Genomic DNA, 144,179 nt, shown 5'->3' on the forward strand with positions numbered 1-144,179 from the left:
CTACTAGTAAGAAAGCTTCTTCAAGTCAACAATACTATTAAGGGCCAGAGTTTAAGGACTAAGTTTTCACCTTCCAAGCCATTTTAAGACAGCCAATCCATTGCATAAGCAAACCAAACTGCTACATACTGAAACACATAGAGCAGCAACTGTATTGAACAATTCCTGTAAATAATTCAAGGATACATTGAAACAGTATGGGTAAATTGTAATTTTTTTATTGGAAAACAAATATACAACTTGGAATGGATTTGAGGCAAATCGTGCCATAAGCAGATTCTTTTGAAAATAAGTGGCTAAACAAAGTTTAAAAAGCATAGTAACAAGAGGAGAAAAATGTTTTCTGGTACAGGACCAGCAGTACAAAAAAAACTTGTGTACGAGTACCTGGATAAATCACCCGTTTTGCATTAGTGCAACTTAAGTTTCATATTGTTGACTGTCAATCGTCCACAACGTTAAGACTCCACATTTCAACAACATGTTACAGGTATGGCCACAAACAAGTTACTGTTAAGTAAGCTAGGAGAATGATTTTTTTACAGTGCATTAGCTACATGTATATATACTATTCACATGGTTTTATCCTGCAGTTAGCTGCAAGAGTCTTCATCCTCCATCACAGAAAGTGGAATAAACACCTTTATGTACTGGAGAACTAGAGCCAGCATGTCACTTTAAGGAATTGCTAATGCATGGTAAACCCTAACTTACTTTATGTAACTTGTTACACTAGTCATACCTAAGTCTCCTAAAGAAAGCTACTTTTTTAAAAACAGACAACCCAGATGTTCCCTCAGTTAACCAACTCATCTAACTTTAGATGTGCAGAAGGGCTTAAATATCCAGAGTAAGCCACATGCAACATTTGTTACTTAGATCAATTTTCCAAAAATCAGAACAATGACAGTAAGATAAAGGAGAAAAACATGGAGGAATGGCCTTCTAATTACTATACATGCATATTCTTTTGACAGTAAGGGAAAAACCTTTTACAGATAAGTTACAAACAGAGAAAAGGCAAATAAACAATTTTGTACAAGAAATTTAACACATTCTGTACAACGTCTTCACTTCGCTGTCATCATTTGTACAAACTCTGTAAAAGGAAAGAGTTGCATAAGAGTTATTCAGAGAAAAAAAAATCTAAATTGCAAGATCTGAGAAGTGACCTGTCTTACTAGTGCCGAACACTGTTTCAAAACTATGTTTTCAGCTGCATTCAAAAAAGCATCTTCAAGACAGTCCCCCTTTCCACCAATCACACCTAAAAACCTCCATAGTTTTAAAGGCAAAAGGCCTCTTTTACTAAAAAACTGGTCCCTCAGTGAATTTCAGAATAGCCTTTATTCCAAAAGAAAACATTACAGAATCCTCATGCCTACTGACTTACAGATAGGGACAAGATATTTAAGAATGACTTAGAATCAGTAGAAATTGTGTTGAAGTAAAGATCAGTTAAATAAAGGTATACAAGCAAGACACTGTATTGGTTTGATGATTTTTTTCTTCCAAAGCAGAATAGCCCAAGTCTTACTATTTTGGCTGACCAGCTTTAAGCGACTGAATCATTGCTTAGTCACATACATTGGAAGTTAGATCCCACACAACAGGGTTCCTTCACTTATCTTGCTGAGCCATAGTTTCAGGTACCATAGCAAGAAGAAACTTCAAAAAGAGTTAACTAGTTTAGTTGCTCAAGTTTCAAGAGAACAAGCGGAAACAAGAGGGATGCCTACCCTCTCTAGTGCCAGCTTCTAAACAGTTTATTCATAAGTATGGTTACAGAGAAGCAGCCTTGTTCATAAAAATGCCTTTTCACTCACAATTGCTCATCCTGAGGCCACAACCAAGAAGGCCTTAAAGGGAAGCCACACCTACACCTCCAACAGTAGGGGTATTATAGAGAAGAGCTAGGGTATTTTCAGGTAAGGTGCTCAGAAAGTTAAAATAAAAACAAGCTTAGTGCTTCTGAGCTGCAAGCAGTTGTCTAACAGAACTCCTGCTTGCATGACTCCATTGAAGTTTCCATGCCAGGAAGAAGGAAATAAAAATAAGCTACTGCTGCAGCTAACTTGTGTGAAATTTAAGAAGTCTAAAGGTCTTGAAATTCCTGCATATTTTAGAGGCTTTCCCCTTTTAATTAGTAATTTAAAAAGCATTAATAGGAAATGAGTGACTTGCTACAGTCAGATCAACATTAGTGGACAGAACAGTATGTGAACATCTCTGCCAGCTTCCTTATTCTAATGGTCATTAGACATCATTACATTCAGAAAGTTATTATTACACTGCACAGTTTAACAGTAATTTTTTGCCTTTGGCACAAAGGTAGCAACAGCACATTCACCTATTTAGAGGTACACAATGTACATACTGGAAGACGTTAGCTTAAAGGGACAATAACTGTTGACCAAATCTCACCTCAACTCTGTGTGGCTACCAGCACGGAAAGTGCTACACAGAAAGAGTCTGTTACCAACTCCTTACCTTCATAGTTTACTTGACCATCACCATCAATGTCTGCTTCCCTAATCATTTCATCAACTTCTTCATCTGTTAGCTTCTCCCCAAGATTTGTCATCACATGACGGAGTTCTGCAGCACTAATGTAACCATTACCATCCTGTGAGGGGAAAAAGACAGACTGGAATAGACTTGTCGAAGCCCTAGCGACTTAGCTTAATAGTACGGAGCAAGGTGAACATTAAGAAGTTAACACAGTTTCTATGTAAAATATTTACTAAAACTACTAGCACTTGCACAAGGAAAATGAGAGTTCTAAGCATATCTTCAGTATTGTCCAGGATCTTAGTGTTAAAAAGACATTTTAAAAAACAACTTACTCAATGCAGTCTACTAGGTTTGTCAGTGATTAAAAATGTCTCAGGACAGAGCAATCTGCACCTTTTGCAATCTTTTTGCATCACAGATGTCCATTCAATCATGTGACTGCCTGGTTCAAGTGTCTATTTCTTGACCAGAACAGAAGCTACTTATCTTATTCACCTGTTTCATGTGAGTCCAGCACAAAGCCACAAGGCCTTCGGAGACTACCTTCACATACTTCATCCTACCTGGGACACTGGATATCCAAGTACTAGTGTATATGAACTCCAGACTGACTTTTTTCTTCCCCACACGCCAAGACATTTATTTTCTGTTTAAAAGTGCATCTTACTTCAGAAGCTGAGTAACTTCAGTCTCATCTAGCAATTTATTTAGTAAAGACTTAGTGAAAGATTTATGAGTAGCATTTTAAATATTTAAACAATTTCGCTGCCAGACTTGTACAAATTTTTATTTTGGTATCATAGCAAGTGGTAGGTAGTACTATCTATCACATTGATTTATTTGACTTCCAGGTACAGTACCACAGTAGACTGAACTTCAGGGTGACTAGTTAACCTAGAAGTTCTAGATTACAGTACTGCAGATACCCCTCAGTTCAATGAAGAAGCTCATTAGAAGTCAGACCAATTTTTCACAACAGAAGTATTTGTTAAGGTAAACATTTTGGTACCTTGTCAAACACACGGAACGCTTCTCTAATTTCTTCTTCACTATCTGTATCTTTCATTTTTCTTGCCATCATTGTCAGAAACTCTGGAAAGTCAATTGTGCCATTGCCTGCAAGATAATTACTTTGTTAGAAAAACAGTTGTTAGGCACTTCATTATATTACTTATTAACAAAATCTTACCATCAGCATCTACTTCATTGATCATATCCTGTAGCTCTGCTTCTGTGGGGTTTTGACCAAGCGATCTCATCACTGTCCCCAACTCCTTTGTGGTTATAGTACCATCACCATCCTTATCAAATAGTGAAAAAGCTTCTTTGAATTCTGCACAACAACAAAAATAGAGTTAATCCCTTCAGCTTTAAAATGTTAAAGTTTGGCCAATCATATGAGAACCCACTGCTGTTTATTGTTGTAAGTTATAAAACTTAATTCTCAAGACAAATTTTGGTATACTGCTCAGTCTGCTATAATTGTAATGCCAATACAGAAGTACCAGCATCCAGAAAACCACCCACCAGTCTACCAAGCAACCACATTTTGACCCAAGTAAGATGGAAGGTCAACAATTTCAAAAGTACTCAGGGAAGAGTCCCTAATACAGAGCTGAAAGGAACAGCTATTAGCAACTAGAATAATCCACTCCCTTAGTAGGAATTAGTTTACCTCATGAGAAAATAGTATTACTTTGAGAAAGCCAAAAAACAGTACTCAAAGTACAACAAATGCTACAGCTTAACAGTGCTTCTATTACTAACAAAGGAGACTAGTCAGTGAAAAAACGTATAATCAGACCAAACTAAAAATAGTTTCTCATTATAAACCACTTCCGCTGGACACACAAGTCTGAACAGTTTATGCTATGTGAAGCTGCAGTACCATAGCTCTTAACTGGCCATATCTAGCTAAAGAGGAACCTCTCCCAGGTCTCTCCCATTGGACTTTGCAGTTTGTCTACATATATACACAACTCCAGTCAGTTGTTCAAGGAGGGAAGTCACTGCAGTCTTAATTTCTGAAAAGCTGCTTAGAAAATTGCTTCAGTGCTACTGTATCCTGAAGTGGGCTTCATCGAACTAGTCAAAAACAGTTCTAAGGCTGCTTAACTGTGTTTCAATGCTACCTCTTAATCCCCTACAATGACTGTATTGTAGCCAGCAATATTAATACAAGCATAACATGTTTAATTGTCCAGTCCAAAAATGGAGTTGGTTTTAATCCATGCCATCTGTTTGTCTTTGCCCACAGACCTTAAACTAGCTCACTGGACTGTATGTAGTAGCTCATACACAAGTTATAGTTAAACATGCAAAAACCCTTATCTATTCCCTGTATAGCTCAGATCTTTTCACAGCTTTCAAGGCACCTGAGATCATGCCTTCAGAGAACTCATTAGCTCAAGGGTACTTCTGCATCAGAACTACTTCCAAGAATTAATTTTTCAGTATTTCCAAGCAACTAGCTTTCCAGATGGTGGGTTTCCCAGACCAGAATTAGTTACAGTAAAAGTTGTGTTTTCACATTAACTGATTAAAGTCTTCTTTCATCCGTTTTGTAATCTGAAACACTCGAGGTGAGTACAAGCTGTCAAGTGTTAAAAATGCAACTACAAAAATAGGCTTTTCATAGTTCATGAATGCAGCTACACCACCAGAGCCACAGTTGAGTCCCATCCAGGAAAAAAACCACTCTTCATCTAACAGTTTGAAGTGTTCCAAAAGCAAACTCTCACTGTTTAGCACATAAGTCAGAGCAAGGCTACCACAGGACCAGAAAAAAGTTTCAAGCCAGTGTTGTATAATCAAAGTAGAAGTGGGCCTACCCAAACAGGAAGCTATAACCTGAACCTACAGCAATTTCCAAATGGTCTTCAGGGGGTTTCAGTAAGTTTGGACTTTATTAAGAGTAAAGTTTTACAACAGGGAAGAACAGACTTTTGGGTCAAGCCTAGTAGAAAAGTTCATAGTCCATCACAGAAGGACCTCAAAAGGGCAAAACTGAGTCTTCGTCAAGAGTCTGGTAAAGAGTCAGGCACTTAAGTGTTATTCAAAATGTTTAGCCATTAACCAGTTCATCCTTGGCTTGAAGGTCAACTATTACTAACCCAAATGTGAAGCAAACTTCCCAGTACTGCAATGACCCTGTCTAGAAAATGTAGTACTTTTTTTTTTTTTTTTTTACACAAAACTCTAAGACACACAGGCCATTCAGTGGTATATTCTGAACACCCAAAATTAACTACTCAATGGACAACTCTTTACCCTTCTTTTAATCAAAGATGCTGCAGACTAAGAAATAACCTGCTATAAATTGTAAACTTCAAGAAAGTGCATCAAGAATGAGGAACATATTCCTGTTTGAAATGCTGAATCGTTAGAGTATGATAAATACACCTCTTCAATCACCTTCAGTAATTAGAACTAAGGAATCACAACCTATGCAGATACAGTTCAGACTAGAACAAAACCCACGTAGCATACATTTGTGGCAATGGCCAGGGAAGGTAGCTATGAAATACTGCTGTGAGCAACTCAATTCTGCCTTCCTGCAACATTCAGATTATAAATACACACCTCCCACACTTAAACACCTTTGACCCCATGTAGCATGTAAAGCAAATCTTCCCTCTATTCAACACTCCTCCGTATCAAGCTGCACATTAAAATTCTCTGGCATTCTACATAAGGCTAACCTTTGAGAAACCGGAGGACAGTGCCAGCAGAACTAGTAGTCTTCAGGCCAGCCTACAATGTCTCAGCCTTTCCTTCCTTCTGAAAAACACACTGCATCAAAAGACTACCTCCAGGCCCCAAAGAAAGGTAGTCCAACAGAATGTGAACTCTAACACCCTAGCTCACAACGTTCTAACAGTAGCTTCTGAGGCAACTCTGCATCACATCACCTTTCCAGATGAAGTGGCAGTCTTCAGTGACCCAGTAGTTCCGGTTCACTGAACCTATCACTCCCACTCATGCATTTTAGCCAGCTATGCCTGGAACTTTTATAGCAGAATGTCAATTGTTCTCTTCACAGCTACCAGGAGCACAACACTTAAACACAGCTATTTCTACTATGAAATAATTTCTAAATAACTCATGTGGTCAAATCCCCAACAGAGAACCAGGGCACACTAAAGGAACAAGGCACAATGAACACCATACATAGGCCTACTTGTTCAGAGAGCCCGTTTAGATGTCTATGAGGTCTAATGGAAGGATGTATAGCTTGCTAGACTAGTTGCTTTGGGGCAATAGCATCTTTAGACTTTTTTTCTTCCCTGACCACCCACATCAAGTGGTCCTGACCTATATACCTCTTGTTAACACAACACTTAACCAAATGGAAACCCATTTGATTTGGCAACTTCAGTTCTTACTGAGTGAAGCTGCAACTAGCATTCACATGCATTCGCAATCTGTACCTATGCCGTTTTCAAAAAAAAAATCATCAGTCTTTCATATAAGCAAAACCTGGGAATTCTTTCATCCCCACTATGTTGAGAAGCTTCACTCCCGTATGACCAATGAGTTCCATAGATTCCAGGTGTTCTTATTTTCTAACAACTGTATTCTGGTGCTTCACAGCAGAAGTGGAGGATTTGTTTTCAGCCCAGGAGAAACTGCTCCTTTACTTCGGCCTTCTATTTAAGACAACAGTGTCTCTACATTGCAGTACCATTTTCTTAAGCCTGCCTTCAAATCAAAAGCTAGGTCTATCTTCAGGTAAGGTGAAATGGAAGAGTAGGGGGGCCAAGCCTTTAAAACCACACAGCCTTCGTAAAACATGTGAACTGTACCTGTAACATTCTTCCCATGCAAGACACTGGCCTTTGACAGCAAAACTAAGCAGGCTGCTTAGTTGGCTGCAACCTTTCCTAAGCCATACTAGGGATGGTTTTCCAACAGAGCAGCAGTGGGCTTATGTCTTCACATCAGAGATTTATCATTTACTTGCAAATACATTTGCTTCATGAAACACCACTGCAGAACTGAAAGTGGCACGTAGTTTTACACTGGGTACTGAAGTTATACTTTTACTCCTTCCACACAGACGAAGACCCTCTATTTCAGTATGACAAGCTTATTAATACTCACTTCCGGCTCTAAGAACTATACTATTGTTACTGAATAGCTAACATTTGCACTAATCCCAAGGTAGTGTTAATAAGCTTCCTGTTTAGTAGTTGATGTAGCTGATTATGGAATATAAAGCTTCTACAGTTAAGAACTGCAACAATGAACCATTATTGAAAGACAGCAGTGACAACCGATAAAGCCTGCTCCAACTAAACTGATCACAAAACCCTCAAGATATGTAGGCCACTTCCAGAAAAATCTCAAGTTGAACTAGATTTGGCTTGTGCCTACTCGTAAGACAGTACCATGGCAACAAGTAAATAGACTAAGGACTTTCCACAAAACCATAATTAGTCTCCTATGAGTTAAATAAAGCAAGCTTCTGAAGTCTAAAAGCTACAGAAGAATGTTCTTACACTTCAAATTTGGCAATTACGGTAAAAACAAACTGTCTCATTATGAATCTTCTGTTTAATACAGCATCTTCAAGAGCTACACTATAGTTAAACAGCAATACCTCTTAGAGACTGTTATTTGTATGCTTGACCTGGTACTATTAGATTAGCAGAACCCTAACACCCTCTAAAATAACTTCACATGGCCATTACACACACACTGACTTTCCAGTATTAACACAATACATTTGTCAGATCAAAACTCAAGTTTTTTAATGTCCATGGCAAGGCTGAGTTCTGCATTACCAGCTTTAAGTTACATCAATTATTGAAATTGAAATCAGTCTACAGAGGGCAGTGACAGGTATTAGTTTGTGCAACCTACATGAGTAGGAGACATGATAACCAGAGATTTCAGTCACTAGTAGACAGTTGCTAGTGCATAGAAGCCATTGTTAGGGGTCCAACTAAATATTTATTCAAGCATTTCAGAGCAAGCACCAGACCATCAGAACAGTGCACAGAACACTTGTGTCCAAGTACACAATGCAGTTCCAAATATGGAGTATCAGGAGTTGCCTTCATGAAGCCAGTCTCTGCTGTCAAAAACAGCCACACTCTGAAACATCTCCACTGACAGGAGACCTCAAAGTAATTTGTTTTTTTTTTCCTTCTGCTAGAAAAGCACTCCAGATTCCAACTTTAGAGATTTGCCCCCTCCCACCACCCTTCAGTTTGCACTCAGAACAATTCTGTAGTCATGAGAGAAAAAGAAAGGGTCCCAAGTGTACCAGCTCATAAAGCTATCTATGAGGATTGTCTAACTATTCTAGAGGACAAAAATTCACTGTGTCCATGGTGCTTTTATAGTACATGAGCCTTTAAAACTTAGGTGACAAATTAAAACATTCTACAATACTTTTTTAGTATCTAAGAAAGCTAAATATCTTGTGTAACTCAATGTCAGTGGATTAAGAGATGTGCCAGGTCAAATAGGAGTAGCAACGCAGCATGTAAAAGCCTCACCTGCAATCTGCTCTTCTGTCAGTTGATCAGCCTGCAATAAAAGACAGTATCATTATAGTTGTAGATAAACATCAAGGCAAAATTAAGACACAGACTTGTAGAGGCCTCTGAATACGGCAGCTGCTCTTCAGGACTTAAATCTGTAGCATTCTGAAATAGTCCTAACTAACACAGCTCAAAAGCCATCAGGATTGCTTGCTAAGTAAGCCTGGCAGCCTGTTTGCATTTCCTGAGCCTGCAATATACAGTACACCCAGACTACCATGTGCATCAATCAATTGCCCAAGTAACACTAGCAAACTCAAGGCACACAGGTACCTCTAGACTGATTAAAAACTCATTAACACAGCAGACTACTAGCAGTAATACTTTGGTAAACTAGCCTCAGCTTTATCACTAAACACCTTATGTCTAAGTAAGGTAGCAGTAACACCCAAATACCAATTTTATGGCAGACTACTCTCTTCTGCTAAGTTACAATGCCATAATTAGAAGAATATACTCTAGAATTAAATCATCCTTTGACTAACATGAAGCTTCATGCCCAAGACCTGGTCATAAAAGTCAAGAGTCCATATAATCAGTACTAGCAGCTTCAGACAAACCTGATAATTTTAATGCATGTGTCATATGGCTGTCTAGACTTTTTTTCAGAGCATTATATACAGACTCAGGTACCATAAGAGTTTACAGGGCCACTAAAGAAAAGTTCAGTAGTAAGACAGTTTCTGTATCAGTTTGATAAGCCCCAGTTTATACCTCATTTTGCTTTATCACTGAACAGTTTTGAATCAACTGTATTTGACAGCAATAAACCCCCCCTATCTTCAAGGCCAAACCCAAAGTGAACTTCACTCTTGAAAGAGCACAAAGGTATTTGAGGACTGTAGAAATACCTTCCCTAGGTTTTCCAAATCAGCTGCTTCTTCAGAAACAAATTATGGATAGCTTAAATTGAGTTGCAGTAAAAAGGGCATGCAATTCCTTCAAGGAAGCTCCCTGAGCTCTTTACCCCACAGTACTCTACCCAAGAGTCAAAAAACCCCCACCTTAAAATACATAAAAGATACATTCACTGTCTTAAGTTCAATGCCACTTTTTTAGTGTTGTTCCTATCACAACCATTTCAGCAACAACCTTTTTATAATTACTGCAATATTAAGTTTGAAATATTTTCAGTCATTAGCTGTGCCCACAAATATCTCTACACATCAGCCATCTGCCAATGTAACTTAGAAAAATATATACACCACCTGTCAATTTTTACTTTAATTTCAATTTTAATTAGATTCCTATATTGCATACAAACTTAGATATTACCAGCTTTGGATATTCTTCCTGCAACAGGAATGAAGTTAGCTCCTTAAGTAGCCATACAAGAGCTACACTGCTTACAAAAACACATATGGATACAATACATCAACAGCCCAAGACAAAGCCATAACCAGCAATTCTTCAGACTGCCTGTGGCTCACCTACTCTTTAAAAATCAAGATCACACCACTGAGCATCTTCTAGAAAGAGCAGCCAATGGGTATTTGCAGCTCAACTCCACTTGTTCCAATTTCAGCAGCTGTAAGAAGTATTACCATCCAGGTTCAACTTTTTGTTTAAAATAATAAAACTGTCTACAGTGGCAGCAGCACTGCTGAGCACATCACTAATTCAACCAACATTAGACTCTGAGATGGAAGCATTCTGCTAGTCATTTAAAAGAAATCTAACATATTTTTGCTTGTCTGGAGCGTATCATTAACGGAGACAGACTCATACCTTTGCATGCTATTTACATTTTTATTGCTTGAGTGAAGAGAACTATGTGCTACATTTCTGTAGGATATTTATATCCACAGAAAACTGTAGATCAGATTTAAGTAGCAAGAACCCAGTTTTATTTAGGTCAATACTTACGGGTTACCAAGTTGAGTCACATACTGGTTTATATAAACAGTTTTATATAAAACACATGACATTAAGCAGTGTTTAAGCTGTTAAGTGTGCCTGAACCCTTCCTTTCTAACACTTCCAGCAACATAAAGCGTCCTAGAACCACTAACCATAAATTTGTCTAAGTTTTGTCAGTACCTGTAAGAGGTGCAGTGTTTGAGAAGAGCACAAGGCTTATTAGAAGCCACAGGTATACGGCAGTTGAAAGATAAGCTAGGAGGTGGGGCAAGGTTGAACAAACACCATCTGTACTCTGCAGTGCTAGGCTCTGCAGGGACTGCTGCGCAACAGCAGCAAAAGGCGGAGCCAGCCAAGTCTGCCAGAACACTCCCTCCTGTGCCACTCAGGTGGAGGGGCTATTAGCCCGGATCTATGCCTAAGAGTTCCAGGCCACTGCGGCCTTCCTAGAGGGACCCTCTGGATTTCTGTGTCCTGAATTTAAGCTAGACACTCGTACACCATACATGTGATAGCATGCACACCATCAGTAATGCAACCCAACCTCATAAACAGTTAAATTACATGCTGAAGCTTTGATATGCCCCTTACCATGGCCACGATCCACCTGAAAACCTTGGATGGAGCCGGGGAACCCATCACAGCTTTGACACAGCATTCTCCAATCCATACTGCAGCACTTTCATTTTCACTGCAATAGGTCCCATCCCCCCACCATCAGATTATGTTGAGGGCCTGACAAAGAATCTAAGTCTCCTAGGAAAGAAGGGGAGCTGTTGCGTGTGCAGCAGTTTCAGTGGCACATGCAGCCTCTAGAGGTAGTGTTTCATTACAGTCGTAGCTGCGATGCAGTAATCTGTTTGGAAGATCCTCAGAGCTACTAACGATGCCTAATAGAAAGCAGTCAACAAATCACAGAACAGGCAACACCCTTCACCTCCAAAACCTGGCATTTTGGTATACTTCACAGGTGTCAGGTCCGAATGGACAGTTCTGTTCTGGCAAGCTTAACTGAAGAACTAGACAGGCTAGCGTATAAGGGCTAAAATTACACTTACAGAAAGTTAGCCGATTTTGGGAGCAAATCATTTTACTTCATCTAGCATATGCTGTATTGGACTACATATATTCACAGGTTTAGCCAGTCTGGTCTGTCAGGATGAACTATAACCACATTCAAAGTGTCACTGTGCCTCCTGGACACACCCATTTTTATATAGACCTTGCTTGAAGATACTCCATTTTTGGTTCTGTACGGATGATGACTAAAAGCAGTAAGAGTCTTTCGCTGCTACATTCACTGCTTTTTTCCTTTATAGATGTTTGCTGTATAGGTTCACAATTCAAGTAAAAGAACAAATTCAGGCAGTTTCTTTGCCCAGTGAGAACATTTTAAAAACCCAAACCCTTAATTTTAAGTACCCATCGTTCACATTACACATGGAGAGTTCAAGTGATGCGATTCCTTAAAAGCATGTAATGAATGGCAAGGCAATTCCACTATACTGCATATCTTCTCTCAATGCAGAGATAGTACTAAGTGGCCACTGGTATTGCTTTTTCGACAGAATTATTCCTTTTTGTACGTGTTTCAGTATCCACTTGTTTTAATTAAAAAATCTAAACTCATATCCTTTTAACCGAATTTGAAACCATTCTCCAATTCCACAAAATGTGTTCTATTTCGACAGTTGATTAAAATCCTAAACAAACGTATCGCTAGGAAAAATAAATTGCGCTTGATCAAGAAAATGCAGGACTGTCCATCGCAATGACCAAAACGAGAAGCCAAAACTGTTAAAAAAAAACCAAAATCCCTTGTTCAATAGAGCCACCGACAGCAAGGCGTTATCATGAAGTCGGCAGGGGAGAGCGGCTCCAACGTGAGCTGACAACAGGTCTAGCAAGGAGGGAGATGGTGCAGTGAGGCAGCCTGCGCCTCATCATCATGCTGCTCAGAAGCTGCAGGACTCCGCATTGCATTATTACCAGGCGCAACACACCTCGCTAGCGAGCCAGACATCTTAAGCGCTGACAGCAGCGCTGCCGCGCCGCTGGCTCCCCAGCCTCATTCAGCCGGCCTGGCCGGCTTGCCGGGGGGGTGGGGGGAGGAAGCGATAAGAAAGTGGAGCTGGTGCCATCGTGGCAGACTCCTTCCCCCCTCCCGGCACCCCCCCACGCGGGTCTCCTCCCAGGAGGAACCGTTATCTGCCGCTCCCCCACACCCCCCCCCACGCCCCGACAAAGCGTCATGGCGCTCGAACCGAGTGGCAGTTTGAATTTTGAATCCCCACCAACGCCCCAGGGCGGGAAAAAGACCCGGGCGGGATTCGTCCACCGCCACTTCCTCCTACGCAGACGGCGCCTCCGAGAGGGACCCTCCACCCCAGCCTGCCCGCGCTGCAGGGCTCAGCCCGCCGGCCGCGGCAAGGGACGCCTTCACCCCTGCCCTTCTGCAGGCGCCCTCACCCCACACCACCCAAACCATCTGCCCCTCTCCCCACCACCCACCCGCCCGCACACAACCACAAGCGCCCCCACCCCCGCGCCCCACACATTAAGCACCAAACCAGCACCCGCGAAGTCCCATCGCTGCCCCATGCCCAGGGACTCACCATGGTGGCTCGGCCTGGCTGTGGGGTGTGGTAGAAGCTAACGGCTGTACAGAGCACACGAGCAACCCGACCGCTCTACAGCTCGCCTCACACTGAGCCCTGCCTGGCCGCCAGCAGTGCCTCATAAACCTCCTCACAGCCCGCCCGGATCGCTCCGCGCCGCTCCCTCCCCCCTCCCCTTTCCCCGCCGGGGAACGGAGCTGCGAAAGAAGTCCCGGCTCTTCGCGCTCTTCTCGGCAGGCCCCCCCCTCACCCCGAGCGCGCCCCCTCCTCTGCCCCCGAGCCCCCAGGCCCCGGCGCAGGAAAGGGCGAGATGCGGGAAAGAGTGGGGCTGCGCTTGTGGAACGGCATGGGGGGGTGCCGGAGGAGACAGGCTGAGGGACTATTTCTCTGGGCGGAGGGGGATTTTAGAAAAAAAAATGCCGAGGAGTGCAGGGACTCCAGGAGGAGCGCGCTGATTGGTGGATTCGTACCTGCAATGCGTCACTTGGACATGCACAGTCTGGGCTGGGAAGCGGTTACCCCTCCCCCCGCCCGCAGTGCGCGAGGCCCGGCCCGGCCCGGCCCGCCCCGGGGGGGCGCCGCTGACCTGCCCCGCCGCCCGCCCCGCCGCGCTCCGCTCGCTGCCCGGCCGCCGGGCCCTGCCCCGTTCTGCTGCGCTGCCTGCGGCGGTGGCTGGCCGCGCGGCCTGCGGGCGGCGGGCGCTGCGGCGGGGCGTGCTGGGCGGGCAGGGCCGCCGCCGCAGAGGCTCGGGGGCAGCGGGGCCTCCCCCCGACAGGCCGCGGTGGGGCGCGGAGGGAGGCAGGCAGGCCCGGCTGGAGCAGGCCCTGGACCGCAGGCCTCGAAGTGGGGCCGCGGCCCGGCGTTGGCAGCGGCCTGTCTCGGTGCGTCACCCCGGGGCTTCACCGAGGTGCACCTGAGTTGCATATCCCCGGGAGCGCCTCTCCAGAACGTTTCAAGCCTTATCTCACTGTGCTCCGGAAAGCCTCACCCACAGTTACTAAACGAGACTGGCTCTGCAGCCAGAACGGTCCAGAACAATTCCCACCTGGCTCTGCACACCAGAGGTGCCTTATGGCCGGTAGCATTGTTTAAAAGAACAGATTCCCCTGCTACAGACCACGTACGCCCTGGTGCCGTGCTTGCCAGGGCAAGGCCGGTGGCCAGCAATCCAGCACTAGGATCTCGAGCCTTACCAGGGTTTCCCCTAAGATGCATTTGGGCACATCACTCCAGACAAAATTTTCAAACTTGCAAATACATTTTCAAAGGCATAAACAACTGATAATTCAACGAACAGCCACAATGCTGGCTGAGTTCAGTGAAAGCAGGCCTACCTGTCACCTCTGAAAAGCACAACGCTTATTTTGGGGCCATAAATACGTTACTAAATTTTGGAGGCCCAAGTCTTGGGTTTTCTGAGCTAAGTTTGAATGCAAATTACCATATTACAATAAAAATTACCTACTTCCATATCTATTGCAAGAATTATTTAGTGGATATTTATACAGTACTTAAACAAACAGTGTTTTATACCTATCTACTTATCACTGCTATTACACAAACTAGAGCAACGGCACTCACTTCACACATTGAAGAGGCTTCATTCGTCTCCGGTCTTCACAGCCTTTTTGCTTTATAGGCCATATAAATAGGATGTGCTTGGGAGGGGACTGGCATGAACAAATTTTTAACAAAAATTCTGTGAGTTTTTCCCTCTGAATATTGACTGCAGTTCTCAGGGCCTGCTCTCTTTTCAGAACTAATCTCGTGTCTACCAAACTTCAGAACAAAGGGGGGTGGGGGAACCCAGAACAAGGCCTGATTTCTTACAATAATCAGAGACCCCTTCATCAAGCCCTGTGCCTCTCAGCTTCTCTACTCACTTTGTGATTGATCATAGGGAACACAGAAAACAACATGGTGTACTTAAATTTGGCCTTCAGCCTTGAAATCTGCAGTTACTGTTTTGTGATACACTAGTTTTTTTAGGCTTCCTAATATATATACACGCTTAAGTGTATTTATAGTCCACAAATCAAGCACATCTAAACTATTTTCACTTCAAACTCTTATAACATTTCTTCTCTCTGTAATATATACCTAGATGAACAAAATACTTTTCAGAGAAAGCAATAAATGCCAAGGTTATTGTTATGCACACCTCCTCATACCTCTGAGATGTGAAATAGGAGCAAATCCCCACCTATGGTCACACTATGCTCGACGTGGATTCATGAGGCATCAAGATGGCTTCAAGCAGTTTTACTCCTCCCTGTGCCCCTTTGAATCAGTTTTAGGGATTGCTCTGACGTTCCCAACTTCTTTACAGTTCCAGAGGCGTGAATCACTGCAGACAAGTTCTTGACTTCATCATCTGCTCTAGATTTGGGATAGAAGTGGCATAGCACCGCTCAGGGTGCATGTATGTCGCACCCCCAGATCTGGAGCAGAGCAGAGCACTGGTGCATCTGTGTGGAGCAAAACCATCTCCTGCGGAGACATTAGCTTAAGCCCTGGCATTGAAATGCTCACGTGTGCGTGGTGCTGGGCCTGGTTTACTGAGCCCTTTCCTTGGCGTCTGTCCTTTATCTTCACAGTGGCTCAGAGAGGCAAAGCATCGTGACACCCAGCTTCACGCATGGGCGGGTTACTCGGGTGCCAAGGCTCAAGGAATCGGTTGAGGTTAGGTATGTCACCATTTCTGTGAAGCAGGTCCTGAGAGATTTGATGAGAAGTATATGGAAGGGCTGTACCGAGAACTGCATGTTCTGTCCGAGTCCTGTTCCTGGAGTTTGCCACTGCCGGTCTCAGGAGCACAGAGGCTGTAGGAAACATAAGGCCCACAGCATAAATAAAATGTAGGCTCTTTAATTATGGCTTAAGGGTCTGCTGAGGAGCAGGGACCTGAATGCAAGAATTTCAGGTCCCAGAGAACCTGGCCACCGACCACCATACTGTTTATTTCTGTATACGTCCATTAAAGTATTGAGTATCTGTAATTTATCAAATTCTCTTTTTAGTTAGGTTCAGTTTTCTCTGAAGGTAGAAGAACTGGTCATTCAGAGCAGCCTTTCTCTGCCGTGTGTTTCTTAAGCCCCCTGGTTCCTTGATCTCTTTCTCTCCCCTTTCTCTGTTCTTATGTGTCTCCTTTTTTTCCATCTGCGTTTTCCTCCAGCAGCACCCATTTCCTGTGGGTTTCATCACCACCCCCACCCTGCTTCCATCTGTTGAGGAGATCAGCCACCAAGTTAACTTGCAATTACACTACCAGTGAAATTACACCAACACTTAACAGCGGCATTACTAAGCATTAAAGCAAACGCCCCAGTGACATTGATGGGAGAGGGGGGAATTCATCCCCCTTGCAAAGAGGTTGTTAGCAACCTCAGGTAAGTAAAACAACAGCTCCTCAGGTATATTGAGGCCAGGATCCACTCTCGGTAGCCTACAGAGGCAGAATTGCTTTCCAGCAGCCTAGCTGACACTCTCTGCAGCCTGCATGTGCGGTGAGAGGCAGGGAAATACATCAACTGACCGGCCGCAGCTGCGGGCTGCGACTCTGACACCTCTGACAGAGCAATAATGGGAATTGACTGTAATTTCTCTGTTGCAATGGCCCAGTATAGCTCTACCAACTCAGACTTTTTAACGTGATAATTTCTCTCTCTTGTATGTAATTTAATATATCTGTCAATGTTTCTGCACTGTGCTTTTTTTTCCTTTTTCAACCCCCCCCCCCCCCCCCCCCGCAGGAATACAGTCATATAGAAGTCCAGTTTCAGGATGGGGACAACAAATTAGAAAAGTAATTTGAGTTACAATGTTAGATGAGCTGTATATGCCAGCAATTTTCACAGTTACTGTACGTGGTATATTGAATATTGTGCAAAGTCAATTTATTCTATCATTTTAATAATACTTTAATGGATCGTGTGGACTGATGTATACAGAGCACTGTGCAATGCTATAAAACGCTATAGCTGCCTCCTCAAGTTTTGCTATGTCATTGCTGTGCAGATTATAGTAATAATTTGAACAACCTAATTAGAAATTAATTGCAATTTTTCTAAGTGAGTTTCTGCAGTAAGAAGAAAAAAGTTCTTTACTTACATCAAGTACTAAAACTTAGCATTTAACTAACTGCTACATACCAAAGGAGAATAGTTCTTGGCTGGTTTTGCATAATGGGTATAATTTTTTACCGTTCTGTCTGTAACAGAGAACCTACCACCTGAGAAAGGTGTTCCAACTTTATGGGGATAAAACTAGGGTGTAAATCAATATTTAGCCACTCAAAGGTACTTGGAAGGCCCATTCCACCCTCAGCAAGGAAAAACTTCGCTGTGCAAAATTTTAAGGTACTAAATGAGACATCTCCATTTCTGGTATCCTGAGGGCATCTATTGATCAAACAACCCAGAATGCTGAGAACTGGGAGGAATTGGGGTGACTGCTCATCCAGCTACCCTTCCCTCACCTGGATGGCAGCAGTGGTTAGGAAAAAAAATTGAGGTTTGTTGACTGTCGGAAGACACTGCCTCTAATATAAACATGGTTGTGGGAATAGCTGCGCTTTTTGCTTGCGTGTTGAAAGCTTTGCCCTGTCCTTTGTGTGTCATCCCTGAAGCACTCACACCTGGACTGCATCCAGTGCCCATAATTCACTGGGATGGCACTTCTTCCCCTACGCAATAGGACAGGGGATTCCTCCCACCCCTTTGGTTTCTGTAGGAAGTGCACAAACGAGAGCGCTACATGGTCTGAGTCCCAGGTAGAAGGGACTGCAAATGCTTTCAGAATATTATGTTACATAGCTGTGTCAATGCTGGAAGTGATACGGGCATGTCCAAATTAGCATTTAAGTAACTCAGATATGGATAGCAAGGCAGGTCTAGCAGTGTGGTGCTCAACACAAACTGCCAGAGCCACTCAAGAAGCCATTCAGCTTCGCAGTTAGCAGATGTAGAGCTCTGTTGTGGGGATTACACGGCTCCCCTACTCAAGGCTCGGTGTTGTAAAGCTGATTCAGGTGACCTAAAGCTGAGTCTTTTAACTGCATTGGGACCATTCACTAAAATGAAACAACATGGGAGAGCCCACAAAAGTAGATAGGTGCACTCACATAAAACAGAGAAGCTGGAGGAAGATGCGATATCGAATCATAGGCTCTAGACTAGGATTAAGAGTAGAAAGCCAGTGGGGCTCACACTCTTTTCTTCTGCCTTTTTTTCCCCCGTTGTTGTTGTTTTAAATTGATAAACAACTGCTTCCATTTTATGCTGATTTCTGATGGCACATTGTCCGTAAACCTGCAGTATTTTCTGGACTCCAATGAGGAAAACATAGCTCTAGGTCTTCATCTCACCAGCATATCATTCTGGAAAGATGAGAAAAAGGTACCTGGGCAGAGGCAGTAGAAGATCCCCTTTCTAAACCATGTTCTTAAAGTGTGAGAATAGATGGCCTTCAACACTAACTATGAGCAAGATCTTGCTTTTTCTGCGTTTCTTTTTCTCAAATACCTTAATAAGAAGGAAAGCATAAAAACCATATTTGCTCCAAGATAACAGAAATCCCACAGCCATCATCTATAGTAAAGTACAGTCCTGTTTTTTAGGGACTGGCAATAATAACAGAACACTTACAAGAAGCAGCATAAAGTCCAGGAAATTGCAGAATGTATTCCAATGACATCAGATTCTGCAAAGGCTTCTTTTTGTTTCCTTTGATGAGCTATAAGAGAAAGAGAAGGTCTTCAAGAGTCACCTGCACTTCCACACATGGACCAGAAGCCTTCGTCCATGGGAACTGCCACACGATTATTATCGCCATGGCACTTACAGCTGCACTGCATGAGTCACAAGCCGTTCGAATTGCATCCTGCATGTCTGTGGACATGGTAATAAACCTCAGTCTTGAATGGAGACTCTCTTCAGTTTGATAAATACGAGCAAGAAAGTACTTGCAAATGTGCAGTGGCTAGGATTTTGCCATTTTCAGTGGGAAAACACATATAAAATATGCTTATTCACCAACCAGACTTTACCATTGCTATAGAGTGGTTTCAGTTTGCCTGAAGCCAAGCCCACAAAATATGAAGTGAAGGAGGAGTATAATGGAATTAATAAACTTGACAAAATGCATCCGAGCAACTGTTTAAACTTTCCCTCATGTGGAGATCTGGGAAGACGGTGGTCAAGGAAGAACTTGGCAGTTTTCCATTTTGATGGGAAGAGATGGCTAGAAGAAAAATATGCTTTTCCAGGTCTGAAGACAGTTTTGGTTGCTTTCTGCATGGCGGGTTTTCATCCTAACATATTTTTTCTGTATCAGCAAACAAAAATAACAGAATAATAGCTAACTCCTATTAAAAAATTACCGGAGGAGGCAAAGCAGTGCTTATAATAGAGTTACTGCTGCAACCTAAATCAGGGCATAGTGCCAAATACCTCTATGATGAAAAATAAATCAATGTAATGATGCTTTCCCATTACCTTTTTTGGGGGGAATGAAATGTCACAAAATATTTTGCACACTTCCTACTGGGAACCAGGGCATACAGGACTGATTTGCAACAGAAGGCTAAAAGATTTTGTTCAAAATCAGTGCAGGTAGACAGACAGCTGCTGGAACTGAAGGTTAAAGTATGTTTTAATTTTCTAATGACAGCAAAGGATGAAGCATTTACTGACTATAAAATTTCAAATGTATAGAACCTGAATAGACTAAACATAGTTTATCTACTTCCCTTTTTCACCCAAATAGACACTGTTTCACCTAAACTGAAACTGCTCTGGAAATTCAAACCGTGTCATTTAGTCTTGTGCTGTAAGGTCCTGCACATTTAAAGTGATTTTTGTCTACATACTGACAGTTGAAGAACCCCGCCTCTGGTGAAGCTGTAGGCATTTCACAGGCTTTCTTTCAGCAGGTCACATCCCGAGCATCTTGTTCAGTTTTTTCCTCTATCTGTACTCAGGCATGCTTTCAGAGGAGTTTATCCACATAAGGGCTGACTAAACACTGAGCAAACAGTTCAGAATTTGGCTGTCTTTTATAAATAATGATTCAAAGGTTTGATTTAGCTACAAATGAGCCTGAGCCACAAAAATTGCATCTGGCTCCTAACTGTGTCAACTCCCATGGCAGAGATTTTTTTTCCCAGCCAAAGCTTGGCCTGAAAGTTCATGCAGAAAGACAAACTGTGAATCAGAAGCCTGTATCAGTGCTCCGGGTGAAGTGCGTACCAAGATAGCCTGCAGCCACATGCCAGCTTGCCATTGACCTTTTATCTGCATAAATAGTCGTGACCTTTGGGCTGCTCAAGTTAGTGCTAGCTGCTTGAGCAGTCAAGTATCACAGCCCTGTTCTGCTCAGGCCGCATCTCTTTGCCATTAACTGCTCACACCATCTCCTTCGCTGAGCGATGGAGGTAGGCGAGGGCACCGGGCAGCTTTCTTACCTTTGCGGACATCCTCTGCCTTGGAGGAGATCCACCACTGGCTGGGTAAGACCATATGAAAGCCTCACTACATCGACTGAGCAACACAGAGAAGACTGAGTGAAGGAGCTGACAATCCGCCTTTAGACTGACACTTTTCTATAGGGCACAACAATCCATCTTCACTCTTGCTTTAATTTATCGTCCCCTCTCATTATCTTTCATTACGTTTAAAGCAATTCCTAAAAGAGTTTTAAAATCAAAAGAAATAAATTGTTACCAAAATAGTTATTCTTCTGCTAAGTGAGTTGTTTTGCTTTAAAACTGTAGATCACTAAGCCACAGATCTCTTTAAAATATAATCTACTTTTATTCAGTAGATTGTATGCTGTATAAGGTTTAATGCCCATTATTTTCTTAATAGACTAGAGCTAGCGTGCTCTCTCATGTAAATAAACATTTAGTCCTATTTCAAAATGCATCATAACATAAATACATAAAACAGCAGTTTTAGTTATTTTTGGAAATAGGTATTTGCACAGGTGTACAAGCACATTTTTTTCTAATTGTTTAGAAGAGATCCTTTGGTTGCTGAAATGACAATATTGGCAAGACCAGGGGTGGGGTGGGTGGGGAGTGGGAGGTGTGGGATACTTTTAAGGATAATAAAGCAGGAAAAAAGCACAAACATTTTCAAGGTTCTCAAAGATGATGGTGGCACAGACACATTTCAAAGGGAGATTACTATCCTTGAAATTTGCTCCAAAGCTTTTTTTTCTGATTTCCTTTAACGAGAGCTTTTTCTCTATGGCTGTTGCAGTCATAGGATAGCAGATGTCAAATATATTTTTCAACCTGATGTACATTGTCTGCACAATGCTTTAAAAATTCATTTGACTCCTATTATACGTTCTGAACACATTTTTAATTGCACCAAGGAAAACTGTTAGGCTAGTAGTGAGATACCTAGTCACTAATACCTGCATTTTTAAAACTAAATTTGAGGGAGCCATCCCGCAAGTAAGAGCGGGAGCTGCGTGCTGAAGCACATGCCTGCTGCCTTTGGCAGATGTGTTGGAAGGGAGCTCATTATCCTGCTGCATCAGGTCCTTCGGCTCCGCACCAATATCAATCCTGGGGTGAGCTGAATTTCACCTCATGTTTCAGGAATATCTGCTCACTGGAAGGGCTGCAATGCCACCCATATGGTCCTTGGTCAACCACCCAAAAAGCAAGCATCCTGCCTCCCTCCCAGGAAGATGATCTGGACAAGGGCCATGAGCTCTGGGAACAAGTCAGGAGGGTGCAAGACCTGCAGACATGTCTTCATGCTGTGCAGTTGGAGTGGGTGCAAGAGAGGATAAGGGCTCCTTGCTCCTATTTCTGTGAGTCGTTGCACAGAAACAAGACCCTATGACTCTCAAAGTCCATTTGCCAAATTACGGCATCTCCCTCTGTAGTTATAGCTAAGCAAGGGCATTTATGTTTCACCAGAGAAGCAAATGAAGCAAGGGCTGGTCTACAGCCTTCTCCGCTGCAGCCACTAAGCACCTTAGGCACAAGCTGTTACAGTTGCAGAGAGGAAAAAATGTGGGTTACCCTTGCTGAAACATTGGCAGTACGCGACTGTTTACAACTGGAATTCTTGCTGCCTGCTTTTACCAATGACAACTTAGGACAGGAATAGGAAACTTCACATGATGATGAGGTCAACTTTTTTCACTTGTCCAGTGCCCCCAGATGAGCACAAAGCCGCTGAAGTGAAGATTTATGATTGCTTGCAAAAAATTGAGCTTGAGCCATGGTTTTTAGCTGGCTCTTTTGTGTTATCTTTTATAGCACTTCCAACAGCATACTCATTTGAAACTTTTAAAAGCAATTTTGTTTGCTTTCATTTGTTTATCATTTCAGCTCTCCCCCGTTGATTATCTGTGGCCATACCAGCAGCAATTTTAACTTGACCCATTCTCAAGTAAACGGAGAAGGCAACACATGTGTTTGCAAAGCATGTTTAATTTCTGTCTTTCATCTGTGAAAATATTAAATCTATTGAGCTACATAAATAAGTAATTCACTTACAAACCTGTCAAACTGATAGTAATTTCTTCCCCTCGGAGTTTACAGCTCTGAGGTATCCCTTCTCATGGTTTAATTTCCTTTTGTGTACCTGGAGACAAAACCATTCAGCTAGACACCTTTCACCTGTAGTAGAGGAAGGGCTGCTCAGCTGCTATTCTCCTTTGCCCCCATTCCACTATATACAGTGTATGTAAATGTGCAAAAAAATGTGGAGTGGGAATAAAACAACCACTATGCATGTCGCTTCTGTTGCGGTGGTTTATGCATGTGAAGTAGATTCCTGCTTGGCCTTCTGGTTTGGATAACAGCCCTGTAAAATCATTTCTACCAAGAGACTAGGGATCTGTTTCTGTTCCCATGCAAATGAAATTAGTGGAATTATATAAGCATAAAATCAGGGGCAAATGAGAGGAAACTCGTTCGCTCTTTTGTGCTTTTATGGAGTTTGGCTCCTTAAACATGAACAAGATGATGCTCTCGTAAGGGATGGAAAGCGTGTCATCAGGTACCTGGCCCCAGGAGAACTATGCACACAGATAGCTGGGTGTCAAAGGGTGGTTTGAAACAAAATAAACTTCCCAAACCAGGAAGACCTTAGGACTAAGCAAAAGGAAACACTAAGCGCAGGGGGTCTACATGAAGTCCGATCCCCTCACCACCTTGTCTAGGTGCTTATATCAAAACTGTAGGGAAGGATCTCCTTATAGCCAGGGATCCTTTCCTAAAAATAATTGTGCAGGACCTCTCTTTGGCATGCTTTCCCTCAAAACCAGCTCCAGCACCATTTCAGGCTGTGTGCTGTGCTGGTACTGGACTTAAAGCTCTTTATCTGTGGGAATTCTCCTCCCTCCACCATTAGCTGCATATGTAAAACCCTGCATAAGCCATTGTTGTCTCTGGGATCTGGGGGTGGAGAGAGGAATGGAAGAAATCTTGTAGCAGAATATATTTAGCTTCCATCTCTTCCAGGATGCTCCTTCACACCTCTCAGTTAAGTGTATCCAGCCCTGTACCGAGCTGTGGAAATGCAGCAGAACCAGCAGAGCTTTCTGCCTTGGTGAAGGGGCCCTGATTTATACTTCAATAAAGCAGTCTCAGTACTGAAAGCGTATAAGGGACATCCCGCCCCACTCAAGTTATTTTGACAAAAGACATTTTAAACACAGTCCATGGGAGAGAAGCTAAGTTACTTCCTAATACTATTCAGCTATACTAAAAGGAAAGCAAAATGTTATGGGTGTGCAGAAAGCAGAAATTGTAGCAAGATTATTGGCCGAAAGGGCAGAATTCACGTTTAATAACCTGCCTTATGTTTGATCTTTACTGGTTTTCACTTAAGAAGACTGCAAAACGCATTACTTGTCCTTAAGGAGTGCTACTGTGCACAGGGAGTAACCAGCTCGTGGTTATCTGCTGTGACCAAAACGCTGACATTTTGAAATGGACATTATTCATTGCAACCGCTTTGACTGAGGCCATTTCATATGGAAACAATTAGGAGGCAAAAAGCATATCATAACAAAGGAATGAGAAGAAAGATCAGGAAACACAAGCAGATTGGATCATTCTCTAAAAATGGATACAGTATTTACTGTTAGCAATTATAATAAATCTAAGACTTGAATTACCACAGGAGAGCAGACATGACTCCGAGTTGTAGATTTTCTTATGCAATCTAAGAGGAAACGGTCCAGATTAATGATGAATGTAAAATTTAGGTCCAGGGTAGAAGAAAGTGTAATAACTTATTTCATATGTGTGCAGAATGGAGAGTCTGAAAAGAATGCATTTAAAAAGTGGTCACAATAGGAAACTACAGAGAAATAAAAAGCAAATAGGAAATCAAAAACATATCGTCGGCGTGCATTTCCTTCAAGGCAAGGGAAAATGTAAATGTACGTTGAAGAGCACTCACAGAGATTTGCACATCTTCTTGGGACCAATCCAAATGCAACTGGAAACAACAAAAGCTGTAGAACAAAATCCATTTCTAAGAGGTGTGTACTCTTACAGGCAGGAAATACCTGGGGGGAGGGTTTTTCCCCCCACTGCTATCAAAGAATGAGTGAGCTAATTACTGGAAAGCATATATTGTAATAAAGAATTCTGAAACACCATTTAATACTTGTCTGGTTGAGTAATTAAATGAATAGAATATCAGCACTAAGCAATATGACATAGATGAGACACTGTTAGCCATACACAGCTGGGAGCCAGGATGCCCATATCCCTCAGTTCCTAAAATAGTCATCTGTATTTGCAGGAAAGTTTGGAAAGCACTTCCAGTAGCTACCAATACTTGGTCTCCTAGTGCCGTAACTACCATGCCTCTGTTCTGTACACACGCTCACACACAGAATTCCAGTATGTCCTGAAACTTGAGTGAATTGAACTTAAATTTGCACCGTTAGGCAACAGCAAACCGCCATCTGACTCCTCCCTCCTGACCACTGTCTAGGAGATGAATTTCTATTGCCACTGAAAACAATTTTGAGTTTTATGACTGACCTCACTGGAGCCAGGATTTGGCTTAATGTCTTGATGTAAGCAGCTAATGGTTCTTCTGACAATAGCTCAGAGCTGGTGTAGGTCAGAGCAGAAATACTGAATGCCTTGCAACTGGGTGAACATCCCATTCATGCTATTGGCTTACCTGGCAAAGGGGATATCAGATTCGATGCCTCCATTCCTGTGCAAATGCCCTGCTTTCCATCTTAAATAACAGTAATGCCTAAGTGGAAGGCATCTCACTTCTTCAGGAAGCTGAGAACGGTGCAAATGCCCACTAAAACTGGCCAACGTAGATAGAGCAGATAGATGGGTGAAGGAGCGCCTGAACCTCTGAATGGGGCACTACTGACCTGGCATAGTGCCTGTGCTGGAATCCTGCATCATCCTGACCTCCCTCTGCTCCCCCTGCACCTCCACAACCCTCACAACGTGCCATGTGCCGCAACCTGTCTGAAGCTAGAAGAGCTTCAGAAAGCTGTGCTGCCCGTGTGGGTGGTATTTGCCAACAGCACGCTCCCTCCGGCTGCTTCTCCCTTTCTGGAGCATCACTCGGAGGCAGCTTGCATGCCTCCCGCACCTCCCACCGCTCATCCCGGGCCACTGGCTTTGATGACTCAGGACAACTGCTAAGGCTGCCAGCTGGAAACCCATGCGATTTCCAGTCCTTCTCCAACTTTGGGAAATGCTTTTGCCTAAGCAGTAGCAAAGTGGAGCATGGCAGGAGGCGGGTGGTTGGGAGAAGGGGTAGCTCCACACGGGATGTGAGCTTCATCCATCTACTGGCTGGCTGCAGAAAGCAGCGGTTCCAGAACAAGTAATCCTGGGTGCCACTGGCATTTTAGAAAGAGCTACACATTTGACATAGTTTCTCCAGAAGATCCCTTTAAATAGTAAAACTTTCACACATTTGTATTCAGAGCTCTTACAATTTTATTTTTAAAGGGAATGTAGGTGTTCCCGAACAGTGGGTGTGAGACTGACAGCACTAGACCAGAGCTCTCCATTTGCAGAGTAACTGCTGCATTGACTACTATACTGCAAACTCCGGTAATGCAAATACCAAGGATTGGGTCTCCCCATCCCTGCGCTTATTTTGCCTTTGTCCTCGCAGCTGAAGCTGCCCCAAGGGGAACTAGCAGCTATGATGGCCCATGCATGTGTGTACACGCACATGAGTGTTCAAACATTTGCTAGAACAGACACAAGATTATCAAGCCTTCCAGACAGTGATTACTTTTAAGCTTTAGCAGTGTATTTGAATTTTGCACTCCATTGCCACAGAAGTAGCTTTTCACATGAATTCATGAGTTTTCTGACATATCCTTAAGCAACATGCTTGGGTCTATTTTTTCTTTATTTGCTGACTTTTTGTTGTTAAAAATAAACAGATTAAACTCAGATACTTGTACACAACTTTGGAAATATCAAAGGTTCTTACCAGGTTTCCAAGGACTTGGAAGACACCTGAAAGCACTCATTCTGATCTCTTAAAGAAAATACCCTGAAGTACATGATTTTCCATAGCTGGGGTAGCTTATGCCTCTAAGCATCATTTAATAGGTGACTGCAGATGAGAGCAGTCACGCTGGCCTTCCAACCCTTTCTCCCACTCCAGCCCACTCAGAAACGCCTTCTGAAAAAAACCTAAATGGCAGAATCCCTCTGAACATTTAAACTGCCTCTTTTTACTCCTCACCTGTTCCTTGAGCCATCTATTCTGCACACGATAAGGTCGGGATTGGTGCCAACACAGTGTAGAAACTTTCTCTTTCTTGAGGCACGAATATCACTAAATTAAGTTCCTACATTTTCCTCCAAGACTACAGGCATGCAGTTTCCTTCCAGCTCTTTCTCCAGATCTTCCAGTCCTCACATGTTAATGTGCTTTGACTTTTAGTTAGTTATTAGGAAGAATTCTTCTTTAGACTATATTTTATTTCTTTGCTTCCTTTGAATAATTTAGAGTCAAATGATAATTTTTTCTCACTGGCTCTAGTTTTGTGCAGAGAGAAGCAAAATTCTTGTCATTTTTGTCTCCCCCCTCCAGCTAATTGGAGTGGTTTTGTTAATGTGCTATGCTTGTACGCTCAGCCCTCTGCTAACAGTCTTAACAGTTTTTTCCTCGCACATTCAGCAGGCAAACCCAGAGGTGGACCAAAGTGTCATGCCAGTGCTGGATGCTAGAGAAAACATAGACAGGAGCTGCTTGACACAGAGTCAAGCTGGCATCTGCCAGCCAGATTACAGGCGGCTGTGGTCAGACAACAACTGGAAGAAACCGGTGCCTTGGATCTGCCTTTGCACACTCCACCTGGGAAAACTGATTTCTGAAGTTTGTCTGCTTTCATAGTGCTAGAAATTTCTGTTATGCAGACAGAAATTCTGTTATAAAAGGAGTATAAACGCTCTTAGGCAAACAGATCAGGCCCAAGCCTCTAACTAACCGCAAGCCCAAAGACTAGATTCAGGATGATCTGAGATCTGCCCCTGCAGAGAAACTGTGCACAGAACAGCAATACAGCCTCTTGCTGTGAGGTCATCTAAGGCTCCTTGTACGTTTTCCTGATTTTATGGTGGGATCTTTTGTAATAAGTTTCAGCCCTGCCTTCCTTCTGTTAATTTTTTTTAAAAGTACTTTTGCAGCAGTCAGTTCTCTGAAGCACCATTTTCTTTCCTTTGAATTGACTGAGAATCTGGGTTAAAGTGACTGACTGATGTAACAACAAAGGAGCGATTGTCATCCGGTCCAAAAGCTTTGATATGCTGTTGGTTATAAAATGCACTTGGACAGCCCAAGTTCTGTGCCAGATTAATATTTGATGTCATTGGACTTGACTGGCTGTAACCGAACGAGCTGGGGCCATTGTTGGGAAGATGGCCATCTCCCTTTCATGGGGAAGTTAGGGCTCATAGAAGCTGACAGCCTGACAGGCCGATCTTCCATTTACCCATAAGCACCCGTGGGTGGGAGCAATGACAATGGACGTTTCCCCATATTTAATCACCGATTCTCTTTGCAAGCCCAAGGTATCGTGTGTACTTTCTATTATCAGCAACAACTTTTCTTCTTCCAGCAGTTTAGAGGGTATCAATGCATGGCTCCTCTTGATAGTTAGCTACTCCCTCCTTCTCTCTCTTCCCTCCCCAGCCAGTGGGCTGCAGTGATAGCCCACTGTCATTAGGCAAGAAAGACGATGGCACCTGTACCACTCTGCCTGAGACTCCTCTGCTCATTCAGTAACAGCAGGCACTATTTAATCATGGTCACAGTCAGTGACCCGTACACCAGGTAAAGGAAAGGTGGAAGGGTGCATGTCCAGTTGGTGAAACAGCCCGAAATCAGACTCTGTGGAGAGGACCCCACGCTTGGACCCACTCCCAGCATCAGCCTTTCAACGCTAGGAAGATTCTGGCTGGATGCCTTGCAGTACTCTGCTGGGAATCACATAGTGCTAAGGGAGTACAGGGAGAGTCACACCAGAGGACAGAATTTTTCCCAAATAGCATTCATACATCTGCTGCCATTCTTTATTAAAAGTCATTAAACACCACCTAGGATGCAGACGTTTAACTCTGGCTCTAACTACATATGTGTGAGGTCCTCCTACATAGTCCATGCAGCTATGCTCAGAAGTCCTAAACTCTCTCACATAAGGAGGAAACAATTTTGGGCTGCATCATCAACACTGTCCTAAATGGCTCTGGTTTGTTTGCCTGCTGATCCTTTGTCTTAACTTATCCAAAATATCTCTAGGCTAATCACATGCCAGTGACACTTCATTTAAAAAACAGCAAAAAAAAAAAAGGAAGTTAGTGTTGTGGCACATAGATATTAAAAAAAATAAATCAAATAAAACTTGGCATTGTAAATGGAAATCAATGGACTGCAAAATTGTATTTGTTCTAGCTGGCTAGAGTACTTGCCGAGTTCCAAGCTGTTTGTCCCTTTCTGAAGAGAGACGGGGTCTGCTCCATTTGTACTGTAACTGCAAGGCTGTTGTGAAATAAAACTTGGATCTTTCCACCTTCAAAACAGTTTATGCATACCAGAAAAAAATTAATCTCACAATATCCCATGAGACACAAATCCTAGCCCTCGTTTACAGAGAGAATGAAGGTAGAGTGGATATTTTGTCTGAAGCCATGAAGCAAGTCTCTGTTAGAGGTGAAATGTTTGGCTCCTGGACTTATGCTGAGAAATTCTGACTATGTCCCTCTTAAAATTCTTTCAGTATCTACAAACTGCAGGCAGCATAGTGTCTGAATAATAATAATTAACAATAAAGCACTGTAGTGGATAGGGAGTATACAGTTGCCCTGTGATTCCATGTGGCACCTGGCTAGCTGTAACTTTCAGGCTCAAGACGCTTGAAGATGTCACAGGGACCAGTGTTGCCTCTCATCTGCACTACACTCAACTCTGCTGCTTTTCTGCAAATATGATTCTTGATCTTTTTATAGATCTTAATAAAAACTATATATGACCTAAAAATCTGCTCAACTGAAATATTTACATATTACTACACGGAACACATAAAAACGTTCCCATTATGAACAGTCCATTATCACCAACATATCTACAATATCTGCTTTTTGTCTTCTTCCCCATTCTGTAATGTTGATAAAGATGATTATTCATATCACACATAGAAACTAATAGCATTTATTGCACATCCTCATTGACTCTCAGTGCATGTAATTACCATGCAAAAGCTAAACTGTTCTAAGGATTTTTATTATGCTAAATTTCATTGGTCAAAAGCTCTCCAAAATTCTTTTCCCAGGATTTTCACATGTCCATTCCTGAGAGCTTAAGTTTTATCTTAGTTTTCCAAAGACTGTGGGGTTTTAAACTCATCACCTTGAGGATGGGAAGCCAATCAACTTGCACAGGAGGTTGTTTTCAGGCTGAAGAAGGTACAACTGGACAGTAAGACTGGGAACCAGAATAAGACTTGCTAGCTCTGATGACAGCATAAGGTGAAAGCTAAAAAGAGAAGACAGGTAAGATAAGCACATCTTACTCTTTGAAGTCCGAACAGGTGATGCTTGAGGTTAGAACAATGCAGTAAAATATTATTAGGACAAAACACAAAGAACCTGGAATTTGTGACTTCTAAATCTGTGGCCTGCCAGTGCTCTGTCTGCAGGAGGAGCCTGTTCCAGCCACCAGGACTGTCCTACCAAAAAGTTGTGTCTTCTAAAACCATTCTCCAAAAATCTTAACTTTATGGAGTATGCTATGCAAAGCAGTTATCAAAAAATAGATACCAGCTCTGTCCTTGATATTAAATAGGATCATTTGGATTACTGCAATCAAATATTTTAAAAAAAGGCATTCATTACGAATGTGAATTTACATCCCCTCAATTGTAGAAATGATCAGAGGAATATCTCATTTAAAATTAGCATTCTTTAAGTAAGGCTTAAAAGTTGAATTGATTGGAGAATAATAGCCTATCCAGCTCTTTGCTGTCTTCAACTCCTGCATGTATTTATCAACAAAGTCTTCAAGAAGAACTTTTCCTTAAAGAAATATATAGACCATTATTATTTTCAGCTTGTATCAGTTACACAGCCTGGATCAGTTTGGGGCGAGAGTTATTTTGGGCTGCTTCCATTGGGTGGAATGCTGGTGGAGTCGGGGAATTCCTCACATCATTGCTCTTGATTAGCACTGAAGGCACAAAGCCCTTTGTCCTTGACCTTTTAAAACAAAGGCCAAACAAGAAATGAGGAGTTTTGTTCACAATTTCAAGTGTCTTTTGCTTGAAAGCACTGTGTCCAAAAACCCTCCCTTGGCTTTTGTTCAGGGTCACCCTGCTGGGGGCTCCTTGAGCTAACCTTAAGCCTTCTAGGCTTTCTGTTCCATTTCTTCTCTTCTATCTTCCAAGGAACTTGCTGCCTTCAAGTTGATCTCCACCTTAGTGGGTAGATTAGCCCCTGGCCAAGCCACCCTGCTGCTCAGCTCGGATTCCTGAAGAGCCTTATGGGAAGCCTGCCCAGCTCCAATTGTTTCAGTTATCTGTAAGTGAAAGAATGGTTAATTATTCTGTTCTCAACTGAATCGTCGGCATCCATCAGGAACATCAGCCCAAACTGGCAGAATATACTGAATCCTTTCTGAAACACCCTAAACTCAGTCATCGTTGTTGTAAACACTGTCCCAGCGGTACTGCCGCTTGCTGAGGCTGTACCCAGACAGCTGAGGCTCCAGGATCATCCAGCCCAGCACCAGGAGCTCCCCATGCTTTGTACACTCCACTGTCATTTCCAGACACTGCTTTTCAAAATAAGAGGTATTAGGCCACGGGGAACTATTTGGGGCTTGACTTTGCTGCTCCTGCTATTATCTTGACTTTGAACGATTATTATCTGTGATGGCTTTTTGTCTGTCTACACCTCCCTGACATGCGTAGCTAGATATTGCAGTGGAAATGCTTTAAATAGGAACCTGCCTCTTGGTTCTGCCATGCCATCTGCCATGAACTTGGGCACTCCACTGTAACCACTGCCACCCTTGCACTGTGCTGTCCAGGCTGGAGACAAGCTTCCAGCTGCCCTATGGACAAAAAATGAATGTAGTTTCTTCTTCAGATGCTACACAGAAGGAAATGTGTTATTATGGTAAAGGAAAAGGCTATCTGCAGCGAATGGGCAGGCTTTGGCTGTCAGCATAAAACAACCATAGAGTGTATGCTGAAGGAAAGGCAGATTATTTCTTGGGGTCATAGTCCTTCTTTTTGTCCTTTTTGGTTCAGTTGTTTCTTATTTGTTGGCAAACTAATTTCCCTTATATTTCAGAGGAAATGTGCTGAACAGCAGATCAAAGGCCAAGTCACTCATCTGATGCCAACTGACATCTGTATGTTAAGCTAAACCAAATGATCTTTGGCCCTAATAGAAGCAAAAGCCAACCATATGTACACAATACATACACAGAGAGTAGCAAAAAAGAAACCAAATGCAGGCCGCGCCACTCCAAAGAGTATGAGTAACTAAGCTGAACAAAGGTCTATCCCTAAATGCTGAAGATCAGTGTAAGGGGGGTTTTATGGCTGATAACATACTGTGCCCTGCTGTGAAGCTGAGGACTTTTTATAGCTGGACAAAACCTAACAATCACCTTTTAAGTAGCACGTCTCATGAAACAGATGAGAAAGTGCTCTACCAGAATGGTAAATATTGTTCTCTCCATTTCTCAGAAAGGAAAGACGAGCAGCAGAGAGTCGGGGTAAGGTGCCTAAGGTGCCTTAGAGAGGTGCAGGAATGAAGACGACCTCCCCAGTCCAGAAGTCAGAAACAAGTATAAAAAGGCCAGCGTTGCTTTACTCGGGCAGTTACACACGCAGCCCTGTTTCCAGCAGCAATGTTTCCTAACCACTGCAAACACTAACTCAGCGCCACCGACCGCACTGAGCCTGCCTACGGCGGCCAGGACCGTGTCTGCACTAGGGCACAGGCAGATGAACAAGTTCCTGCACCGTCAGCTGGAGTATGAAATTACAGCACTTCAGCTGCTCCGCAGGAGCGGCCGCGCGTGCCCGGGCGCCGCTGCACAGGCAGGGCCGCTCACCCTTCAATGAAGTCCTGTAAACCACACCAGCGCTGGGGGAAGGAGCTGAGGAAAGGACAGGTTAGGAGGAAAGGCGGGAGCGGGGGATGTACTGAATTGATCATTGTTCAGCTATCCCAGCGGGTGCATCCTTACCACGCTTCTGAAACTCCTGGGAGCTGGTGCAATGCAGCACCAGTGCCTAAGGCAGACCCGGCGTGGCACTGGCAGCTGTACGGGGTCAGTCCCTCTGCAGGGTGGCCCAAAGAAGAAAGCCAGTCTCCTGACCCCATGGGACTGCTCATCCACCTGAGGTCCTGCTCCCAACTGCTCTGGGAAGCAAGTAAATGACAAGGCATCGTTTAACATGAAACATACGGAACAATTAAATCCAGTGCAACAAACACTGGGGATTATGAAAGGGGAAATAACCACACACACAGAGTGAGTGGCAGGTTCCTTTTCTTGGTCCTAGCCTGATCCTTTACCTGTGAGGAATGGATCATCCATCTGGGAAAAGCCCTGGCTGCACGTGCCGCTGGCCTGGCTTGCTGACCTTGGTTCCCTGCACACCGCCAGGGCGTGGGGAGCACACCTCTTGCCACAGGTTTCGGAGTTCTCCACCAGGGAGAGAGGGCAGGGTCACTCTCTCTTTCCTTCTACATGTGCAGGGGAGAAAGACACCTCTCAGGATAATTTATTAACCCAAATTACCTTCTGTTCTTATCTCACTCTGCTGGTAACTAACGGCCTTTCAGGAAGACTTAGAGAACCCTGCAAAGGTGCTCCGTGTGACTTTTCCGACCCGGTGGAGAACCTGCCGGTGCCTGTTCTTTCACCTGACCAAGCAGCCTCAGCCAGGGAAGCTGTGGTACAGGGCTGACCCCCTCGGTAAGGCTGCTCCATCAGCCTCTGGTTTACGCGGCATCAATCACGAGCTGCAGTTTCCACATTTAAATCCCAGCAACATCCTCTGCAGCCAGCTACCCCGTTGGTCGGTCTGCCTTTCAGCTCAATGTGGGAAAAATCTTGGAGCAGTTAGTCTCCTGATAATGACATATATAGCAGACTGCATCTATATGTTGTCATGGAGATGCCATGGGATACGTCTGAGGGTTTTGTCGGTTGGGTTTCTTCTGTATCACATATTTGTACAGAAATTAGGTTTTGATGAAAATATAGTATCCAAAGTTTTCCAGAGCATAAGTGGAACATAGATCTGTGTCAGAGAAGATCAGGTCACCTTATTCATGATAACTTGCATGGGTCTTAATTTTTTATTTTCCACTTAAACTGCTCCTGATTTCATATCCATAACATCACTGAGTTCAGGGAATTAAACTAGTCAAAAATAATTGAGGGGGAAAAGAAGCAGGCCATACGTTTTAAAAGCAACAAATGAAAAATGCAAGATGACAGAATACAATAGACTTCTGCAAATACAGTAGGACTGAAATAACTGGTTAGGGAATTGCCTCTAACTGTTAACCTTAGATATCTGAAACCTCCATTATTTTCCATCTTTACTTGATGTTTTTAAGGTAAGCAATTTTACTGCTTGTGTCCAGCTTATTCTTTTTTTCTATTATTATCCTCACAAATTTAATAAAAGGTATTTTCAGTTAAATGGGGATTTTTTTTTAAATCACCTTTTAAGAGGAGAAAGAATTAATCCATTTCTAAATTGCATCTTGTCCACAAAAGACAAACTACGCGGCCAATGGAAATCATATTCTGTATAGCACAGTAAATGGCTGCAATCAAACAGGCCAAGGACCTATCAGCTAATTATGTAATCAGAAGCAAACCTGAGAAGCCACCACCAGCTCACAACCTGCAAACCAACTTCGATCTGAGCATTTTTTAAAAAATATCATCTTATTCTTTCTACATAACATCCTTACGGTATAGCCTTTTCTAGCTATCCACACAGTTAAAACACTCACCTATCCAAGCTCTTATCCAATTGTGCTAGATGAATTTTTTAATTGTACTTGGAAGTGACAGTCAGCTGTTGGCCTCCTTCTGCAGTTATTCAGATTTGAGATTACTCTAGAGAACCTGCTGCATTTTCAGACCACTGACTGAGAAAAGCTCCCTTGTGTCTGTTGACATGAATAATCCCCAACATTTTTAATATAGGCTGCTTTTGCCAGTTGGCTGACACTTGTGCTATGCCATGAATAAAAGCTATTTGATGACAGTTGAGAAATGGACGTGAGACACTTGCTGCTATATTTCCTCTGCTGTATGGGAGCTAGTCCCTATTGTTTGTCATGTGCAGGAATGTAAAGATGTTAAAGGCAACTTGAACGTGGCCAGTGATGACGTGGTAGTGCAAGGCAGCACAGTGAAGTGAGACCCAAAACCTCTTCTCGTAGCAAGCTTCTTACTTATGTTCCTTGAATGGCTTTGCTGCCTAGAGGAAGTTTAAGTCACTGTAAGTTTAAATAACATCCATTTTTATACATTTACCTATCTAGAGCATCCAAAGTGGGCCTTCACATCATCAAAATAGAAAAGATTCCTCTTATTACCCAGCTAGACAAAGTTTAGCATTTTCTGTGTATCATATAAGCAAGAGGATTAATAATGAATGGTTACTTACCAGCGGCTGCTGCTCTTCAAAAGACCCTCGTGTGTTTGTAACTGGGGTGTGTGCACTATAGGAGAACCACAAATTCCTGGTGTGAATAACATGCACTCCAGGAAAACCACATGGGACAACAACTCAGGTGACTCTGCATGAGCGTGTGTGGGGTGTTAGTGCTAGCAAGGAAGAAAAAGATAGGGATTTAAGGTGGAGGTGACAGAATGAGAGGACAAATGTTTGGCTAACAGAAAATGGGAGGTGGATTGAGGTGTCAGAGGAGGGTGAAGAAAAAAGCAGGATTGAACCATCCAAGAACAAGTTAAAATAGCAGAAAGGAGGGATGACTGGGAGAATACAGGCAGGAGGAGTGAGAGGAATGAGATTAAAGGTAAACTAACATTATGGAGGGCCTTGAAAGGGAAAATAAAAAGCTGAGAGAGACATGCAATCAGCAGGATTTGAGAGAGATGGGCTGGTGTGTCACAGCTGTGAGATTTTAAGCAGGAGACTCCTGAGCAAACTGCGGGGAAGAAAGTAGAGGAGGGGAGGGGAAAGTGGACAGACTGTTGCAGCATAGACATCTGCTGCATGGGTAAGGGTCTTTTGAAGATGGACAGTAAGGTAAAGGTAGATTCAAAGAAGATTCAATACGTCCGAATACTGTAGGAGACAAAGCTTACAGATAAGCCATTAAAGCCCTTTTATTACCAAAAAAAACCCCCAACAAACATGGTGAAGTTTAAAGGACTAGCAGGAAGAGAGACAGCACATGGTATACTCGGCAGGTGAAAGTCCTTAAAGACATATCCAGTGGGCTGCAAAAAGTCAACAAGAAAAGGGCTGTTACCCTCAAATGGAGTATTCACTTGATTCAGACCAAGCTGATCCTTGGCATGAGTTTTGCGCTTACTGATAAGTAATAGTAAGCAGATCTACAGGTTAGTCGAAGTTTTCTCTCCCAGTGAGGTCCTTACCAGAGTTTTCTCTGAAAAGCTGACCCAGCTGAGAGAGGCGCTGCACTCTCCCCTGTCCTCACATCAGAGCTGGAGCTGACAAAATGCACCTGCCATAACAACTCACCAGTAACGACCCTGCACCTTCAATATAAAGTTTCAAGCACCTGATATTAGTGTGACGCTGGTGAGCTCTGCTGTCTCTGCTACAGGCCTGGAGTTTTGCAGAGTGTTGAGCTGTTCCAAGGCACCTTGGACCTTCACAGCAGTGGTGCTGCCTGAGGCTTCGCACAAGGAGACGAGGTGGCAATGCTTTGTAGCTGTCTCTGGGAAGGTAAGGCCTGTGCCCTCCAGCAAATGGCCAAGGCAAGAATCTGCACGAAGCCAGCTGAAGCAGCATGAGAAAAATCAGGAGACAGAATTATTTTCTCCAAGAAATGGGGAAGAAACAGTGTGTGTACATACACAATGTCCTGGTGATTACGAGGCGAGACACAGTGACACAATGATGGCATAATTTCCAGATGATATGTCGAGCAGGAGATGCTTTGGAAAGCTCTGTTAGCCAGATCAGCTTTTGGGATGTGTGACTAACAGCAATGGGACATAATAATTATTTTTTAAATGTCACTTCAAGCACAGTTTTCTCCTGATTATCCTTAGAGCACATTTCTGGCACAGAGTGCCTCTGTACAGTGTATCTTGGTAGCATCTGAAGTTAGCACTCAGCTCTAGGCAAAGATGTTAAAAACGGTACATCGTTTTGCTCTTGCAAGGGAGAATCTCACAATTAGGCCATCTGCTACCTTCCACACCAGCGACAGCTTGTCCTTGTATTTGCTGATAGAACCGGGGCTGGCGATTAAACCGCAGCCCTTCTTCCCCGGCCTCCTCCCACAGCTATGCCCCTGCCTGCTGTGGCACAGCTCCCCTCATGCAGCACCCACCAGAGATTTCCTTCTTCACCTGAAAACGGACAAGCTGCCACACTGCCCTCCACCTCGTCTCTGCCTCTCTGCTTTGGCTCCCTTGAGCCATCGCCACTGCCCGAGGTGGGGAGGGCTGATGCTGGTGTTGCCAAGGATGGAGCTGCAGCTCCTCGATGGCATGATGGTCATTCCCACGTCATGGCAAGCAGTCACAGTCAGAAAAGAGCTGCCTCTGCACCTGGTGTGCCCGCTTTCATGTAGCTTGAGCCTCCTTGAAACAAATCTCATGTTTCAAAGTACACTGAGAAAACTCCTGGTAGACCACACTGATTTCAGCTTTCCTGTAGGCAGGAAGAGAGGGTCTCGCAATACAAGCAACTGCACCCCAGCATAGAGACACCCCCTACCTCGCAACGCAGGGTCAGCTGCAGTGCTGTGGAGCTCAGCAGAGCAGGGCACCTTTGCATTTCTGTCAAACCCAGCTTCTCCCAGAGCCTGAGCAGCCCCAGTCTACATCCCTGCAGTACACCGCAACCCCCCCGGGCAGAGCCCTCTGGCTCCTTCTCCCGTGCGCTCCCTGCACGGCACTGGCACGCTGACCATAGCTGCTCTGTGGCTGCACAAGTCTGTCCCTTCCATTCCTAGCCTGTGCCCTCACCCTTGCTGGACTCATCAGGCACCCTCCTGTCCTCCACCTCTCTGCAGAAGATGGCTCTCTTCAGTAGGCTGCTGGTGGGGAATGCGCCTGACTCACTCATAATGGTTTTCTTTCTTTTAAGAAAGACGTCTAACTCTGAAGTTGCTAATTTTTATTTCTCTCAAATTCATAATCCTGTGATCGCTGCAATACTCAGCATCTGAGTTACTACAGCACAGTGGCTGGATGCAGCAGCAAGCTCGGAGGCTGAGTGCCAAGCTGGGAGCAGATAAACACACTGCACATGCTTTAGAAGCCACAGAGACCTGGAGCAACTCTGCGCTCTCAGACACAACGCTTTGCCTTCTTCCGGCACATCAAACCCATCAGCCTGTTTTCAGCAGGGACCAAAGACCCAGACGCAAGAAGGCAGACCTTGGGCTTAGCTTCACAATTAGTTTTCCTCTGACAGTTTTGCAGAAAGCTGAATATTCATACTCTCTAATTAGCATGTTTCTTTAAGGGAGCTTGTTCTTTTAGTGCTAATCCAGGCTGAATTGCCGAGCACAGCAGCATTTTGCTTATGGTGCTGGATGAATTCACCTGTGGGCAGCCACTTAGCGCAAGGGTCCCTGCATCACCAGAATGATGAAACAGGGCTCACCCAGCTCATTCCGGTGAGCTGCGTTTTCCCTCGCTGGGCTTTTCAGCTTGGGCAGACATTTGAAACAGGAGGTGGCCTGGGTCGATGGAGATGATGTTTGTCATGGGGAAGAGGACGCGTTCCTGCTGCCAGGCAACCGGCTCCGCAGCGCCTGTGCCAATGGCTGCAAACACCTCTGCAGAGGCAGGTCTAGCGAAGGAGCGGCCAACCCGGGGCTGCTCGCTGCTGGGGGTCCCCCAACACCCCGTGGGGCCTGGGGGGTGGCACGGCTGCTCCCTCAGGGGTCCCTGCGGGGGTAAAGTGGGGAGATGAGGCTGTGCCCCCTCCCCTGCCTGCCTGGGGGTCCCTGTCCAGGGGACGGAGCAGCCAGGGGGCCAGGCAGTGCCCGCTGCACCGATGGAGACTTTCTGCCGGGCCTCCAGCTATGATTTCGGTCAGCGCTGCTCAGTGCCCACTGAGGAATAAGCCCCTGCAACGCAGAGCCAGGTGAGAGGCTGCCATCTGCATGGCGGTGCTGCGGGGTCTGCAGGGGTATCTGCAGAGCCCCCCGCCCTCCCTCAGCACACATCCTCAGGCCCCCCATGGGGGCATTTCACCCCTTCGGCAGCAAGCCCGCCAGCCCTGTCCACTCACCCCTCTCCATCCTGCGGCACGGCCTCACTGCAGGGCTGGCGTGACCCAGGGCGCTCCTTCGCTCGCCCAGTTTTCACCCTGTATTTGCACCCCGAAGAAAGAAACCCCTTCTCATCATCCCCTCTGCTGCATCTTCAGTCACCCCTAGCAGGGGTAGGAGGAGGAGAGGGACCCCAAACCGGCACCGCTACCGGTGTGGGGAGGTGGTGCGACTGCTATTGCGGCCGACAGGCTCTGGAGGGAAGTCCTACAACTCCACACTTAGTGTGGGTCATGAATTTCTTTCCCTAAGCCCTGCTGTAATCTGTCACACACAGCCTGTCAGCTGAGGATACAATCTATTTTACTCATGACAGATATGCATACACATACATATATATGCATGAAAAACTCATTCAGTAGGATTAGGCAAAATTACCAGAGGGTGCACAGAACAGCAGTGCCATTTGCTGCAAGCGTGCCCTTTGCTTACTCATTTTGATAAACAACACTGATTTCTTCCAGTTTCTCACACCAGAAACATTCTTGCAAAGACAACGTGGAAGCTTTTGTATTGAGCGTTTCAAGAAGTTTTCATGCAGTGATAGTTAGGCCTCTACGATCTTGTATCTCCTGGGGAAATTTTTATTCAGATTTTCATTTAGTTTTTATTTTAGAGTTTAGGGGCAGGTACCTGGAATGCCAAGGAACACATCTTGTTCTGTCTCGCTTTGTCCTTCATGGACAGGGCTTCGCCGTGTGTCCAACGGGAAAGACGTATCTTACTCAGAGACGTGCGGATGACGTGCTCTCGCCATTTCGCACAGCTCAAGCCCTAGAAATACCAACGTGAGGTGAGAGCAGGTGAAGAGAAAGGCAAGACTAGATAACTTATTGTAGCTCCCCCCTACGGTAGTTACAGATAAATCACAGATTAAATGCTGTTTGCAGAAGTTTGAAGCTGGGGGACAGGAATCCTATCACTCGCTCCTGGATCCCAGCAACAATTTACTTGCAGCACGGGGACTAGACGCTGAGTGCAGCAGGCAGAAGTGCAGCAGCGATAACGAAGTGCAGGTCAGAAACAGCGTTAGTTCCTGAAGCTCCCTCCCGTTTCCCCTGGATTTCATCCCTTCTGCTCGTAGCAAGGCAGGTGGCACAGCTTCCCAATGCAGATGGCGGTAGAAGAGGGAGCAGTGCCTCCTCCCGCCAGTGCCTGTGGGCGCGGGTGACCCAGCCTCTGCTGGCCGAGCAGCCTGAACAGGCAAGCAGACGCCGTACAGTCGTGCGCAACGCTGCCGGGTGATTCACTCCAGCTAGCTGTCCATTCCCTTGGGAACACAGAAGGGAGACAGGGAGCAGATTGGCACCCTGCAGACCCAGTTTCCCTGTACCTAAGCTTACGCTTTTAGCGGGCCTATACCCTTACTTAAGGGGAGTATGGAAAACCTGTTAGAATAAAGACCATTAAGGATTATTGTTAGGAGGTATGAAGCAAGGATTTAGACTGCTGCCTCAAACTCTCATCAGTCCTAATAAGAGGTGAGGGGTGAGCTTGAGGGCTGTCAGGCAAACTGGGCAAGCCGTGGCGATGCAGAGTGCTACCAGTAGGCCACTGGGCTGTCCTGGAAATAGCTTTTTTTAGGAGAATAAAAATACCTGACTTTGACAGCCTGCATGCTGGTTTGTGTATGTGTAATTTGCTGCGATCATGCTATAAATCAAGATGAGACCGCTAAAATTATGTATGACCTCATTTGATAGATTATCTAAGAAGGAATTTGCTAATGCAGTTTATCACTTAAAAACCCATACGACTGCTAAGGATGAGTACTTTGCTGCAGCACATTTAAACCTAATTGTCAGAGGAGAAAAGCAAGCGGATTTCAGAGGTGAGTTAGAAGAGCATCCTTATGAGGATGATGTCTTCACTAAATCAGTGGTGCAATGCAGCAAGCAGGGTGGAAAGGAGTCTCCTCTGGATAAAGGTACAGAAAGCTGCTAGACAAGGCTGCATTGTGTGAGTACTGCATGGACTCACTGACCAGGAGAGCCTTCTTAAGTGTAAATAGTTGTATCTTAACCAGCATGCTTGATTTTATTGTTTGATCTAGCGTTGTCTTTTTATTGCTATGACATTTCAGTTCTGTTTCACTGTCTTGTAAGCAGATCTAAAATCCCTGATATATGGAAAGAAACTACCAGCCTAGATCTCTACCTCTAACTTGCTATTCTAGTTATCAGGCTTGTCAGAATGAAAAGAGTAATTGTTTTGCTGCTATATGTTACCATCAAATATTTTTCTTCTTCCAGTCCTGTGACTCATTTAAAAAGACTGAACATCACTTCCACGTACACAAACAGAACCATAAAGCAGCTCAAGCCAACAAAACAAAGCTTGTTTTGCAGGTTTGTTAACCACATATTCTGTTCCAATCCCAAATTTATGATCAATATAAACGCCATTTTCTTTACCGATGATTTTATAGAGCTCTTTCTGGGTTCTTAATGCCTGTATACATTCCCTGGATGTATGATACTGTTCAAAGCCTCCAAGATAAACAGTAAACCTTCTCACAACTCTGTGTGTGTGTGGGGGGAGGGGGAGGTGTTAGAGAAGTGATGATTTTGAACTCCATTTTAGGTTTGGGCAAAACGAGATGGAAACATGAAAAAGATTACAAAAGGCCACACAGAAAATCATTACTGGAGCCGAGGCTAAAGGTCTGACTTCCCTGATTCCCACTCTGTCTCCCGACTGCCCACCGCAAAACTGGCAATTAAAAGCAAAAAAAAACTTTCTACACCCCCCCACCCCACCCCCCACCCCCACACACCTTGAGCACATCCTGCCTCATTTGAAACCCTGCCCAAAAAGGTGGAGTTTGTTCTTCTTCAGGGGAAATAATGCTTTATGGCAGAAACGGGGAAATTGGACATTGCTTTGCAAAAAGCAGGATGTGATCGTTGGCATAAGAAGGCAGTAAGTAATCTTACTGAGCGCTACTAAGTCAATCCACTACGTGAAACCTCCACATTGACTTCAGTGCGTAACTAATGATTTGGGATTGTACAAGAGCTACTGGTGTCACAAGAAAAGCAAAGATACTTGTAAAGCATTGCAAATCCCAGGGGCTGGGATCAAGGAGCTGAAGAAGGGTATTTTGGTAGAGCTGTAAATTAGAGTCACACAGGGGGACTCGCCATGACATTTGCATGGGGGGCCCACCTAAATATAATGATGGGATACATTAATAATGTAGTCCCAGTTGAGTAGCTGGGACTGCTCCTGAGAGAACTGGAGTCTGTGTTTCTGTGTGAACACACAAAACACAGCTGTGTGTATTCATCTGACTGGAATGATGTTTTTCTCTACAAAAGAGAAAAACACAAAGTAATGGCAATATCATCTGCTTCATTAAGTGGCCCAGCTCTAAATCGGAGAAGCCACTTGAGGGGTAACAGTGCAGTTCACCACCATGCCACATCACCATTTGTGGTTCTCCCCACTGACATTAATTGATAAAAACTGATTTAGTGGATTTTACACTGAAGACACATATCTACAACAAACTGGACTCAAGGCACCCGCTCACTCACCCTAGACTGTCAGATAACCCCCTGATGATAATTTGCCATCACAGCTGACATGGCTTAGACACAAGTTTCATCATAAAGCTTTCATTAGCCATTCCTTGACCCATCCCGTTTCATTAGCTCTTACCCCCATGAAGATAAAATCTAGCTATCAGCAACACTTCTCAGAGACCTACCAGTGGTTATGTGATGCAACCTGTAGCAGCCAGGCAGAATTTACTCCTCTGCATTTTATCTCCTATCATCAACAAAGCAAAGTCAAAACAGCTGCTCTGAGCCCATATTATTGCACTAAGATTCCAAGGGAGACAATGCTGAACCTCATTCAAGAGCAAGGGAGAACCAGGAACCATTTTTCCTCAATACACATCTATTCAAAATACATGCTTCTCATTTCTGTTGGGCAGTAAACCTTGCCATGTAGCTGCATGTACTGTGCTTGGATTTACGGTTAGTAATGCACTGTGAAGCTATAGATATCATAAAAATGGTACTGGTAGAATTATTCTTAAAATGTCACTTGTAGGCCAAAAATATCCTCTAGAAAAAACAGAATGTGAAAGTACACATTAAGGTTGCTATCTGGTACAAGAGGCAAATTCTCCTGCTGTGCAAATCAGAAGGTGGATTGCTTTGAAAACACAAGGTAAACATTCCTAGAAGGACAAAACTGAAATGCATGACAGGAACTACAGCAAGCATCCTCTCTGATCAGCAGTTAAAGATTGCCCTGAGAAGTCCAAGGGATGTGGAAGGAGAGCAAGGCCACAGCTGAGGTCATACCTGAGGACCATGCTACACTCCTTCAAGAGATGGAAATCCCACCCCACCATGCATTCTCCAAGATCATATTGGACATCTTCAGCTGAATCACCACAAAAAAGCAATATAGACATTTCCAAGGCTGCAAGCAGCAACATTTTCCAGACATCCTATTATGCTCAACTTACATAATCTGAGTACTTAGCTGCTCAGATAATATAGTGATAGGCCTTTATGGAATTAAAAAAGAAAAAGCTTCTCACAGATAATAATATAGCAAGAATGGAATTATAGTGCTCCAAAAATCTGTAAAGTAAGTCCCATTTTATTTCTGGCTTTATCAGACATTTCCAAGAGGGACTTACTGCAACAAAGATGATGCCTTAACCCCTATTAGCCATGACATCATTTACACTGAACTTTGACTTCTCAAAGCATTATCGTGCTTTTGGAAACAGAAGCTGCTGGTGACATAGACAGAAAAAGGCAAAGGTCAGGGTTAAAACAGTAGTCTTAAGAGGACTGTTTTGCTCCTGTTGAACTGTGAAATTTGTACTAACTTCAGTGTCTACTCTTGTCTATATGCAACGCTAGCATTTTGCAAAGGACAGGCAACTCTTTCTTATCTCCATGTATCACAAAGATAAACACAGAAGTCTTGCACAAGCGGCTGCAGTAAGGGACTGCACCTAATGTGGAAGAGTAATGATGCAAGCCTGTTATACCTAGGAAAATATCTTCTCTGATCACAGATTTTGGGGGTTTATCTGTTGCATAAGATACTGAGGTGTTAGAGCTACAACTTAAGCCAGCGGAGGATCTATCAAAGCACATGGAATTAGACTGATTTGTATAAGATGATCACATATTTGGAAAAAGTATTTTGGCCTAGATGGCTGATAGGCTCTCAGGGCTTACTAGAGTAAAGGACTGGAAGGAAATAAACCTTTTTAGAAAATAATAGTTACATACTTCAGTAAGAAGTATGTCTTACCCAGTGAGAAATGTACCCTTTTTTCATATGTACAAGCCACATATAAATAAAATAAAATAACTAATAAATAAATAATAAAATAACAACAACTTGTGGTTCAGAAACAGGATGGACATGTATATGAACAATACAAGGGGGTGCTTACTCCAGAAGCGTTGTCCCTGCACTGCTGCTGGTACCTTTATCTGTTTGCTCTTCCAAAGTAGCATCTCTCTGCTGGTTCAGCTTCTGTGCAGGTTATCCAAAGACTCTTTTCTAAGTGCCAGGATACTTGCAAGGATGTGGTTTATCTGAAGGCAGACTATGCAAATGAACATACAATAAACTTTTGCAGTTCCACATTTTTTCCACTCCAGAGATTGTTCTTCCATTGCCTGACTCTTTGGTGAAAAACGCATCAACAGCCTAGAAGCTGGTATGTAAACTCCACATGCCAAACAGAGGGAATGTTAAGGACATCCATAGCTGAACAGTTTCCATGATGGGAAAAGACTATACTCATGCAAGGGTGGAAAACTTGGTTTACCAACAGACAGGCCATTTGCTGTGGAATAATTTGGTCACTATTGGCATTAGACCAATTACTATATTACATGGTGCAACTGTCCTTTGGGAAGCGTAGGCTTCCAGCTTCCACGACCAAACACAGGACTGAAAAGGGCAAGGAATGATAACAAAGGAATTCAAGCTATCTACTACCAGAAAGCAGACCTGACTTCCAACCAAACACCTGTCATTAAAAACTGGCTCACAAGAAAATCCGCATTTCCTTTGTGAAGTCTCCTATCTAAGGCTAGTCAGGGATGAGAGGTAAAATGCCAAAGCATTTTGCTTATTGACAATAAAAGTTTGCCAGTTCTTTGCAGCAATAGTAAAAAAATAGTAGAAGAAAAGGTAGCTACCCATGATGCTGCTTTTTCATCATTTTGAAGCTGTCATTCAGGATATTGTATTACTTTATGTCTTTATTTATTTCCAAGCGTTAGTGCTTGGCAGGCAAAACTCTTGGACTGTGTTATGTACCAATCCTTCCAGCATCTAGGTTTTCACAGTGACATTAATACTCAAGAATACTGGAACAGATCTAAGATAAATATCCCACTGTCCTTTTTGCTGGGTCCTACACATCAACTACTCTGCTAGCATAAAGAAATGTTAGGTATTCCACAACTGGATGGAGAACAGACAAGGGAGAGCTCACAGTGAAATGCCGGGGGCTTGCTCACTGTACACAAACAGAATGGAAGATAAATCAAAGGTGCTCTTTGATCCTGACAGTCCAGGCCATGTTCTGTTTGACTTTGTACCAGCAGCCTCCAGCCCCTTTGCTCCTGCACTCACAGAGGCACAGGGCACTGCACAGCCTCCCTGTGCTGCAAAGCGGCTGGGTTGATGCAGTGTTAATTAACATGTGCAGGCCAAATAGGAGCGGAGCTGTTGCTCCATCCCGAGGAGCAGCACAGCAAATCGCTCATGGAGGAGCAGCCAGCTCTGCTGCTCTGTGCTTCCCGTGACCCAGGTGCCTTGACTTCACCACTCATCACATTCCCCCGCTTCTGCTCCCAGAGGGCTTAAAGGTGTCCCCTCAGATGCTATAATTTAGCCCTTCCAGGCATCAGTTCTGTTCACCCATGCGAGGACAACAGAGTATTTAAAGCTGAAACAGCAAAAGAATATATTCAAGACTCTATGATAAAAGCTACAATTTTATGCACCATGGAGCATCCATCAAGGAAATGCACAGAGCTAGTGCCACAAAATAATTACATGTGCAGAGGCCATTGTAAACACAGCTTTTATGTGCATCAGCACAGCTGGGGACAGTGTTTAAAAATATAATTATGTAATGCATTTTATGTAGTCCGTGAGCCATTCAAGTGATACCATGGGTTCAGCAAAATTGCATGCAGCAGTTCTGTATCTATTGGCCTGAGCAAAGAAACATTTTTCAAGAGCATTATTTTTTCCCTGCCACGAAATAGATTTGTCTCCGATGCCTACAGGGGATTTGTGTCTCTGTCATTGGCCACTTTCTCTCCTCTTTCACCAATGAAGGAGAAAAAAACCTGGGGAGTTATTTTTGGCCTTGCAGCAGACTCCAGCATCTAAATCAGTTAGTTCTGAAACCACTTGGGGTGGTGCTGGCTCTGTTTTAATGGCTTTAGAGAGAAGGAATTTGTGATGTCTGACTCTTAGTGAAAGGAAACAAAGCGGCTGTTGTCAGGTAGAAGGGCAAAGCAAGGTTAAGACGCTGTGTAAAGAAGCAGGGTCTAGCCTTCAGTACTAGATGTGCAGCAAATGATAAGTCGTGGCTAGGGCAACACAGAGGCGGCTGTTACTAAGCCACGTACAGGCTTCAGTATAGCAGATCTCTATTAAAATGCACAAAGAAAATAGGCTTATTGCTGACACTCTCCTGCCACCTGCTCCCCCCCCCCCATTTTATTTTTGTAATGCTTATAGTATATCAGCTGCAGAAAATGTAGGGGAAGCTTTGCTTCCCTTCTTGTTTAATTTGCAGTTGCAGCTGAGTTGAGGTGATGCAACAGTGAAATTTCTGAAGACAGCGCTTAACAATGCTGCTAAATGATAGCAGCAGTATGCACAGATATTTATCTGAGACAAAACCAGAGGTTTATAGATACTATTCAATGGTCATTTTAAGGCCCCAAAGCTTTCACTATTTTGCAGACAGTAGTTTATATGTCTTGGCCAAATCCTACATGGAAAATTACATTTGACCTATCAAAATCTTTCTAAGAGACCCAGCAGATTGCTTTTTCACTTAAAGAGACTATTAAAGAAATCTGTACCTAGTTTCATAATACAAGATCCACAGGTGGGAGTAGCGAGATAGCTTCTGCAGCTAGCCAAGAGCTGCTTGGCACAGAAATAGGACTTGATGCTAATTTCTAAATATGGGATCTGATACCTAAAAAGATACTACCTTTTCTCTGTTCGATGCTGGGTCACATGTAGCATATTGAAAAGGAGAGTGGGGACCGAAATCCAGGTGTCTGCATTCCTGTTCACATCACTGAAAAATAGAGACATAGCTCCTTGCTTTCTCTCTTCCTCCCTATGAGTATTGTATTTCTTTTTGCTTAGTGGTACGGCATTGATCAGAAGATGGAAGGTACCACAACCAGAAGAGTCCATCACCGGCTGCAGCATGGGTAGGAAAGTGGGAGCTCTGCTTTTGGATCTCATCTGGATATCAGCAATGCTCAACAGAATAGTAGTTTGTCTGAAAGACAGGCACAGAAATCATCCAGATACATTTTCCAAAGGAAGCAGATACAGCACCATTTGAAAAATCTCAGAATTGCCATATATTTGATTCCAGAGCTAGTGATGCATCTAAATAGCTTCTTCCCCATGGAAATCTCTGTAAAAGACATTTTGTAGATCAAGCTCTGTGTGCTTTCTGTGGTAGAGCCTGCATAGATTATCTAGCTGTAGACTTATATAGTACGTGCCACCCCAGATTTACAGGGAAAGCTAAGGCAGCTATCAATGCATTTCCTCCACTGCACAGCCTACTGTCACACATGTACACTGGTGTCTATATTTCATGTCACATTACACAATGAAGATGGGGTTTTGCATTAACACTTTATATAAACATATATATACACACACATATATATTATAGTGCAAAGATACTGAGCAGAATCTTTATATATTATTAGGAAAGATTGGTTTTGGGGAGGCCTAAGCAGTTAAATGGTTTCTGTAATTAAACTTTAGGAAAAGCAGACTTCTGCATTTTTAAAATCATTCATCATATGATTTTTAAAGTTGCACTCAGCAGAATTTGAGAGAAATTTTATCAACGTGAACATTTACTGCTTTGCAGCACAAAGGTGTATGATGTAGTCAGTCAAAATGAAACTATTCTCTCCTACCATGCAAACAAATGGAAGGAATAAATAAACAGTATTTTTAAATTAACTTGCTAAGCAGAATTGTTCAGTGGCCGACTAAGAAATACTTCAGTGTGTGGTATCAGCATCGAATGTGGGAGTTTTGTGGTGGCTTTTTTTTTTTCCCCCTGTAAGATGCAACATTCTATATTCTCATGGGAATTTGCAATTGGCAACTTGAATGTGCTCAGTACTTTTGAACAAGACATATTTAATACAACGCCTGCACACAATGAGCTGGATTTCCAAAGCCACACCATTGAGCAAATACCCTCAGTGAGGTTATATGTCTGTGGCTTGTTTATGCAGGAGATAATACCTTTGTAAGTGGTTCAGGATGTGTGATACCAAGAGGTGAAGACCAAATTCTTCTTTATATGTCTTACCTAATCCAACTGGAATGGTATCAGTATAAAATGAGTTTAAAAAATTACAGTTTAGGACACGAAAATGCTGTATTTACTACCTTTCAAAGGAAACATGTTAAATAGAGTACTGTCAGCAGATGAGACATGGGAAGAAGCAGGAATGGACAGGCAATGTGACTTCCTCAGGATCACATAACATTTGCAGAGGAATTCACAGCAGAGACCCTGACTTGTGTTCCACACATTGCTAACCACTTCTCAGGTCCAAACTGCTTGCAGTCTGCCTTTCTGTAGAAATATCACAACATTACACTACCACAGGAGCAGCAGAGAACATGTTCATTGAACATTTGTTAAACAGATCTGGTTTAGGGTTCTTAACACAAAAGTTAATTGAAAGGGTATGCTCTGTCCAAGTGCATTCAGCACAACTTTATGGCTTAAATGCTAATAGAAAAATTGATTAAAAAAACCACTTTCAAATAGAATCTATTTTATACGACCAGAGGGAACCTTCAAAACACAACATTAAATAATTTATGTCAGTACCTCCTGGGTGAAGCCTAGCTGTGAATTCACAGGTAGAAACATGCAGGCAGCACGTTGTGTCCTAGAAAGAGGAACAATGCCACTTCTACCTTCAACAGGGAACAGAGGATCCCAGCACTGACATTAGCATGGAAAAAAATGAGTTAAAAGCATAGGGAATCCTTCAGACTCTGTGTGCAGATATTTCTGAGCAGCCACAAAGAGGTTAGTGCTAAGTATATTTATTAGTTAGCAGAATTACCTAGATGTAACTAAAACTCTGATTCATTGAAGCCCATCAATCATTCTAAAAATATGGTACATATGTGAAACTGTTACCTCTTCCAAAACAGACAACTGCCTTGGCACAGCAAAGTAATACCGCAGGGTAAACAGTGGGATTTGGTCACAGGTTCGAAGGAGGGTCATAAGGAGAAGCATCAGCCCCATGCCCTTAAATTCCTTCAATGCTCTTCCTTTAATCCCTCATACTAATGTTATTCATACAGTGTTTATTAAGAGTGGTTTCTTATTTCAGGTGCCTCGCTTGAATCACCAAACGGCTAGAGGTCTGCACAGCAAACTCCAACTGAAATAATGGAAGCAATGGGCAATACATACCTAATCCCATCTTCTTCCCTGTGATCACAGTAATATGTTCCCACTCTTCTAAAACACTGCTCAGCATGCATGGACACTCAAGCTGTATTTCCTTAAAAAGGTCGGAGTTGGGGAAGCATTGGCTATTTGGAGAACTTGCATGCAAAATATGTTTTTTGAGTAAGAAGATACCAGCAGATGGGTTTCATGAAGGAAAAACATCGAGCAAAATGCCATAGCCACTCCAAATAGCTACAGCAAGTAAGAAATGTGAAACTGAAACCCAGCTTGTAACCACATCTTGTCAGCGTGCAGTTGCAGGTAATAATTGTCTTCACAGTCCAAATTCTCATGTACTACCCTGCCCATGAAACAGAAAGTTGAGAACATGATCATCTTGACTGGCAGTCAAAGCAGGTGGATGGCAGCTTTGAAGTACTTGGAAACTACAAGAGACTCAGCCTTTGAAACAGTAGGTGCTGATCAGCCTCTTCCATGACGACCCTCCAAACCACCTGATCATCAGGATATTTCTTATTACTCACTATGCACAATGACCGGAGAAGTGGTGGTATGTCATCTTCTCATCAACAAGAATGACAACAAAACAACTGTTTTAAGGACAAGGAGGTAATAGCCAGCTTCTACCTGCAGCATCAGCTAAGAGCACTGCAAATATTTCTTTCCTCCATGGAAAAGGTAGGTAGGTGCGGGGAAAGGTCCGCAGAAGTTACTACCCACCATCATATCTTGAATTTTCTAGAATTCATGGTTGTTGGCTTAGACCTAGACCCAGTTTTGAGTATCTGCTCATCTGGTCTGTTACAGGTTCAGAGAGTTTAAGGCAAGAAAGGACCATTACAATCACATTTTCTAATTTCTGATATATTACCTTTTAATTTTGACTCAGTAACCCCATATAGAACCAAATAACCTTCTATTTGAGTAAACATCTAGCTAAAAATGTATTTTCTAAAAAGTTATTCAGTCTTGTTTTATAGAAGAGGATAGGAACTCCTTTGGAGGTTTTTCTTAGCAATATACTACCCTTTCAGAGTATAAGCCAAGTTTCTAATTTGAGCTTACTTAGCAACAGGTTCCAAATGGCTAAGAAATACTTCACCAGTCTCCACACATTGTCTCGAGCCGTTCAATCATTTTTGGTGACCAGTACAGTCTTACCATGAGTGTACTTTATAATAAGAAAATAAACTCTTAACCTTCTTCCTGATAAAGCTAAATAGGCTCTCCACTAACGATCCCAGGCCTCAAATCTGTTTGTGGCTTTCTGCACAATCTTTAATCCATACTTAGGCAACTAACATATCCATCATTGCATGTCAAAAAAAAAAAAAAAAAAAAAAAGAGACAGAAAAGGAACATAGGAAGAGAAAGAGTGTGTGCCCTAAACAGCAAGCCTACAACGTTACAAAAGACACTGTTCAGGTCTAGACTTCATCAGTTTTACTTTGTTTCCTTAAGTTCAAACCTTACATTTCCCAGGCATACAGGAACAAAATACATCCAGGGGTTCACCCGCCCATCTCCAAGGGGGAAAAGGATTCTAGGTCAGGAGATAACAGGTTCAGCAAGAGTTGTAAATTAGATTTGAAGGGGGAAGGGAATAAACCCAGTCTCATTAGAGATGGGCCTGGGGCGGCATGCCAGGGCTTGCAGTGGGATCGATAGCACAGCTGAAGCATGTTTATGCCAATGCCCGAAGCACTGGCAGCAAACAGGAGGAGCTGGAAGCCATCGTCCAGCAGGAAGACTGACATAGTTACCATCATGGAAACATGGTGGGATAACTCACATGACTGGAGTGCTGCAGTGGATGGCTACAAATGCTTGTGAAGGGATAGGCAAGGAAGGAGAGGCAGTGAGGTAGCTCTGTATGTCAGGGAGCGTTTCAACTGCCTAAAGCTTAATGATGGTGGCAACAGGGCTGAGCATTTGTGGGTGAGAATCATGGCGAGGGCCAACAGGGGGATATCCTGAATGAGGGGATTGAGTGCACCCTCCGTAAGCGTGCCGATGACACCAAGCTGGGGGGGAGTGTTGGTCAGCTGGAGGGCAGGAGGCTCTGGGCAGGCCGGGCCGATGGGCCCAGGCCGGTCGTATGAGGCTCAGCGCAGCTCAGTGCCATGTCCTGCCCCTGGGTCACACCAGCCCCAGGCAGCTGCAGGCTGCGGCAGGGGGCTGGGAACTGCCGGCGGGGAAGGGCCCGGGGGGGCTGGTTGATGGGCGGCTGAACATGAGCCAGCCGTGTGCCCAGGTGGCCAAGAAGGCCAACAGCTCCTGGCTTGTGTTAGAAACAGCGTGGCCAGCAGGGCCAGGGCCGTGACCGTCCCCGTGCTCGGCCCTGGTGAGGCCGCACCTCGCACCCTGGGCTGGGTTTGGGCCCCTCACTGCAGGGGGGACGCTGAGGGGCTGACAACAGGTCTGGAGCACAAATCTTATGAGGATCGGCTGAGGGAACTGGGGCTGTTTAACCTGGAGAAAAGGGGCCTCATGGCGGATCTTATTGCTCTCTACACCTCCCTGACAGGAGGCTGTGGGCAGGTGGGAGTTGGTCTCTTCTCTCAGTTAACAAGCAACAGGACAAGAGGAAATGGCCTCAAGTTGCACCAGGGGAGGTTTAGATGGGATACGAGAAAAAGTTTCTTCACTAAAAGGGTGGTGAAGCATTGGAACAGGCTGCCCAGGGAGGTGGTGGAATCACCATCTCTGGAGGTGTTTAAAAAATGCCTAGATGTGGTGCTTAGGGATATGGTTATATGGGCTTATAGGGACTTGGCAGTGCTGGGTTAATGGTTGGACGTGATGATCTCAAAGGCCTTTTCCAACCTCAACGATTCCATGAGAAAATTAGGGAAGCCATACATCCATGGCTGAAGGAAAATTTTAGAACCCCTGCATTACACATAGACCTGCTTAGCCACTGCGCATGACAGTGTTCAAAGGCTGAGACTAAAGAGGTGAGAAGAGCCTGGGCAGGAGGCGCGGAGCTGCTGGGAGGCACCCCTGCAGGGCTGGCCAGAGGGGCGCTTGCAGCAGCGCTCTGCATCCTGCTGCCAAGTGCAAACCGGGACTGCTTCCATGCAGCTTTTCTGTAGGTCATCTGTTTTGACCTGGAACAGAGCACTGATATTTGGGCTCCAGGCCGTGGCTATTCAAGGACTGAGTTCATATTTGCTAAGCTGTTAATTACTGTGTAGGACTTAGTTTAATACCAATGACACAGCAGGAAGTATCCCAAAGTCTCTAGTTTGCCATTCTCCACCAGTACCAAGGGGACTGTATAGCACTTCTTACTTCGCATTATTATTTCTTTAAAAATTATCAAATCACAGTTTCAAGAAGCCGCCACCCTAGAAATGGTATATATTTAAAAGAAAGGCAATTTCCAATTACTACAGTCTGTAAAAGCCAAAGATCAGATTCAATTACACTGCACTTTGCAATTTACAATCTGTTGGTTCTCATTCCAGCAGAGGCTTGTTAAATGCTCTCTTGCTGCAGACCTTCAAAATATGCTTACCTACTGAAAAAGAAGAGGTTCTCAGTCCAGAGTGTCACCATAACTGAAGCTATCAAAACCCAGGCCAGAGCCCAGCCTCCACTCAGAAACTCCAGTTTGGCAAGTATGGCCCATAGCTGCATTTTGACCCAGTAAAGGAACTTCATGGGTTACTGAGTTAGTGTGAGCCCAAATTTAAAATGTAAATTCACCAGAATTCAGAAATAAGCTGATCAGATTCTGACAGGCACACTAACCTATTACACACGTGCCTCTAAATCCAGAATTTGAATGTCCTCCTTCAGTTTTCCTTTTTTGAGAATCAGGCCCTCCTGGCTTCACAGCTTGGTTGCTGTTGCTGTGGCACAGCAAATCTCCAGAGGTAACAACAGGCATGCACTGAAGTTGCTTGCCCTAGTGTTTCCTCATGCACATTAAGGCAGACTGTTAATGCAGATACAACTACGGCAGGTTGCAAAATCCAGAAGACCACAAAAGGCAGTGAGATTCCCAGCCGGGTGGCCTTTTACAAGCCTCTTTTCATAAGTACAATGCAAATTGTCCCTTAGGTATGCTACTATAAAAATCAAGCAGCAACGCTAAAGCCAATAGAATTGTATCAGTTCACACCAGATCGAAATTTGGCACTCTCTAGGAAACCATGTAACAGTGGTACATGAATTGAACCAACGGGGGTTTCCAAAGAATCCATGGCTTGGGCAAAACACCAAGTGACTTGTGACCTGTTACAACAAAGCAGATTCAAAATACACCATTAAGGGGGATAGAAAAAAATATTTGTGAGAACAGTTACATTTCTAAACTTGTCCCAGAACTCGTCCCACTCACAGATTTACTCCTTCCCCCTTTTCTGCACATCTGCTTGTATGGACCTTGTCAAACACCAGAAAGCATGAAACTAAGGCAGAGGAGGAGAACACCAACAGAAATAACAGCATGCATTTCTCTCAGTATTTAAAGATGAGACTAATTTTCCAACCAGAAAATTGCCAGAAACAATGAACTGATCCTCTAACAAGGCAGCTCAAAATGATCTAAAATTTGTTTAGGAGACTAAATACCAACAACTCATTTCTTGTTTCTTGCCTATTAGTAATGGCATAGTGTGAAATTAGCACACTCCTGAATGTGCCATTGGCCTTACGCTGTGGTTATTTAACCTACAGTGTAATGGTGCAGTGCACCATGAAGAAAACACAGTTCAAAGTGGGCAGCTGCCATTGCAGATTTAGCTTTTATCCCAGGATGCGTTTGCTTTGTGTCTTCAATTTACATTTTTTTCTAATACTGTGACCTCCCTGCTCCCCTTTCTGCATTTCCTTTTTTAAACTTGCCTTCCCAGGCGTTCCTGTTTTCATTTTTGCTTTGTTTTGGGGCACATTGGAGGCCAAAGATACTATAATAGATCTGCTATTGTTTCCACTAACAAAGAACTACATGACCAGTGACATGGGCTAAAGGTTTTTGTACAATCAGGGTAAATCAGAGTAATTTCAGAGAAAAGCATAGAGTGAAGGTCAGATTGCATAAACTTCTCCAAAGTCACAGGAGGAACCAGGTCATATAGCAGACGGCAATCTAAAACCTAGATTTGAACAGGTGTCAGTTGACCCTCCTGTCATGAAGAACGATCAGAAAAAGCACTGGGGGTGAATGAACGGGAACAAATCCTGAAGGAGCTGCAAGTGCGAGAGCCCTGGTTCTCTCAGAAGTCTGATGACTGCAAAAGCACAGAGCAGCCCGCCCTGACCTTCCCAGCCCTCAGGGCAGTACAGCGGGAGCAGCACTCGGGCAGCATCCAAGGAGAGGTTTTGTCCCTAAACACTGGGGCTAAGGAGGTTCCAAGGAAGAAGCGAAGGTGATTTTGGCAGCCCTGGGGAAAATCCCAAGGCAGTTTTTGAGCTGAAGTGAAAGCTAGGAGACAGGCAAACTTGGAAATGCAGCAGCAGCAGTATCAGTTAAAATGGAAGTCATACGGATTAAGTAAGAAGACATAACTTCTGAGCTGTGAGTACCATTGGCAAAAGGAGCCAGGCAACTCAGTACAAAGGGAGCTTTAAAGCTGCGTGTTTTTAGCTAAACAAACTAAATGTTAACAGGAGACACTGACATGAAGTTGGCTTTTATAAGGAAGAACTTTCCCTTCCTCCTTCCAGCAAGGCAGCAAGCCAAGCTGAAAGCTGATGATCAAAGGTCAGTCACCACTCCTGAATCTCAGTAGTTATCAGGATCTCCACTGGAAACAAATGCTTTCACACTACAGTCGAGCACGTTTATAAGGGCTGCTGAAAGCTACATTTCAATTAATGCAGAGGTAATACACTTCGGGTTCTGGGCAACATCAGTATGTGAGATATTTCAAGTGGCAGTGAGTCAATACTCTATTACTAGCAGCTCAGCAGGCAAAGCACCTGCTGGGATAGGGACACAGCTATGCTTTCCCCTCCTGGGAGGGAGCTAGGGTGGAGAAGCATCCACTTCTGCTGCTTACCCTGTGTTAGGTTTTTTAGGTAAGCTGAGAGCTTTGGTTTCCAGGATTATCAGCTCAGCACCACTATTAAAGCCCTACATTTACTGTAATAACATGCTTCAAAATCTGCTTCAGAAAAAAACCCAAGCTTCTGCAGATGAAAAGGCTGCTAACATGAATTTTGAAAGCCAGCTTTTGTCTGCTCTACTCAAGTGTTCCTCCTGTTGGTCTTAAGATGCCTGCCTACCTACATTCCCCAGAAAGTTAGCATTTCGTTACTTCTGATAGAAAGTACTATTTATATCACTTACAAGGGACCATGCAACTGGGGTCACAGAGATAATTATTTATACTTAGGGAAGGAAACACGCAGCATTTCACATTTCCTGCACTAAAGACCCTTTGGTTTCTCTCAGTTTGGGTCTTGGCTACAAACTGCATTCCACTTTTTGACCTTGAGCTGTTGGGAAGTAGCTTCTGGACTAGACAATGAGGAAGAAACTGAAACAATACTGGAGGGTTGGTATGGAGTTGTTTGCTTCTGAGCAGTGTCCTTGGTCCATTGATGGCAGATAGCCCCCACGCCTACCTGGAATTTTCTGCTTCTCAGAGCTGATCTTGGTACGAATAAGGACTTTCTTTACTGCCTATAAAAGTTACTCAAGGAAAAAAAATAGAAAAAATACTTAAACAATGTCTGAAAGACATCATACTGGTTAACAGAAAGGCAGGGAATTGGGTTTTTTTGCCCACAAGACCATGCCTAGAAACTCCATCCTCCTATGTCACATGCATATTACCACAGTGCTCATAGAAAAACAAGAACTTAACAAGGGAAATGGCAAAATCATGCATCTAATATGGGTGGGCTAAAAGGAAGCTGAAGAAGAAATAAAAAATTAAATATGCACAAGCACTGATTGAGTTGTGAGCATTAATAAAAAACAAAACTTTTCTTTATTGAGCTAAACAGGAGTTGGGACTGATCATTACCCAAACTTAATATGCAAACAGAGAAATAAAGCTGTATGTTTTTAATGAATGAAATTCACTTGGGAAACAGTTGGCACAAAGTCTAAGCAGAAATTAAGACCCACTTCAGTCCACAGAATAGGACTTAAAGCCATAGACTTCTCTTTTTACCAGGGCTCATTTCATCCTTCAACAGGCAGAGAAAGGAACAGAAAAGAAGAAACCAACACAAGAACTTCAGGGAAAAAACCCAATCTAACTCAAGTTGGAAAACAGCAGCTCAGCATGCTTTGTGGGTTTTCTTCCCCTTTTTTAAATTCCCCTTAAATTACTGTAGCATTTATTCCTCCACAGTGTATTCAAGTTCCTTGTATGTCATCACTTCAGAAAGGAATTTGAGTGGAGTGGGAATGCATAGCCAAGTATATGATTTGGATTACCTACAGCTTTCTCAAAAAATGCAGATTTATTCCTGCATCAGCTAATTTGAGATGTGCCAGCTAAGTAACACACAAGAAAAGTAGTCCCGTTCTTCTTAGCAATTACCTCTTTAGTTAAAGTTGGGAACAATTTTTTTCAAGTCTTTTGTCATATTGTTAAAATATGTTTTGAACACAAAACTGCTTGTTGTGCAGCAAATAATCCTTATGACATGCAGTGTCTAAAACCCTACAGTGACAGAGATCTCTGCATAGGACATTTTAACACTTGTATAGAGCCTCCTGACTTCGCTGTGGCTCTGGAAAGATGTGGAGCTCACTGCACACAGAGTCTACATCAGTAAAAACCATCAATAAAACTTTGCATGTTACCAATAAAAACCAACAGATTTCTATGTACCTTCCTTGCCAAAGCAGTAGCACCATTTAAAAAAAAAAAAAAAGGCAATGTTTGCTTCCCTGCTGTATATCAGAGCAAAGAAAAACTTCCTTTCACTTGCTGCTTTTCTCCTAGGTCTGCCTATTCCAGCTGACCTTTGAGCAGAGCACAGATCATGGTGCAGAAAGCAGCACTGTTGTTCAGCTCCCTTGAATCACTGGGTTTCCATGTGAAGTTTAACCTCATTATCAACAACTCTCAACCATCACACTCGAAAATGGGCCCTTGAAATCCACAGGCTGCAACTTAATCAGTGCTGCAACTCCCACAGAGCACTTAGTATTGAAACAAGGATGACTGCGTTTCTTCAGAAGTTTGTCACATTTTATTCTGCAGATCAAAAAATTAAGCCATCATACATACCAAATTCACCCACTTCAGTTATTTTGCATGTAAATCTTGATTTCAGTAGTTGTTCTGTACGCTATATTCATTCTGTGCACAAAGATGAAAACCCCAGCCAGAGTCAGGTCCTGCTGAAAGCTCTGACTGATTCTCATATTTCTCTTTGCTCTAGGGCCTATCTTTCTTCCTAACCTTTATATTCTTTCTCTGCCAGGCACACTACGAAAAAAAAAAAAATTCCATCCATTCACTGATGCTAGTGAGAGTAATGGCTTTTGTTCACAGTTTTAATATAGCATCATAGCCATTCTCCTCCAGGTTTTCCGTGGAACAGCCTACTTGATCTCACCAGTAGTCACCACAGTCAGTTGAAATGTTTCTATGGATTTCAATGGGTATCGAAGCCAATCCTTACAAAACCCAACTTGTGCAGTTTTACTCAAATCTACTTTATACTAGGTGATCTATTTTTCAGGAAAGATTTTACTACTCAGAACAAGTCATAGGCCCACAGCTGCCAAAGTAAAAATGGAAACATTAACTGAAATTGTGCCTGCAGCTCACACAAGAACGCCGTATCTTCCAGTCCAGCCTTCTACGACCAGCATGGGAAAGTACTTGTCAGGTTCAACAAATTAGTGACCAGCACAACAAATCTTTAAGCATATTCAGCTAACCTGGTGGGCAATCAGCCAGAAGGCAAAGGAGAAGACAGCCTTCTTACCAGTCTACTCTCTGTGGCATTTGCTGTCAGAGTCTCATCCTTGCTAACCTCTGACAGATGCACCAGCAGTCTCCTCCTGAATTATGCAACTGTTTGCTTCGTTCTTCTTCACCTGTTAAGCTAAGGACAACCACAGCGTTTCAGCTACAACATGCAAAAAGTACTAGGCTCACCTGAAGTTTGTATCAGGTGAAAAGTCATGGAAAAAGGGATTTAATTATATCTTTCTTTTTTAATACCTATCACATGTCATCCTGTGATCTCTGGCAACACTTCTCAGGTGGGCCTGTGAATGAGAACACTAACATTCAAGTGTCTGGCACAGCCCTTCTTGCAAGTGTTCTGGCGCTGCTCTTCCTTCTCCTGGTTTTGAAAATCTAGATGCAATTTGCAATACGCAAAACACTTCGGCAGAGGACCAGCAGTTCAAGGTGGCTCACATTTTTTAAATTCTGCTTCATCACCACATCATAAAAGTACTTTTGTTCCCACTTAGCTTATTGTAACTTTGGATATGTTACATGGTTGGAATTGCTCACATGGCAGTGAGTACAAAGCAAGGTGACTACACCTGGACTTGGTAAAACATAGCCTACTACTGCACTGAATAGAGACAAGTTTTCCTCAAGCAGGGGATTATTCAATTTAGCCATAGGCTCATTCATATCATATTGTCTCATCACAGGGTCATGACCCAGCTGAGGTGACAATGCTGATCAACAGCTTCCAGAACGAAAGTCCAATCAAAGAAAAAAAACGTTCAGTCTTCAATTTCAAACTTCCACTTCCATTCCTTCATCCCTTTTCCTCCTTCCTGGCAAGAAAACCAGCACGAGCTTCTCTGGGTCCATCATTATCCAACCTCCACCCACAGCAGAGCCCAGAAGTCAGTTTCTAAAACATCAGGCTCTTCACCTCCCAACTTCACAGTTCCCCAGCGTCTCTTTCCAGAACTTCTACCTACAATCCCAGCCTAAAGGCTTTCAGGCCCTTTTCCAAGGGCCTTGCTTCATTAAGAGTCCTCACTACGAGATCTTCAGTCTTAATACCTATGGATGTCCTATATCTCCTAGCAAGCCCATTTCCTTTTTCATGTAGTTTTATGTCTGCTCCCTTCATCTAGGGCAAAGTAAACAGAAATAAGGTTGAGCCCCTGTTCCTTTGAAGGGTCCAGCTCACCATGTGACAGGACGCTGAGTGTAGATCTGCACATGGGGCAGTTTGGCCCATCGGCATCGAAGCACCCGTTTCACCTGAGCTTCTGGGACATTGACTGCAGCTCAGCAAAGCAGGCAGACACGTTTAAACATGAGAACAGCCCCTAGGAATCAGAGTAGCAACATTTCCTACTCACCTACATAAATGCTTAACTGCATCACAGCTGATGTGACCTAGCTTTGGCTCTGGATTTAAGTGCCAGAGGCTGGGTTTTTCACTTGCTGCTTTAAAGGAACTTAGCTAGCCTCTTTTTTCAGTTATTGAACTCCAGCAGGTTTAGCTAATGTCAGGGGAAATCATGAGTCCTTTGGAAATCTCTGAAATTTAGGCACATAATGTGTAAAGGAAGACTACAAACAATGCAGCCAAACAAGTAAATTTTGGCAATTACACAGTCATTTACTAAGGGAACAGCATACAGAGAGGAGGAATTAACTGGGAAGTACTCTTTTGTAAAATTATTTGCCCAATTTCCATGTAAGCTCTCAGCAAATCTTGGAAATTACCTTGGAGATTTCCAGTCACTGATACACTGTTGCCAGCCCTCTATTTCCAGGCCACAGAGATAGCAAAGACCCACTGAACAACCCTCCCCTGCTTCCAGGCAACTTTTCTGCTGTTTTCTATGGGGGTGACATTTTCAAACAGTAAGAATATTCCACCTGCTACAGCACACTGTCCCTCTCTCCATTTCAGGAGCACTGCAGGATCTGTGATTCACCACTGCTGTGTGCACAGAGCAAAGGGGCTGCAAACTGGCTCCAGAATAAACCTAGACGTACAAGTCCACTACCTCGAAACACAAAGCCAACTCCACCAGCTCAGCACTGCCACTGCAGCACATGGTTCTTGGTGCAGAGAGAATCATGAAGGCTTGAAGAGAGACCCTAGAAAGCTGCATTACTGCCAGTCCTTCTGAGAGTCACCAGAGCAGGATCATAAAGTTAGGTCACTATTTATTTCCACATTAACTCCACTCAATAGGAGTGGGCCAGGTACCAGTACTAAAAGAACAAGCCTAGCCTTTAATTAAAACCCTGATACTTGACACAAGCATGAAAATGTAGCAGTAAGTATCTTTTAAAAAAAACGTTTCATTTCCTTCGAATATATGGATGCACTCATCTCCAGGGTTGCAGCTGCCAGCCAAAAATCCATCCATCTCCAGAGATGAATAGTGAGATGAGACACCATATCCTCTGAAATGAATTCCCCAATATTCAGTTGTCCAGCTTCAATTCACGAATTCTGCATAAAATGTTTCAGGGAACACAGTGCATCTCAGCTAAGGATGATTTATTAATAAACAAGATCATTTTATGAACACAGAAATTAGAGAAGGTCAATAAACAAGCCCTATTTTAATAACATCTTTTGCATTTTTCCCCAAGAGAACCAGAGCAGCAAGTGAATTTGTGCTTGCATGAAAACTCCAGCTCCATATATTCTACTGCTGTTAATCTGTGTTCTTAATTGCTCTGGGGCAAGCCTGTTTGCATCAGCTGAGGATGAGGCCTTTCTGGATTTGATTCACCATGGGGTACCAAATATAGCTATGCTAAAACGAGCAATAGCAAATTGATACAAAACAGAAATAAGGTGCAGGAGAACATGGCCCTCTCCAAGAAGTGCAGAGTGCATCTTAGGCAGACAAGTTTTGTGTTTTTAGAAGAAGGTCCTAATTAAATCATCCACCAGTAAATGAGTGAATGGTCATTTTTTTTGATTGAGCAACAAGCAGGAGAGCTCTACAGGCTGTTAAAACACTTTATCCCCTGCATGGTCATTTTCAGCCTATCTATCTATGGCCTGCCTTTTGAGGTATTACTGTATTAAAAATGTTCTTCCCTGAAGGTATTTCCACACTGCAGCAGATGTCACTGACTTGGCAGTATTTGAAGGGTCTATTAAAAGTAATGCAATTAATTACTGGGGTTGTCATCACAGCACTGCTTTTGAGATATTTAAAATGGTTTATTATTGATAGCCTAATCCTGGAAAGTGCTGAGCACCTTCACACTCAACCATGGACACTGAGACAAGGGCCAACACAGGCTCCCCTGTCACTGGGCATCCTTGGGTGTCCTCCTGACGCTACTGCTGTGCGTGGCATCCAGCACAGGGCACAGTGCCACCATTTCTAGCTACTGACTGTGAGCCCACTCCCCGTTGCCTCGCTGAAGGGACCCATCATACATAACCTGTGGTGATAAAGAAGGGGAAGAGAGGGATCAGGAGTGAAGTTAAGCCTGGGAAAGGGGGAAGGAAAGATGTTTTCTTTAATTTGTCTTTTTGCTTTCCAATACCCAAATCAGTAATTAAATACATATATAATAATTGGCAATACGTTAAGTTAATTTTCCCCAAGTCTAGCCTGTTTTGTCCATGATGGTAACTGGAAGTGATCTCCCTGTCTTCATCTCAATGCATAAGCTTTCTCATTCCTGTTCTTCCTATTCTGTCTCCCCTTCCTGCAGGGGAATGCGACCAAGCAGCTGGTGGGACTTTGGCTGCCAGCCATGGCCATCCCACCACACCTCAACAGCAAACTTCTCATATAGACAAATGCTGAATCATGTGCAGGAGACCTGGGAACTACAGCACCTGTGGTAACCTCAGTGAAAGGCAGTGGGTTCTGGTGCCCACTGAGCACTGAACTCAGCCAGAGCTAGACCACCACCTTTGCTAAAATGTCTGGTTGCATCTTATTTCTTCATGAGGAAGCGTCTCTTGGGTTCTGCTAGATTTCTGACAACACATTTGACTTCCATCTTGGGACACAAAATGCAATATAGTAAAGCATCCCTGAAAAACTGCTGAGCTCTGCTCTGTGGCAGTAATGACAACATCTATTGCCAATAAAATGAACACATTCTGAGACACGAAAGAAAATCTATAGGCATACAGAGGATAAGAAAAGTAGGAGCAATCTACTGAATGGGTCTCTAAAACACAAATCTTTGGTTAATTTCAGTTGCAGATATTGCTGCCATTTGTTTCATTTTAGACATACCACCAGCAAACAGAAACGAAGCATCAGATACAGGGTTAGATTATAGAAGATAATTTACACACAGCTTCCTCTCAAAATTGATTCAGCTCCTCTCAGATACGAACCAGGTCATGTAAACTAAGAACTCCCTAAATACTGAAAGAGTAAGGCTAAATATGAATTTGAAATATGAAAAGAAGGGGGATGTCTCCAGGCATCTTTCTCAGCATCCTCAGCAATACTGAAGACAGAGTCATTGGCACGTTAATGACAGTAACGTACAATATTAAACCAAAACTTTTCTCAAAGGGCCAAGAAATATTACAAGGGAAGTAATTTAAGTGTGGCTAAAATAGAAAGAAAATACAACACAAGCAGATTTAGGACCTCACCTGAAGTCTACTGAATTGAGGATAGAAAGCCCTTGACTCAGTGATGCTTTCTTGAGTAAGAAAAGTTCAAACTACCATTTTCTCTGCAGGAAACAAAGCCAGATACTCCTCTAAGAGACAAATCTGAAAAGCAACAATAGCAAAAGTCAACGAGAAGTGAAAGCAGGGAGCTAGCTAGGTATTACTATATCATGCAGCTCGGCAGCTATGCAGGCTAATATATTTTGGGCTGCAAACGCATACATACATGATCTGGTGCTGTGCCAAGGGACCCAGGCTAACTGCGTTACCAAAACCTCTTGGCTGTGTTTGCTTGGCACCCCATTCGATCTCAGAGGAGCAGGATGTTTTACCTCAGTAGCAGTCAGTGTCAGAGCAGCATGTGAGTGTGGCCAGGAGAACTGCATGCTGGCAAAACCCAAGCTGTCTAATTTTCAGCTACAACGCAGGTCTGAAATTCATGGAAGTTTTCCCAGCTGTTGAAAGAAAGGGAAAAGAAAAAGAAAACCCAATATCCAGGAATCTTCTATACAGATCATCATAGCTGGATGCACTCACTTTAAGAGCTGAAGCCCTCCTTGTAGCTGCGAGACGATGTGCCAGACGCTGTCTGCTGGCCACAGTGGTGTTCTCAATGAGGTGAACACTCTCTCCTTTGGAATAGGAAAAGGCTGTACTTGATCCCAAAGTAGAGACTGTGGATAAACAGGCTAAACTTACCTCTGTTTGTGAAATTACATGAGAAGTTCACCATCTGAGTGTCATTCTATTCTGCGCCAATCCCCCCCCCGCCCCCCTTCTCTTTCTGGGAGTTGAAAGAAATGAATTAACAGGAATTCAGTTGACCTTCTGTTGTTTAAGACTGAGTCTTACTTGTTGTGTTCATACAAGGTGGCACAGAACTAAGCAGACATCTAACCTAGACAGGCAGGCTTTTATGTTATGTAAAGTATAAGCAGATTTCAAAGCAAAGCTACTATTAACCTCTGCCTAATTTCTTCTAAAAGGATTTTTTAAGAATTTGAAAGCAGGGCAAAGTGAAAGCTGTATTTCAAAGTAAGCAAAGACCAATGAGAAAACACACGACTCAAGCATACTGCAATGCTTCCCTTCATCTGTCTTTCCATTTAGTTTGAATCTCTTAACATCAGGCGGCCCCTCTTGCTCTGCATACTGCACACCTCAAAGCAATGAAATCTTGATCCCCAGCATGTCTACGTAACAGTAATAATCATAACGATTCCGAGGTAGCAGAGGGTGTTACTCCAGGGAAGATTAGCTCATGGTGTAGGTCTTAGGAATTTACTACCTAGTTTGGGAAACTTCTGTTGAACATAAAGAAGCAATTGTACTGCTACTTTCCTCTTAGTCATGTGCTAGAAGCTTCTTATTAAGGATATACAAGTGACCTGTGTGAAATTTATTGCCTCAGTGCTTTTCCTTATGGATGCCGCCAAAATCGTGCCGTCACAAATCCTGCTAGTAACGCTACAGGATCTCTGTAGGGACATTTCAGCACCCTGCCAGGAGCAGACCAGAGGATGAGCTAGGACACACAGTTTACTTAGCAGTTTAGTCCCCAAACAATAACACAGACAGATACAGAGCCCAAATTCCTCTCAATTCACACCCAATAGGAGGAACTGGGTAACAACAGCTGCTTTTCCCTTCCTATTTCAATACCTACCTATCTGAACAGGGCTGACTATGGATCTGACACTGGAAACCAAAGGACCTATCAGGTAATGTAGCACTTTTTTTATAAGAATAGGAATATTTCCTCTAGGTTACTGTATTCTAAGCCTATATAATGAAGCTAACACCATCATATTATCTGGTCCTCAACAGCTGGGTGCTCTGCTCTTGCCAAGCTCTTTTCCCTGTGTTTGGATCAACTATGGCTTTTGTGAACCCTCTTCAGACCTTTCCTCAAATTTCCACATCAGTGACAGCTTTACCAAAATGCCCATAATATGGGAAAGTCCAGTGATGATGGAGTCCCAAGACCTCACACTAGGATTTTTAACATTTCTAACAGCCCTCTGGTTCAGCTTCAGCTACAGGTAGGCACATTAAAGCAACCATCCATTAAAGTCTGACCAAGGTTAAAATAGGCTGTGCAGATTCAACGTATTTGTTTCTTTATTTTCCCTTAACTCCTGCAATGTAACTCCTCCACCCAGCATGCTGACCTCACATCTGCATAAGATACTGATCAACATCAGGCAGTACTGGCTTCAAAATACTTTCCATCCTCTCTGGAAGACATTGAAACATTCAAATTTGCTTTATAATTAAAAATACAAAAAATGGCAAAATAAAATACTGAAATTGCCTTTCAAAATGCTTTGTACCAAACTCACATTGTATGCAACGTCTAAAATTATAATGAGATACTTTTGGCTTGTCAAATTAAGAAAAGGTTCAAAAGCTTTCCTTGAAATTTTAAACAGAATCTGTCTGTATATATGAAATGCTTTCATTTTACTTAACCAGTGATTTCCAACACTATCTGTTTGCCTGAAAACTGTCAACTATTTTGCTTTAGTAATTTTGCTCGTCCTCTGAACAGCTGATTCTTTTCACCATTTTCTGTTAATAAGCAGCACATAATTAAACATAAGCAAGGTACTGCTGCAGCATGACTTGATAGGAGAGGAGTTGTCTCACTGGTATCATGCAGCATATGCAGGGCTCTAAACTAGATAAGAATAATGTGGTTTAGCTTTTCTCCCAGAGTTTCAGTGATTCTGGTCTTCTCTAAAAAGACATGAACAGAGCCACTGCAAGTACTCACATCAAAAATCTACACTGACAAAACAGCAAGTTCAAATTTAAACACAAAACATCCTTTTAATGAACTATGCTTTGTCTTTGTAGTCCTGGTACATTTTACGTGACGAATCATTCAGTCTTCTGATGCCCACAGAAGAAAACAGCCTTTTGACACCCATCTGCTCAAGAAGCTGGGCTGAGAACAGAGGTTCATTTCAAGCTGCGTTCTTCACATTTCATGGTGAAACTGTGATAATATACCACACAACATCTATTTAAAGATTTCTTAGAACTACACGGGTCTCTCTTACGCCCTTTGCTGTTCCTTCAGGTATAAGTATTGAAATTTGGACTTAAATGTGTATTGAAAGTATATTTATCTGTCCAAATGGTTATATTTTAGGGGAACAATCATTAGCTAACTTTCTATATTAAAATCATCTCACTGATTTTTTGTGTGGTCAGTTCTGTGCTTTTTTTTTTTTAAATATGGTTTTATAAAAGCAATCTCTATAGCTATGCATAGAGAAACCAGTTTCTAAAAGGAATTTTTCAGGGTTATTTAGCTTTGAAAGCAGAGATTGCCTGGAGAGGTGTGTGTTCTCCACCCGGTACCTGGTAAATGTTTCCTGCATCAGAGCATCTTGGGCACAACTCTGAGAAGCAGGCAGACATTCAAGTATTCCCTGATCCCCTGCAGCACAAGAGCACGGCACAAAGAGGTCATCTGAACACAGAGCTGCAATAATGCAACGCTGGAGTTATGACAATGCTACAACATGACAAGCTGCATGCATTACCAAAGCAAAAGACTTTAATAACTCACTTCCCTGACTCCCCTTCCTGCTGCTTATCCTGCAAGACAGTTGTCTGCCCAAAATGGGACTTCACCTGGCATGGGTTTAATTTCAGTAATAGGGAAAGAGAAGCACCAGAACAAGATACAGCGTATCTTTGGAAGCTGCAGCTCACCTCTATTATTTCTTGCATTTTCCATCCTTGAATAGCTCTGAACAACCATGCAGTGAGCAGCCTTTGTCCTTTACAGATAGGACTGGTCTGGCCTCAGAAGCAACCCACTTTGTGAATTGCTCTGCTACGTGAGTCCTGATTTCAGCCTATCCTTTACAAGCGTACAGGCAAACAAAGGAAGATAAGATAAAAAAGAAACCAGACTATCTAGTAACGTCTCCATTAAAAAAAATATGAATCACTGCAAGAACTAGGAACTTCTACTGCCAGCCACATTCCTTGTGCCCCTATGCACAGTCTGTGTAATCCGTAGTATGTCTTATCTGTCTTTCAGGAAGTCCATCTGTACATATGCTATAGTTACCAGAGAAAAGTTAAAAATGCATCCTAGGTGTAGCAATACACAAGGCAGATCCTCACCAGTAAACTAGGAAATGAGTAAATCCCCCACTCTCCTGAACAATTCTTCACAAAGACAACTCCCTCCTTCACACACACCTACACTCTCACATGCCTGGAGAAGCCGGGGGCGGGGGAAAAGCTGAGCTTTGCAATGTTGTCTGGAAGCTCATCAGACCCAGGCTACTCCCAATTAAAGGAGGGAGCCAGTTCAAAGCCTCTGCTGATCTCTGCTGTGAACCGGCCCTACGTTCAGAGGCACTTGCTGCCAGGACACAAGTTCACCAAGCCAGAGAAGCGGGTGTTCGAGCATGTCTCCCCATCAGGAAATAGAAACAGGACAGAAGGGAACCCCCAGACCTACTGAGGTGGCTGGCTGTGCTGGAACACTAACCTGAACTGCCAGGAGGAAACAGCAGCTAAAGCCCAGCGAACCGCAGTGGCTCGCCAGCACTGGCAGAAGATGCTGAGGGTGAGCAATGAGGAGATGCGCAGCGGGAGGTAATCCTAGCACTGTTGACATCATCACACTGTATGCATCGTCGGAGAGGTTCCCAGCTGAAGCTGCTTTGCAGCATTGTTTTTTTCCCCCTGAAGGCATGCACTTTTAGCCTCCGGTTTTTAGACCCTAAATACTGTACTGGGAAATTAACAAACAGCTTTCCAGGAGAAGATTAAGGTATTTCAGCAGCTAGCAGGAAAACATGCTTGAGGATGAGCTGTACAGTTTGTCACATCATTTCCCTTCTACTAACAGTTAGAGGATACTGAACAGACGTAAAAATTGCCCAGTTTCTGCCATCAGGTTGGGTGTGGATTCTTTGTAGCATACATCAAATCTAGAGAATCAGTCGCTGACTAGAAATGGATCCACAAACACAGACCTTGCATTCACTGTGACAAGTGCAGCGACAACAGTTGTGGCAGCTCCCCTCTATAAGCTTTATGTGGCCCTTGAATATCATGATAGCAGGGAAGTGCGGAGAAAACAGCACTCGCACGCTTGCAATACAGAACAGCTCTACGCAGAGGTAGGTCCCTGCTGCCCTCTGCTGTAACACATTTCTAAAACTTCCGAGAAGGCAGTACCCAGCCAGCCAGCCTGATGTGCACACTAGCATCCATTCAGACTATAATAAAACTGTGGTAAGCAGAACAAAACAAGTAGAACAAAAGGCTTTGATTTCTTGCTGCTTTTTAAAATTCTTCAAGTGGATACACACTTTTTGTAAAGTAGACCATAGGCTGACGGCTCCTTGTTACATTTTTGCTTATGAGGCTATATATTTTCCATTATTATGTGTCCATAGTTTGCAGTTCCAATGGATAGACCATTGCAGCCTTGACTGTACCATCTTTTGGTTTTTTCTTCTACTTTAGGACTTACTATATATTGACCTGGACTGTACCAAATTACCGTAAGTCTCCCTAACAAAATGTCCCAGTGAAGCTGCCTGGAGCCTCCTTTGCAGTGCACAATCACTGCAGCACCAGAAACCTATCAAACTTTCCTAGCAGCCTAGCAGTTAGGCTGTCCAGACAAAACATCCTAGTAAGTAGTTTGGAAGCATTTAAAAAGAAGTCTAATTCATCATCTTAAAATAAAGACAGCAATATCACTTAGGTTACAGATAAGAAACGATGCTGGTCACTATATAATACCGATGTCTATCTGCAATTTGATCCCTATAATACAGAGAATTCCTTTCAGCAATTTTCCCAGTAGTTCTTCGCGGTCCTTTAAAGCTTTGTAATTTATGGAGACTTTTACAGAGCTGCTACAGGCTTATAAGCTACAAGCAAAACTCGAATAACATTTTCTTCCATTCATTTTCTTCTGTGTTTTCCCTTTACTACTCAAACACCAACAAGACTAAACTTACTGAAGCTGGCTAAGATATATGGTGTTTCTTCTCTTGTCGCTGCTGTTCATGCAAACAAACCCACTTCCTATAGAAAATATACATCTAGGGACAGCAAACACGATGCAACTATTCCATTTGATCCTGCCCCTCCCTGAAGTAAAACAGACATCACAATGACTGACAGGTGCACTACTGTAACATGGCAATTTTAGCTTGGCAATACGCACGTGTAAAATATTGCATATGTAAGTCACACAGAGAGGCTAATGTAAATATAAACAGAGGCCGAGATTCTCGGTGCCATTTGGATATATGAGTACCTCCTATTAAAAGAGGAATTGGATATTCAAATCACTCTGGTGGATTTGAAAGCCTCTTCTGTGAACAGTTTGGGAACTAGCACTTAACTCTTGCTTGTAACTTCATTTGTAAAGTCTTTTTCAACACCTCCGCAAGCAGCTATATTTCAAGGGAAGTAGAATCATACGGTCAAGGCTGCAACACAGACACTGCATGGGCAAGGTACCGACCCATAGATAAATCCACACCTGCACATATTTGCACCCTCATACAAGCCCAACAAGATTTCTCCTCTTCCTACCACCCTCCCTGAACTTTGGGTCAAGTTTTCTGTATGAGCTGCTATAACTTCAAAGAAAGGAGAACACAGCTACAGCTCTCAAACGGCCCAATGCATTCACTTTTTGGTTTTTTAAAGGCTGCATTCAACTTATGCAAAGGACAAGCAGTAACTGAGACATCTGAATTATGGGAAAACCTGGGAACAAACTGCAGAACAGAGCCTGCAGGCAACTGCACAAATGTTACCGAGATCAATAATGTATAGAATATATTGGAAAGGGCTGGGGACACTTGTCTATAGGACACAGGCATCACAAGCTTTGGAGAACATCTGATTCCTGTTTGATGTTGATTCTTAACTAGTAATACACAAGATGTAAGAGCCTACCTACCATCCTCTATCACAGTACACACATGATCTTAAAACCAATGGCAAAATTTGGGGGATGAAACAGTAGGTCAAAAGCCACATTCTGCTTCCATAATTTTGCTGAAGTCAGAGAACACTGGGAAAAGGACAGTTCTTTTGTTTATGGGTGGCATGCATGACGAAACACTGCTTTGCTGAACTCTAAGGGACCAGGAAGCTTCTCAAGAATGGATCAGACAAGTACAAGTTCAAGTTACCCATTGGAGAAAGCATGCACAAACAGCCCAAAGATGTGAAACAGTTCAGGAAAGATTAGAGCTGGTATTAATGTACTTTGCAGCCATGTCAGAGTCCCTGTTTATGATCCTGATCTGGGTAAGTCCCATGAATACTTCTGTAAAGTTCAGCATGCAAATAGCCTAACGGTTGGAAGGGACCTACTTCCGTGCTTAGTTTTAAGTACACACTTAGGCGCTCCAATGAATCGGTGTGTAGAAGGATTAAGGACTGCTAATCCGTATGAAAGCTTCCTTCTACCTTATACGCCTGAAGAACATAACCAAATAGATCTGAAAGGCTAATTTCTACTGTTGTTCTACACTACTTTTCAATAGTGCAAAACTACCAAAAGAGAACGCAGAACCAAACAGAACCCGAACATGAGCAAAACCTATTGGCTTTAAAAGCAGCACTCAGATCGCAGGAGGGTAGTAACAGAATGCTTCTGGTTTCACTTTCACCTTCAGTTAATTCTCACATTTGCACACAGTCTCCTCTTTTGTAACATCTATTTTACCCACTAGAAAACATTTCAAATCTTAAAGTATACATTATTCTTCTTGGCACGCAAATTATTTCATAAAGGTTGATTACCCAAGTGGAAGGAAAGGCTTGTCCTCCCTCCCACCACCTAGTCTGTTTCATTAAACAAATTCATCTTAACAACTGATAGCTACTACTGTTTGCAGACTCTGCAAAAGCAAAGTCCCTATGTGGAAAAGGCTACAATATTTCTTCAACAACAACTATAAAGTCCCAAAATCACGATGAATGAAAGGCAGATGAAGCAGATCTGCTTTTTACTGGAAGCATCATATGAAGGAAGGAAGCAGTATCACCTTATTTCACCTTCAGCATGACAAAGTGTCTCCCTGGACAGCTCAGCAAGTTGAAAGTAGTTAGGTTTATCTTAAGGCTTTTTCCTCTTCCTTAGAGAACAACCTCACAAGAGAGTAGCCCCGTTGAGTGAGAATTCAATTTCTTAAGGCTGTGCTGGGCGAGGCCTCCACTGGCATAACCTTCCTCAATCTCACATAGCTTGCACAGGTTCCAGCAACAAACACGACTCCCTGGAGATGTGAGCAGCTTATCTCAGATGCTTCCAAGCCACTTTACTGAGGGCTAAGGAGGCAGACACCACTCTTTCCATGTCAGCAGAGGGTTCCAGAACACCATATATACAATCTCCAAGTGCAGTTCCTACTTCCACTAGTTCAGCCCTACTACATCAGCTCAATTGCATGTCATCTGTCCAAAGCTACTGTCCCTACGAAGGAGACCCTTTTCTCTCAGGAGGCAGCTGGCTGTTGTCTTTTAAGGCAGTTCTGTCTTCCTTAGTAAAAGTCTTGAGATAAACCTAGATGAAACTTCAGGTTGCCGAGGTTTTCAGGTCACATTTTTTCCTGTAAATATAAGAATTAAGCTTTCTTATCTCTTACAAATGCAACTTTCCCGAATTCATCTTGTTCAGCCATTAGATGCAGGACAGGATGACTACAATGAAAGGAGCTGCTGGCAAGAGCTTCATTGAAATTACAACTTAGGAGCAATTTATGACTAAACAGGTTGTATAGGTCACATTCTGCAGCTTCCTTCTGGATGCGCTTATTAGTCTTGCAGGACTCACAGACATGTCCATATGGGTAAACTAGAGAGGGCCAGAGAATGGGGCCAAGCACTACTATACAGCTGCTGCACTAAATTTTTAGCACAAGCCTTGACATGCTTTTTACACCCATGTCAAAAAGCCATTTACAGACATCTGTATGTACCCTTACCACACTGCAGAAGGAAGATTGCACAATGCACAAAAAATTACAGATAGAGTGGGAGGGCAGAGGATTTCTATTATCTGGACTTGCTACATCTTGCTACAGATGTTTTGTGAATACTCAACAAAATATCAAAGACAACAGACTGAGGTGAGTGGTTGATCTGAAGAGACTTACGTACTAGGGACATCTTTACTGGAACCAACTAGTAAGGTTAGTTACTTCATGGTTATGTAGTAAGTGTTAGTTCATACGCCATTCTTGCCAGAATCAATGGGAGGTCAATATATGCAAGAGGGACGCTAACCTTCTCGCTAGTAAGGTTATGCCTAACCTACTCCTGGTTTGCATTAGCGGAAACCTAGACAGAAAGGGGCCAAGAGCAAAAGGCAGCTGCAGCCCTGGGGTATGTGACAGTACCTGTGGTAGAGAAGCAGCTCAGAAAGGAAGATGCCGTTGCCAGGGCAACCAAGAGTGGAAGGGTTCTGGGCATCCTCTCCTGGACTCCCGCAGAGAGCTGGGCTTTGCTCTGACAGAGCCAGGAGGACAGGAGGCACCACCACCACATGCCCTCCCACAGCACGGAACTCTTCCACTGGGAAAGACAGCTCAGCTGGCACAGGCAGTGCTATACACAGCGGAGCGAGCCAGACCCTGTTTCTCTTTAGCAGAAGTTCCAGCTGCTTTCAGAAATCCCGATGATAAAGTACAAGCCAAAAGAAAAGAATCCAGATCCCATCTTTCATTTTTGTTCCAAATTAGCAACTGTAGCCCTTTAAATTGTTGCTTTTTTGCCATCATCTGTGAGAAAAACAGTTGTTTGTCATGCTTCAATTAATATATGACTTGACAGGCTTTTTGTTGGGATCCAACAAAAGACAGTTTGCAGATATTAATCATTAGACAATCTTTAAATGAGATTTTTATGTTCAATAGAATGTTGATTCCATGCAATAGTAGCTAAACCTGAAGCCCAAACAGATGGCTTTTGTACAGTGTGAGAAGGAACCTTTGCCCTGCTGTTTTTTGGGATACTACTTGTTAACAATCTATGCAGGATTCTGGCCAGAAAGCTGACTCATTAGGCTGGCCTGCCTCAAAGTATGACCATCACTGAAATAAAAGCTTCACACTGGGAATAGTTAACATTGAAAACCAGCGTTTTCCAGTGCTCAGGGCACTTTGTGCGGCATTCATTTCTTTTTAACTATTTTTTCAAGGCTTGCCATGGCCCTTTAACAGTGCACTTCCTGTGTGGCAGGGATCAAAGAAAAGTTCACAGCTTATCTTTAATGCCATTCCTTTTCATGGAAGTGAGAGTGATTCTTCATAACTGCAAGAATACTGTGCCTAGGGCTTCTGAAATGAGCTGGACATGTATGTTCCATCTGCTATAACAGTAATTACAGGGATCAACATAAGCTCCTTGCTTTTTATGGAACAACATTTGCTCTTATTAGTGAAATAGCGTTTCAAGAGAATCAATAACTACAGACATATATTGGTTGTGGATACAGCTATATTCTGTAACTACATGAAAGTTTTATTAATTTTAAATCAGTGAACATTTTAATATGCCTAAAAAATTACAATTTTTTTCTCTTAAATATCTGCTATAACAGTAATAGTTCGAGTTAAAAGTAGCATGTGATATAGGAACATCTTCTAATGCAAGATATCATTTGCTTAATAAATAACCAATACACAGATGCTCCATCAACAAAGAGTTAAATCTCTCTGCCTACTGTACGTGGGATATTGACACAGGGGATATTCAGGAACATGCTTGTATGCCCAGGAGGCAACAACAGATGGTACACAACTGCAGCTAATGTTCTAATCTATGACAGTTTGGAGTTCTTAAAAAAAAACCAAACCAAAAACAAAAACAGTCTTGCATTGCCCTGTATCATAAACAGGGTACGAACGGTTAGAAGCACGAGGTAGTAATATCTTAAGAGTTCAAGTCTTTGCAAAAGGAAATCAAGGAGGTTTAGACCTATGCTGTGTTCAGGGTACACAGACCGAACTATTCCCGTGTTTAGGCTTGTGGCTCAGTCCTCTGCTCTCCCTGCAGCTTCTCCATAGTTCTCAAAAAATAACCCTAGGAAGAAAGGAAAGGGTGTTTGATATACAGATGACCTGCCACTGAAAACAGCCACATTTCTTCCATTTCCAGGTGTCCTTATAGAAGTGAACATTTCTGAAGGATACTGAATTGTTGGGAAATATCAGTTGTTAATAGAAGAGGGTCAGCACTTTGCCAGATTAAGTCCTTCTTGGTGGAGAACAGAGAGAGAGACCCAATATAATTTCTGTCAGTATCTTTGCTACAGATTACAGAACTCAGCTGAAGAATTCCTTTTAGGCAGAAACTTCTATATGCTATTTTCCTAAATTATTGCAGCTCAAATTTAAGTGAGTAAATGCACATCTCTAACTCTTTGTATGAAAGGTCACTTTGTGTCTACTCTTTTGGCCAGAAGCACCATGCATTTCAAAGATGTATTTGTTCCTGGGGTTGTTCACACCAAGCTGTACTGTTTATAAAACAGTATTACCAGCCATAACTGTCTCCAGCAAGATAGCTTTGAAATAGGTGGCCTGGATATCCAGTAAAACACTTGCTAAAGCAGCACAGAACATGCAAACACCTCAGCAAGGTAAGTTACCTTTACCTTTACTTTATGCTACTGCAATTAAACTGCTGCTTTTTTGTTTTTAATGAGCTTGTGTGTCTACTGGGATTCAGGGCTGACCGACCCCCGAACCGTCCACCCAGTTTTCCACTGCAAAGGAGTCAGAAGATATATTTGAAAAATTATATATACACACACCTACCTGTAAGAAGAGATATCACCAGAAGCCACAAACTAATACACATGGAGCAGAGGTAATAGAAATAAAGGCAGATTTTCAGGATGGAGAAAGTGGATACATAAAAATAAGTAAGACCACCATAAGTGGGTAAGGAACTACACAAACAGCTTATTTCCCACCAGGCCTACAATGCTTAGTACTCCCAGAATGGAAATACTAAAACGGGTTGAAGTCATATGTGAACAATTTTCTTGCAAAAACACCAGTCTTACTGAAACAACAGGTAAGCATCAACTGCAGCACACCACTTCCGTTTTTCCTATAGGGAAACGTATAAAAACAATTGACTTTCAAATGTTATTTCTGAGTGGAATTTTGAGTAGTTTCCAGTAAAAGCTAGCAGTAGGCTCAGGTGCCTATCTCAAAGAAACGCGTATCAGTTCAGTGCTCTCCACTTTGAAGTTCTTGTTTCTCTCTTAAGTTGTACAGGGCAGCGTGTGCTACCTCCTGCATGGAGAGATGTACAATAACTTAGCGCCACAGGCTAATACCATGTAAATTCAAGTATACATGTTGCCTTTCTAAAAAAAAGGGACATATGCAAAACAAATGCAAAACTGAATTTTAGAGAATTACAATCACTTGACATTTGTTGTCAGGAACAGCAAGAAGCACCTTGTGAAGTTTCAGAAGCTCAACTCCTACCTCACGGACAACATGTTGACATGGGATCTTCCACAGCTACTGGCAGCCACAGGATACTAACAAATGGCTCCAATAAGAATGGAGACAGATGCTTTTGTCCCCAGCCTTTGCAGAAATCATCTATCAAAGCCACATGCAAGATCACTGCAGCATTCCAAACAATCACCCCGGCATAGCACAGGTCATCCTCTGGTATGTGCTAGTAATAAAGCCAAGCTAGGATTATTTTTTTTTTCTTGTCTCACAACGGCACTGTTTTGTCCGCTCTTGAACTGATTTCAAGAATTGCAGGCATCAAAGTACAAACAGAAGAGGTTAGGAAGCATAAGAAGAGGATAGGGAGATGAGCAGCCAACAATCTAGGGTGAAGAGAGCATTGCACGTTAACCCTGCAGTAGGTCAGTGCTACTGTCAATATGACAACACCATTGTGAAGGAGGGACCGCAGTGTTTTCTTCAGCTACAGCTTAGAAGTGTTATTGGTGGGTCAGCAAAAACACAGGAACAAAGCAGTGTCTTTGATACGGGTGGAGGAAGTGTCTTCTCCTATTGCTCATTGTTTGAAAAGGTTGAAATGAAAGAAAAAATAAAAAAGAAATCAGGATAAAACAAAGGCTGAAGGAGAACCAAAGTTTTGGAAGAGTTCCAAGCCAAAAAAACCCCAAACACAACCCAAAACCAAAAAACACGAGCCCTTTACTAGGAAATAGTGTCCAGCAACTGTCAGTATTGTACACAGGACAATTACTGTCTTTAGGTAGGAATGTAACCCTGACTGGAGGCTTGAGTCAGGAACTCTCACATCTTTGCTCTAGTCCTCGCAAGCACTATTTTCAAAAAGTCCTATTTGTTTTCTACCGTCATGCTTAATCTACCTTAAAAGATTGTGAGGCAGATTTATTGCTTGGATACTTGTGTGGATTGTAGATGACTTTAACCTGAAAGGGGGACAGGAATGCATTATATTTGCAGCATGGAGCAAGCATTTCTTGTTCATAAAGCATTAGCATTATAAAGCTTCAGCTACCCAAGTTTTCTTCAGTTTGAAGACTGGGACACTAAAACCAGTGACCTATAGAAAACCTACATGCATAAATTAGTAACCACATAAATACAGTCTGAGTAAGTGTGTACAAAAATTACCACATCCAATCACCCTAAAAATTACCTGACCGTAACTGCCTGCAAATAATTAGTTCTTGATCTAGGTAAGTTACGTGAAAACGCTGCACTTCACCTACGCAACACAGCAGACTTGTACAGACAAGGGTGGCTAAGCAAGCACTGAAGAAACGCTCAGTGAACCTGCCTCCTTCCAGTGCCACCTAGAGCTCAGATGCTCATTTGTGGTAGGCTGGTGCCACCTCCTGACCATTTTGGTAACTCAGACAAAAAACTTCTGTATCTAGTACTGAATTTATTTTATTATTTTTTTTTTTTAAGGGAGAGACAGCAGTTCATCTGAATGCAAAAATACTTAGTGCCATTAACATTTCTCTACTACAAGCTAAAAAAAAAAAAGAATGTGCAGCGCTGTATGGAACAAACTCATGCCTGGCAAGTCTAAGTATGTGACAGTCAAGCTCCTGCATGATTCCCAGAGGTGTCCAACAAGGTACGCTCAATCCAGTCTCCACAAGCTTTCCACGAACTTCAGAGTTTCTCTCTTTCCTCCCAGCCTGCTTCATAGCTTCAGGTCAACATCGCAGAGCCCTGAGGGCATAAGCTGTTTGTTCTCAACTACCAGATACTACTATAAGGGCTCAACGTATATTTTATAACCAAAATAGATACGTGCTACTCATCCCCCATGGATGTCTGAGCCAGTAATACAGCAGAAGGCTGAAGGCATCCATTAATTCTGAGCCCAGCCTTTGCTGAAGCAGCTTTTTCAGAATTATCACACCCTTCCAGCTTTACACATGGCTCAGTCTGTACCCCAGAAAACACAAGTCAGGAAGCCAGGTAATTTGAGGTGGAAACCCAAAAATCCGAGTGCTGAGTGAGCTCAGCAAAAGCATCCAAATTGTATTCCCTGAGAAGTGGCCCGTAATCCCCAGGTGGATGAGCAGAGGCAGAGCCCTGGGGGAGGCAGGGGGGCCTACAACTTCAGAGATAGGGAAAGAGATAGGAGTAAGCGGGCCGATACCCTTTGCTCTCCTAGGGGTTCAACACGGCCCACTAGGGACTAACAGCCCAAACAGTGTGGCCTAACCAAAGGGGCAAGTATCACACTCCCAGTTTTGAGGAAGGCTAGAGGATCAGCCTTCATCCACACATCTATACAGCTATACGTCAAAAATATATAACTTCCTACACAGATGTAAAACTCCACAGGGAGAGAATCCCTTCCAAGACTACAAAATAAGGTCCTGTATTGCCCTCCTTACCTGTAATGCAAGCTCCTTCAACCTTGCCACCATTAACATCAGATGGACATGGTCTTGTGCACACTGAAATAAATAAAACCATATAAAAAAAAAGCTCTTTGTGTCTAAACTTCTCTTCCTGGGAGACTTTATAGAGTCTGCTCCCACGCCACATACCCTCTTCTCACACTGGTGAGCATGAGATCATCTGATAACCAGAGGTGCATGAAAGGTGCTAGAAGAGTCAAGCTGACCTTCACCTACCTTCCTTCCTGCAGTCGGTCCATGACTCGCTACCAAAGAGTATGATACGGGAACTCTGGAGGGCCATCAAATGCCTACCGAATATACTGGTCTTCCCACCATCCTCGCAGCCTCCTGCTCCTGAGCATGCAGGCAGTCTGGCATGCAGGCTGCCCAAGAACTGCTTTGAGTTCTAGGTAACTCTGAGCTCTAGCTAAGCTCTTCATTCCCTTCTCACTTTTGCTTTAGACCACAGCTGTGAGCAGCAGCCTTCCAGCACAGCCTCCCCTTCGTAACCAACCACCCGAAATTGTTGTGACCTAAGCTTGTCTACCTCCCACTGGACTGCTATATATATGGAACAAAACCATGCCAGCGAGCAGGACGACACATCCTTTTTCTTCTGCCATCCTTGGGGGCCCTTGGCTCACAACCAATCCATACCTGCAGGCTGCCTACTGAAACAGCAGCTCTGTACCTGACATCCAAGCCTCTGATCCTGAAGTAAGTGGCCCACCTGAAGTGGCCCACCATGGTGGGAGGCAGCTCCTCTAGGGCAAAATTCACACTGCTGCTCCCAGGGCCTGGCCGAGGAAGGGCAGCCACGAAACCCTTCAGGCTTGCTGGAATGTGGAGGGGGAAAAACATTACTGCAGTGTCGGCAGGTAGCTGGCTCTCGTTCCCACTGAACTGATACCTCAACCAGTGCTGGTCATCGCTGCTGCTACCAGGGTTGTGCGCAGTGCCATTAGCTCATTCCCTACAGCGTTTGTGGAAGGATAAAGGCTGCATTGCCTCTTGGAGCCGAGGAAGGTAACAGAAGCACATCATCCTTGTGCGCAGTTTGCTTAGTCCCTTGGAGAGACCTCACGTCTAGAAATCAGCACTTTGAGACAAAACAGTTTCATTAGACTTCTCCTACAGGTCACAGCCATATGGCATTGCTTTTAAAGACCCAGAACAGCCCTCCTGCTCAGAGTAGCAACATACTGCCTCTCCACACACTTTGGACCCATGTCCTAGTTCCAACTGAAGCCTCACATGCCTGTCCTACCGCCTTCACCCTAACAACATGTACAGGAAAGCAGTACATGCACCTGGGCTCCGTCTCAGTTGCTACACACACAGGAGGCTGTATGCTTCCAAATACATCTCCAGTCTCACTGCCGCGAGGACACATGCTTACGACACCTCAAAATCCGGTTGTTGCCCTGATCTGCAGGAAGACTTCCTTCTACCTTCTTGAACTGTATACATACCTCAGCTGCTGGTCTTCTGGTAGTCAGTGCCTATTGAGATACACAGCTGCCGCCTCCTGCTGCTAGGTTATCCAGCCACTCGGATCTCAGCCCTCACAACAGATTGAAAATTAGTATTCCCTTGCATATCAGGTGTGACCTGGGAGGCCAAAAAGACCTTTCCACTCCTGGGTAGGAAAGCAGTCAGAAAAGAGACACCAAAAAAACAGGTGCAAGAGGAGAACAACAGAACGAGTGGAAAGGTTCCGGAGTAAACCACTGTGTAGGTTGTAGAACAGGCGAGTAACAGACACTTGACAATCTCAGAAGTGCGGGTGCCAGTTCGACTTTACACAGCACGGGAAGCATTTCAGTGTCACATTGGCTTTTCACATTTTGATTCCATTCTACCTGTGTACCACCCGTACGTCACCGATTCTTGCTTGTGAAGGAGACTTCACAGTGGTATGGCCCACTCAGTAGTCTGGATCACTGACACCACGGACATACACTAGGAACAAATCACCTTTGCATGAAACTAAATCAAAAGATCTAATTTGCATAGAACAGCACAAGTTCTGCAGTCCAAACCAGTATACAAGGACAATCAGGAGGATTCACTTCATAATTGCTCTAACACACTCGCGTAGATACAGCTTTCCAAGAGCAACTCATTGTAGACAACTAGTGGAACGTGGCCAAGTATCAACTGATGCCCTCAAATCAGGTCTAAACTCCACAAATTGCTTTTCCACAGTATATGCCTGTGATACCAAGCCCATGGTTGAAGCAGAGGAAGAACTGCTTAATTAAAAGCAACACAAATTATGTAACATTTGGGTAGATAAGGTATTCCAATTTAATACCAGCCCTATTCTGATAGCATCTCCCAATTAAGCTCACCACACCTAAGCCAAAGCCAATTATTTTTTTTCCTTCTATGTAGTCATATTATTTTACATCAGATCTAAACATACTACATCTTACATTTTTTTCACCAGTTCTCCTCTAATCACTGAAAATTTATCACCTTACTCTGTTAGACTTGGGAACAAAAGATTCCAGAGCGGGGAAGAAACCTAGAAAACTTCGCCTAAGACAAAGCCTACCTTTTCTATGCTTTTCATGGCACCTCTGATATTTTTTTTTTTTCCATTCAGAATCCTCAGATAATTTTAATAGACCTCATGAAGTCTGCCAACTTCAAGGGAAATAAATGTGCACACCTAACTGAGGCAAGCCTGGTTTCAGTGCAGCAAGATCTGGGTTATTTTGAAGTCATGCACTATGGACGTACTTCGGTACTGCTCAAGGGACAAACTTTCCACATCAGGCAAGTACAGGACCAACATAAAGTGCCAGTTCTGCACTGACAGCTTTTCATCCACTGGCCTTCAACCACTAGATGTCACCTGCATGCTAGACCACTTCTAACATGAAAAAAATTATGTCAACTGGATTGGGTCTTTTTCATGAAGCGTGTTAAAATTCTTGTGTAGCATTAGCATCCACAAGACAGACCAAGGAAAAGAATATGTCTTCTTACTCTAGGTGGTAAAGGCAAGGTAAAAGCCTCCAAGACTAGCATGTCAGTTATTTGTTGCTGTACCTTTAGGTAAGAGCCTCTGAGTAGGAAATAATTCAATGAGGTGTTTGTTCTCCATCACTGCTTCAACACAATGGGTCCTTAAGTCTTACAGCTCATTCTCTTAACCCAGTCTCCTGAAAGCTTGATGCAATTAAGGTGCAGTTAAGATACCCACTAAAACGTAATTCTCATAACATGCTCCCTCTCCCAGCATTACACAGGAGTGACAGATGTTCCATCTTTGCAGAAGGTGCAGAAAGCCACTCAAGGATAGCAACCTGAAGTATAAACAAAAAATATTCCAGGGTAGCTAGTGGAAAATGACTGATTTATACATGGCCAGAAATTCAACAAGACAATGAGGGACCTATACGAGGAACTGCAGAAATGATGCTAGGAAGCAGTCAGAAGGAACAATGTGAAATACTTGTAACTAGTTTCACATTACAATATGCTTGTTGGGACTTTTAAAGTGATGGAGAAACACATTACACCGGAATATATTTACTTGGCAAGGCTGTCCTCCGCATTCATCAGTGTTGTGTGCTCCTCTGCTTCATGTCATGAGCTGTACGGGTCTGCCCACAAGATACCATTGCTTTTCTGGCTAAGCCTTTTCAGTAATTAATTGGGTCTACCTACAGCATTCTCTCCTGCACCCTGAAGATCCAAACCTTTAAAGCATCATGAGCAGGCAAAATTCAAGGAAAAACCCAGTAACTTCATTATGTTACTCTCTGTAAATATAACTTACTAGTTTTGAGTATCAGCCACCTGTAACAGCAGGAGTTGTAACCCCACCTATTTGCTTTACGTCCTCCATTTAACAGTAACTCAAGTTAAGACACTGAAACTTAGCATCTGGGCATGAAAAATCACCTTGAAATAGGACAGATGAGTGGTGCTTGTTTCTACAGCTCTGCTTGGGAGCTTTTCTCATCTTTAACATAAAGTTTATATCTCCGCCCAGAGATACAGAACATCTTTTGCTGATCTTTATTAGCAGCTGGACCTATTTAGCACCTGCTTTCTGATAAGGTTGCTTCTAAGACTGAGCCTGCAGTAAGCCAAACAAGAAGCTTGGGCTGCAGATTGCGTTAATTAAGGAGCAGGACACAGGAAGGGTGCTGTGCTAGGCCACATGCAGTGCATACACCCTGCTTAAAGCTCCACCTGTTCAGACTGTTTCAGGCAGCAGTAGGAGTTTTCCTTGGAAAAGATGACTATAGCCATATGTTGGGCAAGGGTAAATGGTTATTTTGAATTGCATTTTAAAATTTTCATTTCTTAGGACATACAGGTGCCAAGATTACCGAGTTCAAACAGGACACTGGAAAAGAATGCAATTTTGTCCTCATTACCAATTAACACATTGAGGTCATTAACATGGGTCAGGGCAATCCCAAGCACAGATGCAAGCTGGTGGAAAACGGATTGAGAGCAGCCCTGAGGAAAGACTTGGGGGTGTTGGTGGACAAGAAGCTCAATATGACCCAGCAATGTGTGCCTGCAGCCCAGAAAGCCAACCGTGTCCTGGGCTGCATCAAAAGCAGCATGGCCAGCAGGACAAGGGAGGTCATTCTCCCCCTCTGCTCCACTCCAGAGACCCCACCTGGAGTAGCGCGTTCAGCTCTGGGGTCCCCAGCATAAGGACACGGACCTGTAGAAGCAAGCCCAGAGGAGGCCATGAAGATGACCAGAGGGCTGGAGCACCTCTCGTCTGAAGACAGGCTGAGGGGGTTGGGGTGGTTCAGCCTGGAGAAGAGAAGGCTCCGGGGACACCTTACTGCAGCCTTCCAGTGCCTAAAGGGGCCTGCAGGAAAGTGGGGAGGGACTTTGTACAAGGGCTTGTGGTGGTAGGACAAGGGGTGATGGCTTTGAACTGGAAGAGGGCAGATTTAGATTGGATGTAAGAAAGATTCTTCAACATGAGGGTGGCAGGACACTGGAACAGGTTTCCCAGAGAAGCTGTGGATGCCCCATCCCTGGCAGTGCTCAAGGCCAGGCTGGATGGGGCTTGGAGCAACCTGGTCCAGTGGAAAGTGTCTCTGCCCATGGCAGGAGGGTTGGAACTTAATGATCTTTAAGGTCCCTTCCAACCCAAACCATTCTATGATCATTATTTTAACAAGGCACATTAAGATACAGAACAGGTGACCAAACAGTTTTTGTTTCCCCATCAACTCAAGGGACCTGCAAGGAAGATGCACAGGCACTACTATTTCCAGAAATCCACGGAAGATGAGAACATGGCAGACCCCCAACAACACAAAGTACCCAAACTTGTGTCTCATCTCGGCAACTTATTTACCGTCCCAACACTGACTTACTGTCACATGGTTTTCCAGTGTTCAGTCCAATATGGCCTGAGGTTCCTTCAGCTCTGATCATCTGATGCATGCAGTGAGAAGAATGTTTGGTTATAAGCTCATGAGTTGCATGCAGCCACCTGGCTAGATGCTGTCATCAAAACTTTGATCAACCTTTGGAACAAAGCAGGCAAAATCAGTGTATGATCCAGGAGAGAAAAAAAGCATACAGCTGCACTGGGAGCCAGCCCAAAAGCTGTTACTGCTAATTAGCAGAAGCAAACAGAAGACACATGAGAAAAATATCCAGGGCAACACCTAAATATCCCAAGTCTGGTCTTGATTCACTGAGTTCCTTTTTATTGACAAGAAGGACTGTGTGCACGACCTTCATTGCAACTGTTTTGTATTAAAAACCCAGGTTGCTCTTTAAAGCATATTAATCCATGTGGCCTCAAGAGATATTTGACTGCTGCAACCATCTCTGCTCCAGCATAAGGAGCCACTTTCTCACCCTGGCTTTTTCACCAGTTCATCTGAAACCAAATACTCACATTTATTCTTATGTAAATTACAAAGCTGATGGATGCCAATCACTAATCAAGTTACAACTCAAACAAGTTCAAAAGCAATACAATATTGACAGTATCACTTTGCCTCTGCTCTTTGCTAAGCTGTAACGTTACCTGTCAGGTTTGTATAAAGTGTCTTCATCTCCAAACCTGACAGCAAGGGAAGTTCCAGAAACACCAGCCATGGATACAACACTGACAGTTTGCCAGGAATAAATTCAACACCCAGTTAAAGGCTAGGTTTTTACAACTATTATCTACTTAAGCCTGTACAAAGCAGGTACCCTTTTGTGTTAATGTTTGAGCTTTACACCAAAGGCTAAGCATGGGATATTTCTGTTTGTCATCTACATATTCTGAAAATCCCAGCTATGCCAAATTGTTACTCTCAGGTCACCTTCAGTTCAACCATATTCCATAGCAGTAGTATCTTTTTATTTCCATTACTACAGAGCAAAAAACATGTCTGCCAACGCCAAACCAACCACATACAGTGCCAGAAAATGTAGTATGGCAGCTTCCACGGTACGATGGAAATATCCTCTTGGACTTATCAAAAGATATGCCACAGACAGCAATACTTCTTCATATAAGATGCCCTCTTCATCAACTCTTACTTCTATCATCTTTCGGCAGAACATAACAGAGAGGATCTCTACCTTCAAACCACCTTACAACAGGGATGCAGGCTATAAAAGCAACTTCCTTCCACAGATCTGAAGGATTTTCATTGGCATTTCTCAGGCAAGTATACATCAATGCACTGCACTGGGATAGTACAAGCCATGTCAGACATATCTATTTGCTCCTCTCTCAACAGAGAACACAGTACAAATGCAAACCATCATCTTAACAGGACTGTGAGGCTTGGTGACACCTAGCAGCAGTACACTTGCTGTTAGTCACACTAAGAAGCAATAAAGATCAATTCAGACTTCAGTGGCCACAAGTACTTCTATGTGTCCAGACACAGCAAACTGAATAGAAGCCACTAGTGTAAGATCCATTACAGTGTTTTCAGTGAGCCTATTTCTACACCATTTTTTGGAAACAATTCAGATCAGTACAAATAATGTTACCTAAACAGAAAGAGCGTTCAGAGTATTAGAGCAGCACAATAACCATAACTATGTAAAAGACTTTCCTCCTTTAAAGCAGCAAACAATTATGGTTATTCCATGCACAGAAAACACTGACAACTATGAAGCATTCAAAAATAAAAAAGCGATGTAAAATAAGATTCTCATATCAATCAATGCAAGAGAGACCAAAGAAGCACTCCTTGCAGCAGTATTTTAAATTAGATTCAAGCACGTATTTCTCTAGTGTTTTGAAATCACAAAATGCCTGTCAACCAAAAAGGAACAAGACAAGAGGCTATGTGCCATGTTGTACTCTACTATGAAATCAGTAATGGATACTACTGTCAGATAAAAGGGGGTAGGGGAAGAACATGTAAAAATATCCCTGCAACAGTGTAACATTTTATGTGCCTCTTAACAGCTCATTTGAGAATCCTGTTACTTCCTAGCACACTAACGCTGTGCTATTTTAGCAGCATATTAGGCTTGTACAGACAAGCTTTTTATTGGGGAAAAAACTTACTAGCAATTAGACCACCAGCAATTTCCATGGAAGAAAGTTAATTTTATCTGAGTATAATTTCTACCTCTTCCAGTATGGACAACAGCAAAAATACTAAAGGTCTATATTCACACTGTAAACATCAGCTGAATTGGTATGGCCAATTCCATTAGGTATCTGATGCTCCTGATTTCTTTTAGTATAGAAAATCAATCCTATCTGTAGGGGTTAGGTATGAAATCATGGTATTTTTTTTCACAACATATATGGGATGTTAGCAGACATCCCAACTCCCCAGACATCAAAACAGCACTCAAATCCTTTGCAAGTGATCGCTGCTATACAAAAAAAGGAATTATTCAGAATACCATCACCAGATCTGGCTTTCTAGTGCCATAAAATAAACTAAGACATTCCTATTTCTTTAGGACACATAAGGCGGCCTGAAGACTTTATTTTCCTGTTGACATAGCATCTGTAATACAAGTGAGCATGTTAGATACTCAATGTAACATACAGGTTTATATCTGGACATTTCACGATACAGAAGACATTGTTCAAAAAACTAAGGGAAAAATGGAAAAGAATAATCCAGATGTTTGGTAACATGATGCTTCTTACAACAGAGGCTGGCACTTGGTAAAACCCAGCATTTTCAAAACTTGTAAAACGAAACCTCAAGTAAACAATGACTTTAGAGCAGGATGTTACCCTGTCAAGGCCTACACAATAGATTCATTGATTACCCTGTCACAAACCAAAATTACTCTCATTTAAACAGCTTTCATCACTGACTTTCAAAAACAAGCATTTTCAAGCAATATTGGAAGAAGTCTACATTTTATCCTATGTATTGAAGCTGGTGCTTACTTCAAGGTGGTGTAAAACAAACCACTGTAACCACAGACCAACGCAATATAAATCGATAACAGATGTATACACTATAAGATTTGGCTTAGTTGTTTCTTTGTTGTGTTTTTGTTTCTTTTAAGATCAACAAACTCCACACTTCTTGAGTAACAGTAAGATATGTTAAAATAACCAGTCAGACTTCATTCAAATGAATTAGACAACTTTTACTAAATGAAAAAACTACATTTAAAATATGCATTTAAAACAAAATGGAATTAGAAAAGACTTAAATCCATTTTAAAGAACTTGCTCACTGTGTCAGAAATCAATATATCTCTTGCATTATATAATGTGCCAGTTCATAAAATGTAAGTTACCAGAATCCTCAATTTAACATTTTCAAAGACAATACTGAAGTCAAAAGTTTTACATCTACTGATGCACATTTAGAATGGTATAAATCTGAAGCCTTCCCCCAAAGAATCTTACAAATTTGACAATATTCAATAAAAGCTTTTGTAGTTATGTCCAATAAGTATTGCATCCTAAAGCATCACAAATCTGTGCCTTTCATTTATCCACTATAAATTCTGTATCTTCTCTGAATCTTGCCATTTGCCAATGTTAACTCTTTTAAGAAAGGAGAGAAGTGAAAAGAAATACTGCATAACTCTTGATCATGTACAGAAATTATTGCTACTATAGTACACTACAAAGCAGAAGTCTATACAATAGTATATGAAATTTGATCATGAAAATCCAAAGGATATAATCCTAAGTGACATAAGCCTTATAATCATGTTGGACATTCCTATAGCATTTTCAGCTCACCACTCCTCAGCTAGCCTACTGTCTGTTGATGAATATCCACTTAAACACACCCTCTTATGAAAAAGAATGTCAGCTTTCAAAGGCTTAGCAAAAAAGGATCTTCATGTTCTGTGGAACTATGTAAGATGAATTTTGATGCAGGTAGGGAGTTACCTGGAAGCTAAGCATGCCAAAGGTGTTTCATGCTAATAAAACTAAAGCCAAGGTACCACATAATCAAGTTACCAACTAATAGGCAATACCATTTTTGTCCTAAGTTAAATCTAGTGCCATAGCACAGTGTAACGTCAATAATTTAAAATCGTGTAGTGCACAAATTAATTGTGTGGCAGTTTAAGTCAAAGTCAAGACAGGTTTTTCTGTCTCAATTTATGTTGGCTGTCAGGCTGTCCAGTCTGTTCGTTTTGGACTTAAGTTTGCCTTTTAATCACTACCATACTATAAACTTTGCATTATAATGGGGCACACATTCAGGTGGCATTATTATGGAGAACAGGGGGCAAGGGGGAGGATAGGAGATCCATGGTTGTTCTAAAAAGCCCCTTCCTTATTTCAATTTCAAAGAGAGAGCCGTGAAATAAGACTAGATACCATATTTGCATCATTCTAGCTACAAAATAACCAAAGTAAAAGCAATCAAGCAACAATAAGACCACATTACACAAATGGAACATCATGCTCTCATCTGGTTTAACTATTACATCAAGTTTTAACTGGGATGCTGGTCAACTTTAAAAACCGTGGTAAATGTGAATATGTAGTTGCAATAGTTTTTTCCTAATTTTTTTTTTTTTACTCTATGCTGGATATTAGAACTTGGAGCTATACTTGTTACAATAGTGTCGCACATCTTTCTACTAGAAAAAAATTAATAAAGATCCTTTACCCGTCTCTTTAAGTTAAATGTGTGACATCATAAAGGGTGTCAAATGGCTGGATGGTTTTACAGTGCACACTTATTATATACTGTAATATGGAGTTTTGTCCTTGACAGATCTGATGATGTTTCTACATTATTCCTTTCTTCACCTCTTCTTCGGCGGATTAGCTGTGCGAGGTGGAGTGACTGGACGCCCAGAATTCAGTCCACCATACTGGTACTTGGCTTTCTTTTCAGATGGTTTCAATATCTTAGAGAAAATAAAGAAATTCTTTTGAGTCAATGACAACTAAGAACATTTCAAATACTGTTAACCCAACATGAAATCTCATTCAGCAGGAACAAGGGGTGAGGGTGGGTGGGGGAAAATCACATCATAATCTTAAAGATTTCTTAATACTACATACAACAATAGCACTACTTCTAAATCCTTTTAGTTCTACGCTACACTGGGGTGGGAAGGGGAAAGAAAAAGGGCTGAAAACATGTCCAGGAAGGAGTAGGGATTAGAAGCTGATCAGAGTAACCACACTAAAAGGATTCCAATAGTCCATTAGACTGCATAGTTACGCACTCTGATCACTAGGTATGACTGAAAAGAATCACCTAATTAAACTTTTAAATGACCATCTGAATAAAGGGAATAACTTCATATGCAGGAGTTTGTAAAATAGTGAATCCCACATAGTTCTCTGGAGAACAGTCGGTTTGCTGTTCTAATTATCCACAAATACCAGCCTGCTGTGCAGTCCTTTCCGTAGCTCAAATTATTACTCTAATTACCCTAGGCTAACCGTAAGTATCAATAAGCAGACTAACTCAGTCCATGTAGCCCAACACCTAAAGTAATACTTAATGTACAAATATATCATACCTGAAAGGAACACATCAGAGTTTCATCCACACTCATCATGCCCCCTGCATTGTCAAACTCTCCACAATAATTTGGAGCTGAGAATAGGGTGACCAACTGCCGTTTAGCAAAGAATTCATATCCATCTTCAACCACCTGTCAACACCAGAGAAATCAATACAGCTCACAAAAAAAAATTTACAAATTTTGAAGAAAAAAAATTTACAAATTTTGAAGAAAAAAATTTACAAATTTTGAAGAAAAAAGCCAGTCTTGAGACAAACAGAACTTAAAGAGATGACAAGAATTCATCAAAAAGGTATTTTATGCCTTGGCTTTCAGACAGGAAGATTCAATCATTTTGTCTCATCTGGACACCGAGTGCCAGACCAGGTAGCTTACTCTGTCTGACACTTCTAAACCTAAATATGCATCAGCTTGACCGATCGGTATTTTTATAGCTGAAATCCTATTATGCACTGCCAGTTTAAAGATTCCCAGCATATTATGGTTTATACACAGTATTTGGATGTTTGACCTGTTAGTTAAGAGCACACAAGATCTGGATACCATCTTCATTCCAACTGTAACTGTCAAGTTTCAACATTCACAAAAGTGTTGATGTACAAAGCTCAAATGCAGGGTTTTTTACAATTTTGATGCTTTAAAAGCAAAGTGGTTCCATTGTATTTTCTCTAAGAGCATAATTCAGCTTTAAAATAGTGTAAATAGTATGATTCATCAGCTAAGGATATTCCCTCTTCCCCAATATAGAAGCCTCACGTTGTAATGTAGTGAAACTAGCGCACCAACTGCTTGCTTTGGTCCAATCTCCATGATCTTTTTAAAAGACATTATACTACTTCTATAAAGAACTCAAGTGACTATATGAATACAGGAAATTGGTAGCCATCTTGATCAGCAGCTGAGAAATCTTAGTATTAATTCTTTACACTGACTAATCTTCTCTAATGTTTAGCAGTAAAACTGCAAGGAGAAATAAGTGTTCTGATAGTACCCCCAAGCCTAAGTGACACAGAATAAAAAGCCTATTTTTGTTTCACAGCAGGAGAGAGCTTTTAATATTGACTATATAATGCAACTGAAACGTTACACTGGGAACTGAAACCTAATGTCCACCTAACTAGGACACCTGCATAAAGCAACTTAAAACTGCAAGAAAGTGTACTTAAAAGATAAAAATAACCTTGCTTTCCACACATTTCAGTAATTCAAACTATCTGTGCCAAAGTAGTCCAGATAACTGAATCAAAATGAAGGCAACTGAAAGTTTTTATGTACAGACTTGTTTATAGAAACATTCAAAATACATTTATTACTTCCACGAAGTGAAGCAGAGACAGTTTAAGCCACAACGGCCAGAGAAGACTACTACTGAAATGGAAGAGCTCTGAAACTTAGTGTACAAAGCGAGTTCAAGTCACTTTGCCACTTTAAACCTGGACACTTCACCTCTGACATCCATATACAACAGTAACGAAACGGACAATACAAAACAAAGACCAATGCAGAAATCTAGTGCTAGCATTTTGCTTCACAGACAGTAAACACTCAGTTCAGTATGAGTCAAGAGGACACTGCCTTATAGCCCCCCTTTACTAGGAATTTTTTTTTTCTTTCTAACAGTAACACAATGCAACACAAGTTTCAAATATGTCCTACTGATAAGCAGCAGAGGCATGAAGTCTACAAGAGGTTTTAAGAGACAGCAGCATAATTCATACCTGGTGAGCTCGACAGATCAAATCCAGATCGTGACGATTCAGAAATTTACTGACCACATCAGCACCAAAAGTGAAAGAGACCCCACGATCATTTTCACCCCAACCTTGCACATCTTTGTCTGGGTCAGACCACAGCAGGTCACAGAGCAAGCCTTTGAAAGATAATACAAGTGAAGACACCGGTCTTAGGAGGTATCATTCTATGCAATAAAACTATTTTACACTAATTATCAGAGCAGCTCTTTAAAGAAAATAAGCCTTCGCAACAAATTTAGCAGTACTTAAACTGTGACTCAGTTAAAAGATATGGTCTGTTTAAGCCTGGAGATCTTTTTCCCCCCTCCCCGCTGCTAGTACCTTGAAATGAAACAAGTCAGAGCCAAAGAATTCCCTGAAATAATATTTAATTGTAATATTCAGCATGTTTACAGTGAGCATCAGAGATTTAAAAATACTGCAGTGAGTGCATTTTAAATGCCACAGGTCACCAAGAAAGCTTAGTTTGAAAGCGGCAGTAAATTTTAAAATCCTACGCAAAGCCAGTCATTAAGTACAGCAAATAAACTCGTACCACAAGCTTCTGAACATGGAACAGATTTGATTCTTACCCTTCTTACCTAAGGTGAAGTACCTGATGTGACGAAATCAAGATTTAACATGGCAAAATTCTGAGACATTGTTTCAGGTAGCACTTCCAGTTTGCTTGGGCTACCATTACCTTTTTTCAAAAAGCCTCATGCCAACCAGTCTGGAATCTAAATTAAAACAATAAGCCTCTCTGGCATTTTAGCACTGGTCACAATCTTTTCTTTTTTTCTGCTGCCAACAAAAGGTCAGCTAACTGTGGATTTAAAACTTGGCACTTAAAAAAATTCTCTAGATCGACTGCAATGCCTTTATACATAGAACTCTCGAAAGTGTTTTCACACGAGAAAGAACCAGGCCAATTCAACTACAACACAAACAAACCAAAAAGCATTCAAAATGTTATTTCATAGTTTTCCATGAAATTGTACTTTCTTTACCTGCAACGATTAATCCTTGGGCATTTAAACACTTAAGAGCATTGTTTCACAATCTGAAAGAAATGCCAGCAAGCTCCTTTATCAAGCACTGAGAAGTTCGATTTACAATTATGCCTGGTTATTTGCTAAACAAAATACTGAAGTTGCTATTTCTTAAGTAACACATCCTTCAAGTTACAACGAAGCAAAATTAATGCCTGAAGCCTACTGTACAACCGGACCACTTCGTATTTACATACAGCTATCAAATAGTCTTTGGTGCCAGTTGCAGTTCCTCTCTAGCAGAGGCTAAGATCTTATAAGAACAGACCAAGTAGAACTGCATTTTAGATAAAATATCTATCTAGAAAAACTACTGAATACAACAGAGAGCATATGACAAAAACTTACTTTACTGAAATTTAGTTCTGTATTAAGTAACATGTTTTTTAAAACAATAGTTGCACTGCAATCCCTAATGGTTTCTGATCATGAACTTGCAGCAACTGACAGAAGCTGCTTCTTTCAGTTCCTTAGGAAGAACTTCCTCTTCTGTCTCTCCTCAAGAATCAAATAATGTTTAGCATTACACATAGCAATAGGTAAGTCTATACTATAACCTTTAGCAGTGGTGTTAACAGAGCCCTGCAACAAATTTGTCTGAACTATGTTGGCCAAGTAGGTTTATATTTTAACATGCAACATCTACCATTGCAATAGGTTAGGCTGACCAGGAGCATACCACAACACAGCAGATACGAGGCACTCAAGGTTACACAAAAGAGGGAATTACAGTTTCCTAATAAGCAAATGGTTGGCAACACCGACCAAAACACATCACTTACACCTTGGCTTCACAAAATACAAATACTCTAAATCAGCCTTTGGTAACTGTTAGGTTGGAATACAGAGTCAGAGATTTGAGCAAACAGCTTCCAAACCCCATAAAAATGCCACCAAAATAAGAGGAGGTCTTTAAATTAGTCGAAAAGGCTTTTTTTTTTCCCCCATTAGGCTAGACAAAACCATCATAATGATCTGATGTTCTCAGCACAAGCCACATGAACACCTACCATTAAGTTCTGTATCAGTACACACATTCACCGAACGACATCCCTCCACAAAGGGATAGCTTTTAAGGATTTGTAACTTTACTGAAGTGGTCTCAATTCTGTGAATTTTTCATTCTTCCACAAGATTTACATCCATTCTGTAATACTGGTTGCATTAAGTGAGTCCAAAAGGCCAAGACCTTTTATGTCACCATACCATATACACACACGCCTCTGATGAGACATTTCATTTTACCCCTGCTGGTAAACATTCGGCTATTGCTTCTGAAAGCAAAATTAACACTGCAAACCATTCTGTAGATCAAAAGCCTTTTTTTTTTAATCTCTACACTTATTTTTAGGAGGCACCAAGAATACAGATGACTTCAGCGGAGTGTCCATGGAAACCAGAACTACATTCTGCAAGGGCATTCCTGAAGTGGGGGTGGCTCAAGCAGTAGTATTAGCGTGACAGAACTATCTTTTCTGAGAGCTCTGATCAATGTGAAGATTGACTCGTCTGTACTGACATTTATTTGGTTATGCACTGAGTGAATAAATAGCATAAAACAAAGAACAAGGTAGTAATGTTCACTACAGCAACACTCATTTCACCAGTCTAGTAATGCTGCTCAGTGTCAAGTATGCATATACCAGCTTGCACAGAAATGTTGTTTAAGGGACAGCAGGTATATTAATATTAGTCCCTGAATTACTCCTGTGCATCAGCACTGAAAAACATTATAGGAAGTAGAATTCTTCTATTCCAAGCTTTAGGTGTAATTAGAATTTGTGTTTCAAAAAAAGGTTTAGATGTGGTATCTTCCTCTGAAAGTTAATTTCAGGCCACTTGAAATCAACACTTCAAGAAATACCCCATAGTACTGCTTGACTCTTTTCAATTCCCTAGTAACGAAATTTGGAATAAATTGGACACTGAGGAAGATGATTAATTAAACCAGTCAAAACAATATTGTAGAGAAAGCACTGGCAATTTGCATCCAGCATCTACATACAAGGTATTAACGTATCAGTGGAAGAAAATTTCAGGACTAACACACTGATAGAAGCAATTGAAATACCAATAGCAGTGAAGCAATATCTATACTTCACAAATTTAAAGAAACAGATATAGCCCCAAGTAGAGAAAAGCCCATATACTTTAAAAAATACTCAGCAAGATTTAAACAGTTATGTTATTTGATAAACGAAAAGGTTTGGGTGTGACTAACCAAGGCAAGAAAAAAACCAGCTTGTTTAGTTTCATCTGATCTTTTATTAGATTTCTACGTTTGTTTTAGGCAAACTTGTAGATAAGGTACCCAAACTTGGATAATGCATCCTACTCTGTTACGACAAGCAATAACAATGTGGGCAATAGCCTCCAACCTATCAGGTAAATTAGCCATCATGAGGGACAAGACTCACACCCTACACAGACATCAAGGAACACTACACAGCGAACAGAGGTTGTGTTAAGTCACTGCATTGCCTGTACAGAAATTGATTAAATCTGTTTCATCATTAAGACCCATTTACAGTAAATTCCATGTCACTCACCTGTGTCAGGAACATCTGTAGGTCTCATAATTCTCCGAATCTGCTCCATTGACTGGAGATCTGGAGACAGTCCTGTAAGTACAAGAAAACAAGTGACTTATCTACACGTTTTACCTGTAAAAAGGGTTCCAGAGAATACACAATTAGAAGTTCAAGGTCACACAGCATCCATTGTTTCCATTGCAATATAAACAAAAAACAGTTTGCTATAACTCAATTAAGTCCCTGAAAGAAGAACAGAGAATAATGGAAGTGAAATTAGCAATACATTTTGTTTTCTTACCATCCTTTCAGCCACACAGCACAAAGTTCTACAGTTAAGTACATCCTCTTAAACAGTTTACTAGAATGGATAGCATTCCCATTACCTAACAACTAAACTAGGTGCAGGCGACCTTCTTTCTTCATGAAAGCTAAAGGGAAATCCCCTACCAAGCTTTAACAGACCACAAGCCAAAGCAGCCTGCAGGTGTGACCAGAATTGTAAGTCACATCACTGTATTTCAGTGTTTCACCACACATCAGCTGAGCGGCAGTTACTGGATGCCATAAACAAAACACTAGACTGTGCCACTGCAAAAGATAAGGAGCTCAGAGGCAGTCATCAACTACAGCTCAACTGCTTTGTCATTTATAAAAGCACAAAATCATTTATCACAAAGACACAGCTCTTTCTGTAGTTCTGCCATATTAACATGCAATTACAGACAAAGCATGGGTTTCCAAAGCTACCCTTTAAACACAAAGTACACACTCTAGAGCTTTTCTAATTGAGACTGACAGGCATGGAAGAGAACCTACTAGATGTTCTAGCATCTTAACATCCTTAAACAAAGGTCCTAAAGTGACTTAAATTACTTAGGCCAAGACTATCTAATTAAGAATGTCGCAAAATTTGGAAATACAGCATGAAAACCTATTTGTGATGAAACATACTTCATATTAACAAGCCATATCCTTTTGACTCAGTCCAGAACTTTGAACACTGTAGAAGAAAACCTGTTGTTGGAAAGGAGCCACTGTGTAAAATAATTTAAACTGACATCAGTTTGCATAGTGGCAACGTGTGTGTTCCAGGAACAATGACTCCAATATATTTGATATAAAGACTTGAGGAACTTTTCAGGTATTATGATTCTAGATTGGCTTGTTAAAGCTGTCTTCACAGTATTACCTTGAGGTTGTGAAGGATGGCAGAAATCTTACATTAAGTAGCATATCAAAGCAGTTTTGATTAAGTCTACTCACACAACAATACAGGTATACTAATACCAATTCAAGTAGGTAACCAGCTTTTAAACTTTGATTAACCTACCACTTCTCCTTCCCTGGATCTGATCTATTTGCATGCACATTACTTTAGCACAAAGGCATGTGGATTCTACTCTGCACCATACCCAGTGACAGTAATGGACAATCTCTGAAATAAACACAGTCAGTTCGTGACCTTCTATGAGGTTACAGATCTCAGCATTTCAAATTGCACCCAAAACATGAAGTTCTTGAAAAGAAAACATTACTGCAAACCATATCTCAACCCTGTAGCTGTTTATTTCTGTCTAATTACAAATGTAAAATAGGAAAACCCCAGAAAATGCCTGCATGTTTGTAGACCCCTTTGTAGCCACCCAAGAGGTCATCTTCTCCCATATATCTTCCTCACTCCCCCTGCACAAAAGGAAATAGCTAATGTCTGAAATTCAGATCTACAGACAGAAGCTGTACATGATCAACATTAAGTAAATACAAACACAGGCTAAAGATCACTGTCAAGCTGCTGCTACTACAGTGATTGCTGCAACCTACTGTGGACTGAAAGAAAACAGAACAGTACACAATTGAATTGCCTTCTCACATAAGGACACCTAAGCACAGAAAAAGTATCTTTCAGTATACTCCTGGCAGACTCAACAAATCCAGACTCTAGATACAAACCACTCCCTGATCAAGTGGAATTGGTAAAGTAAAAGCGATGGTTACTTATTTTTATAGTGTAGTCCAGGAAGCTCTTCAGGTGTCTTTGGATACTATGTAAAATTATCAAGTAGACTTAGCCTTCAACATACTTGTCATCGTCACAAGAAAAACAGAATTCCAGAGCATGAAAATATTACGCCAATCCAGTATTCTACTAAGCTAACATGACTCCCATCTGAGAGCTTAAATCCAACAATATGTTCCATCAACATGACACTACAACATGGACTTAATTTACAGAAAATTGAAAGTAATCACATAATGTCTCTAAAGAACAGAACTACAGAGTGGTATCATAGGTAAGAGGACAATACCGTACAGAATACAAAGCAGAGAAAAAGGGGTACGTCAGGACTGGTTATGGAATAAGCTTTAAAGAAGCAAGATAAAAAGCAAAGTCAGAAGTCAAGAGGACAGCCTGAAGAAAAGGCCAAAATATGGCTTGTACGAGCAGTGTGGAAAGACAGGGAAGAGAGAGGAAGATGATGGAAGGGATACAATGAAATATCCTTTCAGCAGCATGAATATTTGGAGACAGGGATGGCAAGAAGGGTTTGATTTATACTGTGATAAAGAACTCCAAACAGCAGATGCCCAGAAAAGTCTAGGTAAAAAAGCTGACCCAGGTTTTCAAGCTATTGTTGGTAGCCTACTGGCTAAGTTAGGTGCCTTTTGTTTTACTATGTTATGCGGTTTTGCAAAGTTTTATTATATATCCCAGAGGACAAATTTTTAAAATAAACTATGCAAAAATGCGCAATATAGTAAAAAAGGCACCTACCTTATATCTACATGCTAGCTTCAACTTCCAGCAGAGTTGAATGGTTTGTGTTGCTGCCTCAGTGTTTATTATAGTAGTAACATCATGAAGAGGCGTTGACAGTCCGTAACTTCATGGGATCTGGAATGCAGTTTGGATAGGATTGGAGAAGAGTGGAAAAAGGGGAAAACTTACTTGTGCTGAATGTCTACTTTCATTTATCAGGAGCACACAGCACATTTAGTAATCTTTTCACTTTATTTCACAGCTTCAAATCGGTTGTGAATGATAGTAATTTCAGTTACAGATGAAGACTGTACTAGTTTAAGGGACAATTAGCATTCAATAAAATAGTAAATATTGCTTTTCATAAGATCCTTTAAGCATAGTATGCACAAAATAAATGTTTTTCTGCTTGATTAAACAAGAAGTTATGCCCCATACATTTATTAAAAAGCATTGATTTTTTTCTTTAAAAAATAGGTTTCTTGCTCATAACTCAGGTCTTAAGTGCATATATACACAAAACTAGCAGTTGTCACAGAACATAGCATTCTACTCTATCTGCTAAGCTTTCTTGACTATCTTCTACCCACCCACCTATGCCTGTCTGAAATACCACAGTATTTTGTCACTATTCATCCTCTACTATTTCTCGAATAGAACAAAATTCAAAAAAGTATAATGATAGTGAAATAATAATTCCTTCATCAGCTTTTTGGAAACTAATTTATTACATAGTTTTAACCACTGATGGCTGCCTTGGTGCAGAAGTGACTTTGTATTTCTCATTCTTAAAATTACGAGATCTAGCTCATAAGATACGTACCAGTTCTTAAAATAAGAAAAAAAAGAGAGAGACATCACACTGATTGAGAAGATGAAAAGATGACCTGTGAGAAAACAAGTACTTCCTTTAACATGTCAATGCTACCTGGAGACTGGCAGACTCAACTGTGTCATTGCATTAATTCTGTATTTACAGGGATATAATACCTCAGAGCATATTATACATAAAACTGACAGCTTATACTAGCAGGCACTGAAGGCAGAAGCTTTCAACAGAAGCTGCAAGAGCAGCCAGGATCATTTTTATAGCACATTCCACACAGGCAAAGCTCTTACAGAGATACCTGTAATTAATAAAGGTAAGATGGCAGCCATCAATACAACCTCACAAAGTCTGGAAGAGTCTGCTTAGAAATTGTGGGTGCTTGTTATTTCTAATTCCAAATGGAGCTGTTCAAACTAGAGGTTTCCGCAGTGCTCTCACTTCCACTGATCTCTAATTATCTCACTGACAGTGGGACACACACCAGGCCATCTCTGGATCACTCAGTGCAAGGCATCAAGTCCCTTATTAATGGAGGGCCTTTCGAAGACAGCTGCAAAGAGGCAGGATGGCACTTCCTACAGGTAATTTGAAATTCTCATCATTTGATTCTGCAAGGTCCTGAAAACCTGTAAGCATCATTGCCTGTAAAAACATGACGGGTCCCCTTCTACAAAGAAAAGCACCAAATTAAGTTCCAATATTCTGACAAGTCACAAGCCTCAGTCAGATCAACACCAAACACTTTTTTCATTACAACAACAGGGCAGCACTGGGACAGCTGCCCACAGAACACAGATTTTCCAATAGCAATCATTTTATGTAGTCACAGCAAGCCATAGCCGACCTGCTCTAACGTTAACAGATGTCTTACTTCAAGCAGCAGGCTTGACTATGTGACCTCAGAGGTCCCTTCCACAACATCTTATGAAATCAGATGAGGCCAAGACTATAGAGCTGGGGTTACTTGTTAAAGTTACTCTTTTACTTCAGTGCTAGGCATGCCATTGTTAGCTAAGGCTGCACCAATAGACAGTAACAGCAACGAGTCATGGCAAATTAGGCAAGAATTCTAGCATTCAGTATCCTCCAGAGAGGGATATACTGATGGGAATACTTATAGATACACTTGCCCCTCAGGCACAGAGGGCCATGTGTACCAGATAAGAATGACATCTGTCTGCTGCCAGGTACACAGAAAAGCACAAGGTGTAACAGCAGCCTTTACAGACAATATAAGGTTAAACATCTCCAGCTAAATATCAAGTATGCACATCCACACTCCTTTTGGTATAGCATTAACCCAAATATCAGTTTAGACACAGCCTTTAAAAGCAGTCATCAGCTTACCTCCGTGACAACAGAAGATCTTCTCATCCACAATGGCTGCAATAGGCAGACAGTTAAAACAGTCTGTGAAGGTCTTCCACAGCTTAATGTTAAATCTCCGCTTGCCTACAAGAACAGCGTGCAACATTAGAAACAGAAGACCAACATGCGATACATATCACAACCGGACCAAAAATGTTAGCAAACTGTCTTTGCAGGGCTATACTTCTGTTAGTGTACTTAAGTTTCAGTCTCCTGCAACAGCATTTCAAAGACAGAAGAGCAAAGAATAATTCTCTAGAGTGAGATTTTAACCTTGGTTTGAAATGTACTTTTAAGAAGTTTCAAAGCAGGTTCACAGAATATTAAAATTCTTGCAGTATAAGAGTCACTACTAGAAATGTCTCCAAAACACAGTATTAGTCTGTTACAGTCTTTTCAAAAGAATAGGTTTTGCTTACATTCGTCATAGAATCCATAGATCCGATTGATGCTAGCACACTCATGATTTCCTCTTAAGAGAAAGAAGTTTTCCGGGTACTTGATTTTATACGCCAGTAATAGGCAAATTGTTTCCAGAGACTGTTTGCCTCTGTCTACATAATCTCCAAGGAAGAGATAATTAGCTTCTGGTGGGAATCCTCCATATTCAAATAATCGAAGCAAGTCTGTATACTGACCATGAATATCACCTGAGTAAGAAAATGTTTACTGAGGATTAGTGCAACAACATCAAGAGTACACAAATCAAGAAGTCAAGTCAGCTAATAACTTTTTATTAACTGATCTTAAAAAAAAGCATTAATATTTCCTTGAAAAACAGACAGGCAATAGGTATCAGAAAGGCAAGAACAACATTAATATTACAAACTGAAGTACTTACTACATGTAAATAACCCACAGCATCTGCAGAACTGCTATGTCAGTCATGAAGCCAACCCGAACACCAAAAACTACAGAAGTCTTCACATTTAAGTATAAGCTTTCTAACCAAGCTCTAACTTACTCAAATTAAAACAAGGTCAGAAAGACAAGCTCTAATGGAACAGCTACATGGCCAGGAAGACAATGAAAGTTGAAAGAAAAAAGTTAAGTCACATTATTTACTGCAAAAATAATCAGTAAAGAATCTAGACAGACTGGGGAGAAACAGAACATTGCGCTGGCAGAGAGCACCTACTTCAAACGCCAGCTGCCTGTCCCCCTGTAACATCGTTGTACTAAAATTTCCATTCCCCGGCACTTAGGGTAACTCCTCCTTTGATGGCAATTATTCATATAAAAACAGTACAGAGACTCAAAGACTGATGTCCCTTAAAAGATACACAACGCTACAGTTATATCATAGGAAAAATAACTCATGTTACTCTTCACACCGTCAGCTTTAAAATTAAGCAGGCTTTCCATGAAAAAGCTCCGTGTGGTGATTAAAACACCACAGCATATCACACCAGACTAGCCAAAGCTAACTATCTGTGAGCTGCCCATAAGGTCAAAGATACCAGAACGGCTCCACAGTAACTTGTAGAATACATGCAATGTCTTCCAGCTGACTGTAAAATTCATTACTGAAGGGACTGAATGCAAAAAAAGCTAAGCAAGAAGCCTTCATTCAGTACAAGCTGTATGCTATTCAAATTTAGTACCTCCTGGTCCCTTACACTAAGCATCCCATAAATTCATCTTCCCTTTTGCTGCTTGTTCGGTGGCAAAATCCCAACTTTAAGTACAGCACTAGCTACTATGGCCTTAAAAAAGCAAAAACCCCAACACAACACCTCTCTCTACAACTTTATCCATAATCCCCAAAAGAAAAAAGGTTCCCAAACCTTTACGCTCTCCAGTTCCATTCTTAGAGCATACAGTGGTAAGAAGAGTACATGCCTATATCCCTCTTTACTCTTGCCAATACTTCTTCCTTCAGGCAGCATTCTTCCCTAACTACTTCTCACTGAGGGAGAGGTATCACTTCCCAGTTTTCTTCTAACAGGGAACATTATCCGCTAATCAATTCCAGACAAGCTGAAGTTTCACTGGCTAAAATAATTTTCACATACATTGCAACAAGAATGACTGCTATTCTACTCTATTTAGAAATCTCCAGGTCACAACCAGAAGAAAATATAGAATGACTCCTCAATAAGTCATTGGTATGTTGAGCCTAGTACTCCAGAGCTACACTATAAATACACTCCCCAGACTTCATCACCACCAGTTAACTATCAAGTAAACATACAGCCGAAAGAATATTATAACTGTGTTTACTGTGTAGAACTACTTTCAGTTACACACGAGCCAGAGGGATCAAAGCACTTAAAAGGTAAAGGAGCATTTTACAGAAACAATTTTGTAACGGGGCCAAAAGCACTTACTATTCCATTCAAGGCACCTGGCATTTTAAAATACAGTGTCATATGGGTACAAGCTGAATTGAACTCTACCAGATACAAAGCCTTAAAGTAAAAAATGCACCTATTTTAAAATGGACATTTACATAAGAGTATCTTTCATCTTACACTAAAGCACAGCCATTCAAGACGTAAAGCTTATTTTGAACTGACATGATTACAAGACAAGACAATCCTATAATGAATGGTTCCTCAGGCATTGCCTGAACACACTAAAATAGTAGTTCAAAGTAGTAGAGCTGCATATTTTGCTTTTGCTGAAAACAATCACCTTTCACTTTTATCTAAATGCACCTTAGACAATTGCTCCAATATTAAATTTAGATGCACCTGACACTTCCTGGTGCTATTACTGTGTTTGGAATGCAATCTAAAAACAACAAATGCCTTATTTAACTGTACATTTGCTACCCCATCACTGCGTGCCTAACACTCATTTCAACTATCTCCATTCAAACAAATGAGAAACTAAACTTGGAAGGATACTAATTATACATTGCAGACCTTGACTTATGTACAATCTAAATTTGAGGTTTTATTTCTTCTTTAGGATTACGATGAGACTACTGCAATCTTTTCAGTGTAGCATAAACACAACATAGTAAAGCTGGATTTTTACCTTCATGTCAGACAAGGTGGTCTGGTTTTTCCTCCCCACCCTACCAAGTAATTAGTAATTTTAAAATGACTTTGCCATTAGTGGTTTTTGTTTTGTTTTTTTTTCTTTGTAAATTGGTAATATCCTCTCTAAATGTAAGAGAGTGCTATGTTAATGTCTGCCAGGAGGAAGCCCAGGAAGAAGCTGATCTATCTTTCTGCACGTTAGTAGTAACAAGTTCAAAGACTGCTTCAATTTTAATACTATGACACTTTAAGAAGCCAAATTCAACAAACTGTATGCTTCTGAGACTGTTTCTGCTGTTAATAACTTCAAGGATTATTACAATACTAAGTACAACGCTTTTTTTAACAATAGGTTTTTTTACAAGCTTGCATACCTATTAACAACAGCATACTTCTGAAGCCTAGTATCTTACAAAGGCTTAAAGAAGGTAAAAGAACACACATTTTGGGTTTATCCACATCTAACAGTAATAACGAAGTTCGTTACAACTTCCTATAAAGCTCAAGGATTTTATTACATGTTAACTAAGCCTAATTTAAGCCTGCATCCAGTTTTATTTTTTCAGTTGTAAGCCTAACAATGCTTTCTTCAATACTATTTTGAAGTGTTCTATTTCACAATATGTAAAGATCTTTGTTTTGCTTATGCTTTCAAGAGAGCAACTACAACATAAACCAGTTGCCTTTTAAAGCAGCTAACTGCTTTTTGAAATAGCCATTGAAAGAGCAGCAGCTCTGTGCAAGCAGTCCCTAGGGAAGTACAAAGGACAAGTTGCAAAATCTGCACTAGACAAGGGTACAAGTAGCTCTTATTGCCAATGGAACTTGCTCCTATATAGTACCAGGAGCATCAGCAACCTATCAACTGTTAGCTGCCTTTACTCAACTTAATCCAATCCAAGATGAAAATTATATTTAAGATTGTGAAGACCTTGCTCTAATCCACATCACCCAAATCAAGGTCACTTGCCTATCTGTATCCTTCCAACCCACCTAGCATACATAATGTAATGTAGTTACATTAAAACACCTACATAAAACACATACATATAAAGTTTACATACCACAAATTTTCAGAGGTGCCTCTAGTTCCAAGAGAATAGGCTGGCTAAGAAATATTTCCCGTGATTTTATGCACAAGCCCCGAACTTCTGCTTCAGTCATCTGAACGATCTTCCCAGGACGACATCCTCGTACTGAAATGAGATGTTCAACAATTGACGGTAACTATCACACAGATACACAGTAACAGGTACATGTAGACAAGTTGTATTTCGAACTTATATCCCACAAAAAAGGCAGCAGCACACTCCAACGTATCTACAAAATGTGTTGGAATTCTGGATTCCAATGAAGTCTAAAGTTTATCTCCGATACTGTCTGTGGTAACCTGTACTTCAAGGTCTGTATGCATTCCTGTTAAATCAGGTTCTCAGAAGAGAACAACTCAAGTCTTTCTTTCATCCACATTTGGATAAACAGCAATTTCAAAAACTGTTTAAATTAACATTATGCTAAAGTATTCACAACAGACAAAAAAACCCCCAAGAATCAAGATCCTGAAAACACTTTTACATTAGCACAAAATAAACTTCTTTAGGACTGTTGAGTTCAACATGGGTAGCTAAATACAAAGAAAAAGCCACAAGCATATTTACACTTTTAGCAGCTGAAATGCCATACTGGGAACATCACACTAAAAACTATGGAAGTTTGATGAAACTTGCATTCATATAAAAAGCCACATAATGGCTCAAGTTACTGGAACCTTTATGTCCAAAGACGCCAAATCAGAATGAAACTGAATTCCTAAATCAGTAACTCAGGTACTCAGACCTATATTTAGCACTAAGTTTTCAAAAGCATTCACATGTCATTGCACTCCAACCAACAACCTCTGGCAAGTTCATCTGCAGCTGCTTCCTTCCACAAATATCTGTAGGATTCCTCTGTTAGAGGCTTTAATGTGTCTTTAATGAGGCAGTAAAATAGAACAAATGTGTTTGCACTTTGGCTGATCCAGTTCAGTCTCACATCTCAGCATGAACCAAACTTCAGAGTTCAAACTAGTAAGCCAGAATGTATCAGTGTCTACAACCGGCGAACATCCTGTTCTGCCATCTGCTTTAGATGGCAGCAACAATCATGGTAGTACCTACAAGAGAAAGTGGTACAAAACTTCAGCAGTTCAAATCCAAATGCTTTCAAACTCAAACATAAAAAGACATTACTTTGTAAAAATGTTAGCTGCAACTTCAGGAAGTCTAGTAAGATAGATTTGCGAACACAATGGCAAAAAACTAGTTCTACACACATCAAGTAAATTCCTTGATTGCCTGCTTCTGCTCTCCAAAACAGAGGAGGTAAGCTTGCAACTTCTTTTTTTTTTAAATATAACCTCCCTTTTCCTTTTATTTCTGCTTAGCTCCTAGAAAACACACCTTACAGAGGAGATCAGTATCGTTACCTACATTGTGCAATAGGGAAAAAAGATGAAACAGTTTGTCCTAGGTTACCTAGTACTACAGTCCAAAGTGTTAAGCTCAAAAAGCTCTGCTCTGGTTACCACTGCATACTTCTCCCAGTGTAACTGCATAACCGACCAATGAATTTTTATTTTTAATAAACACCAGACACTTGTTAAACTGAGGTCAGGAAGCAGCCACATGAACATGTGAAAAGGCAGAAAAGAATGGTTTTCTCAAGCAGGAAAGCAATGTGAAACTAAATCCTGAGACAGTTCAGTTTATGTGCCAAAATACCAGGAGGGATAGTCTCTCTGCAGTAAGGATACACTGGAAATATTTTGCTCATTAGAAACTCACAAGAACAAGGCTGTGTGGCATACAGGACTTTTCAGTGAAACTCTGAATCAGTACCAGGTGATATTTACCATATGGTAAGTCACATTCCTTTTGCTAATTAAAGATTTCAACTATACTTGAGAAAGCAAACAGCTTTTTAGCAACTTTTTTTTTTGTTATTCTTCAATGCATCAAGAGACTGGCTCACATTGTATTTTAATATAATGGCAGATATTGGACACAATCTGGGTGACTAGAAAACAATAAATGCTTAAAGGCTTCCATTTCATCACATTTCAAAAGTTTATTAAGTGGTGCACTTACAGACATATCTTCAGCCCCATGGGGATTATTAGCAAAAAAAATATCTTAGGGTTGACAGCTTTGCACAGAACTTCACTATCCAACTTGTGAGGTGCCAAAATGCTCCAATAACCTCTATCTGTTCAAACATGTGCATTCCAGTAGCTTATAATGATCCCTTTCAGAGACCAGAAACAATTTTGATAGGCAAAATAAACTGTCCCTATACATAATAAAGCTCCCACCTGAAAGAGCAGAGTCTTAACATCACAAATGCTATCATTTTCTTGAAACAATTGTTATATTTTAAACCCATGGCTTACAACATCAAGGCCACACCAATTGGGGTCACACAAGAAGCATGCAGCACAACTAGTTTTTCAGTCTCTATTTTCCTCTACAAACAGTGCATTCTTTTAGCCCATTTTGATAAACAATTAAATTCTCTTCTGTATTTAACTATTTTCATGTTTTGCAACACCAGTATTAAGCCATTTCATGTAGATTAAAATCAAGTGATGTAACTGCACATTTTTTGAATCTACTCTAGTTTCAGAACTCAAACCCAGGAAAGTCCACCATACAGAACATTAATATTACTGTAAGTAGCAACACACCAAGCACAGATTCCAAAATTGAGACAGCAGTTCAAAGAAAGCACTGCTTGACTTAATACTTAAAGTAACTTTGATCTGATCAATATTTCTTAGAACACCAGCCTTTAGCCCCCTTTGAAACTCTAAGGGAGGTTTAAACTTGGAACAACGGCATTACAGGTTTGAGGCTTTAAGTGCTGCTGGATTTTTGTACCAGAAGACACAGCGAACATGCAACTCCTGACTTCAAAATTAACTGCCATAGTGTAGTTCTTTGCTTTTTACATTAGAGCCTTAAATATTGCAAGCCCTTAACAGACAAACCAACAAACAGGGCAGCAACTTATTACCAGACTTTAGATTCTCCAGATAAGAGAAGTTTCTGTAACTATGGCAAGTATGTCACTCTCAGAAGATGAGACAACACATGCCTAATGACTGCAGGTAGTTCCAGCCCTTGGGAAGGGTACAAATCTGGGCCACTGCACCTTTGCAGAGGCACCCTCCACCCAAACAGTCAGCAGCTCCACATAGCAAACATGTAAGCTCAGTTACACTTAAGTAGTGCAGAGCCTGGGGTTTGATGAGGAATAATCACCAATAATATAGTTAAGAGTAAAGACGTTTTCTCCCACCGCCCCCTAATCATCAGTAAGGGTACTACATGTTGAAAAATGAGAAGCTACTGTGACCCTAGAGCCTCAGCACTACGATGGATTCACAAAGGCACTGAAAAGTTCACCAAGTCATCACCTGAACAGCTGTGCCACAGGCTGTGGTACAAGTTCATAAGAAAGACTAAGCAAATCTTTCACCAGCTTACATTACAACTTGAATTTGATCAAGTTTCCTTGACTCAGCTGAGCACTGTACAGATTGTAAACAGAAGCATCTCTCACCATGTTTTTTCAAGAGCCAAATCCCCAAGAACAGATTTAAGAGGAGGCTATGAGAACAAGATCAAGAGTTTAAGTGATGTTTTTCAGACTCATTTATGAATTACCTGAGCTAACCACTCTTAAAACATGCAAGTCATAGCTCACAAAAAGCCTTTAAGAGCATTGGGAAAACCATCATTTTTATATGGCTGTCATTTACCCAGAGCAGAAACTGCATCTCAACATTAGACATAAATGAATTCTCTTTCATCTAAGACACAGATGCTGTAAACAAGCTTTGATTTACACAGAAGTCTTCAGTAGGGACACCAATTCCTGTTGTAATACACAATCCCACACATGTAGTACTGTGCCAGAACAAGCCTTTGATGCAAGGAGCTTAAATCAGAGTGACATAGAAGGGAATAAAGAGAACTACGAGCATCTATATGCATTTTACTGTCAGGCTATTATTTTAGCACAATAGCAATCCAAAAGCTGCTCTTACCAATATTAAAATGGTCTCTCCATCTACACAAGCTTTGATAAGCAACCTTAGCAAGTCTACTAACAGCAATTTGTAATCTAAGCATGAGTTGCACAGCAGCAGGACATAAAAACTTCAGCAAAACTAGTAATTTGTTTTAATCCCTCCAAACTCATGCTAGAGTAGCAGATTATGTAAGGCAATATTGGGGGGGGGGGGGGGGGAGGCATGGAGTAACACTAGGGAAACTGGGTCAAAACCTGGCTGTCGGAAGTTCTATGATCACCACTTCTTGCCTTATCCTTCCATGAACTGGAGAAAATACTTTTAACCTACACTGTCACACTTAAGAGTGAGAGGCACACCAGAAACAGTAACTAACCTGCTCATTTTGGGGCATCAGTAATGGAAGCTTCTTCACTTACCAGGTCAGCTGTGGCATGCACAGCTGTCCTAAGCATTTATACTGTGCTCTCTAATACCAGACATGTCCTGTTCACTGGACAAAACACTCATGGTTTTAGCATAACATTAAAACCCAGACAGACTTCTCCTAAGCCTCATAAAAACTGCGCCAGGATGATTGCTAAGAAGCCGCCTGCTTCCTTCCCTACACTCAGCTTTTTTGGCAAGCAAATACATTTGTGTGGCCACACAGTAAACTGCACTAGTGATCTGATCTTTTCTTTCTAGTACAAAGACAAAAACCAAAACACAACAGGGACTGAGATAGTTCCCCAGGCTGAAGAATACATCCATGTGAACTTGGGCTAGAACTAGTGAAGGAATACGCATCTGGTTCTTCTTCTCACAGTAGCTCCAGCCAAGCTTATTTCTGAAATTACAGCTTTAGAGATCTATTTTGCCAGAGTATATCTAAAAAAACCCCAAACTACAACACAAGACTGCAAGCATGCAATTTTACAAATTACACAGAAGCAATTCCCACAAGCTTACATGCCCCACGCCCCCACCCCCCAAACATTTAACTACAACATTTACCTATTTATTTCTTGTACTTTAAAGTACTTTGGAGTATTTGATGAATCCTTAACAGCCTCTCAATAGTAGAAGCAGAATGGATTTGGAAGTCAAAGGTGCCATTACCTATGACTTGCTAAAAACAGCCCCTACACTGACTTTGGAAACGTGTTCTGAAGTCATCTGCTCTCAGCATTTTTAAAACCAAAGTTACATATTTTCATGGTTTTAAGTCAGGAATACGACACTGGATTTTCTTCTACTTCCTCAAACATATGTTCTGTTATTTAAATTGTTCAGCTGTCATCCAGAAGCAGCCACTCCCTATCTTGCAGCAAAACACTGAGAGTTAAGCCAGCAACACAAGTTTCCAAACTTTCAGAATTGCTGTAACAGACCTAAGCTTGGAATGGCTTTCATCCATGCATTACGCTGGTGGACAACAATAATGAAGCCCTCCAGAGCTCTGCTCAATTCACTAAGCAGCATATTGCTGAATATACAGCTTGTCCGTATGGTGTACACAGCAAAGCCCTGTATCTTTCCTAGGGATAAATCACCCAAACTTCCCACTAAAAATAGAAGAATCAGCCTTCGAAGGAGATTTTTGCTGAAGAACTGTGCTTTTATATCCAAGTAATCTTAACATCTTAATAAATCTGCCTTCACCGGATGCCCTCGATAGTAAGTGTTTTGCTGAAGAACACAGTGATTGCTTGTGAACTCATTTTAGCAGGACTGACTTAAATTCACTGCACAGTAAGAGGCTGCCCAAGCCTTTAATTTCTAACCAGGAAAATAACCAAACAACAAAGCGATGTTCTTCTACCCAAACTTGAATTTACATTCTTAAAATATATACTATCCAGCAGTATTAATGCTCATGAAGAAGGAGCTTCATTACGAACTAGTATGTAAAGTTGTTTCAGGAGATACCCAAATAAGCCCTTGAAAACACGCAAGAGTCCCCACACCAATCTTCCCCCATTTTATTTGCTTTTCATGAACCACTAGCTGCTTCCTTACACAGATGTTCCATAAACTGACAGTCTCTGTCATTCTCTATCATCCACAGCTCCAAGACCTGCTGAATTCAAGGTTGAAGGACAAGATCATGTTAGTTGCTCCATTCTGTAGGCAAAATGTGTAACCCTAACGCGTGTTGTTGGTCTATACTTAGTATTTGCTTAATTACACTTGAATCTAAAACTCACTGAACTACCAAAGCTTAAGGTAGAAGACTCTCACTATGCTGTATGATATGAACTGGTAGCAATTCCTGTTCTAGTCCACTTGGAAAGTTCATCTAGCATAAAAATCTCATGAAACAAAGAATTTCAGCTTTTCTCAAAGCTGGACTTTCTTTTCCTCTAAATCAATGCTGATGAAATTCCTAAGTTTTAAGGAAGGCAGAGACAAATTACAAAGTTATGAAGTAACTCCTGAGAAGTACCAAGGAGAGAAGTTACTGAAGTTATAATACAAAAAGCTACAGTTTAACATAACTTTCACACCTCTTCAATTTCTCAGGTATTTAACTAATGTTATGATGTTGGATATACACACAAAAGCTTTGTATCAAGCTGGTATTAAAAACCCCCACTAAACACACAGAAAATGGTGCTGTGAAACTAAGACGACCTAGCCTATGTACTAAGACAAATCACGCAACAGTGGAGAGAAGGCAGTAAGAAGGTTTATTTCTATGTTCACATTTGAACCAGACACATACCGCAGAGGTACCTCAGGTTGTAGTTAAGAGTAGATCCCCTATACCCACCCCACTTCACTTCAGTACAGCATCTGACCCTATGAGTAATAGCCAAATATAGTATGCCTGACTTCACGGTGTTAAACCATAGAGTGGTGGGTGGCTTTTTTCCCCCTTTTAAAAAAGTTACATGCCTACATTTGGTGGTCGCTAATGAGCTTTTAATTGCAACTATAAGTATTAAAAATACTCTTACCTACATTAAACAAAACCAGTGTTTTTCTCCTTTTATACTACAATGTAGCTGTATTGTGAGTAACACCGAATGACTCAAGTAAAAACTGCGCTGCTGAATATCTAAACGAAAGTTACTGAATCATGTAGCCTTCAAGTGACAAAACAGTCAGACCAAAGGAACACCAGCACACACTGCCTGATGCTGGGCTCTTGGCCTTCACTGCAATTTGTCAAACCAACTATCCTATTCTTCAGGCACTTACGAAGCTAAACTGGTCAATACCTGCACTGCTCTACAAACCCAGAAACAATCATAATTCTTCTTTCTATCCCTTATCCCTGTTTAATACCTGTCCTCCGAGAAACATATGAAAACTGCCAATTTTCTTTCTCTAAAGACTATTTCAAAAACATCCATCACAAGAAACTCCTTATTAAGTTCTCCCTGTTTATTTTTCTAACAGCAGATTACCCACTGATTTCACACTAAACCAGGTAATAACCCTTGTTTATTCAAAGTTCACCTCCACGGTTTATGTTTCTGCAACAGATCATTAAGGTCTATTTTTTTTTCCTCCTCTACAACTGACTTTTTCAGTATCAGTTACAGAGCTTGTGGAACTGCAAGCACTACTACTGTATAATACACCACACCACCAGGCTGGCTGGAAATGTTAATTAGTTAAGACACTAACCAAACAAGAAATACATTATTGACCATAATACATTAGGCCAGTAGGTCTATAGCATTTAAAACAAGTACGGAAAATATCAATTATTTCATGAGCATTTAAAATCCAACTTCCACTTGAAAAATCAAATTAATATTCAAATTTCTATCTTTATCACAACCTACAAAATCTCCGAGAAAAAATGAAGGTTGCAGCCTTCTTAGAAGACATCACTACACAGTAAGAATACTACAGAACCAGCTTTTAAGGTAATAAAAAAAAAAAAAAAAAAATCACACTTCGACCTGAGCATTGAAGCAATAACAGTTTTCCACATCTACTGGAAGTCTGGCAACTCTCTTATTGGTTATTATTTCCCAGCTTCCTTGGTGGATTGGTACTGAGCACCAGCAGTCATCCTAGCCTCACCAAAAATAATTTTTACAGCAGATCCATATTAAGTTCCATCAAATTTTAAATCAGTTAGCTAGATTTAGGAGAGCAAGGGATCTTGCCTAGACAAGGTATATTTGCTTGTACAGCTATATAAACAAACCCTTCTCACAAAAACACAGCTTGTATTTAAAGCTGCTATATGTCTGGGCTTCTCCAAATACAACCTCTCCTCCACATGGTAAACTCCTTGGTGTTTACCAAGACACATACCTATATATTTGAAAGTGCAGAACATCCAGTCCAGCTGGGCTGCCTTATACCTAGAAAATTTAAGAGACATACACAGCACAGGAAGCCTAACACCCAGAGTGATATACAGCAGTCTTACTTAACACCACCCACAGCACTTTTTACAAGTAAGGTCACACCTATTCCAGCATCCTTGCTTTGATATAGAGGGAATTTTCTACACATCACTGAAGTCTGAATTAACTTACAGCCAGGCTTAAATGTAAGCCTGGTATTATTCATCTAGCTCAGGATTTTTGCACATTTCAGGGCATTTCCCACAAAGAGATACATGGCATGCATAAAAGGGGCAAAACATAACACAAAAAAGTAGCAGTTTCAGCTGCGGAGGCTAAAAACTGCATTGAAAGAGGAATTACTTCTCTTGTTCATCCTGAAGAGAAGGCTCCCAGGAGAACTTACAGCAGCCTTCCAGTACCTAACAGGGCTTCTAAGAAAGATGCGAACAGACTTTTTAGTAGGGCCTGTAGCAACAAGACAAGGGATAATGGTTTTAAACTAAAAGAGGGCAGATTCAGAACAGATAAGGAAGAATTTTTTTACAGTGAGGGTGGTGAAACGCTGGAACAGATTGTCCAGAGAGGTGGCAGATGCCTCATCCCTGGAAACATTCAAGTCCAGATTGGATGGGGCTCTGAGCGACCTCATCTAGTTAAAGATTACGTCCCTGCTCATTGAAGAGGGGTTGGACTAGATAGCCTTTAATGGTCCCTTATAAATTATAACCCAAAGTATTCTATGATTCTATATTCCACATTTGCTGTACTCATGACAGTGTCATGTGTGTGTATACTCCTGTGCTGTCCACAGCTAGAATGGACTAGGAAAATCTATCCACCAGATGGCATAGCTGGGAAGGTAGGAAAAAAAAAACCAACCCAAAAAGTCAGCACACTGATGCAAAAATGAGGCTATCATCTACCAATTAACCCTAATCCATGACTAGAAAGAATTCAGAACACCAATGCAAGAAGGAAATGGTCTTAAGCCTAATTTGGTTTATTCATTTTCACGGTCACATACGAGTCCAAAAGTGGTTTTAGAAAAGCTCTGGAATTTTGTGTTCGAGTGATTATCAAAATATATCTTATACTAAAGCTCAAAGTATCTCCAAGATCAGTCAGACACACATCTAAGAGCACTAGCATCTCCCTTCACCCTTCTAGTAAAGAAACAGGAATGTGAATTTAAGTCTGGAGGTAGAAGAAATAAAAGAAAGCATTGCTATGGTCAGACTTTATCCACACAGTATAATTTTCCTCCAAACAGGAGTTATTTATAAGGTTATCAGTAATTAGTAACCAAGAACTAGACACATTGCAAGAGAAAGCAAATTCAAAACAAGTTCTCACCGTTCCCAAATTCACCACTTATTGAATAAAGAGGATAAGAACTTGATATATGCATAAGAACATGGCATTTAAAAGCTAACATCCTAAAAGACTATCACCATGCATCACACCACGGTTCAGCTGAGTCTTTCTGAACACTATCCTCAGTTTAGCAAGAGTTAATTGGTCTAAGAGCTCTAAAACAAGTACACTTTCAAGATAAGCATGCATGCACAGATATTAAGGGCTGGGAGAAGTTCTTCATGAATTCTTCCAAGCAGCCTGGCTACAGGCCACCTCATATCACTATCTCAGAAACAAAAGAAAAAAAATCCCACACGTGAAAGGTAAGATGATCCAAGTAGGTAATTCCAATCAAAAGGCAAGTTAATGTGTCATATAACCCAAAAGATACGTTGTCTTGAGCAACAAAGGTAAAAACAGTTACTGAAGAGCAAGAACTCATGACAGCTAATACCACAGCCTAGAAACAGGTCTCACCAACCAGCAACCTTATGACAGCAGGGAAGCTTACTGTTGCTTCAGCTTTTGATATGTATTTTCTACCCTTTAAAATTTAAGTGCAGCAGCCACTGAGAGACAACTGTAGACTGCTATTCAAACTTAAAGCTATCCATTTCACTTTAACTAAAAGTGCTAAATATGTACTGCATGAAAACATTTCATAAGTGTCTTTTTATTATTTCAATGTGCATTTTTACAGCTTAGAAGTCATTATTTCCTTATCCTTTAAATCAAAGTTGAAGCAGAGCCAAAAAACCTTGCTTTAAACTAATTAATTGCTCCAGAGATAAGAGTCAATAGAAATTTTTCTGCGCAAGCAGCATGGGGAGGGATTCATACTCACTTTACCAGAACAGGTCAGCTAAGCAACAGCATAAGCTCCAGAATGCGAGCTGCTAATTGTACAAAAAAAAAAGCTTCACTGTGAAACACTACTATTCAAACCACAGCTTAAAATGCTATACGCTGGCAGTGCAACAAATAAAAGATGTTAAATAGAAGCAAAAATAATTCATATACAATGCATTCTTTTAATAGTTGGGTGGCGGTTTTTTTTCCCCGAAATAAAACCTGCAAGAATCTATTCCCTCGCAGATACAAGATCCTGTACAAGGCACTCCTACTACTGTTAGTAGGTGACAAGCAGAGAAAAAACACCCCATTTCCCTGAAGAATCTTCCAAATCTCTGCTCAGACAGTGAAACAGACAGAAACAGATGAAAACTGTAAGCAAAGCTTGGTTCAGAAGTTGCACATAGGTATACTAAAGATTAAAGTACTATGGAATACAAAGCAGAGATTAGGTTGCTTGGACACAAGGCACCCAATCATAAACCCAAAAGCTAGAAAGTTGTAACACAAGTATTTATGGTGTATGTAAAAGGTATGGAACACGTACTTTAAGTCTTAGTTATATAATAAAAATAAGCAGACTAGTTTTTAGGATAATTGGGAGCAGAACAATCCAACAAGTTGCAAACCAAAACACTGCAGAATCCCCTCTTAAAGCAATCTATATTTACATAACTACACTGATGAGCAAAAAGTACCTTCGAAACACATTTTTTAAAGAGTCTCTCTGAAAACCCACAACCACACGTACACGCATTTCAATGTCCCAAAAAAATCTGTACTATGAAGCCGGTGTTTACTAGGTTACTATTAGGTTTGTCTTAAAAACCTACCTACTAATATGGATTTCAACAGCCAGAAAAGGGAGTTTTATCTGTATCGGTGACTACAGATACATTTTGATGATGTAAGTGTAGTATGAAGAAACATGCTGATACGACACTGCATACCTTAAATCACAAACACACACAATTACCCAAAGCCTTTATGTATTTTCAAAGATTGATTTTATTCTTTATAATTAAGTTTCACATCTGAAGAGAACAGATAGCAACAACTAAAAAAGTCCTCAAAGTCCTAAAAACTTTGCTTTGCACCAACTCAGCTGAACAAAACTTTCAGACTTAACGCGTTTCACTTCCAGAATGCACGTACTCCATAGGCTCCTTTTTACATGCCTTCTGCAAAGCGACCCAACTATCCGAGGAGTACAGCAATCAAGTGAACAGCACATACCCATGCATGTACTCATCTCCAATACACCAGGTGCTTTAGCTGAATGTGGAATTAAAGATTAATGGGAGTAGTCTAAGACGACTAAACATTCAAGACATAACTTAAATAAAAAGAAAAGGCTAGCTTTTCCAAAAAAGGAAGTCAGTTTCCTCCTTAATTTAAAAGAAAGGCTATGTAGTACACACAGAACCCTTCACAGCATTTATTAGCCATCCACGACAGCCACTTTTGGAGGCTGCCCCGCAGGCAGGCAGAGGAATGTCAGCGCACTAAGCCCCTCTGCTTCCACCGACACTCACGTACACACAGCTCCATACTTAACGCCGCTCGTACACGTAATTTTAAACACGCAAGGCTGCGACTAACCGAACCTGAGGAAGGGACGCGGCCTCCGCTAGCCAGGTTTCTCCAGCTCGCCCCCCAGCCAGGCAGCTGCAGCGGGGTGGAAAAGGGAAGAAGGAAATAGAGACTTCCCCCCCCCCCCTTTTAAATAGGAAGGCAGCCACTTCACCTACGCGGGAGGCCGGACCCCCGCGCACACCAGCGCCGCCAGCACGCCGAACCGCGCCCCCCCCCTCCGAGGGCTCGGCAGGGCCGGGGCCGGGCACCCGCGAGGCACGCCAGGCCCTCCCGGCCGCCACCCCGCGCCCGGCGGCGCAGGAGAGGCGCTGCCCCCGCTCCCCCGGCCGCAGCGCGGGACGAGCCCGCCCTGCCCGCTCCCCCCACCCCGCCGGCAGCCCCGGGCCCCGCGGGGAGGCCGGGGGGAGGCGACGGTACCCCCCTCGCCCTCCGCGGTGCCCGCACAGGGCGGCGGGCAGGCGGGGCCGCCCGGCGCCTCGCTCACCTTCCAGCAGCCGGGTGATGAGGCTGTCCACGTTCAGCTCCCCATCCGCCATTTTGTGGCCACCAGACTCAGTCCCGGGCGGGGAGAGGGCGGGGTGGAGGGCGCTTCGCGGAGGAGGAGGAGCAGGGAGCGGTGGCCGCGGCTACAGTGGCTCCCCCCACCCTCCTCCAGCAGTCCCCTGCGGCCGCCCGGCTTCTCCCGCGCTGGCAGCCGAAAGCGCCGCGCCCGCTCCCTCGCAGCTAAATGGGGGGAAGCGGCCACCCCTTCTCCCTGCGCCTCCTCCCCGCCTCAAAAGCCGCCAGGGCGCATGCGCCCCCTCGCCCGACCGCCTCGCCCGCCGCCGCTCCGTGCTGCAGGCACCGCGCAGGCGCCGAGGGTGCTGGCGGGCTCGGGCGCGCATGCGCAGCGCGGCACCGGCCCGCCCTGCCTCCTTCCCGCGGGTCCCCTGGTAACCGCCCGGCCGCGCCGTGCCGTGGGCGTCGCTCGGTGGGCCGTGCCCGTCACCTGCCGGTGCGGGAGCTGCCCGGCCCCGCGCCCCGAGCCGGCCCGCCTGCCCTGCTGCTGTCTGACCGGCCCGGGCCGGGGCTCCGGGCTCGGGGCTCGGGGACCCGCGGGGCTTCCGCTGGGTCCGGCTCTGGGTCAGCGCCTTCAGGCCGCCGCGGGGCGCGGGAGCTTTCCCTGTCAGGGCGCCAGCCACGAGGGGCCTCGCTGTTAACTCGGCGGGCGGCTCCGAGAGCGTCGTGGATGTGGGGGTACTCGGCCCTTGCCATGTGCCCCACCTCCTTGTGGCCTGTTGCTGCCCGAAAGCGGTAGCTTTGCCTTAAGTTATGGACAAAAGGCAAGAAAACGAGTCCTAGAAGGCTGTGCGTAACCTGTGTATCACCCCTTCTGCTGAAACTGCACCTGTGAAAGCTCAGTTTATGAAAAAAATCTGTCAGAACTGGAATGACAAGTTGTGCTCTTTATAGCCCTCTTCTAACACAGTTGTCGGAGAAAGCTAAGCAATATGGTTTATGTTTCACTATGGCTGGACCTGCTAAGAGTACTTTTTTTGGTGATTTCTCAAACTTTGTGATGAGCTCTGAAGACACGTCAGCTTACATACTTCTGTCAACAGATGCTTGCCTTGGATGGACAGATAAGTGCTTTAAAATATAGGTGGTGAAAACTTCTTGTGAACTGGAACAGCAGACAAATAACGTCTATGTTGACAAAATAACAAAGTACAGATGTTCTAGGAAAAACAGGCCACATATTTTTATGCCTAAATATAGATGTTGATGTAGAAACTTATCTCTGCGAGCTCGAACTCGGAATTTTTCCATCAGTCCGTATAAGCCAACAAAACCCTGTCACCTTAAATAATTTCAAACCTCAGTTTTTTTATCTCTTGATTAGGAGAAGATGAGCATGAGCAAACCAAAAGCAATTAGGACAAGGTGAGGCAACAATTAGATGTCAGATGATGCTAGGTGTCCAGACAGTCAGGTAAAAGAGCACTCTTTTGAAATACCTACACAATGATAATAAAATTTCACATAACACACTAGGGAAGTAAAAGAAACTCCAGAATAAAGACTCATTTTGTGTCTCCATTTGTAGGCAGCATATATGGAAATGTAATTCCAATTCATCTGCTGAAAGCACATACAGCTATCCTTTCTTATTTTTCAGTCTGCTAGTAGTGTAAATCTAAATTTAAAAAAATCTTTAAATATTTTTCTTTCATTTTTTGTCAAACCAGTAAAAATAATTATTCAGATTTTAAAAGGATCTTCCTTGTCCCAACTACTTTATTGCTGCCAAAACTAATAGATCTGCAGTCCCTCTTGAGCTTTCAGGAATTGTCCCAGTTTCATTTCACACAACCAAACTGCCCTGAAGGTTATTTTAAGCCATTGCAACATCAGGTTCAGACATAATAACATTATATTATCACAGAACGTTCTGCATTGACAACAAAATGGCGAAATGAAATTATTTTTCACTGTGACATAAAGACACAATTAATGTATTGCAAAACTCGAGAAGATACTAAACTTTCAGATACACTGAACAAAATGTAATCCTTTAACACCAGTTTTTACTAGGCATGTCAGCATGTTCCAGAAACAATTCATACCATAATAACAATTTAATAGTGGAAATGCTGTGGAACTGAACAAGCTGCAAAAAATACCTCATTTCTTTCCTTGTAGATTCTGTGCCAGTGTCTTATTTTATTATGCCACATCACGTCACATCTGAACAGGTTGACCTGTATAACCTGTGTCATTGCATTATTGGGGATCTTTGGTAAATGCATGGTTTAGCTTTTCCTACTCCATTTCACTACTACTCTGTTTTCTCAGTTTTCTGAAGGATAGCATCACGCTGGGTTATACAACGAGGAAAGCCCACTGGTACTGCCCTTGATGTCAGAGGCATGACACCTCATGGAACACATTCCGGTTCCCATCACAGCTGCATCCCAGCTTGCACACTGCTACATGCATTCCCTCCTTCTCCATCACCCCATGTAGGGCGAATGTAGCTGGGTGACAGAGTTGCTCCCCAGTTGTATGTGTGTTGTCAGATGGGAGGATGGTCACCTGACTGTGCTGCATAAACCCAGAAAGTTTGTCCCTCTTCCCTCCTTGCTTCGTTGCTTGAGCGGGGAAATGAAGACGTGAGTTTCTTCCCCAGTGGGTAAAACTTGACATGTATGTGGTTTATGTTGACATAATCCCAGTACAGTAAATAGAATTGAAAGATAAGAGAATGAGGCCCTTTGTCTTCTGTGATTCAAAAAGAAATAATGTGGACTGCATGCATTTTCTTTGATGAAGGGGGTATGTTCAGTAATTTTTGGCATTGTACCATGCACAGATACAGGCCAAAGATACCTACCTGGTGGTGCAAGTAGCAGGAGGAGCTGAACATCACTGATGCCTGTGGCAAATTCTCATTAATAATGCTCACACTTCTAAACTTCCTTTCAGTTATTTCAAAATTTCCTCTTATGTCCACCAACATAGTTTTGCTTCTAACTTTCCCCTACTTGGTCTCAGTGTCATTTATCCTAAATATCCTGTGTGTCAACTTTCCTCATCCACATGCCGTCTCAAGGTGTCCTTTAATTTCCAGTGCTCTTCTGCTGAGTTTCTAAGTTTTGAAGGACAGAAATTTTCAAAGTAGGTGGCAAAAAGGTTATTTGTTAGTGTCATTCCCTGAACTGTGGCTCCTAGACATGAGTTCTCATTCTGCTGCTGTGAATTCGAGACAGTTGTGTCCCCAGCTACAGAGCACTGTCAGCATCTCTGACGTTACCTACTCTTCCCTAGTAACCTTACGTTGGTTCTGCCAGTACTTCTGCTACCCGCTGTTTTAAAGTTAGTGAACTACATGCACTTTTAAGTTATTTACTATGCCATTGTAACTATCAAAAGTCATGGCCCCAGCTACATTGCCCTCCTAGGTCTGTCATCAGTTAGCTGCTAGGCAGCACATGGCAGTGTTTTACAGCATTACCCCATCACTACAGCTTGTTTTTAACGTACTCTGTCACCTTTGCAGCCTGTAACTCAGGGCTTATTGCAGCTGTTACGTGGACGGGAGGAGGAAGCCGCGAGGAACCATGTGGTTAGGTTTCCAGCATGTAATTAGGAGCATATTCTCCCTGGGCGGTGATAGCTGAACCGCTGCTGCCTCCTCAGTGGCCTTCTTTTTAGTGTCTGACTTGAAACAGAAATTAGTGATCCAAATCAGGAATGGATTTTCTCTAGGATAGTTTGTTTACAGAATATTCACAGGTCCTGTTTCTTTAGTCAGAAATGGCAAGAAACTATATCAAGGTAATCTCAAAATTTACAGACTGCAGATAAATAATCACTGTTTTTTTCCAAAAGTTTAAATTCAGAGATAGGTGCAGAAAACCAAACAGATCCCATAGCACTTTATGACCCTTTTTCATTTCTCAGTATTTACACTAAAGCTGGGTAAATGGTAGGTTATGTTGTGTCCTTCTAAGATTTAAAAAAGAAAATTCCTACTTTTCTACACTGAACCAAAAAAAAAGATTTTCTCAACATTCCTGAGAACTTAGGGAAGGAGGAGGAGAGTCCCCAACTAGCCAGTGGTTTGGGTTTGGAGGCACATACCTAGGATATGAAAAACTCTGAACTGCTGCATCCAAGGTGGGTCTCTTGGTATCACTTTTTGAAACAGCAATACTTCCTACAAATACTTAAATGTCCACTGGGGCAGGGACTTGAATCTGAATCTGTGTCGAGTGAAGGACAACAAGAAGGTCTTCTTCAAGTACATCAGTATAAAAAGGATGACTAGGGAAAACATGGGCCCGCTGCTGAATGAGGTGGGTGTCCTGGTAACAAAGGACACACAGAAGGCGAAGTTTCTGAATGCCGCCTTTGCTTCAGCTCGCACTGCCAAGGCTGGCCCTCAGGAATCCCAGACCCTGGAGGCAAGAGAGGAAGTCTGGAGAAAGAAAGACTATCCCTTGGTCAAGGAGGATCAGGTTAGACATCACTTAAGCAAACTTGACAGCCACAGATCCATGGGCCCCGATGGGATGCACCCATGAGTGATGAGCGAGCTGGCAGATGTTATTGCCAGTTCTCATCATCTTTGAAAGGCCATGGAGAACAGGAGAGGTGCCTGAGGACTGGAGGAAAGCCAATGTCACTCCAGCCTTCAAAAAGGGCAAGAAGGAGGACCCAGGCAATTACAGACCAGTCGGCGTCACCTCCAACCGTGGAAAAGTGATGGAACAGCTCATCCTGGAGGTCATCTCAAAGCATGTGGAGGCAAAGAAGGTCATCAGGAACAGTCAACGTGGATTCACCAAGGGGAAATCATGCCTGACCAACCTGACAGCCTTCTATGATGGAACAACTGGCTGGGTAGATGAGGGGAGAGTGGTGAATGTTGTCTCCTTTGACCTCAGCAAGACTTCTGACCCTGTCCCCATAACGTCCCCATCGGTAGGGTCAGGCAGTGTGGGTTAGGTGACTCCTGCACCTGGGGAGGGACAACCCCAGACACCAGCACAGGCTGGGGCTGACCTGCTGGAAGGCAGCTCTGTGGACAAGGACCTGGAGTGCCGGTGGGCAGCAAGTTGCCCATGGGCCAGCAGTGTGCCCGTGTGGCCAAGGCCAATGGGATCCTGGGGTGCATTCGGAGGAACGTGGCCAGCAGGTCGAGGGAGGTGATCCTCCCTCTCCGTGCTGCCCTGGTGAGGCCACATCTGGAGTGCTGTGTCCAGTGCTGGGCTCCCCAGTTCAAGAGGGACAGGGAACTACTGGAGAGGGTCCAGCAGAGGGCTGTGAAGATGGTGAGGGGACTGGAGCATCTCCCTGATGAGGGAAGGCAGAGAGAGCTAATAAGTCAGATTCAGCCTCCCCAGATTCCTGTCATACATTTATTTGCTCATCATTACCTGGGCAACTTTGGTGAGCTCTCAGTTTTAATTTTCAGATTTATAAAATGGGAATAATAACATATATGAACCTTTCTAGAGAGTGAGGAGACGTAACTAAAATATGTGAAACACATTATGGGATCTTAGGTAAATACACAAATGTGTTTGCTATAACCATCAAAGCTTTAGTAATAGCATTTTTTGAAGAACAAGATTTTTTTGTAATTAATACTGACCTTCAGTTCCTGTGAATGTAGTTATGCCCTCATTGCCTTTTATTCATACTTAAAAGGCAGGGCAGGTCTAGATGTTCCCTTATTTTCTCTGGAATTAAAACAAGAAAACAGATTGTTGATGTCAAGAACCAGTGCTGAAATAGTTAAAAAAATAGGATAGAAATTTCGATCCATTTCAGCGTGGCTTGAAAGTCTTGTTTTGAAAAGAGCAGCTCCCAGTGCCACGTCCAGATAGCTCCCAGCTGGGTTAGGGAGCCTGGGCAAGATAAGCACTGCCTTGAAGGCATGGGAGAGCCTCCACAGAGCCCCACGCAGAACACAGACAAGTGAGGTGTACCCAGTGGTACGTATCACAGATTACTCAATCTCTTGATGTCAGAACTATTTAAAAGTGTGAGGAGGGTTTTTTTTAAATTATATTTATTGGCATATGATACAATCTTGGTTCCCCGGCAGCCTGTCCTACTGCCCACAAACTATCAGAAATACACAACACCTGCTGTGGCGTTATTCCCCAAGCGAGGAAGGGGGAAGGAATTCTGAGGCAAAACAAGGCAAATAATTTGGGCTTGCAGGATCTGCAGTTTGGGGAATGTCAATCAAGCTTCTATTCCACTGCTTTGGAGAAAAAAATGCTCGTCTCCTCCTGTTTCCCTGGAAGGAACAGCTGTGAGAACTGAAAGTGTCTGCATCCATTTTCCTAAGTAAACATGGGAATATTTAGTTTCAGCAAAACCAGATGGTTTATGCCCTGTCAATATGCTGGCATTTGACAGCAGCAGCCAGAGTTTCACAAAATGCGTGCAGAGCATTAGAAAGAACTTTAAACTGAGGGGCCCAACACAAGAAATGAAAGCTATGAAGGTAGTAATAATAGGTGGACAAAAATGACAAAAATTTAATTCTTTAATTCAGGGACCTCCAAGTGCTCTCTCAATACTATTAATCAGACTACATAACAGTCCGTGAAGTAATTAAATTTTGATATACATTTCTCACAGAGGGTTACACTAAAGATGAGAAGGTAAATGAGTTCCTCCAGGTTATGCAGTGAGTCACGGTCTGGTCTCCTGCGTGCTGTGACCACTCACGTGTCTCTTTTCTGGCTAATGCGTCTCTAGTGCACTGTCCTCAGCCATATTCCCAGGACACAGTTTTTAAATGTGAAACCGTTACTGTTAATAGCACAGGGACAGGATTGCGGTGTATGCAGCATACATCGCCATAGCTGGGACATCTGAGTGCTCTATAGGGAATTCATAATATTATGAAGGGATTTGTGAACAGCCCTCAAACCTCTTGCTAATGGAAGTTGCAATGGGTGTTAAGTGTCTGAAGATGCTTAATTATTTGGCGATTTTTATTGATTTGTGTTGTTATCGCTTAACATAACTGTAGTAACAAGGCATCTTTTTTTCTACTGATCTGAAAGTGGTTTTCAGCCACTGAATAATTAAACTATGCAATTCTGATAGGTACACACTGTTTTGTTGGACTACTAGGAGGCTGGTGTGGTTTGCTCAAGATTACTCATACCTTGGAGAGCGAGGCTACAGGGGCTTCGGGCCTTACCGCCACTGACGGCTGCTGTGTGTGTTTCTGAGCCAAATCCAACCCTGCTGACTCCTTGTCGTCTGCTGCATGTAAAAATAGGCTTGGGAAGGATTTCTTTTTACTTGCAATCTCAGAGTGAACCTGCCCACAAAAGCACATCAGTTTTCTGGATCACTTAGTGGAATGCCTATTTATTGTGAATCACTAGGTGCTGCTTCTAAGTCCTGCAGCTGTGAACCAACCCTGAAGTGTGTCCTGATTGCAGGACACAGCGAAGGTCTAAAACGTCTCCTTGACTGTTAGTTTCCTTCAGTTTACAGCAGAGAAGCTGTGTTGTGCTCTGGTTTATCCCATCCTGTGCATGGCAGAGGGTGTGCCACTGAGCACACCTGCCCTGCCGTTGAGGCAATGCTATAATTTAATATTCTTCATGATCAGCATTTTAAGAGTTTGAATTTGCTGTTTCTCCATTATGTAATTACATAATTATAATTATTATTATTAACTAACACAATGTACGTGGAGTTTTGCTGTTGGATCTTATGTAAATTAGAAATATTTAGCAATATGTTACAAAATGGATACATGTATTCAAACTGAGATGGAAGAGGTTACTTTGATTCAGAAAAAATAATAAAAAAGGAGCTGTTGGAAAGACCTATGTTATAAAGAAAGAATTATTTAGTTATAATCCTTCATCCTCTGGCTCATTCGTGAACATGGAAACTGCAGATCTTCAAGGTTTTAAAATTAAAACAAACAAACAAACAAACCCTACAGTACTTTCTGCATTTTTAGAGAAACTCAGATACTTATTTTAGATTCAAAAACTGAAATGAGATACAAGTGAGAAATTTGAGCCTGGATTTACATAAAGTAACCTGAATCACTAGCTAAACATTGAGGAAATTGCTAATCTTTAGGTACAAAAGAATATTTATTTTAGTTTTTAATCTGCTTGTAAGGTACTTTCTCTATTTAAAGTACACTCCATAAGGATTAAAAAGAAATTTAAAGTCAAATTTAGATATCAAAACATGTCAGATACCTTGACTTCTACAAAACTGCAACACATGCTGCTCTATCCTATTAACTTCTGTGGTATTTTTGTTATCTATCAAGTAATCTGATTTATCCTTGTTGCTCCAAAAATAGTTCATCTGCATACAGTATGGCTCAGAACAGCAGGAGCTGGGAGAGACCGCATCACTGTGACTAGCAGCGATGTGTTACACTGACAGGTTTGAGCCTCGAGTCAGCAAAACCTAGACTTACTCTCAAAGCCTGGGTGGTCTTGGCTAATAGGAAGCCATTAACTGTTGTACACGGGGTTTGGGGGGTGTACACTGTGTCACCCCCCAAAAAAAGTGTATCCCAGATCTGTGGAAACACACGTGGCTAGGGCTACACAGTGCTTTCTTGGTGGTGGCAACACGGGCTGAATGTAGTATCTGCAAGCTCCCACTGTCTCTTCCTGCTGTGGTTTGCCATCCCTGCAGTCACACTGGTGTGTTTGTGGGATTGCACTGCAAACCAGATGTCTACAGTGCTCCAGAAGAATAACTACTCCCTCTGGCTCTCCAGAAAGCACTAGCTTTAACCCATGTTGCTTTAAGTGATCTGGCACATCTCCCAAACACACATCTCGGCCCAACTGAGAAGACCAAGGAATACCTCCTGTGGTATGAGGATGGAAAACTGAGGCAGTGGCAAACTGTGGAGGGGCACCTGCTGAGCAGCCTCCCGAAACGACGGTCTGACGCAGACGTAGCTGTGCCCAGCAGCAGGCTAGCAGGGAGGCTGCAGCCCCGAGCTGCTGCTCTTGCATCCTCCTGTGTCTTTGCATGACTTCAGATAAGCCATGTGCTTTATCGTGCCTCAGCCTGCCATCTGCAAATCAGTGATAACAAAATTTAAATAATTCAGAAGAATGTAGCAAGGCTTAATTGAGGTTTTTAATATGTTTTGGACTCCTTACATGCTACAGTAGTGTAGCATTTAAGGTATCGTTATGGAGCGTGTTGCTAGTAGCACCGTCTGCCTTTAATATTCTCTGCAAACTCGCTGTCTTCCTACTTTCATTATCAGAGCTCGGCTTTGGTGTCATTGTGTTGCTTGGACACCTTCTAATTTAAATTTCTTATTTTGATTCCTGGGTGATAACTTCAAACACCAATTTTCTTCTGCTACGCTATATAGCCTTTTTCTCATTTTAATGAAACCTAGCAACCATAATGTAAATTGGAAATAACTACAGCCCATTAGACTATTGAAATCCCTGTAGATTTGAATTATTCACTATTAACAGAGCTTGTATAATTATAGGTTAAGATATCACTTAGGCATTTAGCATACATCAGCTCCACTGTTAATTTTTAGCTCTTGATCTGTATTAGTAACCTTAGCTTGCTAAATTAAAGGATATGCCTCCAATTAGCCTAAATTTAACATTCAAGAACACATCTCTTGTGGGATGATGCTTATAAGTTTAGAACATCCAGGCAATTTCAGCTGAGCTACTGAGGCTCTATCACAAGTGGAAGAGAAAACATTTTCTTATGAACACTTCCATGACTTTCACAGGGGCAAAAGTAAAAGGACAAAACTGCCTTTTGTGTAAGGCCCAAAGCCAAAAAGGTGACAGGCATTGCAGTCCTCTGCCCCCGTAGGGACCCCCAAAAAAGCCTGTACTGAGGGCAAAGACAGCTGGGTCACTGAATGAGAGACCCCCACAAACCAAAATACTGAGTCCAGAGCTGTCTGATTCAGGCAAAAAGAAAATGTTGAGGTACAGAGAGAGAGAGAGACAGAGAGCATGCTGATATAGTTAGCAAAAAATCCCCCTCCAAACAATGTACCAACCAAAAAGATCTTGCTTTCCCTGAGAACCTTGCCTGTGTTTAACACAGCAGGCCTGGATAGGGCTCTTTGGTTTGTACACAGTACGTGTTCGGTACGTACTGCAGTGCAGACAGCTACAGCAGTGGTGTGACGCACGGTCCTTTCAGGGTTTGGTGTCTATATACAACATTCTTCACAAGATGAGTTTCAGAGTTAAGCGGTGTAAATCCCTCATTCAAAGCTGAGCTCCTTTTTGGGGCTGCCCCCAGGAATTTAAAAAATTAATTACTTTCTTGAGCATCTTCTTTCCAATTAAATGACCAGAAAAGGTGGTGTGACAGGTAGTTGTAATTTCATACACTCAACCATTATAATATGAGCATTTCCTAATCAGAATAAACTGTAATTGGCTGGTTAGAGATCTTGAAAACAGGCTTTCAGCAATCACCGGATAGTTTTAACTCTTTCCTGGGGGTCAGAAATATTGCTGGATTATCTTTGATAAGACTCAGCATTTGTCTTTTTCTTCTCAGAGCATAAAGCTGACTTTCTGATTGCTAAAGTATAAATTAACTCTTCTGTTTTTTCTCCTATTTCACCAGAAAGGAAAGATTCCCAGTAATCATCTGCGTATTTTTCATACTATTTGATACCTGCTTGAGATAGATGATTAGCTTGCTCTGCATAATCCTAGGTAATCACACTTCCACTTGTCCAAGCCCTTTTAAAATATGTATCTAGGAAATGGTTTAGGCTTTTGTGCAGATGATGAGTCCATTTGCACATGCTGGTCAGAAGTTAGACTGTCATCTTAAAGCTTTTCAGTTTTGGCCAGCACTGAGAAAAGATACAGCTTTTGACAGTGTCCTCGCTTATATGCATAAATTTAATAAAGTAAATTCCATTAAACATCAGCGAGCTTATTAATGAAGAGAAATGCAGTACACTTGGTAGCTGTATAATTCTGTCATAAGTATAATTAAAAAAATCGTTGCTAATATTGATGAGTGTCTCCATAGGAAAGCTCTGAGTGGCAAGAAATCCTTTTGCTGGGAAAACTTCTTATAAACTTATAATGGCAACCATTACAGGGAGGAAGAAAGCACTAAACTGGAAAATGCTATTAAAAATTATTGTAGAATCCAAATTATTCAAAGCTTATTCATGACTCTCATACAGCAAAACTTGTCGTGAAGTATGGATGTTATTGGAAACAATAGGAAATGAAAGATTATACTACTAATGCCTGATTTTGTTGTACCCAGAACAAATGAAAAAGAAAAAAGGACATTTTCAGCTCACAGCACGCTGAGGATTTTTTTCAGTTTTCTTTCACCTAGGAGATTGAACTCTATCATATAAAATATTTTGTCATGTAAACCAGTCACTGTAGTATATGTATCTTTATAGTTAAACCTCCAAAAAAATGTAGGTGCCTCAGTCTCAAATAGTTTCTTCTGGCAATGCCAGATTCCAAAACCATGATACCCATCGTCTCCCTGTCAGCCTCAAAGCCAAGGCTTTGGCTGGTGAATCTCAGATTTGTTACATCCTCCATGTGCTTGCAGTCCCGTCTCTGAGCATGTCTGCGGTGCTCCAGCACAGGCAGTGCTGGTACCTCAACATCTGTTTCATGAGAATCCATGAACTTATCATTCCTTTGTCTGTATTGCTTGTCCCTGATACCAGGGGTATTTGTGTTCTGTATGAGGAGATGCTGTCTAATATAAAATGCTTCAACAGCTCTAAGAGTAAGGACCAAGGCTTCGGTGTCCTATTGCATGGCACGTTGCCCTAATGTCTTGCTAAGCCCCATGACGCTGGCAGCCCAGCTGCCTACAGGCCAGCTTTACTAGCAAGGGGAAATGCTTCCCTCTTTCTCAGGCTGTGCCGTAGGTTGGCAATTACTGCATGCCCTGGGCAGCGTCATGTATCTTGATTCCAAATCCTATTTCCTGGGTGCACATTTTCGTTGATAGGTCAGTTCTACAAAACTGGCCGTCACCACCACAGCCTTCTTTTAACAAGTAGATCTTCCTCTTGCTACATATTTAGCTAAGGAGGGGAGCTGATAACCAGCGTACAAAAGGAGCGAGACCCCGAGCCTTCTGAGCAGGACAAGAATTCAGCAAGGGGTCAAGTACCTGACTTAAGCTGGTCCTGTTTTGAGCTGGAGGAATGGACCCAACAACCTCCAGATCCCGTCCAGCCGAAACTGCTGTCTGTACACCTCTGCACAGTGCTACCTACAGACTGATTCAAGGCAGCTCCCTGGTTAGCATGTGGGATTTTTCATCACTCTTTGGAGGATGCTTATTCTTCTCTTTGGTTGTAGAGGGTGCCTGTACACCTGTCTCAAGTGCTTTGAATCACCCTACATGGGCAGGAACCTACTTCTAAGCCTTTGCAGTGCCTCGGTAGAGCTGCATAAGCAGGCAATCTGGTCTCATCCTCTTCCTGTCCTTGTGCAGGTTTATCTCTGAACCCTTGTGGATTTCTCTTTAAAGCTGTCAAATGTTTAAGGAGTTCAGATTTCTCTCATCTACTTTGGAATTTTACCTTTAATTACCTAGAACAAAGCCTTTCCCCACTCTAATTAAACACCTTTTGCCTCACGTGTTGACGATCGGTGTTTTTGCGTGATCATTTAAAGATTTTAAAAGCATTTTTCATTGCATGCTCCAGATGACTTCCTAGTGAGAGCATCACGCATTTAGTTCTTTACTCTTATTAAGCCTGTGGGTTTCCAAAATATTTCTGGAGTGTGATCTTACGGTTTTCTCTTATTTTTTTGCTTCTTGCCTTTTTGAACCCAAATACAAGAAAAAGTACAAAATAGGTGTTTCCATGTGTGACTTGAGGGGTTTTTGGTTGTTTGGGGTTTTTTGGTTTTTGTTTTTTTTGGGGGGGGCGGTGTGAGTAGAAGGGATAAATGCAGAGCTCGTTGAAATAGCAGTGGCAACAATCAGAAATACAACAGGCAGGTACAGTACTGCCCAGTTGCTGTAATCTTTAAATTTGACCCTCTGCCCAGCCTCCCTGGGTACATCTGTACCTGAACTGGAAGAATGATCCAAACTGTCAACAACCCAAGCCAGTAAGGCTTCCTCACGCACCATCACGCAGATGCAGCCTAGCCACACCGGCCCGTCCACAGACACGAAAGAAGGTTCCTGCGGCTGGTTGGGGCAGCCAGAGCCAAGAGCCATATCGTGCAAAGCGGCACCTGCTGTGTGCAGGGCGCAGCCTGCCTGGTGCCCCATTAACGTCTCACACTGTTTTCTTAAATCCCTTTTGTCCCAGCTGCACCCTTACACTGATTAGTAAGGAGGTTAGAGCTGGCACGAGTTATATGGGTAAATACGAGAAGTCATAGAAACGTATAAGTAAAAGTAGGACAAAGACTAATTTTTGGCATGCTTTTGTACTTCCCATGGCATTGCTCTTCTCATCGTACCACCTTCTGCTAGTGGCTGAGTCACACTGGTGCAGTCTTTCCCTAAAGGACTAAGCCTGATCCTCCCTCTCCCATGGGCAGGTGTCCTGCTGCTGACTTAGGAACCAGGTGAGAATCAGGCCCGGTGTGTGGGGGTGAAAGGGCAGCTTTTGGAAAACAAATTATACTTTGGTAAGTGGTTAGATGTACTGACTTAAATAAGCAGCTAGCTCCTGTTTACACTTGAAAGTTTTGTCATGCTGGTGCAGTTACGCCAGTGACCTTCTCCTACATAATTAGAGCGCTTTTTGCCTGTAAAATGCATTCCAGTTTGGCAAGTGATATAAGCCATAACTTCAAAACCACTTCCCCCCCCCCCCCCCCCCCCGGTGTAATTGTGTCTATGCTAGGGCTTTTGTTGAAGTAGTTATGTCATAAAAATCACCCTACACAACACGAAGCCTTCAAGTGTAAACTGAAATCTTAAACCTTGTCTACCCACCCAGATGTTACTGTGTTTTAATACAGTTACGGAAAATCAAGGCAGATTTGTTAGAACATGCTGACCACAACCGAATAGTCAGCAGAGACAAAGTTAAATCCCAAATTAGCATCATATTCGCTAACCATGTATCCGGTGTGGTATAATCTAATTTGATTTTTGCATAGCTGTGGTTGAACAAGGACCATTCAACCTGCCTTAAACTGTATCATATATTAATGGGGTCAGGATGACATCTGCCTTATTTCAGCTTATTTTTCACTAGCTTTACTGACATATTTCTTCTGATGTACATTACTTTGCTCGTCATCTCAGTTAGGTGTATTAAGAGTCATTCTTCCTTTTAGGCTTTTCATATTCACTTTCTGGGTTTTTTTTAATACTATGAAATGTAAATGTACCTGAGATACCAATGAGAAAGAAATGTCTGTCACTTTGATGGATACTCCACTGAATCTTTAAATACAGACGCCCTAAAATTTTTTGAATCATTTAAATTAAACTATTTGCAAACATTAACATAGTAGATTATCAATACAAATGACATTAATGTATCTTCTTAGCTGACTGTCACTTTCTAAAGGATGTCATTAGGCACACTCAGATTAGTTTTCCCCAGTAGACCGTAATTCAGTCTTGCGTTTCTAATAGTCTACTGAATTTTAATTATTTTTCTTTCACATAAGTGTTGCTAGGTTTCCTCAAAAACGCAAATGTTGCCCTTCAGAAAAGAACAACACAAGTTTTTTTATAATTGGCAAGGCTAGGACCCGAACAGGTCATAGAAAGTTACTTATTAGATGATGTGCTAAACCACTATTACCTTAAACATATGGTGCAAGTTTCATTCACTGCAAATCCAAAGTCCATGAAGGACTGGAACCAGATTTGCCCTGGAGTCAGTCACAGTTTGGTACTGAATTCAGAGGAAGTAGATTTGGGCCTATACTACATGAGGGAGAAACGTAATTTACCTCCGAGATTAATTTTGCAGTGTGATGTGGACCTGTTTAATCAGCTCTGCTTATTTTACAGGTTCTGAGATTTTTGTCCATGATCATGCTGTAAATAATGACTTGATAGCTGAAGAGTTTGTTAGCAACAGCCAAAGCAGTGAATACAGAATGCTGCATCCTGGTGATACCACTGGCAAATGTGACTAGGCAATGCCATTACCTAAGCTGCAAGTAAATGAGGGCATTGAATCCTTATTACAGAAAATGCCAGGGGATTCCTGCTTGCCACAGGTGGGGTTTGTGCTTCATCCCAGGCAGGTATTGTTGCTCGTGATGTGTTTGTACAGTGCCTGGCAAGGAGAGTCTGTCATGTTATTGTGACCTCCGTAGGACTTCACATGAAAATAATCCTCGGAGAGATCACTGCCACCAGCACTGAAAGCTACAAAAAGGACAAACTTAAAGGCCAAACCAGGGACCATGTGTGCAGTGGACCCTTGGCATGTGCTTTCGATCATGGGATACGCAGTAGACAAGGTGGCTGAGGTTTCCAGAGCCAGGAGAGGTCAGGCAGTTTGATATATTTCAGAATTGTTTTTTGACTGCAAGAATAATAAAGGACTAGTGGCTGCTATCCCACTTCAGGCTGCAGAGCCTCATATTAAAAACAATGAAATTCTTGCTTCACTACCCAAGCAAACAGACCCAAGAGCGTTTTTCTAAAAACAAACAAAAGTGATGCAAATGCAATTTTAACGCTGGCACTTAGCCTACATGTGTACTGCACCCATTGCTTTTGCTTTGGTGGCAGGCTGAAATCAGAACATATATATATAGGCCTACACAGCTGTTTAAGGTCAATCCTGCCAGGCTAACAGTAGGGTTTTCTCTGACTGTCTATTTACCATCTATCGGTGTCATCAATATCACAACAGGAAAATATCATCTCTTCTTTGCTCTAAGTGTTTGTTGTTATCCTCTGCAGCACCAATTGATTTCCCAATAGAGGTAATAATAAATAACACCCATAGCAGTGATATAATGCACCTGCAGTTTTCCAACAGAGGACATGAAGAATGATGCCTGTGAAAAGCAGAAACTTTCTTCTTCAAAGAATACTGTGTAACTTTGAGAAAATAACCTTTAAAAGTATAGTTTAGGTGAAGAAGTGGCAATGCAAAAGATTCATTAGTGGTTACGTATCTTTTACCTCCAGGCTATTGCATGAGTCTAGACCAGATGAGTAGCGACTGAAAGTAGTTACTACCCGGCAGCCAAGAGGAAAAGAGGTGGTGGTGCTTCCCACTCAGTTTTTTTATGAACTGCTGACCACAACACAAAGACCCAGGCCTGAACAATGGACTCAGGTTAATCACCTCTTTCAACTCTGATCTGGGAGTAATCCCTTTTGATCGGGGTGGAGAAGCAATTGCCCTGCATGGGAAGCTAGCCTCACTCTTGCCTACTCTGTACCTATCCTATGAAAAATGAGCACAGGCAGACACCTGCAGCGTGTCCGAACTGTCAGTTTGGGTCACCGATTTCAGAGTAATTACTGTCACTTACACTGCAGAGCAGTTGGCCTAACAGAGTTTATATACATTGATGCCAGCCTGAAGATTTTTGAGCACTACATATATTTCTTAAATCTGACTATTGTAATTTAATTGTCCCGTCTTTTAAAGTTACAAAATATGGTTCTCAAATAAATTGCATTGGATTTTTTCCACTCTTTTGCTATACCAGATTTCAAAATTCCACATTGCTTTTACAGCCCATAGGAGCAAAACACATAGGTTTAGGGTTTTTACAGTGCTTTTTGGCATTTGCTGGAAAAGTACTTTTAAAGTTGAGAGTTTTTTCCCTTTTTTCTGTGCATGCATTGATTAATTCAGTCTCAAATTCTGATATTTCTGTCCTCTTCAACCTTGGTAGATCTGAACAGGATTTACTGCAGTACTCACAGAATTCCCATTTCACTGCAAACTTGCAATTTGCCTCTATAAATCACATAACCCATTCTCCTGGTAATATAAGGTATGTGTCCCCAACAGATGATATACTGGATATTAATGGTATTGAACTCTAAGACAAAAAACTAAGAAAAAGTACACCTGTCGTTACACATTACAAGACACGGACAGAACACCCTTTTTAGCAATCTTGAAGGAAAAAGCATGTTTGCGGTCTCGTTGCTTAACAGCCATTTCTACTGCTCCACGGCATATAAACAGCAATGAGCAGACTGTGTGATTAATGAAATTAAAACCTTCTCCAACCTGATGTATTTAGTTAGTCAAAGCATTTGTTTACTTCCCATATGACAAAGTAACAAGGGTTACTATAATTAATTAAAAGTAATAGTAAATAATGCGGAGAGCATGGGCTTTACGAATGTTCATTGAATGGCTGAACAACAGATTAAAAAAAATGCTAACTCCTCCAAACATGAATAAAACTCCATGTTTCCCTGCCCTTAGTTTCTGGATGTGAGCCGTAATGCCCCAGTGATTCAGGTCTGCTCCAGTACATGGCAGAGGAAGGGACACAAAACCGCGTGACGGGGGCGGCCAGCCAGACTCCCTGCTTGCAGCACACCTCCAAAGCACGCACGCCAGCAGAGGTGCAGGGGTGTTCTAAGTGCTGTAGGGCACCCAAAGACAGGCTGGGGGAAGAGCCTGGGCAAACAGAGGATCTGCATCTTCCCATGGAGAACATGGGGTGACAACAGACCTGATGTGTCCTATGGCTCAAGGCTGGCTCATGGTCCACGCTGTGATCAACATGAGCAGCACAAGTCAGCGTGGTAAACAGCACCACGTTTGGCTTTTGGTATCCTTCATCAAGATGCTCTAGCATCCCTTTTCCATCTCTGCAGCTGCCATTACTATTTCATGTTAATGTGGTGCCACACATCTTTTCACCTGCTTAGAGCCCTTCGCACAGAAAACATATAAAATAAAACCCCAAAGTATCTCATCCTAGCCAGAGTGGTAAGCAGTTTCTCATCACTTACATGGTATTTTTTCATCAAAGGAATATTTCTTTGGGGGAGAGGTACAGGGACCTATTGATCTACTGGCTTCAATGTCAAATAATCTGTCTTATCACACTTAACTTCCCAAAAGCTTTTGTATTGCTGACCCTGCTACTTTTCCAGTAGCTTAGCAGCCTGGCCTCCTGATGGAGGATTTACTCAAGTAACGTGCAACTTTTCCAAATAGCGTTTTCTCTTGCAAACACCTGTCTTGTCACTGACCTTCCTCTTCCTGATCAGGTGGTGTGTAGTGAACACCCACAACAATGCTCCCCATGTTGGCCTGCCCCTTAATTCTTTACCCATAAGCTCTCAGCTTGCCCTTCATCCTCCTCAATGGAGAGCTTGGTATATCCCAATTGCTCCCTCATGTAAAGAGTAACTCCACCACCTCTCCTTGCTGGCTTGTCTTTCCTAAAAAGTGTGTAGCCATCCATGACAACATCTCGGTCATGCGAGCTGTCCCGCCATGTCTCTGTAACTGCAATGAGGTCACAGCCCTGCGGCCGCACACAGATCTCTAATTCTTGCTGTTTATTCCCCACACTGCACACATCCGTGTACGGGCATTTCAGGGGGCAATCGAGCACGCAGGTTTCCCAGGAGGGGTGCAAGAGGATGCACCACAGCCACCTGCACCCCCGAGGTGGCTGGCCTTCTGGTACTCATCTTGGGAGGCAGCTAAGGAACATGTATCGCTGCTCTGGTTGGCCCGGCTTATTCCCCAGTTGGATGTGGTGGTGTGAGCATTGCCACTTTGCACCCCTCCTCCCTAGTCCTGCAGTTTGAAGCCCGCCTCACCCAGCTGGCCAGCCTGCTGCCAAGGGTTGCCTTGCCTCTTCCAGACAGGTGGATCCCATCCCTCCCTAGCAGGCTATAGCCAAAGAATGTCCTGTTGTCACATAAGCCATAGCCCTTTAGAAAGCTGGGTTCCTCTAAGCACAGGTTTTCACTGCCGTTTTGTGGCCAGATCTACAATACAATAAATTGCTTTCTTATAAAGAAAACTGTGATCACAGAAATACAGTGAGATTATTTTATTTTTTTGTTCTTTCTGGAAGCTGTCTCTGAAAAAAAATTCTCTAGAACATGATGCGACTGATTTAGTGTTCTTTTATAGGAATATATGGACTCTGCACACTGGCTCACTTTTAGGAATGTTACCTTTTTGAATAGTCATCACTGTATTCCTATCACTTAATCCAGGCAAAGGAAGCTTTTGGCTCACAGTCCCTGGCCCACATGAGTACTCACCCCAGTATGTTGAAAGAATTGCGTGAGTTTAAACTTATTTATCATTAAAGCCCATTCAACTTACAGTAAGGAAAAGTTTTTTCTCTCCTGATTTAACCTAATATTTAACCATAAAGAAGCAAACAAGTAGGAAGAATGACTCAGAATAAGTTTCTCTGCAGTGAACACTCAAAGATCGTTAAGAAGCTATGCCAGGATTATGGACCTGAAGACAAAGTTGGCATAAAGAAACACACGTTTCAATGTGGTGAACAGTGAGGTGAAAAAAGTGTTGAAGAACCTTGTGTGTATAAACAAGATGGTGGGCTAGTCTAGCTTCAAACCCATGACTGTGAAAAAGTTTTGAAGTTTAACTGGGTAATGAATCCCTGAGCTGGTGCTTTGGAGAAAGACATTTAATGAACAATTAAATTAGAAAAATCCCAAGTTAAGTTCGTTTTTAGTTATTTTTTTCCTTACAGAATCATTCAGTAGTAAAATACTGTACCTACCTTTAGACAACAAAATTGCCTAGATCTCTAAGAAACTAAGTGCCCAGAACTGTAACATATTAGCTGTTTCTGTAGCTCTGCCAAAGAAACCTCAACCAACAGGGATTAGGGAAGGCTCCAGCTCTGTGATTCTCAAGCTAGGATTATAATAAATATATAAAGACTTTGATACCACCTTCTTACTTTCCTTCCCCTTTTCTTATTGCCTTTGGTATCAAAGACCTTCCCTATGTAACCCTTGTCACCTTCAACTTGGACTTTAGAATAAATGCATCCAGCCCCCACGAACCCCAAGTGAACAGAACTCATTCCCTCCCCAAGGACAACACTCTTAAAGCAGGAATCTCTAGGACACTGCCAGAAAAACAGAACCACACAACAGCAAATGCCCTACAAAGGGCGCACTGCGAGTGGGTCGAGTAAGCAGGGGAACGTGTCAGCCACGAACGATTCTCATGCCTGTAACAATTCCTCCCACCGCATCTGCACAACTGTCAGGCCATCTCTCTCTATATTTGCTAGCAGCTTTATAAATATCTGGGCCACTAAGCAGGTTTTGTCTTCAAAACATGTGGTCCAAATTCCTAAGAACACATTATGGTCACTAAAGGACAGAGAGGAGTGTGCGTGCATGTGTTTACATGTCTGTTTAAAAAGCAGAGCTGACGAGCGAAATTATGGTGCCTTGGTATAAGAATCAGTGGAAATTTGCCCGAGTAAGAGCAAGAGCACCAAGAGATTTCTGGTTTTTCTGATTGGTAGCTGTCCTGCATTCAACGCACCTTATGTTGGTGAATTGTGTCGAAAGTTTGAATAGTACCAGATAGGGGGGCATGCCCAGAAGCCAGCAGCCATGTCCCCTGCCTCCTCAGCTCCAGAATGCCTCCTGTTACAGAAGGCTGCAGCTCAGCTTTTTAATTGTTCAGCCATACAGAGGAGAATAAAAAATAGTTAAGAGTTTCTGAACCCTAGACAGACATAGGCTGTGGGTTTTCCGAGGAGCATCTTTTCACCTTAGAATGCAGTCTAAACCAGGAAGAGACTGCACAGAGGAGCATCAGGTACAGGGGCACTTAATGAAACTCACACCCCATGCGTTTAGAAAGACAAATTGTGTATTTCAGTTTGATTGAGAACATCCTATGGGTGTTGGAGGGGAAGGACATCTTACAATGACAGCATGGGCTGGGAGCTTGCTCACCCGGTTCTGTTCCCTGTCCGTAGCTAGCAGCTCCTAGCATCACCTTGGGCAGACTAATTATCTCCTGGTTACATTTAGGAAAATCAGGTGAATGGCTTTCCCAGGCGCCTTTTTTTTTTTTTTCTCTTTTTTTTCCCCAGAATTCTCCATGATGTGAAATGCTTAAATCAGGATTAATGGTGTTTCTAAAAAATACATGTTCAGTCACAGATTGATTGGTCCGATGCAGGAGTTACCAGGTTAGATGGTACAACGTAAGCAAGAGTTCAGCCCCGGCTGGATTTAATATCCATGAATTAACTCATGACAGGGGACAAGTGCAGTGGGACAGCTCGTGTGATTACTGATTCCAGCTCCTGCCCGCTCTTCTCAAAGCATTTGCATTTGTGAAGCAGCTCCCAAGCCATAGCAGTTTACAGCCTGCATTGCATCCCTGATGGAACTCACAATCGATATGTTGCTGCTTGGGGACAGGGCACTGGAAGGCCACAAAAGGGGCTAGGTAATTCTGTTATTCAAGAATATCTGCCTTTTGCACATGAGTGTAAGGATAAGCAAATCTTCAAGATGGAAGCTGAAAATTAAGGGGGTCAGAACACACATTTTCTGTCCATATATATGTATAACTATGTAAGTAGCAGACTTTTGGGATTTCTTGTGTTATCCTTAATTGTTTTTTTTCTTTTTTCCTTTTTTTGCTTTGAAGCCTCAGACATTGATCACTGATTCAAGTCAAGATGAAAGTCTTAAGACTAATGGCTCAATCCAGCAAGGCAAAGCTGGCTTTTTAAAATATGATACATTAGGAGAGACCTTTGTCAGCAAAACACAGACTAGCTGACCTTGTAAAAAAAAAAACCAAACCTGTTTTCAGTGTGAGCTTTTAGGCTCAACTGCCTACCAAAAGTAGATCACCCAACACTGACTTGAAGCAGTGGCAAAGCTTCTACGTGACTTCAGTGACCGAACCCATCAGCACTGCTCTTATTCCATCCACCCAGCACAACAAGTCAACTGATCGCATTTAGGAAGTTGTTGTATGTCTGTAATTTATTATGCTGTCATCTCAGGAAGGAGCATTGTTGAAGAAGAATGACATAGGCCTTCCTTTATAATTTATTGTCCCAACAAAATTAATCACCCAACCACCAGCTCCTAGAAAACTCCGCAGCGGAAATAAAATTCTAAAGATGATCCATTCTTATCGGTGGCAAATGGAGTAAAAAGTGAATCATTGCATAGGCCTTGATGCAAAATACAAACGACCTTGGAGTGTCAATCTAACTTTAAAAGTTCATGTTTCACAGAAGACATCAAGATGTGTAGTTGGAAAAGGTCGTATTGATTTGGAAGTGTCCCCACACTTTTAAGTATTTTTTTTTAGTGCAGTTTGCAGTTGTGCCAGGATGCAAGGAGTCGTCTACCCAGGGTGACTGTGATCTAAATAAGGGAGATGCACAGTTGCATGCCAATGACTGCTGTCACATGAGTGACAACACAAAAAATCCAATCCAGTGTTTTCTTTGAGTTTGGCACCTATTAAAAAGCCACCTCCCAAGGAAATGTATGATACCAAGCCATGTTTGTGCATGGAAGGAGGGAAGAAATCTCAAAAAAAAACAGGGCGTGCAATTGCTCTGCAACTCAGGGCATCACTCCACCACCACAGCTATTGCAAGGAATCAGGTAAAAATGCAAGAGATTATGAAAGTTCTTTGGCTTGTGGGTAGAGCCATGGATGAATGCGAGGCTGGTTTGTCCTTAGCCCTCCCATCCAAGAGGTTAGGTGTGCAGGGGTAGCTTTGCCAGCACCTAGGAGGAGTGTACTCCCCTGCCCCTGCTGTTAGCACTGCTGGGGCAGCACGCATCCTGTGTGACTCAAGGGGGAAGCGGCCACTGACCGGATTCTCCCATTGCTCCACCAGGCAGTGGTGTGCTTCACAAACACCAATGTGCAAAGACATATAACTCCTTCTGGTATGGATTTCACTATTGCATTCGAGAGTTCGCAAAGTAAGACATGGAAACTCAACAGCATTAAAAATTTTCTGGTGCCTCACAGTTAGTGTCAAAGTTTTGGGAAAAAAAAAAAAAAATAAAAAATCAATGCCAGAAATTTGAAACCCCACTACCTATTGGATCCAAGTCCACAACAGTGTTATAAAAGAAAGCCCAAGGCTATTCAGCAAAGTGAACAGGGAATAAAATTTCAGGAGTCTTTAGAGAATATGCAGAAATCAATACCACCATCCTAACTTTGCTACTAATTTCCTATGGTTAGGTCACTTGAACTCACCATTCTCCCTTATTCCTGTCCATAAAGTGAAGACAATTCTAATGACTGCTCTTACTACACAAATACTGGAAGATTTAGTGAGCTAATGTTTTTCTAGCACTGGAAGTATTGTGCCAGGATATACTTGTATATATCCTGAATATACAAGTTTATATATGCTGAACTTTATCACCAGTGCTGGAGCAGCAGTGGATCGCTGTAAGTGCTAGCACTCCCGCTAAGGAGACAGGAAAAAGCTGTTTCATCAGAGGTGGAACCAAAATTGAGATGTTTTCAATATTTACAAGCCAGTTATGGTATCATGATTGCATGTTCCAGCACGTGCTTAAAAACCCAGACATTGTGGAGTCACACCAGCTATCTGCTGCTTTTCACAATCAAGAAAGCAACTCCTTCATCTCCACAAACACACCTCACTGTTGCTTTTACTGGTTCTTCATATGCGACTTGCCATTATGTGTTTTAAAAGCTGTATGCCAGAGACAGTGAATTAGTTAAAATGTCTTATGGGGGAGAGATTTACAGGATTGGTTGATAAATGCTATGCTTCAGCCTAGGCTGGTTTTCAATGACAGATTAACAGATGTGAAAGCTACCAAAAATTATTATGAAGTACAGAGTAAGAAACTCAGGTAGTATAAAAGTAAATTCAATTGGCCTAGGATGACTTATACTTTGAAGATCTGGCCATAAACCAAGAGGAAGCTTGCCCACACAGCTTTTCCTCAACAACTGTCTATCTTATAGAAGACAGTGCAATCCCAAGTAATTTCCACTCTTAAACCTCTCTTCCAGCTCAGGAGTTCCCTCCCTTTACAGCAGCACTGGGAAAATGTGCCCAACAGCATCGGACCCATCTGTAAATGCAATTTAACTGCCCAGATCCATAATTAGTATTCCAATTTGAGCACTGCTTATTAAAGAAGCATGAGACCCCGCTATAATTCATAAGGAAACACATTTTTTGAAGCCATCCGAGCTGACATGTTTACCAAAGAACACTGAGTCACTGAAATCAAGATCCACTTCAGCAACAGGACCATGTGAAAAGGTGCTTTGCATCTTGCCCAGGACGTCAGTGGGCTTTGCTCAATGATGAAACACAGCGACCACCAGCAGCCTACACTCACAGCACAGAAGGAACCAGCAGTTAGTCTTGTCCTTGTAGATATCATAAAGGTGTCCTTAATTTTTGTCATTTCACCATTCCGTTAAGATCTCACTATTCACATCGGTGAGCATACACATCTGGTCAAATAAGCTTTTAGGATAAGATGACACCCTGTACTGAAGTGCACAAACAGCACTGCTACCAGAACACACAGCTCTGTGCCATTGGCTACTATATAGCTATTCACCCATTTTAGCGGATAACCTTTGCTCACGGTGCTTGTACCTGCACTCCAGTTTGAATTAAGATTGTGCATCATTAATATCTCTACGGCTGAAATCCCTTTATGTGTTTACAGTGATTTTAAAAATATAAGCATGAGTTGGAAAAAGGTGCAGTTGATATGTTGGGAGCCTTTCCTTCCTCACACACACATCTGGTTTTATCCACTGCCCCTTGAAACACACGATTTGCCCACCCCAACACAAGTCCACTTTTACCTGTCATATGTGTTTATGTTTCTGCATACCCTGGGCCTGGCCCAACCTCCCCTCCCCAGGTGCTTCCCCTGCTGCCTGCCACCTCCTTCACCTGCCCCTCCTCATTCATCCCCAGTACGTTCGTGCATGCAGGCATTGCCTTTCTTTTTGGTAACCCTTCCATAACACACAGGCCCCCAGTAAGGTGGTAAGTGACAGCAACTGTCGTGGGAAGGTGCCCGAGACACAGATGGAAGCGATGCTCGTGCTCCTCTACTGCCAGAACGTGGCCTGTGTTTGTGGTTTGGGTCGTGATCACTAAGAAGCCCAGCAGAATAATATTTTTCCTTCTTACTCATTTCTTTGTAGCACTTAATTTCATTAGGTTTATAGCTTTCATAGAAAAATTTAGCGCTAATTGTAGATACGAAAAATATATAGTACATATAGAAAACATATCCTATAGGAACCTTTCAGCATAATTTCCAGGTAACTTATTTTTCTGATTATAAACCAACCCCTCCGTATCTCCATCTGCGCAGGGTGACATACCTAAGCCCAACATAGTAACATCAAGGAATTCATCTGCTCCCATCTCCCCTGCCACCAGCCGTGTGAGAGTCACTTACTTAAAAGAAACTTTGGAATACAAGTATTTTGACCTCAAGTACTTTGAGCCATCTCCAGGCAACCTCCTTGCAGGATCAGGTGAGTATAGCCCCATTTCCACCATGACATGAGGAATGATGTTATTTGATATCAGTCTTTTTGTCTTTTCTAATGCTTTTGTCTCTTTTGCCTACTCCTCCTGTTACCTGGTGTGCAATAACCTCCTTAAGAGATCCAGGGTGCATTGCCTCAGAGAAACAGCAATTAATTATTAAACCTGTCTCTGTAACAGCCTTCCAGGTGTTGAGACAATCTGTAAGCTAAGCACCGATGTTTATCTCTGTAACACAGCACTACTGCATCAAACGCCATCCAAACTGCTGCACAAGCCTTTTAGTGTTTTTATTTTCGGGTTTTTTGGAATTGCTTTATGGTGGAAAAGTGCCTTTTTTGGAAAAAAGAAAAAAAAAAAAAGAAGATTGGTCTGTGGGTAAATCCTCCCTTTTGTTCACTTCTGGGCAAGAAGTATGTATCACTGTGCAAAACCTCACGCTGATTTCAGTACTTACCTACCACCTTTGCTGTGTGAGCAGTCAGGAGCTGGAAACCTTGAGCCAGGTTTAGATCTGTCACTTGCCATTTGAAAGCCAGTTGATTTCTTTGGGGTTACGCAAGCTCACACATTATCTGGCTGCTTTTAAGGTCGTCCCTGGAAGGGGAATGAGGTAGACAAGGGCTGAAGATTTGCTGCCAGCAAAAAAACCCCAAAAATTGTGGGGTAAGACTTTGCACCCTGCGGTTGTAAAAAAATCACAGGATGGTTGGGGTTGGAAGGGACCTCTGGAGATCATCTAGTCCAACCCCCTGCTAAAGCAGGTTCTCCTAGAGCAGGTTGCAGAGAGTCACGTCCAGGTGGGTTTTGAATGTCTCCAGAGAAGGAGACTCCACAGCCTCTCTGGGCAGCCTGTGCCAGTGCTCTGTCACCCTCATGGTAAAGAAGTTCTTCCTCATATTCAGAAGGAACTTCTTGTGCTGCAGTTTGTGCCCATTGGCTCTCGTCCTGTCACTGGGCACCACTGAAAAGAGCCTGGCCCCACTCTCTTGACAGTCGCCCTTAAGATATTTGTATACATAACGAACCTTTGGTGATTAGATCTCCTGAGATTCACAGACCAGGAGAGCGGGCAGCCTGAGAAGATGGTGAAACCCCAACTGCACTATGTCAGTTTGGTGGACCCCAGTGACACAGCACCAGGGTTGCCTTTTGTTCCTAGCTGGAACAATAAAGAAAGCTCAAATGTCCTTGCGAGCCCTAATGTGTTTGAAATTGAACAGATGCAAAATTAGAGTGTTAAGACTTTTACAAGGCTGTGGAGAGAAAGCTATGGAGAAGTGCCAAAGCCAGCAGGATTACAGAAAGGTGCTGTCCTGAAAATGGCTTCATGGGTAGGAAACATGGATTAGTACATTCTGCCTTTATGGCTATTATTTTTGCATGGTCTGTAGTAACACAATAAAAATCCCTCTCAGAGATCTAAAGCTATTGTCCCAGTCACAGTACAAACAACATAGAAGAGCAAGTAATTCCACAAGCACTAGAAGAGTCCAGGTTTCTTACAGGTTTGTGGCTTGTGGCCATTCTCAGGGACCAACCGGTGTGCTTTTTTGACATTGGTGTATCTCCAGCATGAATTGTTTGGTACCTACTAAGATGCAAATTCATCTGCTACTTTTCCTTCTGGCATGTGACTTCATGGTTCCCCTCTGCTTGCACAAAACATGTAGGAATTCAATTAGCTTTGAGCTTGCTCTCCATCAACCAAATTAAATCAACCGGTGTAGTCAACAGTCCTCTGAGGATGTCCAGAGCGCGATCGCCTCATTTCCTGAGGAAACCAGACTAGCAATTCCTACTTCTACGAGATAATCACTTGCAATGGATGCACAAAATAAATGAGAAACTAGGAAGTAAAGACGATGGCAGAAAGGCTGAAGTTCGGTAACAAGAAAACAAGGATACCGTTGGGCAAGAAAATAAACATTATTCATAGTCCAATGCTGACAGCTGGCACCAGTGTCACGACCTGGCAAGGCATTTAAAGGAAGGATGGGCAGGCAGGAAG

General features: G+C 42.2%; 2 protein-coding genes and 1 long non-coding RNA gene across 4 annotated transcripts; all 3 read right to left on the reverse strand.

The window, feature by feature from the left end:
* Nucleotides 1-202: 202 nt before the first annotated feature.
* CALM2 (calmodulin 2) lies at nucleotides 203-13,697 on the reverse strand. The gene is made up of 6 exons (XM_056356993.1): nucleotides 13,541-13,697; nucleotides 9,021-9,051; nucleotides 3,704-3,847; nucleotides 3,524-3,630; nucleotides 2,491-2,626; nucleotides 203-1,099 (listed from the first exon to the last, which is right to left on the reverse strand). The coding sequence occupies exons 1-6, from the start codon at nucleotides 13,541-13,543 to the stop codon at nucleotides 1,071-1,073; spliced, it is 450 nt and encodes a 149-aa protein (XP_056212968.1). The 5' UTR covers nucleotides 13,544-13,697; the 3' UTR covers nucleotides 203-1,070.
* A 353-nt stretch (nucleotides 13,698-14,050) lies between these two features.
* Nucleotides 14,051-68,305, reverse strand: LOC130157417 (uncharacterized). Of its 2 annotated transcripts, none has more exons than XR_008824868.1 (7): nucleotides 67,573-68,305; nucleotides 64,073-64,301; nucleotides 63,826-63,948; nucleotides 31,419-40,352; nucleotides 21,006-30,561; nucleotides 19,189-19,276; nucleotides 14,051-16,365 (listed from the first exon to the last, which is right to left on the reverse strand). It is a non-coding gene; the product is annotated as an uncharacterized LOC130157417 (long non-coding RNA). The 2 variants fall into 2 exon arrangements; XR_008824869.1 differs by lacking the exon at nucleotides 67,573-68,305 and adding an exon at nucleotides 64,384-64,583.
* A 19,023-nt stretch (nucleotides 68,306-87,328) lies between these two features.
* On the reverse strand, nucleotides 87,329-116,914 carry PPP1CB (protein phosphatase 1 catalytic subunit beta). The gene is made up of 8 exons (XM_056356920.1): nucleotides 116,635-116,914; nucleotides 104,039-104,170; nucleotides 100,404-100,634; nucleotides 99,964-100,068; nucleotides 95,045-95,116; nucleotides 91,429-91,580; nucleotides 89,705-89,839; nucleotides 87,329-89,080 (listed from the first exon to the last, which is right to left on the reverse strand). Exons 1-8 carry the CDS (start codon nucleotides 116,684-116,686, stop codon nucleotides 88,976-88,978), a joined length of 984 nt encoding a protein of 327 aa, XP_056212895.1. The 5' UTR covers nucleotides 116,687-116,914; the 3' UTR covers nucleotides 87,329-88,975.
* Nucleotides 116,915-144,179: the final 27,265 nt, after the last annotated feature.

Source organism: Falco biarmicus, chromosome 12 (assembly GCF_023638135.1).
Source record: "Falco biarmicus isolate bFalBia1 chromosome 12, bFalBia1.pri, whole genome shotgun sequence".
NCBI lineage: Eukaryota > Metazoa > Chordata > Aves > Falconiformes > Falconidae > Falco > Falco biarmicus.

Coding starts and splice junctions, on each gene's coding strand:
- CALM2 (XM_056356993.1), bottom strand. Junction 3,848..9,020: donor GACAGAAGAGCAGATTGCAG/GTGAGGCTTTTA, acceptor GTTGTTGTGCAG/AATTCAAAGAAGCTTTTTCA. Junction 3,631..3,703: donor CAATGAAGTAGATGCTGATG/GTAAGATTTTGT, acceptor ATTATCTTGCAG/GCAATGGCACAATTGACTTT.
- PPP1CB (XM_056356920.1), bottom strand. CDS start 116,686: ATGGCGGATGGGGAGCTGAACGTGGACAGCCTCATCACCCGGCTGCTG. Junction 100,069..100,403: donor CTATGGATTCTATGACGAAT/GTAAGCAAAACC, acceptor CTGTTCTTGTAG/GCAAGCGGAGATTTAACATT. Junction 89,081..89,704: donor CTCTGATGTGTTCCTTTCAG/GTATGATATATT, acceptor ATTTTCTCTAAG/ATATTGAAACCATCTGAAAA.